A 144,179-nucleotide genomic window follows, 5' to 3' on the forward strand; every position below is an offset into this window, starting at 1 on the left:
ATTTCAGATTATCTGGATTTTTTTGACTTACTCTAAAGCTTTTCCTGATCATTTGAGAGTAATTTTTCAGATTATATGGAATTTTTGAATCTGGATCTTTCGAGAGTCTAATAGGTGGGTCAGATAAGTTGTCCCCACTCTAATACTTTTCGGGATCTTTTGAGAGTAATATTTCAGATTATCTGGATTTTTTGACCTACTGTAAAGCTTTTCCGAAACTTTTGAGTAATTTTTCAGAATATCTGGAAATTTCGATAGTCTATCTAATAGTAATTTTTCAGATTATCTGGAGTTTTGACAGTCTAATAGTAATTTTTCACATTCTATGAATTTTTTGACATTCCAATAGGTGGGTCAGATAACTTGTCCCCACTATAAAGCTTTTCCTTTTTCGGATAATACGGATCTTTTGACAGTCTAATGTGTGGGTCAGATAGGATGCCCCCATTGTAAAGTTTCCTTTTTCGGCTATATGGATCTTCTTGAAGATGTGGTTCACATGTTGTCCCATTCTGTTTTTGAAAGTAAATGAACTAATCAAAAAATTTATTATCATGGATCCTAGGTCTACGTCATTCTCTTTTGCACTATACTTCGTGAGTTTACCATATAGTATATTTTAAATAGGAAGGTAAAGTTGTTTGGTCTTATCTTATTTTGTGGGCAATAATCCAATTAATGTTAATGGCTGGTGTGGCCTTAGTAGTGAGATTCTTTAGTGATGTTGGAATTCAGAGGCACAATAAATCAATTAAAACACACAGTAGAATAAATCAAGCACATGAACACAATTTTTAACGTGGTTCACCCAACCAATCTGGGCTACGTCCACCAAACATAGGCATCAGGAATTTATTAATCAAATTAGGAGATTACATCATGAAAGCCTCACAAAACTCTCACACTCTCTTAGCAAATCATCCGAATGATTGCCTGTTATATAGCATAGAGAATCTAACAGCCTCATAACTCCCTCACATCAAATATAGGAGGCATTAACTCCCTCCCAACAACCTGGAGCTAATCTAGGAACTGAATCCCTATTGTTGTCACCAGCTGAGATTTTTCCTATTTTGCTTAAACAGAAAATCTCAACAATCTCCACCTTGACAACAATTCGCCTGATGCCCTGTTATTATTATTTTATCTTTTCTGCAAGCCAAGAGAAGCCAAACACCAGTGTAGCTTCTCCAACAAAACTGGTTTCGTGAACATGTCTGCACAGTTCTCCTTTGTATGCACCTTTTCAAGAGAAACTCCCCTTTCAGTGATAACCTATCTTACAAAATGATACTTGATTTGAATATGCTTTGATTTACTATGACAGGCTGGATTCTTAGCCAAATGTATTGCACTTTGACTATCACAAAGTAACCTGATGTTGTCCTGTAACCTACCAAACTCACCAAGCAAACCTTTCAACCAAACCGTCTCTTTGCAAGCATGAGAAGCAGCAATGTATTCTGCTTCAGTAGTGGATAAAGCAACAATGTTCTGTAGCTTTGACATCCAGCTTATAGCTCCACCTGCAAGAGTAAAGACATACCCTGAAGTTGATCTTCTCTTATCCAAATCACCTGCAAAATCGGAATCAACATATCCGCAAACAAATTCAGTACTCTTATTGTAAGAAATACAATAACTACTTGTGCCTCTCAAGTACCGAAGCACCCATTTTACTGATGACCAGTGCTCTTTACCCGGATTTGCCATGTACCTGCTGACAACCCCAACTGCATGAGAAATATCTGATCGCGTACACACCATCGCATACATCAAACATCCTACTACATTGGCATAAGGAATTCGAGACATATAATCCTTTTCTTCATATGTATTAGGACATAAACTCGAAGAAAGCTTAAAATGGGAAGCTAAAGGGACTGACACAGGATTCACATTATTCATACCAAACCCCAAAAGTATTTTCTCAACATACTTTTGTTGTGATAGCCATAGCTTACCATTACTCCTGTCTCTGAAAATCTCCATGCCTAAAATCTGTCTTGCCGCTCCTAGATCTTTCATATCAAACGTCCTTGCCATCTGAGTCTTCAACCTGTTGATTTCTTCAATGCTTTTGCTTGCTAAAAGCATATCATCAACATACAACACTAAGATAATGAACATGCCATTATTTAACTGCTTAAAATAAACACAATGATCATATTCACTTCTTACTTATTTCTGACTCAACATGAAAGAATCAAACTTCTTATACCACTGCCGAGGCGACTGCTTCAGGCCATATAATGACTTCTTGAGCCTGCAGACAAATTTTGCATTGCGATGCTGAACAAACCCTTCCGGTTGTTCCATATATATTTCCTCATATAAATCACCATGTAGAAATGCAGTCTTAACATCTAACTGCTGCAACTCCAAATCAAACAAAGCCACTAATGCTAACACAATTCTAATTGAAACAATTTTAACCACTGGTGAAAATATCTCATGAAAGTCTATGCCAGCTTTATGAGAAAACCCTTTTGCAACCAGTCGAGCTTTGTACCTGTCTTCAGTATCATTCACACCCCGTTTCAGCTTGAAGACCCATTTGCATCCCACAGTTTTCCTGCCTTTGGGAAGTTCAACCAGATCCCACGTACCATTCTTACCTAAGGCCATCATTTCTTCCTTCATGGCTGCTTTCCATTTGTCACTATTTGAACCTTCTACAGCTTCCTGATAACACAAAGGTTCATCATCATCAGCGATCAAAGCAACTGAAGTAACATGATCATCATACCTTCTCGGATGGCGTTTGATCCTTGTAGACCTCCTTAGTAATTCTTAATTATAATGGGAAATCGTGGGAGCGGGCGATGATTAGGGTGTTCAACCATATAAAATGCTAGCACATTTTTTGTTTTTTTGTAAAATCGCAGAGTAGGAACCCTGCAACTTGTACAAAACGCGTGTTGAATGCTGGCCCTGTACGTCTTCCCTTCTATCAGAGAGAATCTGTAGAGTCTTTTGTCATGTCTCACCAATTAGACTCCCGCTCTAATATGATAGGCTAGCCATAATCTCATTGTTACGCAGTATGTAATGCTCATTCAAGTGTCATCCATTCAGTAAGATAACGCAAGCACTCAGGTCTGCGAAACCGTAAATAAAACACTGGTTTATTGGTGTAATTTATTAGTGATGCTCAGTTTATATGCTGCAATTTTTCACAGCAATAAGTCAGTTTTTATTTGTTGTATACAAACATAGGCATAGGCAGAAATTTTTGTGTGAAGTGCAAACCGAAGATATTTTTTGAGGCATAGGCAGTTTGGTTTTTTAAATTGCTGGTATTTAAACATTGGTATTTGGAGATTACTGTGTTTTTTGCTAATATCAAATGGCGAAAACTCAAAGTGCCCGTTTTGAAATTGAGAAATTTAATGGCAAGAATAATTTTGAGATCTGGAAGGTGAAGATGCACGATCTGCTGGTTCAACAAGGTGTGGTGAAAGCACTGTTGGGGAAAAACAAAAGACCTCCTTCCATGACAGAGGATGATTGGGATGAGATGGACGATAGAGCTCTGAGCGCAATTCGGTTATGTCTGGCGGACGATGTCCTGTTCAACATTGTGTGAGAGAAATCCGCCGCAGGCTTGTGGTCAAAGCTTGAGAAGCTCTATATGACGAAATCTTTGACAAATCGGATTCTCCTGAAACGGAAGCTTTATGGTTTGCGGATGAAAGAAGGAACCTCAATTGCTGATCACCTGAATGTTTTTAATACCTTATTGGTGCAATTAGACAGTCTAGATGTGAAATTTGATTCAGAGGATAAGGCGATAACTCTATTATGTTCATGTGCTTGATTTATTCTGCTGTGTGTTTTAATTGATTTATTGTGCCTCTGAATTCCAACAAGTGGTTGTTCGAACAGTTCTTTCCCATTATGATATGCGCATCAGCAATAATTAACAACATAGCAATTTCGAAAAAAAACAATTCAGCCACGCGCAGGTGTTTATCTTTCCGGAACTGTGCAGGTGTTTATTTGTTTTATTTTAAAAAACAACAGACAACATACTTGTGCTTCCACGCGCACACACCAGCACATTGGTTACATACCTCACAGTATACCAATATTTAACGCGCATTTCTTGTAGAGCCCCACTCGCACAACAATCTCCAGCAACGTGCTCTCCAATTTCTCCAGCGCTTTGGTGGTCCACCAGCACTCCGGCAACAGAAACCTCCACGCAACAGCACACTGGTTTGGCGCCTCTCCTCCACGCACCAACAACAACAGCAATACGCCCCTTCTGCTTCAAGCTCAGCTTTTCTCCAGGCAGCACCTCCAGCACCTCCAACATGCTCTGATACCACTTGTTGGAATTCAGAGGCACAATAAATCAATTAAAACACACAGCAGAATAAATCAAGCACATGAACACAGTTTTTAACGTGGTTCACCCAACCAATCTGGGCTACGTCCACCAAACATAGGCATCAGGAATTTATTAATCAAATTAGGAGATTACATCATGAAAGCCTCACAAAAATCTCACACTCTCTTAGCAAATCATTCGAATGATTGCCTGTTATATAGCATAGAGAATCTAACAGCGTCATAACTCCCTCACATCAAATATAGGAGGCATTAACTCCCTCCCAACAACCTGGAGCTAATCTAGGAACTGAATCCCTATTGTTGTCACCAGCTGAGATTTTTTCCTATTTCATTACAAACAGAAAATCTCAACAAGTGATTTTGATGGCTCAGGTGGCCTTGGATCATAGTTTCTCAAGCCAAAAGATCAAACATGTAACTATCATCTCACACAACTTACAAAAAAAAAATATATTTTTTAAATTAAATCGAAAAACAAAAATGACACAACTCCTTTTAAGGTAAATCTCTAACTCTCTATCAAAATTACTAAAAATATTATTAGATATTATGTAGAGGTTAAATCCATACCACCCACTTATTAAATATTAATAATTAAATTAAAATTACAAAATTCTTATTTTAAAAGTGATCATGTAATAATTGATAAGTACAATAACTTAATTCAAATTGTTGAGATATTTCATTTAAGATTTATACAAATCTTTATAGATTGATTTACAAGTTAACTATATTTTTTTTTGTTAGATATATCCTTTATCTTAATTATTGAAATTAATGTAAATATTTTATATCCATTTATTAATTATTGATAATTATATGACAATTTTAAAAATAAGCTATTTTATTTTATCTTTCTAACCATTAAATTGATTTCTATATTAATTATCTTAGTTTATTTTTTATTTTATATAATCATTAAATTAAATTAGAAAAACTTATATAGTTTAAGAGTTAGTTTAATCCCTTAAACTATATGAATAAATTTTGTTGTTTGTAGATTAGAAAAAATGATTTAATATATATAACTTATTTTTATTATATTGTTGGTATTATGAGGCAATCAAATTATTAGAAAATGTGGGTACGAGAAATTTATAAAATAATTAAATTTGTATGCATTATTGTTTATATTCAACTGATGGTTTTTGTGACTGCTCACAAAATTTTACTCTAGTGGCTCTTAATGTCGTGAAATATGGCATTATGTTGTGTATGATTGTATTAATTTTATAGTGTACTGAATGGTTTCTTTTGAAGTGGAGAATATCTTCTATTTATCATCTTTATGGATAGTGTTATTGTTGTTAGAAGATATTTGTTTCATGGTTTTTTTCTTTTCTAATATGTTTAATAGCCTACTAACTTGGTAGTTTGTAAATGTAAAGAGTAATCCTTGTACTAGTTGATATATGTGGAGGGTGGTGAGTGTCAATGTTGTTGCATATGATAGAAGGGAATGTAACGTGGTTTTTTGAGTTTATCACGTATTATTTTCATTTATTTAAATTTGTGGTTGAGTATGCTTTAGGTTGGATTGCTATTTTTTATTATAGCTAGGTCGGCTATATGTCTTGGATTTAGAGTAGTGGATTGCATGGACGTTTCATTGATTATTTGTTGGAGTGAATTGGAGTTTCATTTATAATTTGTTGAAGTTGTTTTTATTTTATGATGTTAGTTATTTATGTGATTTTGATTCACAATGACGTGACCTGAAGTGTCACCTTAATTCCTCATTTGTGGTGCTCATTTAAGGTGGTTTTGAATATATTTATTTTTTAATCTTTGGTGGGCAGATACTTTTGATTATGAGGATCTTGGAATAATAACATGTAATATGTTGTGTGTTTATATAATGTTAGGTGTTTATATAATGTTAGGTGTTTTGATGGTTGTAATTTGTTATAATTTGAATATGGTAGAGGTATTATATAGTAATTATAATTTGAGTAAACAAGAGTTGTACTTGATTTTATTTCACATTTCAACATTTTTTTTTTTTTTGTGTTGTTGGGTTATTATTGCATGCATCACAACCTCACCATAGGAATATTGTTTGTATCTTTACTTCAAATTAGGGTGAGTGATTTTCATGTTTTATTGATTTTTTCTAATATTATTGTGTATCTCTACAATTCATGACACATTGATTCCTTTTATCACATTCTATAAATGTTTATTGCAAAGGTTGTTGTTTTCTTGGAAATGTTCCATTTTCCCATTGCTATGTTTTGGTTTACTAGTGGTTCTTTTTAGACCTTTATTTATCAATATTATTTAACCAAGCCCAATAGTCAACTTTGTCATTTTAAAGATTCACTCTATATATATATAAACATAAAAAAAATTGGAAAAATAACAATACACAAAATCCATATATTTATTACAATGGTATAAATTTGTTTAAAAGAAAATCATTATGGGAAGCATATGTGCTAACTAGATTTTGTGCCAGGGTAATATGCATGGGCGTTGATAATTGAATAGCATTATATTACACAATTGGTAATAACAATTGGTAAAAATGGGATGTGAAGCATATGTGCTAAGTACATTTCGTGCCAGGGTAATATATATTGCTGTTGATGCATAACTGTAGGAATGAAAATAAAATAGCCAGTGGATAATGTAAGAAGAAATTGATTCTAACAACCATTAAAAATATAAGGATTTACTTGAGAAAATAACCCCAAAAAAATTCACAATTAAATAAAAACTTCAATTATAAAATTATTTAGAATGGATTTACTTGAGAAAATAACCCCACAAAAATTCACAATTAAATAAAAACTTCAATTATAAAATTATTTAGAATCTAGTTCACTACGTAGGATTAGTTTGTTGGAATTCTTTGTACAAAGAAGAAATTTATTAAGAGTTTTGGGATTGTATAAGGTAACTAATTTTGCATGGTATTTTTATTATTAAAGAGTTTTTTGAAGGTGGATTATTCCACTATGAAAGAGTTAAGACTTAGAATTTTCTGACATAAATATGTTATTATCCTAGTTTTAAAAAGTTAATAAGTAGATATATAAAGAGGTGTAAAATTTTATTTCTAGCGAATGAAGTGAGATAGAATACAAGATTACATACTCTATTTCATGCATCTAAAAATTTATATGAGAATATATTATGGAATTTTGGTATTTACATGCTCTATTTCATGTATCTAAGAATATATTATGAAATTTCGGTATTTAATAAAATATAAATAAAATAAGGCTTGATATTTTTCCCGAAAGAAACCATTCAAAAGGGTGGAATTCTTCCTATATAATATTGGAGATGTGGGAAATACTAGAGATAAGGGTTATTAAATAAATATATTTTCAAAGTGATCGGAAAGACACATTTATTATTCCATTCTATTAGTGGAAAAGGTTTATCATATTCCGTAGCCATTTTTAAGAACATTCTATGGAATGTTGGGCGTAAGTGCACAATGTAACTCACAACACTATCACAAATGAATGAATAAGTTGACATAGTTTATAGAAGTAATTTAATGTGTTTCATATTTTATAATTAAACAAGTGTGATATTGTAACAATTTTTAGTTTAGTTTTTTATGTAAATAAAATTAACAATCAAGATTATAAGACCTGTTTTTTTAGTTGAATGTTGGACAAAAACATGGTGATGGATCACTTGTAATTAATTAATGGATATGGAAATTGGTAAAGTTATTGGCAAAGGAAAAGTGACATTAATTCCCATTTTATTTATGAAATAAAGGGAAAATAGGAAAAAAAATGAAAGGTCACAGATTTGCATGAGAGAGAAACTGAAGGAAAATGAAGAAAATAGAGGCCTCAATGAGAAAAAGGCTTATGAGGATTAGTTGCTAGTCTTTCGTCAGTTTTAACTCGAGCTCTCTCTCTATTCTCTCATTCTCTCATACTCTTGCACACTTAGAGTTTTCTGGGAGCACTCTTAGAGCCTTTTGTCATACTTTAGCTTTCGATAAAGAAGGCAAAGGAAATCAGGAAAGCAGAAGGGAACAAGTGGATCAAGAACTAAAACTGGATTGATTTGCAGGTAACAAGTTGCATGTATGGTTCCATTGATGCATGGTATATGTATGTGATTTTTTAATTATATTTTGTCCTTTGCATGGAGGATTGCATGTATTGTCCGCGGTTTTAGCCTTGCCTTGCCACTTATTAGATAGCCATGGTGTTGTGGGCTTTCCATTTGATTACCTCCTGGATGGTGTTCATAATTCCTTATGGTTCTGGGTTCGAACAAACACTCTGGAAGCCCTAGAATATCTTGGGTTGAGTTGCTAGTCCTAGAGCATAGGGCTGGACAAACACTCTATAACCCTTGGTGGTTTGAGTTACTACTCCTGGAACCGAGTTGGAAAAATCTTCTAGAGCCCTTGAGGGGTGTGGGTTGAGTTTCTAGTTGTTCGAGCCCTGGACAACTGGGTGTAAATCGATATGGTTGGTGTTAGTGATGTTTGACCATAAGGTGGAATCACTGGTTAAGGGTTGAGGTGGTTTGGCCTTTGGAAGCCTTACTTTTGTTTTGTTTGGCTTATTCCATGAGATCACAAATTCATGCTTGGAATATGCAAGGGGGGTGATTTCTTAAAAGAGAGATTTGGTTATGCCTAATCTATGGTTGAGTGGTACGTGGAATTCCCTAACTCGATTGGCTTTTGTATACGTTAATAAGAGTTATTTTCTCATTGTATTCCATGACTACTTATACTTTTTATTATGTGGCTCTTATGTTTGTTCTATCATGGTTGCTATTTTGGTTAAATGTTGGTTATAGGTATGGTTCCAAAACATGTTTTAGTTATGGCTCTTGATATGTTTTGATTAGTTGATGAATAATTAATGAATGCATGAGATAATAGATTTTATTTAAAATATTATGAGATGGCATTAGACCTTCTTGACAATTCCCTAATAATTATCATACCCCTATGTTCATATATGCATTCATGACCTATAGATCATATGTTCAAAATATGTTTGAAGAAATGATTATCATGGCTAGCCCTAGTTAGGTAAAAAATTTACCAAGTTTTGTATGAATAGGTTTGTCCTAATGTTATTTATCATTCTGGAAGGTCTCATTGAGTTTTGGATAGTGGTCGAGAGGCTTACCTGGAATCTAAGCTCAAATTTCAGGACCACATGCTTCTAACTTAAAAAATTGGGTTGTAACCAAATTGATGTAAAGCTTGTGCATGTGGTTGGATGATTCCAACCACATGGAGGCCTTCTTGTGGGTGTGGTTGAGGGCCCAAGGTAGAGAAGAAGTGGTACAACTTAAGGTTTGGCCAACTAGGATGATTTCTCATCCTTTGAGTGTCATGTAGCCCCATAGGTTGTTTTGATATATCAGTTTGTTGTCAGTAGTCAACCCCACTACCTTAATGGAACATAAGAGGTCGGGTCATGTCATAATATCTCTTACTCTCATGTTTGTCTCAACAACCTAGTGAAACTGGGTGAATGTTGGAGCGGTGGTTACAGATTGTTATCAAAGATGGTTCAATTCTCTTTGGGTGATATATGATTCCATTGGGTGGTATTAGAGCTCCCAAGTTCAACACTTCGACTAGATGGGAAAATGTGTTTTTCATGCATGTATGTAGTTGTATATGTGTTCTTCATGTATGCATTTTGATAGTCATTATTGCAGTAGTGTCGTCATGTAGAGGTTGATGATGTTGATGTTGAGACAATTGACATGTTGATTTCATTATATATACATGTGTTGTGTTAATCTTGATTGATTTTATAGATAACCTCCCCTGAACTTCACTAAGGTATGTTGATCTTGTTTATATTTGGTTATATGACATAGTATGTTTGCAATAAGTAGAGCATCAAAGACGAAAATATAACTGGTGGACTACATTTCACGTGATTCTCCCTATATATTAGATGAAAAATATGGTGATGTGTACTCCCTTGGCATAGAAAATACATTGAGAAGTTTGAAAGTAAATATCAGAAGTTATAAGGTGGAGAATGACAAGATCACTCAGTCACAGGAAAGAATTCGCAGAGCACATGAGAAATAAGTAGAGGTTAATGTATTTATCCTTCAAAGTTTGTCATGTTTGTGGAGACAGGGACCCCTTAGGATCAGTCATGGATAAGAGGAAAAGAATAGTGGGGCATATGGTAGCAGGTGTCAATCATGATACATGTTTAACAAGCATGATACGTCAAAGATGGTAGGTTCCTGGATACACCTGAAAGGAGGGGTAATGACCATGGATTATATTCCAGTTTTTGTCTAGAGATAGAACATTTTCATCATTGTCACCATCCATATAGGAGGAGTTAGAAGTAATAATTTATAGAGGATTTCAAGAAATCAAAGGCTCCTACATTTGATGGAGAAATGAAGAAGTCATCGGATGCAGAATATTTACTGCTTGGGATGAATATCTTTTTCAGGTTGCATGATTATTTAGAAAATATGAAATTTAGGATAATTAGTTTCATTATTAGAGGAAAAGTAGATATTTGGTGGGAAGATGTGAAGAATGTTATAGCCATTCGAGAAGAGGAGAAGACTTGGAGTACGTTTGAGAGAATTTTCATGAAGAAGTATCTATCTGAAAGATACTACGATGACAGGGAAACAAATTTTATGAGATGGAGATGGGATATATGACTGATGAGGAGTATACTAGTATATTCTTTGAGTTGTTAACATATGTGCCTTATTTTGAGGAGGAGAAATCCAAGATTCATAGATTCATCAGTGGGTATTTGGTATCATTCAAAAAAAGGATTGATTCTTGTGAGCCTAGATAATTAGAGGAAGTCATCAGAAAGTTGAAGAAATGTTATGAGAAGTTGAAGCACAACACTGAGACTAAGCGCAACAATGGAAAGCTAATGATAAGAATAAAGAAAAATGGTCTAAGAAGAGAGGAAAACCTCAGGATACAGGTGAAAAGGAGAATGCGACATTGTACAATAAATTTAATGCAGTTAGCGGAGGACAGGGATTTCAGTCCGAGGAGAAGAACAAGGGTGATTGTAAGAATACTTTATAGTGTTGGAATTGTGGCAAGGATCATTGGAGGAGAGATTATCCACAATATCTTGGTGGAATATTGCAGATCTATAGTGCTCATAAGGCACTGATAGTTGGGGATGTTGTACAATGCATTCCTCATATTTATGTAGCATTAGATAATAGGAAATATGATGATCATGCATCTATTATTGAGATGGAAGGTAAGCTTTGTGATCAAGTTGTTTCTATTTTGTTTTGCCTTGAATCTAACTATAGTTAAATAAGTCCCGACTTGGTGGATAAGTGTTTATTGAATAAAGAAGTGCATGCAGAGTCTTGGTTAATGTAGTTGGCTACAAATATTATGAAAATAGTTCATCATTGTGTAAGATATTGAACATTTGTGTTAAATAGTATATCTACATCAGCGAATATAAATGTGCTTCTATTGGAATCATACAATATGTTATTGGGTATGGATTGATTATGCATTCATAGGAATAAGGTGGATTGTTATGATAATGATATTGAGTAGTTGGATGATGATGGAGAGACAATAATCATGCAGGGTAAGAAGAAGCCTACATTAGTGAGAATGGTTATACTTATGCAAGAAAAACATAGTATAGGAAAGGGTGTGTCTTGTTTGTAAATCATATTTCTAGTGAAAAAGTTAAGGATGTTGAAGATGCTAAGATCTTGAACAGGTATCTGGTTTTGCAGTAGTTTCAGGATACATTTCTAATACAGATTTCATAGTTAACACCTCATAGGGAAGTGAAATTTTCTATTGCCAAGAGTAGCACCAACATCGAAGGCAGTGTACATGATGAGTACTTCAGAGATAGTAGAATTGAAGTTGCAGTTGAAGGAAATGCTTGAGAAGGGATACATTAGGCTAAGTGTGTCACCTTGGGGTGCACTAGTGTTGTTTATCAGGAAGAAGGATATTACTCTCAGGTTGCGTCTTTATTAAAGGTAGTTTAACTAGTTGATGATTAAGAACATGTACCCTTTGTCATGGATTGATGTCTTGGTCGATAAATTGAAGGGAGAAGCAATGTTCTCAAAGATGGATTTGAGATCAGGATATCATGAGGTATGAATCAAAGAAGAGAATATCTAGAAGAGTGATTTCTGGACTAGGTATAGGCATTATGAGTTTTTTATGGTTCCTTTTGGTTTGACTAATTCTCCAACTACTTTCATGTGTTTGATCAATAGTATTTTGTGTCTTTCTCTAGACAAGTTTGTGATAGTATTCATTCATGACATATTCATATATTCTAAGAATGAGAAAGAGCATGGAGAACATTTGGCAGTAGTGTTAAGACTATTGAGATAAAATTAGTTGTATGTTAAACTAAGTAAGTGTAGGTGCTTATACATAAAAGTTCATTGTTAGGGTATATGGTTTCCAAGGATGGATTAAGTTGAGCCAAAAAATATTAGAGCTCTCATGGAACAGGCAACTCCTAGGAATGTGGATGAGGTTACCTGATTTATGGGATTAGTAGGTTACTATATGATGTTCATCAGGATCTTCTCAAAGATTTCCTATCCCATTAAATCTTTGGAGAGGAAACGGAATAAAATTGAATGGATAGAGGAATGTGAAACTAGTTTTGAGCAGTTGGAGTAGTTTCTTTTGAATTCTCCACATATAGAGAGTTAAAATCTAGATAAAGAGTTTTTGGTCTGTACAGATGTGTACAGCAGAGGACTTGGTGGAGTCCTGATGCACGAAGGACAAGTAATATGATACAATTCAAGGAAATTGAATGAGCACGAGTAGAACTACGTAACACATGATCTTGAGTTTTCATTGATCATTCATGCATTGAAGATGTGGAGACATTATTTTCTTTGAAGGTGGTTCATCTGGATGAGTGATCACAGTGGGTTAAGGTACTTATTTGACCAATTGAATATGTATTCCATGAAAGGTAGGTGGTTGACCATGTTGAGTGAGTTTGAATTTGAGATCAAGTACATTAAGGGTAAAGATAACATTGTTGCAGATGATCTTACCTAAAGAGTGCAGGTAAACCACATAGTATCGATGAGTTCATATGGGACAGATTTATAAGATTAGATCTTCTAGGTAGGATAATAGGGTCATAGGTACTAGCAGTTTAAACACATGTTACAATAGTAGGGTACAGGTGAACATGATATGGACTATCATCTCACAGTAGATGGCTTTGTCATATTTACAGACAAAATCTATGTGATAGACAAAATTGATGTCAATCCATATTCATGTCACCTGAGATATCATAAGACATTGACAACCGTTAAGAAGTTCTGCCATTGGCCAAACTTGAAGAAAGATATGGCATAATTTGTTGCGACGTGTTTTAATTGTCACTACATAAAAGTAGAGTGTAAGCATCTAAGGGGTTTATTACAAATGATTTTGACTCCACAGTGGAAAATAGAGGTCATTTCCATGGAGTTCATTTCAGATTTGTTGAGGAAATCTAGAAAGTATGATTCTAATATGGTTGTTATTGATAGTTTAACTAAGGTAGCTCACTTCATTCGAGTGAATTCTATGAATTCAGCTACAGTGGTAGCGTAGGTTTTCATCAAAGAGATAAGGAGGTTGCATGGTATTCCTATGAATATTATGTTGGACAAAGATAGTGAGTTGATTTCCATGTTTTGGAAAGAGTTGTTTATAGTTTTGGGTGAGAATTCGGCATTCAATACAACTTATTGTCCACTGGTAGATGGATAGAGATAGAGGCTCTGTTATGAAACAAGCTCACAAAAAGATAGAAAGGATAGATCAACGCCTTAGAATTCAGCCTCTTTGAGGGGGCAACCTCCTTTACATTACACAAATGAATGATTCTTTGATGATTCAAATGAAGAAACCTCCTTTCTATGTATAGAAGTCTAAGGAGTCACAATATAACCCAATCGACCTAACAATAATAATATAAAGGCACAAACATAACAATAGAGGGATTCTATGGGGTACAGTAATAACAATATGGGGATAATAGGGGCACAACAATATTAATAAGGGGTACGACTACAATAGTAATGGGGTAATCACTATTATTATAGGGACCTAACATGCCCCTCTCCTTCAAAAGAGTGTTGTCATCAATGCTTGAGTAGTTCTGGATGCTTCTGTATAAAATTCTCATCCTCCCATGTGGAATCTTTAGCGGACAAGTTCTTCCACTTGATGAGATACTCCGAAATTGTTCGATTTCGTAGCTGTCGAGTTCTTATTTTTGTGACTACTTCTGATTCCAATATAATTTTTCCTTCCTCGTCAAGTTCTGGCAATATTGTTTGAACTGGGAGCTTGTCGCCTATAACCTTCTTTAAACATGGAACATGGAAAACTAGGTGCACTCGATAAGCTGTAGGAAGCTCCAATTTGTATGCCATAGTACCAATCTTTTGCAACGCCTTGTACAGACCATAATATTTTAGTGATAATTTATTATCCTTCTTAGCTTGCTTGAGGGACATTTGTTTATATGGTTGTAGCCGTAGGAATACCCAATCACCTACATCAAAACTTCTTTCGTTGCGATGTTGATCTGCCTGTTGTTTCATTCTATTCTGCGCCAACATGAGGTTATCCTTTAAGAGTTGTACGACTTTTTGTTGATGCTCAATGTGATGTTCCACTGCTTGAACCTTAGAATTTTCTCTTAAATATGATGTGATGGATGGTGGCTGATATCCATAAAGTGCCATAAATGGAGTCATTTTTGTTGCTGTATGGAAGGAAGTGTTATACCACCATTCAGCAAGAGGCAACCATTTGACCCATTGTTTCTCTCTATCAGATACAAAGAAACGAAGATATCCTTCCAAACATTTGTTACAATCTCATTTTGCCCATCAGATTGAGGATGATAAGATGAGCTATGAGCTAACTGAGTACCAAGACAAGAAAATAATTATGTCCAAAACTTTCTAGTGAAAATGGGATCTCTGTCACTTACAATAATCTTTGGGTTTCCATGTAGCTTTGGAACTGTTTCCATAAATGCAGTAGAAATTGTACTGGCTTTAAATGGATGTGATAATGCACAAAAGTGTGCATACTTGGTAAGTCTATCAACTACCACCATGATGACACTCTTTCCCTCAGACTTGGGTAAAACTGTGATAAAATCCATTGAAACCTCCTCCCAACGTTGGGTTGGAATGGACAAAGGTTGTAATAGACCCGAGGTCTTAATTGTTTCAACTTTATTTTGTTGGCAAACCAAACATTCTGCCACAAACTTTTGAATATCTGATTTAAGGCCATCCCAAAAAAATCCTTCTTAACCTTGTGGTAAGCTTTTAAAAATATTGAGTGCCCTCCTAAGGGAGAAGTGTGCAATTCCATAAGAATCTTTTGTTTGAGTTAGGAATTCTTACAGAGGTATAAGAGATCTTTGTACCATAACAAATCATTTTGCCAACTAAATGTATCAGATGTACTAGAATCTTGTTGTAACTTTCGAATAAGTGCCCACACTTCTTCATCATTCTTCCATTCCTCCCTTGCTTCGTTTATCCAATTTGGTTGGATAATAGAAATGGCACACAACAATGCTTTGACATCCTCATCCTTTCTTAAGAGTGCATCTGCCACCACATTTTTCTTCCCTTTTTTGTAGATGATTTCAAAGTCATAACCCAACATCTTTGTGACCCACTTTTGTTGCTCTTTAGAGGATAATATTTTTTTTGAAAAGTATTTAAGGCTATCATGATCTGTTTTTACTTTGAAGTGTCTTCCCATTAGGTAGGGTTGCCATTTCTTAAGTGCATGTAATATTGCCAACATTTCGTTCTCATAAATAGCTTTGTGTAAAAACTTTCCCTTGATTGGATGACTTTCAAAAGCAATGGGTCTTTCATCTTGCATTAAAATTTTCATCTTGCATTAAAATAGCACCAATTCCATTTCCTAAAGCATCACACTCCAAAATAAAGGCTTTTGTGAAGTTCAGTGTAGCTAAGACAGGTGCTTGGCACATTGCGTCTTTAAGATGTTCGAAGGCCTTTGTTTCTTCTAGAGTCCATGAAAATGCATCTTTCTTCAATAATTTTGTTAGAGGTGTTGCTATTCTCCCATAATTATTAACAAACTTGTGATAATACCCTGTCAACCCCAGAAATCCTCGCAGATGCTTTATGGATGTGGGGATTTTCCATTCCCTATTGACTAAAATTTTGCTAGGGTCTACCTTAACTCCTTCATGAGATACAATATGACCCAGATATTCCACCTCTTGTACTCCAAAGAAACATTTGGATCTTTTTGCATATAATTGTTTCTCCTCCAATAGTTGTAGCACCTTGTCAACATGTTCAACATGATCCTTCCAATACTTCTTGTAGATTAGTATATCATCAAAAAATACTAACACAAATTTTCTAAGGAAGGGTTTGAAAATGGAATTCATTAAACCTTGAAATGTAGAAGTTGCATTGGTAAGGCCAAAAGGCATGACCAAAAATTAATAATGACCCTCATGAGTTCTAAATGTTTTTTTCAGAATGTCTTCAGTCTCCATTCTGATTTTATGATTTCCTGAACGAAGATCCAACTTGGTGAAGTAAATTGATCCATGCAATTCATCCAGTAATTCATCAATGATAGGAATGGGAAATTTATCTTTAATAGTGAGCTTGTTGAGCTCCCTATAATCCGGACACATGCACCATGATCCATCCTTATTATGCACCAATACTACTGGAGCAGAGAAAGAACTTTGACTAGGTTGAATTATACCAGCCTCTAGCATTTCTAAAACCATACGTTCAATTTCACTCTTTTGGGCATAGGGATATCTGTACGGCCTGATGTTTGGAGGAACACTTCCTGGAATTAGATGAATAGCATGATCATGATCACGAATATGTGGGAGGCCTTTGGGAGTCTCAAATACCTTGGAATGATTTTCGAAGAATTTTTGGAGATCTCTTGAAATAGAAGATTTCAATGTGGAAACATCTAGTGAACATAATTGTGCAATTACACTCTTTGTTCCTTTTTTAGAAGCTTTGTCATACCGTTAGAGTTGATTATCTTTCCTGGTTTCCCTGCAATACCCCTTAATTCAACTTCCTTTCCTTCCAAAGAAAATTTCATGAAAATTTATTGAAAATTAAAAGCTATTGTACCCAAGGGTTGTAGCCAGTGGACTCCTAGTACAACATCAACACCTCCCATTGGAATGGAAAGCATTGGGCTAGTCAATACATATTCTACCATGGATAGCTTGATATTATGATAATTTCCAGAGAAATTTATTGTTCCTCCATTTGCAACCATCACTTGACACTTTGGTGCTGCATATAGGAAGCAATTCAATTCTTTTGCTACCTTACAATGAATAAAATTGTGGGTACTTCTTAAATCAATCAACACTATTACCTTTTTCTTCTTCATTTGTCCTTCTATCTTGATGGTTTGAGGAGTGGTAATTCCAACCAATGCATTACAAGATATGGTCCGATTCATTTCTTCTTGATCTAGGCTTTGTTCTTGGAGTATATCCTCTTCTTTTGACTTTTCTTGCTCCTTTTCTTCTTCCTCTTCACAATCTATGTAGAATAATTTCTTCTCAGCACACTTATGACCTTTGGTGTATTTACTATCACAATTGTAACAAATCCCTTTTGCTCTTTTTTCTTCCAATTGTTGTGGTGTCAACCTTATAGGTCATGGAAGACTAGGGGCAACAACACTTCCATCATTATAATTGTGAGTGGTATGCTTCTTGGTTGCCATAATTTTGCTTTCCATTTTTCTTGCTAACTTGAATGCCTTCTCTAATGAATCAGGCTCCCAAAGGTGAACATCATGTTGGATATCATCCTTTGAAGTCCCTATGAACACATCAATCCTATGCTCCTCTGGAATATTTTTTATCGTTATGTTCAATTTTTGGAACTCCTCAATGTGCTCCATTATTGAACACTTTTGTTTGAGACTTGTCAATTGGCTAAAAAAAGTGTTGCTTTTTGTATCCTCATAATGTGCTGTCAATTCTTCTGTAAAAATTGACCAAGTGATAATTTGTTTACGAGAGCAAAGCCATTGATACCATACAAACTGATTTGGTTCCAAATATAAAGTTGCAATACGTACCTTTTGTGTGTTTTGCACATTATTGAGATCGCAAAATTGCTCCATCTGTAATATCCATGTTACGGGATCCTTGCCATCAAACTTCCTCATATCGATTTTTGGAATATGGTGGGTCTTCGATCCAACATTAGAGTCTATGAAATCATGATTAACATTTCTTTTGTTTGCATCATGAGTTTCCTTTGCTACCCTTTCACCATTAGAAAGTATTTCTTGTAGAAAATTTGTCAAATTTGTCTTCAAATCTATCTTCAAATCATCAATCTTAGCTTCCACGCCATTCATCTTAGCTTCCACGCCTTTTATCTTAGATTCCACGCCATTTATCTTAGCTTCTGTTAGCTTTTGTGAGAGTCAAATTTGTTTCACTTGGTCTTGTAATTTTGATATATCATGTAGCATTTCTTCCTCTTCTTCATGACTCATGCTAGAGATTTCAGGTTGCTTACTAGGTGTTTGCATTTTATTTTCTTGGGGCATCAGTTACTAATAATAATGCTCTACTATGCCCTTTGAATTCCTTCAAAATAATTTTTCAAACCAAGCTTAAGCAAAAATATAAAAAAAACTGCACACTTTTTTTCACTTTGTACGAGCTCAATATTGCCTTTGATGTATCTTTGTAATTTCGGATCATCAAGTTTTGAAATTGTGATTTACAGTAGACCTCTGTGTCCTCTTTCTAATTCCACCATTTTGATCCCAATTGGATTCTCCAAGCCAGAGTTATGCCAAATCTCCCATAGTGACCTGATTATAGACTAGTTCAGTAGAGCAAACTTGTACGACGTACCACGTGTCCTTGTTTCAACCTTTGGCTCTAAGAAATATATACAAGAAACTACATTCCATCCTCCTTTTGTACCTTCTAACGAAATTTCAATCCGATGCTCAGAGAGAAAGTTATGACGATTTTACCTAGGTCACCTGTTTGGAATGTGATTCAAGAATCTGCAAAAAGACCAACTTCCTCAGATCATATCTACACAAATATAGTGCGAAAAGCTCTGAAATTAGGACTAGAGGTTTAGTGCTATTTCGTGTCAAATGGGTTTTTTTATTCGCTTCTGAAACGTCACAGAAAAAGGTTATAGTAAAAATTCCACGATGACCTATTTGGAGCAGCGAAACCCTAGAATCCAAAGCTCTGATACCAAATGTTATGAAACTAGCTCATAAAAAGATAGAAAAGATAGATCAACACCTTAGAATTCAACCTCTTCGAGGGGGAAACCGCATTCACATTACACAAATGAATGATTCTTTGATGATTCAAATGAAAAAACCTCCGTTCTATATATAGGAGTCTAACGAGTCACAATATAACCCAACTGACCTAACAATAATAATATAAAGGCACAAAAATAACAATAGAGGGATTCTATGGGACATAGTAATAACAATATGGAGACAATAGGGGGACAACAATATTAATAAGGGGTACAACTACAATAGTAATGGGGTAATCACTAGTATTATAGGGACCTAACAGGCTCCATAGGATTCTAGAGGACATGTTGAGAATGTATGTCATTCATCAACAATGGAAGTGGGAAGAGTATCTTCCACTAGTGCAGTTTGTGTATAACATTATGTATGAGGATTCATAGAGGATGATTTTGTTTGAGGAACTTTATGGACGGATTTGTAATACTTATATTAATTGGAGTGATCCGGCGAATAGGGTACTGATTAGACTGGATATGTTAGCCGAAATGGAATAGCAAATGCAGGTTATCAACAAGAATCTAAAGGAAACACAAGGCATGAAGAAGAGTCATGCAGATAAACATAGGGTATTTAAGTAGCTTCATGTTGGGGAACATTTGTACTTGTGCATCAAGCCCAAGAGGAGTTCCTTGAGGATTGGATCATGTGCCAAGATGACACCTCAATATTATGGCCATTTTGGGATCCTTGAGAGGATTGGACCAATGGCCTATAGACTTGTACTGCCTCCAACAATGAAAGTCTATGGTGTTTTCCATGTGTCATTACTTAAGAATTATGTGAAATATTTTGATCATTTGATTGACTAGTCTCTATTGCAAGTGAGGCTTGAAGGATAATTCTAGGCAGAGCCTTAGTGCATTTTGCAACAAAAGATACTCATGCTATGGAATCGAGAAATTGAGAAACTTAAAGTGCAATGGAAGCACTTTATACCTGATTAAGCTACATGGAATATGATTGATCAGATGTGGGCTATGTATCCTTCTCTATTCAGTAGTTGAGAAGATCTACTCTGGTATATGTTTCGATGTAGTGTTTTGGTTATGTCTATATATATGCATATGTATGTAAATAATGTAGTGAGCTATTTCATAAATCTCCAATAAGCAGTATGGTGTTCATGATATGTTGGTTATGTCTTCAGTGGTATGATATGATGTAAATGTTGTATCGAGTTGTGTTATAAAGTTCCATTGGTAGCATGTGTTTTGTTGGCTTATAATTTTGATTAAACACCAAGGACAATGTTTTCCAAAGGGGTAGGTGTCTGTAATAGCCCTTGGTTGACTTCCTATGTAAATAAAAAATAATAACCAAGGTCATAGGAGAAATATTCCAAGTTGAATGTTGAGAAAAAAACATAGTGATGGGAATCACTTATGATTAATTAATGGCTATGGAAATAAGCAAAGGTATTGGCGAAGCTAAAGTGACATTAATTGGTATTTTATTTATGAAATAAAGGGAAAATGGGAGAAAGGCAGATGAAAGGTCACAGATTTGCATGAGACGGAAATTGAAGGAAAATGGTAAAAAAGAGGCCTCAATGATAAAAAGGCTTATGAGGATTAATTTCTAGCCTTCTTTGAGTTTTAGCTTGGATATCTCACTCTATTATCTCACTCTCTCATACTCTTGCACACTTAGAGTTTCCTTGGAGCACTGTTAGAACATTTTTTCATACTTTGTATTTGGATAAACAAAGAAAAGGAAAGCAGGGAAGCACAAGGGAATAGGTGGATCAACAACTACAACTAGATTGTTTTGAAGGTAATAGGTTTCATATATGATTCCCTTGATGTGTGGTAGGTGCATGTGGTTTTATGGTTATGATTTATCATTGGCATGGAGGATTGCCTATAGCCTTTCCATTTCCTCGATAATGATGGTGTCACGGGTTTTATATTTGATTGTTTTCTCATTGGTGCTCATAACTTGTTATGGTTTTCGGTGGTAATAAATGATTTGGAAGACCTGGAAAAACATGGTTTGAGTTACTAATCCTAGAGCCTAGGTTGGATAAATGATCTGCAGCCCTTGATGGGTTGAGTTACTAGTTCCTAGAGACCTAGATGGATGGGTAGAGACTAATTGGTTGGTGTTAGTGATGTCTAACCATAAGGTGGAATCACTAGTTTAGGGTTGAGGTGCCTTTCTGTCTAGAATCCCTAATTTGGTTTTATTTCGTTTATTCCATGAGATCCCACATTCATTGTTAGAATATGGTGTGAGGGTGATTGGCTAAAAGAGATATTTGGTTCAACCCAATCTATGCTCAGGTGATAAGTGGAAGTCCCTGAGTTGTATGACCTTTGCATATGTTCATAAGAGCTCTTTTCCTATTGTATTCTATGAGTACTTGTACTTGTTATTATCTGGCTTTGATGGTTTTCATGTCGTGGTTATCATTTCGGTTAAATGTTAGTTATAAGTGTGGTTCCATAAAAGGTTCTAGTTATGGCTCTTGATATGTTTTTATTAGTTGATGAATGCTTAGTCAATGCATGAGCTAATAGATGTTATTGAAGCTATTATGGGAGGGAATCTGGCCTTCTTGATGATTCTTATATAAGTATCAAATTCCTATGTTAGTATATGCATTCATGAATTGTAGATTACACGTTCACCATATGTTTGCCGAAACGATTGTCATGGTTATGCCTGGTTAGGTCAATTTTTTGATAAATATTTATATGAATAGATTTGTCTAGATGTAATTTATCATTCTAGAAGGTCTCACTGAGTTCTGGCTAGTGGTTTGGAGGCTGACCTAGAATCTAGGCCTAGATCTCAGGACCGTATCCTCCTAACTGGAAAAAATGGGTTATACCTATATGGATGTAAGCTTGTGCATGCGGTTTGAGGCTTCCAACTACATGGAGGCCTTGATGTGGGTCCAGTTGAGGGCTTGGGACAGAGAAGGAGTGGTCCTGCTTAGGTTCTGGCCATGTCGGATGGTTTCTCAAGCTTTGAGTGTCTTGTAGCCATGTAGGTTATTGTGAGATATGATTTTGTCGTTAGTAGCTGGCCCCACTTCACTAATGGAACCTAGGAGTTTAGGTCATGTCATAGTAGGTATTCCTCTCATGTTCATCCCAGAAGCCCGATGAAACTAGCTAAATGTTGGAGGGTTGGTTACAAATATTTTGTACAATAAGATTATTTTTCTAACAATAGAAAAGAAAGCATTGAATAAATCTTATCACTTTCTTAATTATACATATAGGGTATATACATAATTTTATATATAGTTTATTTTCCTATAAATATGTAAATATATTAATTATATCTAACATTGATTCGAAAATATGAAGGAAATATATGAAGGAAATGGGAAAATGCATGATTATTTTAGAGAAAAGGTCAATCCCCAAGAGAGAAGGTTGGGTTAAACATAGATTAAGTTGGATGAATGATAAAGGAGATTGACTCTAACGAAGAGTGAACTAGTTGCATATGAAGGTTAATTATACCTACAAAGAATGAAATATTTTTTCAATAAAAACAATGGCACATGTGTCGAGTCCTAAAGAAAGAACCCAAGATTAAAAATGCATGGGGAAGTAATGAATTTTAGAGTCAAGCAGAGATATTCTAAGCTACAAACAATGTCTAAAGCACTTTTCCAAAAGGATTGTGAAGGTGTATAAAATATATTGTCACACATGAGTGTTAACAAAGATTTAAAACTAAAATGTGATTTATTACATGTATTTTTATATGTTTTTGGATAATGAGAATGTGTAGACCCTTCTATATATATTTTAACAATATTTGTATTATGTACACTATTGTGAAGTTGAATGTATGTTATATCTTAATTTTTTTTTTGGTCACTAAGTAACCCATCCGCATTGGTTGGAATACATTGAGCATTATATGTGTGGCCATTATAATAGTATTACACCACATTTCTCAGCTAATTTTTATAAAAATAGTGATACTTTAGATACAATTTTGAGCTTCCATTGATTCTTGAAAATATGTTTGTCAAGTGCTAATGCATGTTAGAAATGAGGTAAGCTCTGATGCAAGTTAACAATGAGGCACTTAGAAGATTGGAGCTTTAAAATTTTTTGAACCTCATGTCTACTCTTGCAAAAAAATATTTTTGGTCTTTTCTTCAAATTAAGTTTTGTTGCATCTCTATCCAAATTTGGTTTCTAAGATCTAGAGGGATCCTATCTAATCTTAAATATAGTGATTCATACAAATGAAAAGTTATTTGTCCATGAGGTTGATTACAAACATCATTTTCTAGTAAAACTCAATCACATGTAGTATCTTCTAATTTTAAACTTAGCAAAACATCCCATCTTTATTTATGCTATGTTATAAGTGTTCTTCTTTGTTCCATGACTCTAAATTTATTAGTGTCAATATTATGTTCTAAAGATTTTGTCACAGTATTTCAAACATTAAAATAATATTTGAAAGTCATAGTTTTAATAATTTGGATATTCAAATTGTGGGATCACAATTGTCAATACACCAAAAATTACAGGTGCTACTTATTGAAAATGTAGAAAGAAAGTCTCAATTTTACTTTTCCCTAGTCAAAGGGAGAAAATTTGAATTTTCACATTAGAAAACAACTTGGATGCAGTTAACTTGTGTGACATGGATCTTCTCACTAAGTTAGCTCAGCAAAATTCAAGTTATAGTTGTTGGAATTTAGTTAATGATGTGTACTTGCTAATTTGTAGAAATCAAGTTTTGCTTTTCAAGTTGTTTTTAGTTAAGCTAGTTCTAACTATTGGAGGAACTAGTGGAAGGTCATTTTTGTAGTGGGACAACAGTCTAACTCAGTGATCATCTAGTTGATTGATAAAGCAACCCAAAATAACTAGTGCATGTAGAGAATTCGAGTTCCCCAGCCGTGGTGGATATTGAAAGGGAGTGTAACATCAGTTGTAGACTAGTCTTGAGTGTACAATTGTTCCATGTAGTCAAATGATCAGCCTTAGGAATTGCACAATCAATTGGAGGTAAATTCCTAAATAATAGGGGCCTAATTCCTCAAGATTTGTGTATGGAAATAGGGTCTCAAGAAGAGACAAAAATTGACTAAGTCTCAATTAGAGCTCCTTAGTGAGCAGAGACATAGGTTATTTATTTGCATGTTGTTATGAGTCTGAGCAAGAAATTGTAATACATCTCTATTCATCAGATTAATGCAAGAAAGGATAAGGGGTTTTTATTAATTTATTTCCCTTGGAGAATTATTGTGTGTGTGTGTGTATTATTTCTCATTTCATGTTTTTTATTGATGTTCTAAATTGTGAATTGAATTACACAGAGTAGTAGAATAGGATTGTGCCTTGTGATTTAGATTAAAATTTCATGAGAAGTTGCAATTCTATACCATAATTTCTACATGGTATCAAAGAAAGATTCACATTATAAGAAAATTTTCAAAGTTGTTTCTTAGGAGTATCGAATTCAGAGTTTAGTGTAGCATGATCTCTTTAGATTTTTAAAGTTGACCTTCAATGGGCTGAGACTAGATTATGCCATGGAAGGTAACTTAATTTTATTGCATGGAAGGATTGCATGGATGTTTTAATGTATGGCAATGGATTGATAGAATATGTAAAGACAAACATTTTAAAACTACAACCATATGGTGCAAAAAACCTATCTCAATTCAATAAATATGTAGCAAAAGCGAGGAGAATAATCTTTCAGGGAGTGCGAGATCACATTGTCTTAAATATCCATGGGAAAGAAACTCCTTTCGAAATCTGGAAGGAACTAACAGAGTTCTTTGACAAAGAAAGTTACCATAGGAAATTGGCACTAAAGGATAAGATTTGAAATATCAAGATGCAAAAGAATGACACTATTCCACAGTATCTAAGGAGGTTTACACAAGTTTGTGATGAGCTTGGATGGGTTGGTGTAAATGTTGCAGAAGGTAGCTTGGTAAGCGTAGCTCTTCTAGGCTTTCCTAAAAGTTGTCATAGATACCAAGACTCGGTGAATGAGAAGGAAATATTACCTAATTGAGAATGCATATGGTTTGATTTTATACAAGAGGAGGTAAGGTGGAATACCAAATATGGGACTTCATAGAAGGGTGAGTATGAAGAAAAAAATATTGGTTGGAAAGCAAAAAAAAGGCATAGAGAATAAATCTCAACCCAAACTAGAATCCAGCCAAGCAGGAAAAAATAAAGACTTGTCCAAAATTAAATGCTTCAATTGCCATGAATTTAGGAAATATACCACGACATGTCCACACAAAAATTCAAGCAAGAAAACCTCAGGAGGAGTAGTAGGTGAAGCCTTGGATTCACAGTTTGAGCTTGGCTTCACCCTATCACATGCATTGCTGATGGAGCGATTGGGAGCATGTGGTACTTGGACTCTGGTGCCTCATTCCACATGGAAAGGTGTAGAGAGATTTTTAGTTCCTTTGAGGAGAAATATCTCCATATGCACATGGATATAGGGGATTATAGAAAGTACAACATGATCAAGATCGATACAATCACCTTTCAGAGGGAGTCAAGGTCCCCTCTTCGACCGAAGGATGTTATGTTAATTCCACGCCTAATGAAAAAATCTCATCCCTATAGTAGTTTTGGAAAACCATGGCTATGATGTGATCTTCAGTAAAGGGAAACAATTCCTAAGACATATTTCCATGGGATAGGTGAAACATATCTAGGTTTGCAAGAAGAACCTATAAACTTGATGTGGAAGAATGTGTTTCATTAAGCAGTAAGGCAAAGAAAGTGCAAAACTGCGATGATAGTGAACTTTTTCACATAAGACAGCCAATTGTAGTATGGCACCTTAAATATTATCTAGCAAATAACCACTGACCTCCCTAAAGGAGAATTTGAGTAGGAGGATGTGTGCAAAGGTTGTACTAAGCTTAGCGAAATATGAAAAATCCACATTCTATGATTGGGATAAAAAGAAGTTGTAATCTTGGAAAGGATCCACTCTAATATATTGGACCTTTATTGACATCCTCCACTGATAGACATAAATATTTTGTCATTTTTGTTGGTGAATTCTCAAGTAATTTCTATATCTTCTTAATGCGAAAGAAGGATGAGACATTCTCAAAGTTTGTAGAATTCAAGGAAATGGTTGAGAAGGAGACTAGAAAGAAGTTGTAACCTCTTAGGAGTGTTAATGCAGGTAAGTATGTTTCAAATGAATTCAATAATTTCATGTGAAAGAAGGCATACAAATGGATTTGACAACACCTCATATCCCACAATAGAATGGCATAGCTGAGGGAGAGAAAATGAGCAATGTGGGAGCTATAAGGGCTATGCTACATGTCTAGGGCATACCACTTCATTTGTGGGAGTCGAATGTAACAAGACATTCTAGTTGGAGAAACAAAGTCTGCATCATATTCTTGGTGTGATTACGCTGGAGAAGGCTTTCTCGGGGAGAAAGTAGGATGTGTCTCACTTCAATATTTTTTGAGCCTCTAATTACTGACATGCCTCTAAAGAATCATGGAATAAGCTTGATCTGATAGAAGAGTTAGGTGTTTTTAGGTTACAATGAAACCCTAAACAACTAGCATGCGTATTTACATTCCCTCAGAATGAAAGTTGTGTGAAGGTATGTAAAGTTTGATGAGGAGAAAGTGATGCATTTCTCTCTTGAGAGGGAGCTTCACATCATACCAAAAGAGTAGCTTTTAGCTCAGAGGGAGGAGCCTCAGAAAGTTACGGAGTAGCCATAAGTTGAGGAGAAGAGAGTGGAGACATTCACTCAAGAAGAACCATCCATAAAAGGAAGGGAAAGAACAAGTGAAGTTGATAGAATTATGTAGGATGCGAGGGGAAATGTGGGAGCTCCTTCAAATTTTTACAAGGAAAAGAGGTCACCTAAGAGGTAGACTTGCTACATGGTTCTAATGACTGAGCTTGTAGAGACTGAGGCATCCTCATTCGAGGAAGAAGTAGATAAACATGTTTGTGTTGATGCAATGGTGGAGGAATATGAATCCATTGTAAAGAACAATGTTTTGGAAGTGGTCCCAAGACTGACACATAAATCAATAGTGGTTTAGAGATTGACCTTCAAGCTTAAGAGTGCAGGAGATGTAAGCATATAGGACTATAAGGCCATATTCATGGCCAAAGGATTCTCTCAATTTGAGGGAATTGACTATAAGGAAACATTTTCTCTTGTACCAAGGTATTCATCCATTAGATCAATTCTTGTAATACGTACATAGATGGGGTGGAAGATCCACCAGGTGGATGTAAAAATAATGTTTCTGAATGGGGTTATCGAGGAGGAGGCGTACATCTAGAAACTAGGAGGTTTTGAGGCATCTGATAAGGATTTTCATGTGCACAGACCCAAGTGAGCCTTCTATGGTCTCAAACAAGTACCTTGTATTAGGCATGCTAGGATCAAGAGTTATCTCACTGGTTTGGGCTTCACCAAAAGTGAAGCGGATACAAAATTATATCATATTTTGCTAGAAGGTAAATTACTTACTATTGTCTTATATGTTTATGATTTAATTTTAACTAGTGATGAGAAACTGATTAGATCTTGTAAGGAGGAAATTGCAAGTCTATTTTGAATGAAGGACATGGGTCTCATGAACTACTTCCTTGGGTTCGAATTATTGCAAGGTGATGGGGAAACTTTTGTGTCTCAAGGAAAGTATTCAAATGAGATACTGGAGAGATTCTACATGGAGAGTTGTAAGCCCATGGAGACAAATCTAGTGACCAACTAGAGGAAGGATGATGCCACTTCAGGTGAAGAAGTTGATGCTACCATTTATCAATCTAGTGGGTTCACTAATGTACCTTTTGAACACGTGAACATATATGTTCTATGCAGTCCACTAGCTGAGCCAAGCTATGCTTAGGCCAAAAAAATTATGTTGCAAGGAAGCTAAGCATGTTATAGGGTACCTCTAAAGCACTACCCAATGTGGATTATGGAACAGACAGACAAAGGGAATGAAGTTGTGTTGCTTCACAAATGTAGATTGGGAAGGGAGTCCATCTAAATTGAAGAGTACATCAAGCATATTTTTTAGTGTTGGCTCCACAATGGTTTCCTAGTACAACAAGAACCAAACATCTATGGTGCTCAACTCATCAGAAGAAAAATACATGGTGGAAATCCAACCAACATGTGAGGCGATTTGGTTGAGAAATGTACTTGTGGGATTATTTGGTTAGATGATGGATCAAGTTGTGATCTATTGTCACAATCAGATTTGCATTAAGTTATCTTAGAATCCACTATTTCATGATTGATCCAAGTATATACATATTTAGTACCACCATTTATGGGACTGTGTGAAAAGGTGGATAATGTTGCAACAACACATTCCAACAACGGAACAAGATGTTGACATTTTAACAAAGGCCTTGCCAACAGTGAAGTTTGAGTTCCATAGGTGTTGGATAGGGGTGGTTGATAATCCCTTTCTTGCTGAGATGGAGTGTTGAAAAATGTAGCAAGGAATTCTAAATTTGACTTTTCCTTTGTCAAATTGATAAAATTCAAATTTCCACTTTAGCAGACAACTTGGATGCAATTAACTTGTGTGAAATGGCTCTTGTCACTCAATTATTGTTATCACCAAAAAAGATCACCTAGCCATTTCCTACTGTGTGGATCAAAATACACCATGCAGGATTAATTTTACCATTCTAAAATTACTTTCACAATAGGAAATAATTTAGTAAACCATTTTTTCTAAATTATTTCTCATTAAAAATAAAAAAACCCCATGACAATAATTTAATAAATAAATAATTTTTTAGTTTTTTCTAGAGATAATTATTAAATCATTATTTGATAATTATTTCTTAACATATTGACTAAATCACCTTGGAATAATTAAATAAATCACTATTAATTTACTATTCCTTATTCTTATATTTGGAATAATTATTAAGCTATTATTCAATAATTGTTTGTAATTCAAACTTTTCTCAATTCTCACAAAGTGATTATTAAATTATTTTTGTTTGTTAATTACTTCAACCACTTTATAAATAAATATATTTTACCATTTTGAATATCTTTTCCCTCTCATAACAATATAATAATGTATTCTTGATGGTTAAATTTTGATTTGGTCAATAATATTATATTATTTTCCATTTCCTAATTTAGCTCATTACTTTGTTATAAATAAGAGGGTTTTCCATTCGTTCTTTAGCATGATCACCATTATGATCTCACAGCTTTTGAGCTCCAAGTTGAGTTTCATTTTGCTTTTGGGTTTTCTGCATAGTTGAGAGAGAAGAACAAGATCACTAAAACACAAGCACATAAAAAGGACCCATCCCATGGATGTGGATTTAAAGACCCATGTAGTAAATATCATTTATCAGGTGTTTCATTAAAAAAATATTATTCATTCAAAGACTTTTATTCGGTTATTTCACTTTTCTTTATTGTTACTATATGTTTTGGGTTTGTATCATATATTCTCTTGCAGGGTTTTATCATTTTTTCTTGTAGATCCAAGGCATAAAAGTGTCTACATTTTGTTTTCAGGGTCACTTCTCATGAGTGGCTTAAGTGAATAATCTTTGGTACACTTCCCATAAATATTTAGATTAAGAAATAGTGACTCCTCTGGGTTTTTAGCTAAATAGTTGTCAACAAAAGATGACTCCACTGGTGTAGTAATTGAGATCCTTGGTGACTATTATTTGAGTCCTCTTCAGTTTTTTTCCAGCTATTTTTAGACTCTTAATTTCTATTTTTAGATCTACTTTGTTTTTTTGAAATATTTTCTCTTTCTGTTGGGGTTCTACATCTTTTCGCATGTCACAGTTACTAGCCAAGCAGAAGATGGCATAATCTGGGCGGGATTTTTCGAGTGCGATTTGTGGGAAAAATAAAAAAACTTTTTGGCCTCTTTTCTACATCCCAACAAATTTTTAGGCCTTTCTCTGCATCCAGGCATGCTTTACAAGTCAGTACCTATGTTCTGCAATTTAAAAAAAAATCTAAATTTTATCCATATTTTGTCTAAGACTCTTGCATGTGTGTCAGAGAGTGTTCCTTATCATTCATGTGTCACTTATATGCATATATATACTAATAAAATTCTTTTTTAGGAAGGAAAAATCCTCTTACAGTTTAGACTACACCATCACTTAGGAAAAGGGTTTCTAAAGTGAGGAGTCTAGTTTGCAGTAGTTTCAACCACTATTTTTCATTCTTTCTAGAAGGTTATAACAATTCATTTTGACACTTTTCTACAAAAAACTATTCCACTTTGAATTTTGTGTTGTCTTGCCTCCAAAGGATTCCCTTGAGTATCCTTCATTTTGTAGCGATTTTCCTCCCCTTTACTAGTTGATTCCCTTTGCTCATTGTTGTTTTTCTGCATCATTTACACTAGATTGTTGCATATAGATCCCGGACCCTTTGACCTTCGATATTTTGGGCCATATGAGTGTATTTGAGTAGCTTTTTTTCCACATCTTTCTTTATTGTTTTTTTTTCCTTTTTGGTGAGGGGTTTGTGTGCTTGAATTGACTGTTTATTTTACTATCCATTTTCAGCATTATTTAAAGGATTTCAACACTCTATTTTCAACAACACATGACATCATAAAACGTGCTAAATTATCACATTGAATTGAAATATTATTTCACACACTCACACCCTCACCAAAAATGAACTTGGTTAACATTTCCAAGCCAAAAATTGAAACACTAATTCCTAATAATTCAACTCACTTAGATCAAATCCACTTAGGAACCAGGGCCAAATAACCTTTGTAGTTTGGTGTAGGATCAATGTGATAGGATTCCAATAACACCCATTGATCAAATATATTGAGACATAGAATTTGAAATATTAGGGAGCTTAATATCTTTCACCATCCCACAATCCAAATCTAGAGTGCATCAGAAACCCGATTTAGAGGGGGTTAGGCTAGGTCATTGTGCAAGCAGTTCTCCTCTGGGCTACCCAACCTGTGGCAGGGAATCCCCATCTTTTTCAAATCACAAAGAAGCTTAAGACTCGACCACCTCCATGGGACTAGGGTAACCGTACTGATAAATCATAGGAAAACACCCTATAGGATTGATTTTGGGCATAAGTTAGTTCTCTTCCTAACCTTTCTTTAGACAACTCTTCTTGCAAGGATCATATTTTGTTAAGTAAGAAGTTTCCTAGAAGGCCATCTGAAGCAATGGATCTAAGACTTGTTTGAGGACATGGATCACCTATAGGCTAAAGGTAAATTTTGTTTGATAGGACATGATTTCTTGAATTAGAGTAGCATATTAATATAGTTAGTTTACACATGGCACCACTAGACTAGGTGTTTGTTTATTTTTTATTTCTCTTTTTCTCCTATTTGTCTTCACATCATTGCACCCGTTAGGAATTTATCGCGGGGACTTCATGACATTTTCCCCCCAGTTTCATTTAGGACATAATATTCTTCCCTATCGAGTTTGATTTCATCCTCTTATACTGCCATGGAGTCCCCATATTGACTCTGGTTCTCTTGATTCTTTCAGTTCTTCCTTTCATTCTACGTCTTCCTAATCCTATACCATCACTATCACAGGAGCAAACATAGGTGTGGGAAACCAAGGTAACCCCACAAGTAGAACCTCTACAAGTATGGTCACTAACCTTCCATTTCTCCCATATATGGTTGGTTTGAGCCTCACTAATTTCTGCCAACTCATCAATGATATTGTTCCTCATGACCCCAATTGGCCTACTATGCCTACTGAGCTTCCTTTTGACATCCCCAAGTTCGAAGTTAATCTTTCAGAGTACCCCACAAATCATGTTCGCTCTTTTCACATGTGGTGTTCATAATATTCCATTACTAAAGGCTCCATCTTTCTTTGCCCCTTCCAGTGCACCCTTACATGAGCTACTACCAAATGGTATGTGGATCAACCACATGCCTCCCATTCCACCTTCGTGACTCTTGCCAATTATTTTATTTCCTACTTACAGTTACCTCTCTGATATGACATTAGTACCAAATTATTGACCTCCTTTTGTCAAACTTCTACCACTGGCCTATCTGACCATGTCCAAGAATGGTGCAAAAGAAGGAGTATGTGCTGAGCCCCTGAGTTTGAAGATTGTGTCTATATGAATTGGTTCCTTAGAATGATTTTTTCCCTGATAGGTAAATATGTCGCCTCTCACTTCCTTGAGCCCGATGATGAAGTTCTCCAGATATCCTGGAAATATGACATGATCTATGCACAAGCAAGTTATGTTTAGCTTGTCCTTCCCGATTTTCCTTAGCCTAGTGTTGCTAATGCACCAGGATCATCTTATTTTATTGATGGTATCATTCAATCTCTCTCACACTCTCAACCTCCACCATATCCTCAACCTCCTATGAGTTATGGTCAGCCTCTGGTGGTACCATTTCTTCTTACACATATCGCCCTCCCAATCCTTCGCATGTCAATGCTTACCAAGGTACAAGCATGTCATATGCATATCCTCATCTGCATCAATCGATGCCATGGCCAATTGTTTCTCCACTTGGTTATCCAAATATTGTCGTGAATCCACTATCCTTATGCACCACCAAATGTTCCATCCCCCTTAGCACCAACACCTCAACCTCCCATGCCTCATCCACCTCTACCACAACAACAACCACCTCGTCAAGGCCAAGTGTGTGCTCAAAAAAGTATAATGAATCACCCCAAAACCAAGAGATGGAATAATGGGAAGGGTAATCGAAACGAACCTTATCAAGATAACTATTGCAACCAAGGTCCACTACCTAATGCCCCTAAAGGTGACCAACCTAATCCTGCAACCCAGCAATGGGGTGTATAATGCAAGCAAAAAAGGCTCTTTGAATGAACAAAGATTGTGCTTATTGTGGTGCATTTGTCCATTATATTCATGAATGTCCCTTTTTACCTTAGATGCGCCAAGCATGGGATGCTCAAGAAGATTCTTCTTGAGGATCTCTGCTTGTTTCTCTTCCTCCTCCCCCTCCCACTCCATCACAACCAACTGTGCTCACCAATCCTTTTCCTCATCAATGATATGCAGTTTCCCAACCCACACAGGGTAGTGCAGCCCCCCAATCATCACAATTTTCCCAGAACAATTACCAGGTCCTCATGACGAATTCTATAAATTTAACACTGAACAAGTCAACCTACAGAATCAGTCATGATAATATGACAAGCCTCATGTGAGGTCAATGACTAATTTCCGGCCCAAAATTTCCACTGAGCACATGTTGTCACTAAATGGTACATTAAATATGCATATGCCTAAGGTAGAAGTTATCTCCAAGATCCCAAAAGGTCCGTTATATTGAAACATTGCTTCTTCTAAAACTGCCGATACCTACAATGTAGTATATTACTTGGTGCAGTCTCTTGTTTCCATGTCAATGTTGGAAGTCCTCAAGATGTGCCCATCCAAATGGAAAGCTCTACTATATGCTTTGGGAGTTTTCAATCCCTTTGGTGATTGTCTGATTTTCTCTGATGTTGATAGAGTGGAACATCCCTCCCTTCCTTCATTTGTAGCCTCTCAAATACCAGTATCCATAAAAAATTCCACTGTTTAGTGGTGTATCATAGATGAAGGTTCCCCCACTTGTGTGATGGATGCTAGTGTTTGGAAGAAAATTGGGTCTCCTAACCTGTCACCATCCACCATCACTCTTCATGCCTGGGATGATCATACCTCGTATCCCCTTGGTTTATATCACAACTGCCCCATCAATGTTGCTTGCAATATGGTCTTCATTGATATCAAAGTCATTGATGCCCCATTATATTATAACATCTTGTTGGATCATAGTTACCCCTACACCATGTCAGTTGTTGCAGTCGTTGTATTTCACGACATGTGATTTCCTCGCAATGGAAAGATCATCACTATCGATCAGTTGACTTAATATGACCCTTAATCTCAAACTTCTCCTCATACCACTGTTTCATCTATGACTGTAAATCAGAGTGTCCATGCTTTAATTGAAATTTCTCCTAGAGTCTACAAAGATTCAACATTGCTTAAGGCTTATTATGGCCCATCACCTACTCCTTCTGAACCTATATCTTCTTGTGTTTACATTTGTGAAGTGTCATGGGCCACATGAAGGAGATCTTATATGCCTTATTAGCATCCAGCTCCTCTGTAACCTCTTTCTCAAGACTCAACTTGTCCTTTAGGTACAATTCTGCCAGGCTAGTTTCCTTCTACTGGTATTTCTCCTAGTCCCTTTTTACCCAAAATCATTCCCCCACGTCTCTCTCATCGAGGAGAACTTCCTCCAGGGAATTACTCCTCTAGTCAGATAACTTTCTTATTCTTTCGACCAGGAATATTTTTCTACCCTGTTATAGCTATGTTGAGTCTTCCCAACATCACCTTGGGAATTCCACTCTTGTACATTGATCCTCTTGTAAGGATTCATCTTCACTGACCCAAAACTTATACTGTTTTGACTCTAGTTCAATCCATTATAACCACCCATTTCTTTGCTTTAGTTCCTCAGCAACCTCAATAGGCAAACACTCTTATTTCGAAAGCATCTGGTGAAGGGGATCAAAGCCCAAAAAAAAGGGAACCAAAGACAAGGCATCCTTAGCAACTCCTGCTCCTCCTAAACCGCCCAGGCCTTCTCCTCCATGCACTTTTGTGATATTGTTAGGAATGCCACCAATAATTGTCATGAGCTTCCTCATATAAATAATGTGTTATATGATTCCTGTCCTGAATCTAACATTCCTGAGTTTGATTTCAGCTAACTCAATTTAGCTAATAAGAACAAAACCTTATGGACTAATCACCCTTGTGATTTGTGTGACAAATATGGGTATTACTCCCATCATTTTGTCATCTCGAATATTTTGGAAATACACTTCAAGTGCTTCACGAGTTATATGTCACTTGTACTACCTCCACCACTTCTTTACCTATGGGTCTTGGCCCCAATGATTCACTAGGACAAGATGTTCGGTGTGGAGACTGATTATCATCTTTATTTAGAGGTATCGCTGCATTAGACTATAGTTTGTAATGGGGTGGCAACACCTCCCATTTGATCACCAACAGGGTGTCCAAGGGGAGGCCATGACGATTTTTATGAGACCCCCCTGCCAAGGTTTCAGGGGCAGCGCCCCCAAACCTAATTATAGATGTAAACTTGCCTTGTAAAATATTGTAATTTAGTAGTCAATATGAGTTGTTCATTAAGTGGATTATCTAATGGTAGAACTGATGTTTAATTTAAGGTTATTTTATTTAGAATGTAACCGCTCGATATATATGAGTGAATTCTATTGTGGTTATGTATATGTTTATTCTCAGAAATAAAGAGAGAGGAGATTATGTTAGAGCGAAGAGGGAATTACAATGGATCCATTGAAGGTTATATCTCTACATTTTGCTAGACGTAGGCCAAATTGGGTGAACCATGTATATATGTGTCTGTATTTTTTTATGCATTTTCTGTGTTTATGTTTCTGCAATATTTTATGTGTTCCATTTCTCTATAATATATTATTTTCTAACAACAAGTATTAGAGACGAAGGTATATTTTGTTGATAAACTCATAGGAGAGAAGGATTCTTGGGTTGAGTGGGAGAAATGGGAGACGATGCTAGGTTTAGGGTCGAGAAATTTAATGGCTGAAACTACCAACAGTGGAAGATGCGGATGGAAGATTATCTATATCAGAAATATCTTTAGCTATCATTGAGTGGAAAGGCAAAGAAGCTAACGAGTATGATAGACATAGAATAGGATATTCTCGATAGAAAGGCACTTGGAACAATACAGTTGTGCCTAGCAACAATAGTCGCCTTTAATATTTCAAAGGAAAAGACAACAGAGCGTTTAATGTTGGCATTGTCTAAACTATATGAAAAACCATCAGCCTAAAATAAGGTATTTCTTATGAACTGTTTATTTAATATGAAGTTGTCAGAAGGTGGATCTGTTGCTGATATTTTAAATGAATCTAATACGGTTACTAGTCAGTTATGTTCTGTATGGGTAAATTTTGATGATGAAGTTAGGTCTCTCCTATTTTTGTGCACATTCCTAGAAATTTGGAATGGTTTAGTTATGGCCATTACTAAATGTCTCTGGATCTAGTACTTTAAAGTTTGATGATGTTGTTGGTGCAATCCTTAGCGAGGAAATGCGATGAAAAAGCTTCATTGGGACATCATCTAATGCTTTGACTGCAGAGACTAAGGGCAAAAAAATGGAAAGATGAAAGAGCCCATGATATTGTAGTATGTCAAGGAAAGTCAAATCCATGTCCAGATCAGGGATATTGTTCCTAAAATGTGGGATGAAAGGACACCTGAAGAAAGACTATAAGTCTCAGAAGGGAAAAGAAGGACACACGCAACAAGAAAACAATCATGAAGCGAATGTGATAGGTGATGTGCTGCAAGATCCTTTGATTCTTTCATTAGAAAATATTATTGATGCCTAGGTGGTAGATTCAAGGGCCTCATCCTATGCCACACCTAATAGGAAACATTTTCATGATTATGTTCAAGGATATTTTGGACAGGTTCGTTTGGGTGATGATGAACCCTGTAAAATCATTGGATTGGGTAATTTTTTCATAAAACAACAAAATGGAAACCAACGGATATTGAAGGAGGTAAGGCATGTTGCAGATCTGAATAAAAATCTAATTTCAATAGGGCAGTTGGGAGGTGAATGTTATGTAACTAATTTTACAAATAAAACTTGGAATGTCACTACAGGATCCATGGTAATATCAAAAGGAGACAAGGTTGGTACATTGTATTTATGCAATGGTATTTCTAATTATGTTATTGTTTAACCTCTATAGGAGGATATCCAACATTGTAGGGGTTGTAGATTATTCACCTAAGAAATTTGTTTCCAAGTTTGAAGCATGTTGATTTGGAACTCTATGTGAATTATGTTTATGGAAAAAAGAATAGAGTGAGATTCCTCAGAGTTGGGAAAGAAAAGAAGAGTGAAAATTAGAGCTTGTGCATACAGATGTATGGGGACCTACTTAGGTATAATATCTTAGTGGCTCTCATTATTATGTTACTTTTATTGATGATGCAACTAGAAAAACCTGGATTTATTACATTCGAAATAAATTGGATGTATTTGATACTTTTCAAGAAATGGAAAGATTTGGTTGAGAATGATACAACACAAAGGTTGAAGTGTCTCAGATCAAACAATGGAGGTGAACATTGTAGGAAAGAGTTTGATAAGTACTTTTCAAAGCATGGAAATCACAAAGAGAAGACAGTTCCAGGAAGACCACCAGAAAATGGTGTTTCAAAAGGATTAACATGACAATCTTGGAGCATCAAGGTGCATGCCATTTCATGTAGGATTGCTTTTACAATTTTGGGCAGATGTTGTATATATTGTTGTTTATCTAATAAACATAGGGCCTTCAAGTTCCTTGGATGAAGGTATTCCAGAGGAGGCATGCATAGGTAAAAAGGTAAAATATCCTTTTTAAAGAATTTTGGTTGTGAAGCCTTTGTTAACATTAATAAAGAAAATAGAACAAAGTTTGAGGAAAATTCAAATAAATGTACCTGTATTGGATATGGTGTTAATGAATTTTTTTATCACTTATATGATTATGGAAATCATAAAATCATTAGGAGTAGAGATGTCATATTCAATGAAAAGGTTTTTTTATAAGAATCAAATGCAAGAAAAGAAACATGAAAAAGAAATATAGAAAACACAATGCTTGATGAGATCACAAAAAAAGTAAAGGTGCCTGGAAATCATAATGATCAACAACCAGAACAAGAATAGAAACCAAAACAGCAATAGGCATCTCAAACACCTGAAAGTTGTGTTAGAAGATATTCCAGGATAAGTAGACCATCTGAACGATATTGTCCTTCATTATATTATGTATTTTTGATTTATTATGGTGAACCAGAATGTTATGAAGAAGAAGTGCAGGTAGAAACCAGGAAGAAGTGGGTGCTAGCCATGAAAAAATATATGACCTCCCTAGTACACAACTAGACTTGAGACCTGTAGGTAAAATAACATTACATAATAAATGGGTTTAGAGGTTGAAGGAAGAAGATGGAGGTAGAAAAAGGTATAAATCTAGACTTGTGGTGAAGGGGTTTGCATAGAAGAAAGGTATATATTTTGATAAAATATTTTCTCCTGCTATTAAAATGACTGTAATCAAAACTATTTTAATTCTAGTAGCAACATAATATTTTCACCTTGAGCAGGTAGATGTAAATATGACCTTTATCCATGGGGATTTGGAGGAAGAGACCTATATGTAGCGACCACAAGGATATGAGGTAGGTTATACAATGCTAACCAGAGTGCCATTCATCTTACAAAGAACTCTACATTTCATTCAAAGACTAAAAATATATAGCTCAAGTACCATTACATACAGTCAGTGCTGCGAGATGGACAGTTGACACTAGAAAAGATAGAGACTAACTAGAATCCTATAGATATGTTAACAAAAGTTGTAATCAAGAAGAAACTGAGATTCTAATCAGTTTAAATTGGTCTTCATGTATGATGATGTAGATGAGAAATAGTGAGGTCCAAAGTGGAGTCATTGTCCAACAAATGAAGCAGTGGTGGAATTTTTATAATTAGTCTCCAAGTGGGAGATTGTTGGGTGTGGAGCCTGATTATCTTCTTTATTTATAGGTATCTTCGCATTGGACCCCAGTTCATAATGGGCAGGAAACACCACTCATTTGATCACTAGTAGGGGGGTCCAAGTGGGGATGATGACAATTTTTATGAGCCCCCCATGGTGAGGGTTTGCGGTTAGTGCCCTTGAAGCAAAAAATAGATGTAAATTTTCCTTGTAAAATATTGTAATTCCGTAGTCAATATTAGATGTTCATTAGGCAGATGATTTGACAGGAAATGATGTTTAATGTGGGGTTTTTTTCCCTATAAGGAAAACCCTCGCTATATATGAGGGAATTTTATTGCAGCTATCTATATGTGTATTCTGAGCGAGAAAGAGAGAGGATATTGTGTGAGAGAGAAGAGGGAATTACAATGGATCTACTGTAAATTGTCTCTTCATTTTGCTGGATAATATAAAAGGAAGGACTGGTTATTTCTTTGTGGACGTAGCCCAAACTGGGTGAACCATGTATATATGTGTCTCTCTTGATTTATGTGTTTTTCATGTTTATGTTTCTACAATATTTTATGTGTTCCATTGCTCTGTAATATATAATTTTCTAACAAATGAGGTTTCCCAACCTGCGATTGTGATTCACCATCATGATGTCAACATGATTGATAGTTCAATCGCTATTATGTACCTATCTTAATCCATGAGATTGATATATTCGAACTCCCTAGGATTTTCCTATTTGTCTTCTTTCAAACCTTCATCAAAAGACACTTTGGTCTTAATATTAGTAGATGTCACATTTACTAGTCATACATCCACCCCTTTCGACAATGCGCATGTGAACACTGTGTCCGATGATGATGATTGGTTCCATCATCCCTTACTTTGAGCCCATGAATTTTAACCACATCCACCTTGTGGGATTCACATTAACACACAATGTTTGGGTAATGGGGCATCCATTTTTGAGAGTCCATGAGAAGTAATTATCCCCAACCCTTCTAGTGCATCCGTAGTGTTGACTCTCATACCATTATTCTTACCCATTCTAATGAACCTCTAGAGTCTCATATCACTTCATACCACTCTAGGGATGATCCACTTAACCATTCCTCCATATTACATAAACAACCCACTATGTTAGACATTGTTTTTGTTCAACCACCTTGATTTCTAGGTGACGATTGATTCATTATATCCAAAGCCACTCTTTAGTATAGTGACACCATGTATGAAAACCCATAAATTTAGTCCATTTGATTCATATATATAGTTCCAAATGAGGATCTTAATCCACCATTTCCTTTCTCATACTGAGGCCCATCATACATCCTTTCCTTAGCAATATGACCATAAACAACAAATGGCGAACCACATCATCAAAATGTGGTTGGAGACCACTACTCTAAATAAATTTTGCATGTGCATAGCATGCTACATCCATACATCTAAAATTTGGGGGAACATATTTCATTATGCCTACTCATCATCCTCTGGAGGATCTCATGCTAGTAGGGCTCAATTCTTGAATCCATTATTCGAGCACTTGGAATACAATTGTGCTCCAAAAACTCATCCTTCTAGGGGGTATCAATCCCACCTTATCAATCCCCTCCATCATCATATGTTGGAGGGAAGTAACGCATACTTTGGGGCATGATGGCCCCCCTAGTCACCTTCTCACTTGATTGACATAAGTCTCTGCCTAGACCCCAAGGATCTAGGTACAGTCGAGTACCCTTTCATTCCTTAGATAATTTTCCATATTGACCTCTCTGATGATCTATATACACACCGTATATCATAGATGCTTGATACCATATCTACAAATATTTTACCCTATGTGATACCACACTTACAAACTAGTCCCCATGTTTGACTTGGTGGGTGGGAATCATCCTAGACTTTCTCTAGTATTTCATTCCTATATTCCTTTCTTACCTTGATTCTTCACTAGGAACCAAGCCCTTTTATAGGAAAAACCCTAGTTTTTTTTTTGCCCATTGTGACCAAACCTTAGTATAGTTTAACGAATCGTCAGCACTCTTGGAAATCTCACCCAGAAGCCATTTTTTCCAAGATGTCTCACTTGCCTGCCTATTAAAATCAAATTTATTCATATGAGCCACCTCTGATATAGTACCAATTTACCTTTTCACTTCTTGACTAAGGTGTTAATTTTCGTCATGAGTAACCATTATTTACTCATGTTTTTATGGGCCCGTCCAAGCCTCACCCATGTGGTAGCATCATCGAGTTACCCTTGTTCAGAGCATTAGAGATGAGTCACCCTTAAATGCATGAAGTATATTATTAATCTCGTTGCATCCAATTGTAATGTTACATCCATATTTGCATTGCATTCATCCCATTTTTCTCATATTTAGCTTCCAACTACACTGATATATCTTTCAAAAGCATTTGTGTGAGTACTTTACCATCCCCTTTATAATCAATTCAGTCGTTGCCAGGTCAACCATGAATATTAAACTCTAACAAGGGAATTCATCATTCCACCACTCACTACTTATCTTTCCATCATCATCTCTAGTGTGAGTCTCTCAGACACATTATTATGATCCTTATGGCTTTCTTGAGGAATTCTCATTGCCTCACCTCTAGTGGGACCTCTTATGTAGACTTCAGCACATCTATTCTAGTTGAGACGTCTAGAGGGTTGTGTAGCTTGGTTGAATTCTTCATCATTTTTCAGTACCTTGGATGAATCAAAGGGAATCATCATTTCCCTTTGACATAGTCATTTTTTCCATGCTCAACTCAAGGTCATTATCGTACGATCAAGAATAATACACTTAATGGTCTAGTGAACCAATAGATTGTCCCAACATTTCGCAAGTGCGTGTGAGATGTTCTAGAACACATGATGGGGTGGCCCTTCAGGTAGCCACCCTCATGCCAATATGTCAAAATATTATGATCCAACCTTAGATGCAGTTCCATAGATTTGACTGGCTTGGTTTCAGCCACTTGCAACACCCACAATATGCATGTATCCTTTAGATGATCCATTTAGATCTTCAAAGCACTTTCCTGTTTAGCAGGGCCTCTCCTGTTGTCATCCCCCTTCGTCATGTCAACTTGGGGGGGAATTATGTGTCATGTACTCAGATAATAAGATGTTATCTTATTCAGTCTTAGCCTATACTTTCCAGGCACATTATGTATATGGTACTCATTGTATCATTGTATCACTTTTCGTCCCATTCATTCTAGCATTTCATGTATCATATAACTTGTAGCGCATTTGCATATTATTGGGCACACCATTATTATTTGTACTCAGTTATCTCTGCGGGTATGGGTATGCCTCCCCAACCTCATTTGAGATCATGTACTCCAAAATAAGAGGATACTTATATCACATTAGTAGGTGTCACCCCCTCCATTATCAGTCCTTCTTTGTCTCACTTCATCTTTCTCTCTCTCTCGTTCTTAGACTCCCCATCGATGTCTTGTGAAAGTGGAATCTACAACATATTTTGGTAATACAATTTTCTCCTAACGGTTGTATGTTGGGGGACAATCCATTATCACCCAAAAAATGATCACGTAGCCATTTCCTACTAAGTGGATCAAAATACACCATGCAGGACTAATTTTACCATTCTAAAATTACTTTTGCTATAGCAAATAATTTAGTAATCCATTTTTCCTAGATTATTTCCCATTAAAATTAAAAAACCCCATGCTAATAATTGAATAAATCATTATTTATTTAATTTTCTCTAAAAATAATTATTAAATAATTATTTCATAACACATTTGGCCAAATCACTTTTTCGAATAATTAAACAAATAGTTATTTATTTACTATTCCTTATTATTATTTTCGGAATAATTATTAAATCATTATTTAATAATTATTTCAACTTCACACTTTTCTTAATTCTCACAAAGTGATTAATAAATTATTATGTTTCATTAATTACTTCAACCACTTTGTAAATAAAGATATTTGACCGTTTTGAATATCTTTTCCATTTCCAAAAAATATAATGAAGTACTCCTAATGGTTAGGTTTTTATTTGGTCAATAATATTTTATTATTTTCCATTTCCTAATTTAGCTCAACACTTTGTTATAAATAATAGGGTTTTCCATTCATTCTTCACCATTATCATTACCATCGTCACCATTATCATCTCACAACTTTTGATCTCCTAGTTTAGTTCCATCTTGCTTTTGGGTTTTCTACATATTTGAGAGAAGAATCGAATTGTTGAAGCACAAGGACATCAAATGGACCCATCCCACGAAGGGGGATTTAAAGACCCATGTTGTAAATCATCCTCAATAGGTGTTTCAATAAAAAATATTATACATTTAAAGTCTCCTATTGGGTTATTTCACTTTTCTTTACTACTATATGTTTCGGGCTTGCATCATATATTTTCTTGTAGGGTTTTGTTATTTTTTATTGTAGATCCAAGGCATAAACGTGGAAACACTTTGTTGTTAGAGTCACTTGTCATTAGTGACATAAGTGAAACATTTTTGCTACACTTTCCTGAAATATTTACACTAACAGTTAGTTCAGTAAATTCGAGTTAGAGGATTTGAAGTTTAGTTAACCATGTGTGATTTCTAATCTGTAGAAATAAAGGTTAGTTATTTCAAGTTGTTTTTGGTTAAACGTGTTCTAACTATTGGAGGAACTAGTGGAAAGTCAGTTGTGTAGAGGAACAACAATATAAATTTGTGATCATCCAGTTAACTAATCAATCATCCCAAAATATCTAGTGCACGTCGTGAATTCTAGTTTTCAACTATGGTGGAGATTCCAAGGCAATGTAGCATCAATGGTAGACTAGATTTTAGTGTACAGGTGTTGCATTCAGTCAGAAAATAAACCTTTGGAATTTCACAATGAATTGGAGGTAAATTCCTAAATAATAAGGGCATAGTTCCTAAGGATTTTTACAAGGAAATAGGGGCTCAAGAAGAGGTATAAATTGACTAATTTTGGGTCAGAGCTTCTGTTACGTCCCTATACTACTAGTGTAACCCCTTATTGTTATTAGCACAACCCCCTTATTATATTGTTGTGCCCATGTAGTCCCCATATTGTTATTATTGTGGCCCATAGAAGCCCATTATTTTTATTATTGTGCCCTTACATTGTTATTGTTATGTCAGCTCTGATTATATTATGACCCTTAGACTCCTATATATAGAAAAGAAGTATTTTCATTTGTATCATCCAAAAATTGTTCATTTGTGTAATGTAAAGGAGGTCGCCCCCTCAAAGAGGTTTATTTCTAAGGCGTTGATATATCTTTTCTATCTTTTGACATTTCTTGATCATTTTCTTGATTTTAGGAGCTCGATCTTAAAACCACTGTAAGTCTATAATTTCAGATCTCCAAGTTCTGAAATTGTCTCCTGCAGTGAGCAGAGACATATGTTATTGACTCGTGGGTTGTGCTCAGTCTAAGCAAGAAATTGTAATACATCTCTATTCATCAGATTAATGCAAGTAGGTATAAGGAGTTTTAAGGAGTTTCTTTCCCATGCAAAAATATTGTGTCCATGTGTGTTATTTCTCATTGCATGTTTGTGATTGATTTTCTAAATTGTGAATTTAATTATGCAGAGCAGTAGAGTAGGATTATGTCTTATGATTTAGATTAAAATTTCATGAGCAGTTGCGATTCTACACCATAATTTCTACGTTAGTAAACAAGTGAATTTCCAAGGTTGATGGATCCTTGAGAGACGATTAAGCACATGTTTTGAAACGCATTGGAGTGTTGGATCATCCAATGTCCTACAATCTGCCCCCATTGCAAGCTGAGGGTGATTCGAACTCGAGCCCTTTGACTTTGATACCACTTGTTCGGGTGAATATTGTCATTACACCAAGAATCACAAGTGTTATTAATGGATGCATCACTAGAATTAACAAATCCTTGAGAGGTAGTTAAGGAAATGTCGCGAAACACACGAGGGACACTATATTATCTAATGCGCAACGAAAACATGATATATATTTCCAAATCTACTAAATTTTGACATTCATGTAGAATATTTGTTTCCAAATTTGTAAAAAAAAAATTATTATGACAAAATTATATAACAAATTTAGGTTTCACTATGTTGATTCACATTCAGATTGAGGTTCAGTTTCATTGTGCCGATTTTTTCTATTTCGATGCACAGCTAGGCATGTAGGCTTAGGTCTAATTTAAATGTGCACGCCCACGTGCAAGTTAGGTTGCGGATTTAATTGGAGTGTGTCAATTTGATGCAGGTCCCATTTGATTCACTGATGCTTTATTTCAATTTAGGTCCTATAACTTGATTTCCAGATTTTATCTATTTCAATATGGAGGACCACGTTTGACTTGTGAATTCTCAATTTCATTTAGAATTTTATTTCTACATTTTCTCTATTCCAATATGGAGGCCCATGTTTCATTTGATGCTTAATTTCATTTGGTTTTTTATTTTACAGGCCAATGTTCAATTTCATTATGAAGGCCTGGTCATCTTTTAATTTCGATTTCATTGTGCAGGCAACGTTCTTGTTCTATTTCAATTTCATTGTTCGATGTTAAACAAAGGTATTATAAGGTGTATGACATTGTATACTTGCACTTTACATACCTATTTTAAAGTAAAAAGCTGAAACAAAGTACAATGATGATTGTTGTAGATATGAGGGCCAAAAAGTGGAGGATGATGAATATGGTGATGGGTATTAGCAACAACATCAATTGCATAGGTTGCAGAGGCGAAAATACTAGTGGAAGAACCGGTAGTAAAGTTTTCTACCAGAAAAGAAATAATTTTTCAATTCACCCTTCATTTTAAACTCATCTCAATCACATGCTTAATCACATGCTTTGCATTACCTCATCTTCGTCTAAAATATCAACAAAAGAGCTTTATTACAATTTGCCGAAAATAAAGAAAATCAAGTGTGGGAACAAGATAAAGAGGGTCTGATTCAAATTTTCAGTTGTTTTGTAGCTATACCTAATTAAAATACTACGAAATGTATATGACACAAAGTTTCTAGAAAAACGCCCATTTTTAACCTCAAAATCGCCAAACACTTTTGAGACACTTTTTTCAAAAGGGGGGCTAGTCCCTTCAAGAAGCTTTTATATTAGGCTCATTTTTTTTTACATATTTACAAACATCATCAGTGACATCAATCACATCACATCGATATATATCGGCCCGATGATAACCGCACAGTGGCACAGGGATGAGAATCGATCATGGGCAGGGTGCGAGAAAGGCGACAACCCCACGCTCATGCTAGAACTTAAGCTTTAGTGAAACTTCAAAAATGCAAGGAACTTCTAAAATTTAGGGAAGGGCTACCATCCTTCGTGGTGGGCTCCAGTATTGTAGCAATAATGCTACAACTCCTGGGGCTTCTTATCTCTAATTTTATCAACCCAGTAGTTCGTACAAACTTGGAAGCGACGGTGCTGTATGCACAAGTACTAGCTCTTGTCGCAGCTGTCACTTGGTCAGCTGGCACAAGTCCGCTAGGGCTCAAGCCAACTTCTATATGCTCTCAGAAGAAGCTTTCTAAATGATGGACGAAGGCTATCACAGAGGAAATCAATCTACTTTGCAAAAATGAACTGAAAGCCAACCAAAACATGAAACCCTAGTAAACCCTAATCTGACTAGTTTGATCCCTATGATGCAATAGTGAGAGTGCAAATGTCTAAAAATGATGCCATTACTTATAATGATGTGAAATGCATGAACTCAAACTACTTTCATTGAAAAGAACATTGTTTTTGTATTTTTGCTTAAGTGGATGGAGTGATGATGAATTTGTTTCTTATTAGGGTTTGGCTGTGCAGAGGTGGTGCGAAGGGAGAGAAAGCTTGGGAAAGGTCAGGAGGGCTAGGAGAGGTCCCAGAGGGTCCCTAGCATCAGTCCACAGAAGTCTACAACGTTCAGATGCTCAGCAACCAAGTTTGCAGGCTCCTACAGGAAACTAAGGAATTCTACAGGAAGTCTGCTACCTTCTACAGGATGTGCTGTAAGTGGAAGTTTTGGGTGATGGTGAAGTGATGGAGCAATATGGGTGGATAGGTAAGGTGGGGATGGAGCTTGTGATGGCTCAGGGACAGAGGAATAAGATGGAGAGAGAGTGCACGGAGTTGGTTGGTGGATAGAAGGATGGCAACAATCGAAAGGTCAAAAAATGAAGCTACGTGGCAATGGATGAGTTGGAAGCTAAACGAGCTGAACAGAGGTCGAGTAGGTGGCTTGAGGAGAGGTTAAGAAGAAGAAGAAGGAAGTGGAATGATACTGAGCAGTGTAAATAAAACAAATTGCTTATGTCTTGCACCAAAAACGAGAATTCATTAACCAGTGCTACCTGTGCTATTAAACCAATGAACAACGATGTAAATCATGAAGAAAAATCGTGCATGGAATTGTAATGAAGGAGTATGGCTCAAGAGAAAAATGCATGGAAGGATCCACGATTAAAAGGACTGTGTTGCAGCTTGCATAAAAGTAGAAAAGACTGCGTTTTTTTTGGTGGTTGGTATAGACTGCACCCCAATCCCTAAACAGAGATGGCAGTGGAGGCACTAACAACCTTTTCTTGGAGCTCCAGTGGATTACAAACCTCCTATCCTAATCTAAGCAACTGAAAGTAATTTAACCATAAGCTAATCCTACTCAATCTTATTAAATAAATCAAATCAGCAGACTGTGTTCTTGAAATGCATATCAAAACAAAGAAACAAAGTGCTGGAAAGAAAGGTAAATAACACTACAAGAAGAGGAGATCTATTGCTCTCAGGTTGGGCCCTAACCTGAGAGCTATAGCTCCCTTAAAAGCTCAGAATTAGATCCAAATCTGCTTGCCTTTATTCATAATCAAAAGTCTAATGTCATGCCAAAACTGGCTTACAAAAACAAACACCGAGCTATGCTCAGAAATTACAATATCAGTCCAAAAGTTCAAAAAGTATACAAAATGAAGATCAAGCTGGCTTCCTCCATTCGTGGAGCTTGGCTGTCCAACTGAAAGTCAAACTGCTGTAAAACTGCTGATCCTGTAGAACGTGTTGGCTGCCTTTAAGCTCGGTGGGGAGAGCTGTTAGAGCTCGGAGTTAAGGTGAAAATCACGAGGAGGGTCATCAAGACTGTGGACAACCTCCCTATGAACCCGCAATGTCACCTTTGCTGTCTCCTTGTCTCCTTTTGCGTGGTCTTTTGCTCTCTTTAATGCCAAGAACCTGAAATCATCATGTATTAGCCACATAGATATAATGTCTGCCCCTCTTCCTACAAACAACACGAATATACTAAGAAATGAATGCATAAGTGATAAAAGATGAATGGTTGAGCAAGGTAAGTAGGGCAATATGAGCCCAAATTGTACCAAAAATTAGGGCTCATCATCACCCCCCAGCTAAAATATTTTCTCATCCTTGAGCAACTTTGCTCCAGCTCCTTGTCCTTGGCCGAGAACTAGGGCCCAGAGCATGCTCTTCCTTTCCTGTTCTTGGTGGCCCTGCCTTTTCTGCCCCTGGCTGTGATGAGGGTGGCGCTTCCTCCCCCTTTCCTATTTCCTTGAGCCGGGCTTCGGAAGCCGATTGGCCTATCCTTCGTGTCCAGGAAGTTATTTTTGGGCTTCCCCTCTCGAGGGTGGCCGATGTTTTAGAGGGGGATCTTTTACTGGGTGAAGTAGGGACACCCCCTAAAATGGTTTGGCTGCTGGGTGGAGGCTGCGGCTTGCCCGTGTTTATTCTCTTACTTCTCTTGGCTTCAAAAGGTAGAGGGATCTCCCTCTCTCTCTTCTCCTTCGACTTTGGAGGTGTAATGAGGGCGGCCAGCGCAGCTGCTACCTCCTTTTCGAGAATACCAGCCTTCTCTTTCTTGCGTTTTGCTTTCTCAGGGCTCCTTGTAGAGGGCCCCTTCTTTTCAGATTTCGGGCTTCCTGTAGAAGACCCTGCTTTACCCACTTCCGGGCCTTCTGTAGAAGCCTCTTTTTCAATGATTTTCGGGCTTCCTGTAGAAGCCCCTTTTGCCAATTTCGGGCTTCCTGTAGAAGCCCCTGTCTCTGTTTTCAGGCTTCCTGTAGAAGCCTGTTTCTGCTTTCCTGTAGACACGGGTGTCACCACCTTTGCTTGCTTTGCTGCATGGGTTTTGCTTTTTGGTTTGGTTGCAGGTGCTGATGAGGTACTTGGGCTGATGTGGACCACCTCAGCTTTGTCCGTTCTGCTCTTCAACCTCTTTTCTCTTGCTGACAAGATGGGTGTGCCACCTTTTTCTTTGTCATCCTTTTCCTCATGCTTCTTCTTTTGTTCTTTCTTCTTCACTGTGGTCGGGGTCTTCTGGCCTTTCTCTCTTTCCCTTGGCCACTGCTTCTTTTTCCTCACTGCTGGAGGAACCCGTTTCTTCAATCAACATTTTTATGTCTCCATCTCTTGTCAAATTCCTGAATGATTCCCAGGAGAGGGGAACCTTATATGAATGAAGCGCATCCTCCACAAGAAGTTTGATCAACCCATGGTGGGCTACCTGATCTGGTATGCCTTCTTTTAACTTTGTGGCACACTCAATTAGGGACTGTAGCAGGAAATAAGGAATGCTCAGTTTTTCTTCTACAGGAAGATCAATCCGGTGCCTCAATTCAGTGAGCAACCGAAAGTGATATGCGTACACGATGCTAAAACGGCCTTCACAAGTTATATACTTCATGATTTGTAGGCTGACTTCATTCCATGGTGGCAGCAAGCTGGTTCTTCGCACCCCATTTTTGTCCTTCGAGAATTCCTCCTCAGGTGGAAAGAATTCTTTCTTGGCATGCTGGCTCAACTTCCTTTCCTCCTTATCCCATGGCAAACCCATTGGAAGTTCAGTAATTCGACTGATATATTGCGGGGTGAGCTTGAGGCTTAGACCTCTGAAGTTCACTGTGGCCAGTGTCTTGGATTTCGGCTTCAGAGCCTGCAAAAATTCTTCTGCCACTTCATCATCGTACCCCTGCAATTTGTCACAAAAAGATATCCATTGAACCCGTGTGAAGAGCTCTACCACTTCCTGGTTTTCCCTTAACTTGGTTGAATCAGTGGGTTCTCGTCTTATAAACCCACCCGGCATGATAAAACAGTTTCCTTAACCAGAGGTGGTGATTGTGGAAGAAATTTTTGGTTTACTGAGACAAAGCGTAGAATGTCATGCACATAACCCACAAAACTTATCCCTGAGGAACTTAACACAGTTTAATTACTCGACATCCTGTAGAATGACAGTATAGGCACAGCAGACAACAATTTCACCGTTTTTCTATGACCAGACTGTGGACGACAATTCTGCCACCTTTAATAACCAGTGCATGAAGAGTTCAGGGTTACCTTTTTAATTTGCCACCTTTTTACGTGAGGCACCCGCTTTCCTGTAGAAAACTGCGTTCCTGTAGGATGACAGCGTTCCTGTAGAATGACAGCGTTCCTGTAGAATGCAGCGCATGATTTTCGGGAGAGACTGCAGTCGGTCTGCGCCTTGGGTGTGCTTCTCAATCGTTCTGATAGCCAAAGGCTCGACGTATCACACTGCAGAAGGATCAGGATAGCCGCTCGAGTTTAAAACGGTGGTTGATAAATGCATGAGTGCAATCTAGCCGATTAGATTTTGAATTCGGCGGAATCCGTGGCGCGGGGGTGAGCTGTCCCCGCCGGACCGTTGGGTGACGTCATCCCATCATTCAACTGCGCGTTCACTTGCTGCCGCATCAATTCCCGCAGATCTGCCGCCGCCTCTTCGGTTAAACTCGTTTTTTTCGATCGGATTGCTCTCACGTGCGTGCTGCTATTCTTTTTGTCATGGCCGCCACCCACACATCCACTAGACCATTAACTGGCCGACGTGGCCGGCCAAATGGCCATACGGCCGCTCAACCCATTCACCTTTACACTTAGCAATCAATCAAAGTAACATTCATGCAATCTGATGGAAGGAAGGGTCGAGACACTTACCTGCGTGGCTGCACACGATGTTTCAGTCTTTTGGACGCTGATGAGTCGATTTACCTGCTGCTGGTGAACTTACACAGGCCCGGAGGTCCATGTTCACGAGCTGCCGACGATGGATGGGATGCTTTAGTTGCATGCGCCCATGTTTCATTACATATGGCCTGCGCTGTGAATGGTATCCACTCTAGCAGGCTTAACTGTTACAGGACTCCCGCGGGATGTCTTGGAATAGTTCTTCCTCCTTGGGTGCATGCTGCACGACGATGGATGGCCTCACGATCATGCTCCCGGAGCTTCTGGCTGACTGTGATGAATATGGTGTGAGATTTCTAGCGCTTTTTTCCATTTACAATTTGCTTTTTCTCGAGACTCATCGATCTGCTTTGCTGGTGCAGGTAGCTTTGTTGCATGTCGACAAGGATGGTGGAACAAGATAACAGCAATGTGCAAGGGTGACAACCATGGCTTGCATGCATCCAAACCGATCCTTAGCCATTAGATCTCCTCATGAAATGAATTCTGGCCCGTTCTGAGCTTCTACAGGAAGTTTCCTGTAGAAATACAGAGCTTCCTGTAGAAAGGTTGCGTTCCTGTAGAGAGTCTGCACCTTCCTGTAGAAAATCTGCATCTTCCTGTAGAAAATCTGCGTCTTCCTGTAGAAGACTCAAGCTGTAATAAAATTGCACATACCTTGGAGAAAATGAGTATTCTTGGAGGAGGTGATGGTGAGGTGTCCTGACTGCATGATGAGGACCCTTGGCTTTGAGTTGAGAGGCTTCCTCTCCTCCATAGAACACCTGCATGCAATTTTACATAATGAATCTGCTGACCTTGTTTTTTCTTCTTTTTTTTTTTTTCTTTTTTTTTTTGAAAGATAACAGGGGCGCCTCATTGAGGTTTTCACCCTTGCCATCTGCCTTAAGCGCCTCAAAGAGGTTTTCACTCAAGGATCTTTTTCCAATCTCTTTTTTTTTTTTTTTTTGAAAGACAATAGGGGCGCCTCAATGAGGTTTTCACCCCTACCACCTGCCTTGGGCGCCTCAGAAAGGTTTTCACCCAAGGATCTTTATTATTTATTATTTATTTTTTTTTTTTTGATTCTTCAGGGTATGCCCAAAGCAGAGGCAGAACCCTTCTCTATGACCAACACTGCCTTCTTCATAGTTTTGATGAACTCTTGTCTTGAGGGAGGCTTCCTGTAGATCTTCAATCGATGCCCATTGACAAGCATGGGGATGGCTTCCTCATCAATGGTCCGAATAAGAACAGATCCATTGTCATGACATTTTTCCACTGAATATGGCCCTAGCCATCTGGTTCTCAGCTTTCCCTTGAAATCTTTGTATCTGGAGTCATACAACAAAGCCCAATCTCCCGGCTGAAATTGCTTGTCATGGAGATGTTGGTCATGCCACACCTTTCTCTGAAGTTGAACCCCTTCTGAGTGAAGGAGGGCCTGCATTCGGTGCTCATCCAGTCCATTCAGCTGCAATAGCCTTTCTTGTTGTGCATGGCTGAGATCTAGGTCAAGCTGAGCTGCCATCCTCAAAGTGTTGTATTCAAACTCAATGGACAGCAAAGCTTTCTTCCCATAGACCAGCTCATAAGGTGTGAAGCCGGTGGTGGTCTTCCAAGTGGTGTTGTAAGCCCATGTGGCCTCAACCAGGCGATCTGCCCAGTCCTTTCTGCTGCTGCTCACCACCTTAGTCAAGATCCCTTCTAATGCTCTATTGGTGACTTCCACCTGCCCATTTGCTTGAGGGTGATAGGGGGTGGAAGTCCTATGCTTGATCTTGTGATGAGCTAGTAGATCTTCAACCAGGTTGGAGGTGAACTGGCTCCCTTGGTCGGTGACCAGCTCTCTTGGATAGCCAAACTTATAGAAGATGTTTTCTCTTAGGAACTCGGCCACCTTTTCTTCTGTTGCTGCTTTGATTGCTTTGGTCTCTGCCCACTTTGTCAGGTAGTCAGTGCACACAATGATGTAAGACCTTTGCCTCGAAGGGGGGTTGATTGGGCCCACAAAGTCCATACCCCACTTCTCAAATGGCTCAAGAGTCACCTGAGGTTGGAGACGCATCTCATCCCTTTGGGTCGGTTTCCCCATTCTTTGGCATTGGTCACACTGGCTGACATATCTTCTGACATCTTGATGAAGTGTGGGCCAATAGTAGCCTGCCTGCAGGATCTTGAAGGCAGTTCTCTTTGCTGCAAAATGTCCTCCACAAGGCCCATCATGACAAGTGAGGAGGATATCAAAGACTTCCTCCTCCCTTACACAACGCCTTAAGATCTGATCGGGGCCAAGCTTGAATAGATTGCCCCCGATCCAAGTAAATGAGGCACTTTTTCTGATGATTCTGCTCTTCTCTCTTGAAGATAGGTGCGGAGGGAACTGTGCTGAAACAAGGTAGTTTGCTATATCAGCAAACCATGGAGAGAGTACTGAAATAGCAAACAGATGTTCATCGGGCATCTGGTCATCCACCGTTCCATCCTCATCTGCAGACAAATCCAATCTAGATAAAAAGTCAGCAACAACATTTTCTCTACCTGGTTTGTCAACAATGGTCAAATCAAACTGCTGCAATAAAAGTAACCATCTAATAATACGAGCATTCACATCTGGTTTATTCATTAAGTATCTAATTGCAGCATGGTCTGTATGTACAAAGGTTTGATAGCCAGTAATATAATGTCGGAACTTGTTCAGTGCATGGACCACAGCCAAGAATTCTTTCTCGGTTACAGTGTAATTCAGCTCAGCTTTGGACAAGTTTTTGCTAACAAAGTAAATGGCATATGGAAGTTTTTGCTCAACTTGTCCTAAAGCTGCACCTATGGCTTTGTTCGAGGCATCAGTGTGGATGTGGAAAGGTAGGGCCCAGTTTGGACCTCTCAGGATTGGGGCTGACACCAACTTGTCCTTCAATTCATTTAAAGCCCTCTGACAATCGTCAGTCCATTTAAACTCCACATCTTTTGCCAACAGGCCAAACAATGGCGAGGCTAGCTTGCTGAAGTCTTTAATGAATCTCCGGTAATATCCTGCTAATCCCAAGAAACTCCGAACATCCCTTACCTTTTGAGGAGGTGGAACCTTCTTGATGAGAGCAATTTTGTTAGGATCCACCTGCAACCCTTGGCAAGAAATGGTATGGCCTCGCACGGTCCCTTCAGTCATTAGGAATTCACATTTTTCAGGACTAAGGGACAAGTTCATCTCAATGCATTTAGTTAGGACTTTTCCCAGATTGGACAATGCTTCCTGAAAGTTGGCCCCATAAGGAGTGAAGTCATCCATATAGATTTCCACTGCATCATGGACCAGCTCCGAGAAGATGCTTAAGACAGCTCTCTGGAAAGTAGCAGGAGCATTGCATAGCCCAAAGGGAAGGACTCGGTAGGCAAAGGTGCCCCAAGGACAAGTGAAGGTGGTCCTATCTTGGTCTTCCGGGCTGATTTGGATTTGGTTGTACCCGCTAAACCCATCCAGGAAAGAGAAGAACTTCTTTCCTGCCAGTCCATCCAACACTTGATCTATGAAAGGTAGAGGGAAATGGTCTTTCTTGGTAGCTTTGTTCAGTTCTCGGTAGTCCACACAGATTCTCCATTTCCCATTTTTCTTGGGAACCAACACCAAAGGGGACACCCATTCACTATCTGAGATGGGGTAGATGAATCCGGCATCCAACAGTTTTTGCAATTCTTCCTTGACAATGTCCTTAAGAGCTGGATTCATTCTCCTCTGGGGTTGCCTAACCGGCTTACAATCCTCTTTGATGTATATGTGATGGGTACAGACCGAAGGATGGACTCCTTTCATCTCCTTATAGCTCCAAGCAAAAGCATCTAGGTGACTGGCCAACAGGCTACACAGCTCCTTTTCCTGGGAAGGAGATAGGGAGGAGCTGATCTTCAGCGTTCTCTCAGGGCCGAACTCCACATTCTTGACTCTGGGAGTGACAGGGTTGGTTGTACAAAGATCCACTAAGGTGCTAGCTTGGGCATCCTCCACCAATTTCTCTAAGGATAGTGCACTGGAAGGTGGATTCTGGATCAAGGTCTCAATCAAGTCATCCTCGGTTGGGGGGTCTCTTCTAGTGGTATCTAAGGTGCACAGAGGTGCTGAGTACACCTCGTCTTCCTCTCCTTCCTCTAACCAGAGTGGTAAGTCATGCTCTAAGGAGGGTTGGGCAGGAGGGTATAGGACTAGCTGTTTGGACATAGGACCATTTTTGATGGTCATATTTCCTACACGACAACTTATGTAAGCATCTGCAGTGGCTAACCAAGGCCTTCCCAAAATGAGAGGATATCCAGTAAGCTTTGCCTTGGGTTGCAGAACCAAGAAATCTGCAGGGTATTCCCAAGAGTCGATAGAGACCAAGATATCCTCCACAATCCCTTCGGGAGTCACAGTGGAGCGATCTGCTAATTGCAGTACTGTCGAGGTCTTCCTCAAGGAACCCTAAAGATTGAGTTTGAGCATGGTATCCCTGGTCATCACATTAATGGCAGCCCCCAGATCAATCAAGGTGTGAGGTATGATGGTGCCATTGATGTGGACATCTACTATAGGACTTCCAGGATCTAGGTACTTTGGGCAGATGACTTGTCCTAACATAAGGTCAGACAGTTGTCCTATGACATTGATGGTTGAAGCATCTTTCTTCCGCCTGCCTGGGTGTTTGAAACACTTTTCCTTAATCAGTTTGTTGTATATTGGCACATCCTTGATGGCTTGGAGAAGTGGTATTTTTACACACAACTGCTTGAGCTCACCCGGAAGCTCATCCTCCTCTGGGTTGGGTTGTGTGGTGGCTGTTAGTCTCTCAGGAAAGGGTGGAATAGCCTTTGGTTCACTTTCCTGTTTATCTTCCTCATCCTCTGGGGGAGGAGGTTGGCGATCTGGTAGAGTCTTCCCAGATCGAAGATTGATCTCCTGGATCTCCACTGCATAGGTAGGGCATGAGGTTTCCCCAGTGTATACCTGCTGGGCCTGTCTATTGTTGGGGTTTGGGTTCGGTTGAGCAGGCATTTGAGGTTGCCTTGGAGGAGCAGGAGGTAATGGCTGAGGTTGAACTGGTGGTGGAGGCAAAATGGCGGGAGGAGTATTGTACTGGGGCCTCCACCCCGACTGAGGTGCATTCCACTGAGGCTGTGGCTGGGCATGTGAATGATATGAATGAGAAGTAGGTTGAGTAGGGTACTGAGGTGGATAAGACCATGGAGGAGGCATGGACCAGGAAGGATGAGCAGGGGGACCCCAGGAAGGCATAGGAGTCGATTGGTTGGGGCTGTAATAAGCTTGAGGTGTCCCTTGCATCCCCTGCTGATAAGGTCTAGATCCTTGTGGTCTCCTTTGGTTGAGGTAATAGAGAGGTTCAGTGGGAGCTTCTGTCCCTTGGTACATGGCTTTAAACCCAGGTAAGGTTGGACACTGATTTGTGGGATGGTCCTCCTCACAAACAAAACATACTTCAACCGAATGCAATGGGCATTCGTTCTTAGGGTGTCTCCTTGTGCACCTAGGGCAGAAGACAACCAAGGCTCTCTCAGCTTCTTCTTTCTTCTGCTGGATCCTGAATGTGTCCAGCTGCATGGCAATGGTCTGTCTCACCTCACTCTTGAGATCTTCTAATTGATTTGCAAGCTCATGTTTGGAGAAAGGGACACTAGTTGAGAGGAGGTTTCCTCTACCTCGTTTCCGAGCTGCCCTGGAGTGGTTTCTAAACACAGTCTTGATGTCCTCATAAGGCAGTTGGTAAATGTCCCCCCCAGCTAACATGTGAAGGGTATCTAAGAGGTCCTCCGGGACTCCTCGGAGCAGGACCAACTTGAGGGATTCAGGGTCAAGTGTGCACCTGGCCCGCTTATAGCTAAGTTGGAACCTCTCCTCATAATCCTCTAAGGACTCATCATTTCCCATGGTCATCCGAAAGATTTCTCCCTTGGTTTCCTTAGACCTACAATAATCCCTGTACTTGGTATTGAAAGCTTGCTGCATCTGAGCCCAAGTGGTGATACTATTCCCAGGTAAGCCCATGAACCAGCGTAATGCTGCATCCTTAAGAGTTGAAGGGAAGAGTTTCAGCTTTTGCTCATCTCCAGTATAGTCATAGGTTCTACAAAGGACAGCAAACTCAAACAGGAAGGTATCAGGATCTTCAGTAGTCAGTCCATGGAAGTGAGGTAAGGCGGAGGGGCTAATGTTCTTCATTTTCATCTCTCCATTGGTCTCTCGGATGGGGAAGGCACCTTCTATTCTCTCATCTTCTCTTCTATTGTCAGCCATAGCTTCAGATGGAGTGGTCTCTAACTCTTCTTCTACTATAGGATCTTTGTATATCTCGGGATGTTCACCTATAGGTTCTTCTGGATCACTGTCACCAAAGAAGAGAGAAGGGTGACTCAGTGATGTGGTGGGGGTGTTGGGTAGGAATTTGCCTGATTTATCTCGGTTCCTACGAGGCATGAAATGGAAAAGACTTTCTTTTTTGATTGTTTTTTCTTTTTTTCCTTGGTACCTACAAAACTGAAACAGATTGATCTACAACCAACTATAAAGATGCAGAATTAAACTGAAAGCAGGAAAGAACTAATCTACTTTGCTCCAATGAAATTGCAGGAATGGAAATGCTAGTCTACGCTTGCAGAATTGAAACACTATTCTACGCTTGCAGAAATGAAAGGCTAATCTACGAAAGCAAGAAATGCTAATCTATGAAAGCAGGAAATGCTAATCTATGAAAGCAAGAAATACTAATCTATGAAAGCAGGAAATGTCTATGCTACTTTTGCAGAATGGAAATGAAATAAACTACTTAGCAGAAGGCAAGAGTAAGAAAATAGAAGAAAAGCAACAATTACTAATACTCTGACGCGTCCCCGGCAACGGCGCCAAAAAGATGGTGGGCTCCAGTATTGTAGCAATAATGCTACAACTCCTGGGGCTTCCTATCTCTAATTTTATCAACCCGGTAGTTCGTACAAACTTGGAAGCGACGGTGCTGTATGCACAAGTACTAGCTCTTGTCGCAGCTATCACTTGGTCAGCTGGCACAAGTCCGCTAGGGCTCAAGCCAACTTCTATATGCTCTCAGAAGAATCTTTCTAAATGATGGACGAAGGCTATCGTAGAGGAAATCAATCTACTTTGCAAAAATGAACTGAAAGCCAACCAAAACATGAAACCCTAGTAAACCCTAATCTGACTAGTTTGATCCCTATGATGCAATAGTGAGAGTGCAAATGTCTAAAAATGATGCCATTACTTCTAATGATGTGAAATGCATGAACTCAAACTACTTTCATTGAAAAGAACATTGTTTTTGTATTTTTGCTTAAGTGGATGGAGTGATGATGAATTTGTTTCTTATTAGGGTTTGGCTGTGCAGAGGTGGTGCGAAGGGAGAGAAAGCTTGGGAAAGGTCAGGAGGGCTAGGAGAGGTCCCAGAGGGTCCCTAGCATCAGTCCACAGAAGTCTACAACGTTCAGATGCTCGGCAACCAAGTTTGCAGGCTCCTACAGGATGTCTGCAGGGGATCCTACAGGAAACTAAGGAATTCTACAGGAAGTCTGCTACCTTCTACAGGATGTGCTGTAAGTGGAAGTTTTGGGTGATGGTGAAGTGATGGAGCGGTATGGGTGGATAGGTAAGGTGGGGATGGAGCTTGTGATGGCTCAGGGACAGAGGAATAAGATGGAGAGAGAGTGCACGGAGTTGGTTGGTGGATAGAAGGATGGCAGCAACGAAAGGTCAAAAAATGAAGCTACGTGGCAATGGATGAGTTGGAAGGTAAACGAGCTGAACAGAGGTCGAGTAGGTGGCTTGAGGAGAGGTTAAGAAGAAGAAGAAGGAAGTGGAATGATACTGAGCAGTGTAAATAAAACAAATTTCTTATGTCTTGCACCAAAAACGAGAATTCATTAACCAGTGCTACCTGTGCTATTAAACCAATGAACAACGATGTAAATCATGAAGAAAAATCGTGCATGGAATTGTAATGAAGGAGTATGGCTCAAGAGCAAAATGCATGGAAGGATCCACGATTAAAACGACTGTGTTGCAGCTTGCATAAAAGTAGAAAAGACTGCGTTTTTTTTGGTGGTTGGTATAGACTGCACCCCAATCCCTAAACAGAGATGGCAGTGGAGGCACTAACAACCTTTTCTTGGAGCTCCAGTGGATTACAAACCTCCTATCCTAATCTAAGCAACTGAAAGTAATTTAACCATAAGCTAATCCTACTCAATCTTATTAAATAAATCAAATCAGCAGACTGTGTTCTTGAAATGCATATCAAAACAAAGAAACAAAGTGCTGGAAAGAAAGGTAAATAACACTACAAGAAGAGGAGATCTATTGCTCTCAGGTTGGGCCCTAACCTGAGAGCTATAGCTCCCTTAAAAGCTCAGAATTAGATCCAAATCTGCTTGCCTTTATTCATAATCAAAAGTCTAATGTCATGCCAAAACTGGCTTACAAAAACAAACACCGAGCTATGCTCAGAAATTACAATATCAGTCCAAAAGTTCAAAAAGCTCCTAAAAAAGGCTACGGCCTTCATATTTATACAAAATGAAGATCAAGCTGGCTTCCTCCATTCGTGGAGCTTGGATGTCCAACTGAAAGTCAAACTGTTGTAAAACTGCTGATCCTGTAGAATGTGTTGGCTGCCTTTAAGCTCGGTGGGGAGAGCTATTAGAGCTCGGAGTTAAGGTGAAAATCACGAGGAGGGTCATCAAGACTGTGGACAACCTCCCTATGAACCCGCAATGTCACCTTTGCTGTCTCCTTGTCTCCTTTTGCTTGGTCTTTTGCTCTCTTTAATGCCAAGAACCTGAAATCATCATGTATTAGCCACATAGATATAATGTCTGCCCCTCTTCCTACAAACAACACGAATATACTAAGAAATGAATGCATAAGTGATAAAAGATGAATGGTTGAGCAAGGTAAGTAGGCCAATATGAGCCCAAATTGTACCAAAAATTGGGGCTCATCACTTCGTCGAAATTTTTAGAATCATGGCCAAATTTTCTCATCTTCATGGGGAAGATTTGTTATTTATGGAAACGATTCCAATCACTATTGGTACAAAATTCCCAATGCAAGAAAAATCAAATCTTGTGAAATACAATATACCTAACAATGTGAAAAACCATGGGAGACATTCCTGGAATCATTGGAGAAGACAGGTGAATTCATCCCTGGCTCATTTCGTACCCTCTATATGACTTTGCATGGTGTGTGCAAAAAAATAAACTCCACGCAATTACCCACTAAGTCACAAAATGTGAGGTTAATGTTTTGACCACATCATTATAATAATCGTATTTTTGTATGTATATATATATATATATATATATATATATATATATATATATATATATATATATATATATATATATATAGAGTTTGAAAAATATTTAGTAATATTATGTTTAAATTGGTGCAACTTTAATCACTAACCTTTACATTTTAATAATTCTTTTAGGTTTAAAATAAGTATTTAAAAGATAGAAGGTTTTTTCCATTATTTATTTTTATGTTATAATAAATATTAAAATGAAATCCAATCACATTAATAAATTTCATTATGACATTTATATAAATTATTTAAGAAACAAAATTACAAGATACATTCCAATCATGTATTTACTATTTTTTATGCTATCCATTTTCTTGAATTAAATAATAAAAAATGATTTAAAATATTATATTTTACACTTTGATGAATGTTGATTTATTTCTTAGTAATAATTTTAGGAGAAGGAAATGAGTTTTGCTAGGCTTCCGATTAGATTTTGAAGCATCTGAGAGCACTAGATATGCATTCTCTACAACCATCATTTTCTCATCGGAGGGATCTGAAAGGGGAAATGAGCGCCCCTGCCGAGGGGGGTTGGGGGAAGGAGGGGCGCGAAGAGATCCCCTCCTATCGAAGTGTGGCAACAACTGAAACTAGTGGAAAAAAAATAGCATTGAATGGCCATGGATTTGGCCCTAACTGGGGACCTATAATGGGATGCCAATGGAAAGCAAGAATCTACAGGCAATGCCTCCCACGACCAACCAAGAAACCCAAATTTATGATACCCTCCAACAAACTGGGGAACTACCACAAATAGATGAAGGATCATGCCTTGATCTATAAGTTGATTGGTATGTGGCAATCAGAAAAGGATTTAATTAAGTCAATCCAGCTAAAATGGTAACCCAAAGTCCATATAGATCTGAATCTTGGAGCTAGAGGATTTTTCAACATAATATTCACCAACCTAGAGGATAAGGAGAGAGTTTTTGAAAATGGCTCATATTTTCAATACAATGAAGGACTTTTTATATGATAGTGGGAGGAATTCTATAATATATATCGGGAATAGTTCATGGCTTCCCCTGTCTCGGTTCGACTTTTCGCTTTACCGACAGATTTCTGGGATCCTGAACTTTTTGAAGGGATCAGTAAATCCATTGGAATATTCATGAAAGTGGTCGAATTAACCCGCTTGGGGAGATACACCTTATATGACCAAATTTGTGTTTACATGAATATCACTGAGCCCTTCCCTCAATTTTTAGAATTGGAATACCAAGATGAGATCTGGCCGCATCCACTCCATTAGGATCGCATTCCTTTTCACTGTCATCGATGCCATGAGTATGACTATTTGTATAAGGCCTGCCCATTGAATCAAATGGAACTAGAAGTTGGGTCTCATTCTAAAGAGCTGACTTCACTGCTAAAGGAAAATGAGGGTTTTCAAGGGGTATCACGTTAGAAGAAGAATGTGAAACCGATCCAAATGAAAACAATTGCATAGTAATAGAAACAAGAGAACCAAAATCGTTTTGGGATTTTTAAGGATCTGGGGGAAAGCTCCAAATCACCAGATTTCTCGAAATATTCAGCACGAGGGAGGGAGCTGATGAAAAGAAAGTCTAAGACAAAATAGAAAGCCCAAATGGAACCCTCAAATAAGGAAGAATAGGAGGAGTCGATGGATCTCTCCACCATGGATATTGATACATCAAAGGAGGATATGAGCGCCAAATAATTAATGTTGAAAATACTATTGAACAAATGTAAGAATCTGGATGAGAGGTTCACTCCAAAGGATCAAAAGAAATTTTATTGTGATGCTTTTAAGCAATATTAGGCGAAGCAGAGTCAAAAGCTACCTGATCCATTGGATACCATCGTCTCCCTGTTGGGGGCTCACAAGAACCTGGTAACCAAAGCAAGGGAGGAAGTAAATGTGGAAGGAAAAATCTTCAGGAATCGATCCACATGGTAAGATATTTACTAGTCATTTTTGGATGGGTGGTACTGTTATCTAAAATTTTCCTTCAAATTAACAAAGTTTCCTAAATGATTGTAATCTCCTGGAATGTGAGGGGCCTCAATAGCCGAGGTAAACAGAGATATTTATAGGATCACCTAAAAAAGGATAAACCCCAAATTGTGATGCTTCAGGAAACAAAGGTTATAGGGGTAAGAATATAATAAATGGTTAGTTGTATGTGTACCAGGTATGAAGTAATAACTTTAGATGCAAGGGGTAGTGGAAAGGGGTATTCCCATTATCTGGAAGCCTACTAATATTATTTTTGACCATTGGATCAGTATGCCCCATATTCTATCTAGGAGATTCACACATATTGGGGTTAGAGAGTGGGTATTACTCTCGGCAGTCTATGACCCTCACATTCCAGGGGAGAAAGAATCTTTCCTCCAGAAGTTAGGAAATATTAGAACTATGAATGAGGAAAAACTTTAGTTGATTGGGGGATATTTTAACCTCATTACCTCATTAGAGGAGAAAAGGGGAAGGATAATACATTAGGAGCTAGAAATGGCTCTTTTATGAACCTTAATTGCTGATTTAAAACTAGTATATATTCCCACAATCAATAGGATATTTGCATGGAATAATCGAAGAGGCAAGTCTCACCAAGTCGCCTGCCAGTTGGATAGATTCTTGGTCTCTTAAGACCTTATCAGCAAGGAAATTTTCTTTGAATCCTCTATTATGCCATGTCTTGGATCCAACCATTGGCCAATCTAGTTAAAAATGGACCTAAAGTTGGGCCACCTAAATCGACCCTTCGGGTTTGATTCCTTTTTGTTACAAGATCGATCCTTCTTAAACAAAGTAAAGGACTAGTGTACATCTAGTTCGGTTCAAGGAAGAACTGTATGAACACCTTTCAACTCTGTTTGAAGGATATTAAGAAACATATCAAAAAATGGAATAAACCATAATCTCGCCACATTTAGAAATATCAAGAAATATTGCAGGCTTGCATGCAAAAGGTACAACAACATATGATCACCCAACGGCGTTCTAGACGCCTAATAGTAGAAGAAGGAGAACTCCTAACTCAGATCGAGGAATGAAGAAAGCAGGAAGAGATACTCTGGAAACAAAAACCTAGGGTTCAATGGTTGCGGGAAGGGGAGAGAAACACTCGTTTCTTTCACAAAGCTATGCTACAGCATAGGTAGCACAATCAAATCTTTTCATTGCTTGATTCAGAGGGGAACTGACTCGTTCAATATGAAGATATAGAAAACCTTTTGGTTCACCATTTTCACAACCTTCTGTCATAACCTTGTTTGGAAAGATCATAAACAATGAGATGCATTACAATACATATCCCCTAATTGGTCATCATAGATCAAAAAACGACACTGATGAGGGCCATCCCTATGGATGAATTTGAGGAGGTAGTAAAAGGTTTGGAAAAAAATAAAGCTTTAGGACTTGATCACTTCACTGCAGAACTCTTTCAGGTAACCTAGCATATTTTGGGTAAGGATATTTTGGAAATTGTTGAAGAATCTTGGGGATCTAGGAAAGTACATCTCGCTCTCAACTCTACTTTTATAGCTATAATTATGAAAACTATCCACTCTAAAGGTCCTTAGCGATTCAGACCTATTGCTTTATGTAATTGATCTATAAAATCCCCTCTATTATTATGGTCAGTTTCCTTAAGCCTCTTCTTCCTGCTCTGATTTCTCCTGATAAAACGGATTTTATCCAAGGTCGCCAACTTCAGGATGGCATTGTTACTGCCCAGGAGGAAATTCACTCTCTCAAGAGTCTTAAATCTAAGGGCATGCTAATAAAATTGGACTTATCCAAAGTGTATGCTCACCTTAGTTGGTAGTTTCTGTTGAATATATTGAAAGCATTTGGTTTTTACATGCGATGGATCGAATGGATTTCCTCTATCATTTCTTCCCTAGTATTCTCGATCCTCATCAATGGTTAACCCTCCCTCACTTTTAATGTGTCTAGATGAATCTCACAAGGAGACCCTGTCTCTCCCTTCCTCTTCATTCTACCTATAGAAGGGTTGGGTAGATATATAAAATTGATAGTTCAGGCCAATCATTTAATACATATCCGTTAGTGGGGAAATGACCTTCCCTTATATCATCAAAAATTTGTGCATGAAATAATGTTATTTTTTCAAGTCTCCCTTCGGGAAACCAAATCTCTAAAATCCATATTACAAGAGTTCACACAAGCCTCTGGCACTCAGATTAATAATGAGAAATCTAATATATTTTTTTTCAACACCCCGGTTCCTTCTAAATCCTTCCTGGCCAAGATTTTTGGATTCTACATTAGCTTCCTTCCATCAAAATACTTGGGAATTCCCATAGTGATTAACTTTGTTAGGACCTCCTATTGGAAAACCCTACTTGAGCGTATCCAATCCCCGCTTCAAAACTAGTCTTTCTGATTCATTAACATTGTTGGGAATGTGGTTTTATTGAAGGTTGTGCTGCAATCAATTCCCATCTATCAACTCTTGGGTCTAGCTGCTCCTAAAAGTTATTTTTATGATATGACAAATATTTTAAAAGAAATGATATGGCAGGGAGCTGAGGAAGGAAAATAATGGGTGCTCATTTCATGGGATCATCTGACTAAACATAAAATTTCTGGGGGTTTCGGCATTCATGATCCTTTTCTCCTAAATCAAGTGATGTGGGGGGGGGGGGGGGGGGGGGGGGGGGATCTAGTGGTGATGAATTTAGGGTGGTGTTAACCTTTGGAAGGTTATTTGGGGTAGAAAACATAATATTCCCTCATCTACATAGGAAAGAATGAGAATGCAGGGAACTGAAAGAGGATCCTCAATGTTGAATTTAGCTTCTAAGAACAAGGAGTTAATCTGCAACCACAACTTCTGGGAAATCATAGATGGGAGGAGAGATCTATTCTAGCAATATTTGTGGAAATAATGGGAAAAGCCCTCCAGTCATCAATACTTGGTTGAGATCTTTCGTTTGACCAATAGACCCCACAATATGAAGCTTATCTAGTTTTCGGACACAACCCCTATGAATCCTTGGAGACATTGGAAAAAGAAACAAGTTTGGCACAGGTCTCGTGACTCTATCAAATGTGACACATTTGATTCTCAGCTACGTACTAGAAGTATCACCATGTCCGAAGGACGTGACATTCTCATGTGGGGATACAAAACCAAAGGTATTTTTACCATAAAAGAATCCTACCAACTGATAGCAAAGGAGCTTCCAGACTAGTATAATCCACTGTAGAGGAAAATATGAAGAGGACAATTATGGCCAAAAGTAAATTACTTCCTATGGTTAGTATGTAGTGGTTGGATTCTCACCTGGGATGAATTATAGAAGAGAGGAATCAAAGGGCTCTCTTTCTGCAGCATGTGTGCCTCTCAAACTAAAACTATTGAGCATCTTCTCAATTTATGCCCCTTTGTTGCCCATCTCTAGCATAATCTAGCTACTCTTTTCAGTCATCTAGATTGAGATAACATTAACATTTGATCCACCATTGGGAATTCGAGGATAGGAATTTTTTCCAGTCCTTTCCTAAACAGAGTTTGGTGTCTTTCCCTTGGGTTTCTTCTATGGGCAATATGGAAAGAAAGGAGTAGAAGTATTTTCAAGGATAAGAAATTACGACATTTAGAAATTTGGAAAGTAATCCTTCAAAACATAAGAGAAACTATTCTAGCACAAAAATGGCATTCTAATGATTTGAGGATCATTCCCCAAGAAACACAACTATTGTTTGCGCTTAACCTATCCTCACAAATTTTGGCCCCTTCATCCCGAAACTTAGTGGTGTTTCCTAACCAATCCCCTTTCTGCTTCTTCTGCCCCCGTGATGGTTTTCTCAAGTTAAACTTTGATGGAGAATCTGAAGGTAATCAAAGAGCTCCGGATTTTGGAGGGGTCATTAGAGATGCATGGGGTTGGGTTGTCCAAATATATTCTTCACACAATGGCCTAACAAGAAACAATAAAGCTGAATTTAGTCTAGTTAAATATGGACTCATGAAATTTGTTAGAAGTGAAGGGCTTAGAAAATTGGTGGCTGAAGGCGATTCTTCACTTGTCATGGATACTATAAAAAATCTTAACCAGGGATCCCAGTGGGAAAAGATCAGTAAAATTTGGAGGATTTCACATTTGATTTAGGACATCAACGAGCTTATTCAAGATTTCGAATATTTCATCCCCTCACATTTTGGCCGCACCAGCAACAAAGTCATGGGATTCCTAGCTAACTAGGTTTATCTTCATCTGAGAGCGGATATAGACAAGCCTTCGATAAGTGACATCGGGGAAGAAGAGATTGATCAATTGGCTCTTATTATGAACCAAGACTTGGCTCATAATCAAACCCCCAATCAGGGTGCGAAAAAGTTGGATGCCCATATGGGGTTGTTGGGCCTCAAATATGCCCATGTTTTCATCATTCAATACCACAATTCATAACCTATATTCATGTACTATTACACTCATTTCACACCATAATTCCATCACTTGTCACCAATTCACGTCTTACGCCTCATGGTTGATTATCATTACCTTTCTTATATTTTCTATGATTAAAGATTATTTTTCCATGATTTAATAATGACATATTTTCTAAGTTCATTTGTCATAGGGTTCCATCGCCAAAATTATTCACAAGTCAGTTGAACTAGTTGGTACAAGTAGAGTATGTGAATATCCAATTTGGGCTTTCGACATTTCGACACACTTCTGGGGAAAATTAAGGGAGGTTATTGTCTAAAATAATGTTTTAATATCTTTCCATGTGATTTATTTCAGCCAGGTCACACATGTGGGTCCCTAGGAGCTAGTTAACAAATCTGCTCAAAATGTGCATACTTTCCAAACTACCAAATTTGACCTCAATTTATGTGCAGCTGGAGGTGAATGTTGAAAACCTGTGAAAATGGGTTTGTTAACCATACAACAAATTATACATATCAAAACATGTTTCTCTAGATTCAAATTTTTCTAAAAGTGATAAGTTGGGCTTGGAGGCAGTCTTATAAAAAATGATTGTTTTTCCAGAGTTCTAGAATCTTTCAAAAAGAGCTAGACAACCAACTGCACTATTTCTGAGGATCTGGATTTGAATGAGACAAATCCAAGAGATTTTTTTGTTGAAAATATAACAATTTAGGTTTCCTCCATTTTTTTTTGAAAATTAGCTATGGTTAGGAATATATGCCAATATCTTTGGGGTCACTTTGTTAAAATTGTTCAATTTTCGATATTGAGGAAAAGGACTAATTTGCCTTGTAAATCTTATAAATGGCTCAACCATGGTTTGTATTGTAAGATTTTGAATTTTGTAAAAGGAAGAGAAATAAGGAAGGAATAAAGGATTGATTGAAGTTTTGTTGTAATAATAATTGCATCTTAATTGAATTTTATTTCATCGCTAAATTCTCTGTAAGTACTATGGTTGTGTTTTGAATTTTATTTCAATTGAGTTAATCTAACTTGCTCCAGGAGTTTCAACGAACCACCACCACCTCGAAGAAAGTTATTTAGTTCATTCCAATCATAGGGATTATATTTGCAGAGTGATTTTCATTAATAAATGTTTTCATGAGTGCAATCTAAATCTTATAGTTTAGCATTTCAATTTCAATTAGAGTAATTTTGTTTTCCATTACATGTAATCTGAATCTTATAGTTGAGCATTTTGATTTTGATTTCGATTTGAATGATTTTGTTTTCTATTAGATGAAATTTGAATCTTATAGTTAAATTATTTTGATTTCAATTAGGAGTATTATAGGGTTGAATTGGCATTGCGATTGAAGTAATTTAGCCTTGAAATGGTCATTGCAGTAATTTAGTCTTTTGATGATTAAGCAAAGTAGTGGATTTGTCAGACCCGAGATTTAGATTTAGTGTGCATGATTTTAGAATAGGATTCTTTGTTTTCAATTAGCATCAAAGTGTGTTAAATGAATTATGCTTTTATTAAGCATAGTTTTAATTTTTTCATTAACTTCTAGGCATTTCATAGTTAACATGTCAGTTTTGTTTCATTGTAGTTAAATTTTACTTGCATTGGGATTAAGTTTGATTGATTTAGATTGAGATTAAAATTGTTTATTTTCATTCTATACTTAACTCAGAAATAGGAATTTGATATGAATTTAGGTTAGATGCTCTGATCCTCCATTACCTGTGCTTATGCTTCGAAGCTTATGAGTCTTGGACTGATAATTTAATGTTTGAATTATTACACATATAATTTCCCCGACATTTTTGGCATCGTTGTCGGGGAAGTTCTGAAGGGATTAGAGCTTAGTTTCTTTCACAAGTTTTTTGTGTGACCTTAGTTGCAAGGAAATCAGGGGGTGGAGAGTGTACAGTAAGACATGAGTGAAGATCCATGCATCCATTATTGTGGGGTTGATCCAAAATTTGGTTGTACAAATAAGAAAGTTTGGAAGTTTGGTGAGTTTTATTTCAATTAGCAGTATTTAATTCATTTAGATTAAAAATTCAAACTCTTTAAATATCAAACATTTTTGGTGTGCTATAGGAACCCCTAGGTGTTGGAAATAATACTGAGAGGGGGGGTGAATCAGTATTATCAAATCAATAACTTTTTCATTTCATACTCTAATTTATATAGGCTACTTCAATGAAGGTAACTCATGTGTACACGCAACTGCCTTTAAAGCAACCAGCGTATATCCAACAAAATTATGATTCAGTTAATTCATCATATGTTGATCTTTAATTAGTGCATCAATACTTCATTAACCATATACATAGTAACCATGTGTAGTAATAACTAAATAAACCATCACACATAAGAAACACACATGAACACCAAGATTTAAGGTGGAAACCTAATGCAAGACAAAAACCACTTGTTGTTGTCTTCTTTTAATATAAAAAAAAAAAACTGTTTACAATATTGTACTGGTGCAGACTCAAACCAGTACATAGGCACCCACCTACAGAAGGCTACAACCTCATCTGATTCTCCAGCTTCTACTAGAAGGGAGCTACAACCCCCTAGCTCTTGTAGTAGCCAATCTATTTACTAGTATGTAGGCACCAACCTACATAAGACTCCAACCTTCACTCTTCTTCCAGTTGCTACTAGAAGGGAGCTCCAAACCCTTGGCTCTTCTACTAGCTGATCCATTTACTAGTACGTAGGCGTCGACCTATAGAAGGCTCCAACCTTCACTCGTTTTCCAGCTGCTACTATAAGGAAGCTCCAACCCCCTGGCTGTTGTACTGATTGATATGTTTACCAGTACGTAGGTGCCAAGCTGCAGAAGGCTACAACCTTCTCACTTCCTCCAGGGACTATGTTTCATAAATTTTTATACGGGAAACTCCTGGAATACAACACCACAATTTGAAGGCCTTTTTTCATCAAATTTTCATACTGGACCCATCAGCAACATTGAAGCTCAAAACAAATCACTACTGCAATACAAACATCAAATACATCTACATCAACCAATCACTTAAACTTAATCATCAATCTCTGAATCAAGCACAACTCAATCAATCACTAAAAACCCATTATCACTGAAGAAAATCACAATCAATCGATCTAAATCATTCATGACACTATCACCAGAACACAATGGAGAACCCAAAACTTTGCATCAATCACCAAAACCAACTGCAACTTCAAACATCATTCGTCATACTCTATATGCTACCTCTATGTGTTGAACCTATGTGTATATGCACTTTTATCAAAGCAAACCAACGTACAGATCTGTAAATAGTAACTTAAAAACTTCACAGCTATTCTAGACTTCATTCATACCCAGATCATAACATTCACAGAATAAAACATGCGTCAATATTAAGATCTAGACTATCCATGATCAAACCACATATAAATTCATTTTAGTTCTTATGATCTTGATCCATCAGACATCATCAACCACATAGGTGCATCCTTAGTTCAGATCAAGCAAAGCATCAGAAACCCATAACCTGCATATTTGATCTAACACTTCATAAGGTATTCAATACTTTCACACTTGGCCTTATGATCTTCTCCTCCTTATATAGATTTAGGACTTTTGTCAATAACTTTGATGAAAACCACTTAGGACCAATACCTTAGATCCAAAATACCTTGGACCAAATACCTCGAACTGAAACCTTGGTTTTCCAACATGTACGCTATTTTCCTCCTGTGGGAGTGCGTGTATACATATACACTCTTTTTGTTCTGTGGACCAACGTGTATATGTTGCTTAGACAAAATGAACTAGCGTATAATTATCTTTATTCAATCTCTAGAGTCTTATCTGTAATCCTTCCTATTAACATGTTGCACCGTGAACTGTCATCTATTTGAGTTTCCATCGAGGACAACACATGTATGATAATGCCAACAATCTCCCCCTTTGGCCTTGATGGCGACAACAACACTAAGACACTCTCCCGCTTTGACATCAAGGGGAAAGGGCAGACCAAGATATTCTCCCCCTTTGATATAAATTATAATGTCCATTCTCCCTGTGACTACATGCTGAATTCTTTGATTAAGCTCCCCCTTTCTTCAAGTTGAGATGCACTAAACCGTCCATCCTCCCCCTGAGCACATGTTGTTTACCTAGGTTTTCATTGATGTCAATATGGAAATACTCTAGATACTAGAGGATGACATGAAGCCAAGGGGAAGCCGAGCAGATCCATGAAGAGGTAGGAGCCATATATATATATATATATATATATATATATATATATATATATATATATATATATATATATATATATATGTATATATACATATATATATATATGTATATATACATATATATATATATATATATATATATGTATATATACATATATATATATATATATATATGTATATATACATATATATATATATATATATATATGTATATATACATATATATATATATATATGTATATATACATATATATATATATATATATATATATATATGTATATATACATATATATATATATATATATATATATATATATATATATATATCTAGATATATATATATATATATATATCTATATATATATATATATATATATGCCAAAACAGAGTTATCGGAGTGACAAGAGGAAACAGAGTAAGTAGAATAGAGCATATATATGCGCCATATATATGCCAAAGAAGAACCGAGCAATAGAGGATGCAAAAAGCCATCAAAGCATAAACAAAGCCTATCGAAGCTACATGAGAAGTAATATATGCCAAAAGTTTGGAATCCAAAGGAAGACTGATCAGAGGAGCATAGAGGAAGAGCGGAGGATACAACGGAAGAACAGTTGTTGGAGGAATATTACAGCGGAGCAATATATAATATTGGAGGATCCAAGAGGAGCGGACAGAGCCAAGAGGAGAGGACAGAGCCATGAGAAGAGCAAATAGAGTGCAGAGTAGACAGAGCCATTGGAGGAGAAAATAAAGCACAGAGAAGACAAAGCCATTGGAGGAAGCAAAAAGAGCCAGCAGAGAGCATATCGGAGAGCAGAAATCACATATATGCATGCAACTACACTTTCAGGAGCAGAAATCACATATATGCATGCAACTACACTCTCGGGAGCAGAAATCACATATATGCATGATACTACACTCTCGAGAGCAGAAATCACATATATGTGTGCATTTACACTATTGGGAGCTATTGGCGGCCAAAAACTCATATATGTATGCTTTAACACTATCGGCGGCCAAAATCCCATATATATATGCTTTAACACTATCGGCGGCCAAAAACTATGCATATATGGCATATACACTATCGGAGGTAGGAAGACTTAGTTATATGGCATTTACAGTATCGGGAGGTGGAAAACAGAGTTATAGCAGAATACACTATCGGAGCGGGCATATGCATAAATATCAGCGACAGTGGAAATTGGCGGTTCGGCTATATGCCATCACCCCAAACCCTCAACTGCGTTACATATACAAAAACCCACTGCAACAATGTGCTATGGTTTAATGACATATTGCTTCCACCCTATCGGGACTCGCACATTGCAATACCCAAAGGGTTGTCCTCCTACTAAGCATCGATTGCGAAAAAGCATGTTGACCTGAATAAACATTATAACATGGCTTAATATAATATCGCATCCAGTGGAGGATCGATTGTCGACCATCAGTGATGCCATGGTCTCAATGTATAAAGGGTCCTCGGAAGCCTTGAGTGCTGATTGCGATCATACTACGGACCCGATACAGTATAGATGTGGGTGTATGGATTCTTGAAGTCTTCCCTTTAGTTTTTGGCCTGTTTTTTATCGTAATTCTTGTGTTTTATATTGGCCTTGCATGCGGTTTGAAGGTGAAAATGCACTGTAAAATGCACCTGATAGTTCAGGAGGCCTGAACGATGGTTCAGGAGGCTGAATCAAGCCAATTGCGATTGCGATAGGAATGTGGCATGTTCATTATAATGTAAAGGCATGTGTATTTCAAATAATTATGGATAAAAGGAGCGTTGTTACAGTTTTTTAACTTGTAATAAGTATTCTTCGTGTATATGGCCTCTCTTCCTCCTGTACGTGTCCTGCAAATATTGGAACACTCGAATAGATAGAGGAAACCAAAAGCTGGAAAGCCGTGGAAGCAAAGCAAGCACAGAGGAAATGACAGGGACCGACGAGGAAGCTGATAGGATAAGTGAGCCTTGAGGAAGCCAAAGGGCCAACAAAGAGAGGAAATGGGGAGATAAAGGCATATGAAATGAATAAAATAGGAAAAACAGAGAACATAAGTGATGGTTGAACATTGGTGGAGAAAGCTGGAGGAAACAGAGGCAGCAACAGGGTCCAGCAGAACAAAAAAATGGGCCAAAGGACCAACAGGATAGGAGGCATTCGAAGGGTAGAAGTAGCTAGTAGAGAAACAACATGCTGAAGCATTCACTGTGAAAATAAGAACATATGCTTGAATAGAAAGCAGGTTCTTATGCAGAGTTTAGTGCAGCTATAGTGGACTCGCTAAAGCTATGTGGAGATATGAGAAGAGGTCAGCTGTTGGAGACTCTCTGTGGACTGTATGAAGAGTCGTAAAGGCTCCTTCATGAGAAGACTGGTTGTCATTGATGTTGTAGCATGGAGACTACATTGAAGCTATAAATAGACAGAACTCAGTAATGAAGAGTTTTGAGAGTAGAACATTACTATCAAATGTGCCTTGACAAGTTTGGGTTAGAACCCTTGGGGCTGGTGCCTCAGAAGTAAGAAGGATTGGAGTCTTTGGGTCTGGTGCCTCAGAAGTAAGAAGGATTGGATTCCTTCGGGTTGGTGCCTTAGAATAATTGAAGTCCTTGGGAATTGGTGCTCCTAAGTCTTTGGGAGTTGGTGCTCCTAAGTCCAAGATTACTACCTTGGCAAAATAGAGTTGGAGCTCTGGAGGTTGGAGCCGCACCGAAGTCCAAGTTGGTTCTTGGCAACTAATTGCAACCACTTATATATTGTATCTATCTTACTGCAATCATTTATTCATGTTTTTCATCTTGTGTCCTGAATATAAATGTTTTAACTGGTAAAACAATAGTCGGAAAAAAAAATACTCATTCACCCCTCCCTTAGTATTTCCAACAATTGGTATCAGTTCCAGTACCTTCATTCAAAGCTAAGAGCTTGAAGGTTGATCTTTAGAACACAAATGACGAAGTCAAGGAAGAAAGTCTCCTATCCTCGTAAGGATGTGTCTCCCTCTACTACTAAAATAGAAGACAATCAATTTGAGGAGGCTCCAATGCTCAATGGGAACTTTAATATATGGGAAGCAAGAATGAGGAATTTCTTATGGACTCAGGGCATTGAAATCTGGAAACCAGTGATTGTTGATAGTAGGATGGGTAAAGAATCCAAGGAGTACAATGCAAAAGCAATAAAGGAAATCTTGATTGGGCTACCTGATTTTGTAAAGAACAATCTAGGAAAATATTCATCGGGAAAGGGTATATGGGACAAATTTCATGACCTTCACTCAAACAGAGCATTGACCATGACCATCAGTCAAGGAGATGATGGAAATCTAGAAGGAGATCTAGAACCCATCATAGAAGCTGAAATTAAGAATGATAACATCAAGGCTAAAGAAGACCTAGAAGATGAACAGAATGAGAAAGATTTTGTAGAAGAACTCCTCGCTCAACTTATGACTGCCATGGAAGAGATTAACAATTTGAAAAAGGAAAATGAGGAACTTAAGAAGATAGCACTGGTTGGTGACTAAGATCAAACAAGGAAGAAAGTTGATCTCATCAAGATTCAAGTACAAGAAAGGGATGAAGAGCTTGCCAAGCTTAAGAAGGAATTTCATCAAAGCAAAATAAAGAATAATGAAGAAGTCATATCCATGACAAATTAGTTTAATAAAGAAAAAAACCAAGAAGATACCTTGTCAAGTCAACTTGAACAAAAGCACAAGCGCTTGAACAAACTTGAATAATAGAATGGTCAGTACAAGGTAGAGGTCTCCTCTCTCAAGTCTCAGCTACAAGAAGCAAGGAAACAAGAACAAGGAGCTGAAAAGACCATGGAAGCATTGGAACTCATAGAAGAACAAGATGATGAGGCAGGAAAGGAAAGAAACACCATGATCTATCAATTGAAAGCAAAGGATGAAGAAATATTCAAAGTAAAATCTAACATCAAGCTTCTCAAGGCTGAAACATGTAAAGCTACAAGGATCAAGGGAGAAATGAAGAGCATGCAAGCAAAGAATGAACAAAATCTTCCAAATGAACTCAGATATCATCTCCCTTAAAATAGAAGCAGATGAAGCTACTCGTATGAAGGAAGAAACTGAGAAACAACTTGCTAAGAAGAATAATGAGTGTGAAATATTGGAAGAAGAGATTGTCTTCCTCAGGACAAAGGTTGAAGGGATGAAACAAATCTTGAAGAGCTCTCAAGCCTTGGATGACATGCTCAGCTATCACAGATATCCATTTGGTAAATCAAGTCTAAGGTATGCAGGTGAACCCTCAAACAAGAATGATAATGCTTCAACCAAAAGGGATCTGGAGAAGCCAAAAAGAAATGGTGATGCTTCCAGTTCTAGCAAAGGCAAGGAGAAAAATCAAGGCTACAATAGAAGAAATCCTACTCCAAGAAGAAATCGTGCTCCAAGAAAAAATCCTACTCTAGGAAGAAATGTAGATGATGTCAAAGATGTGAGAGGCAATGGTTATCATCAAAGGATCCCAAGGCAGAAAGGCTTCAGAAGTACATCAAGGAAATCTCCATCTCCCAGGTACCAAAGTCCATCTTTTGGTTATTTTTATTCTTGTAAAAACTTTGGTCACATGGCAAAAGAATGTAAAGCATGTCATAAACATAGATGTTATGGCCCCCAACCATCTCATAGAGATAAATATTATGGTCCCCAACAATATTCAAGAAACAATTTTGCAGGAAGAAAACATGAATTCTTGTTCATGAACAATGTAGAATGCTTCAAGTGTCATAACATTGGTCATATGGCACATGATTGTAACTTAAATTGGGCTCTTACACAAGCTAGAAGCATGCAAAAGGAGAAGGCTACACAAGTATGGAGAAGGAAGCAAATACAATTCGAAAGTCCCTTGAACTCTCCAACCAACAGCATATGTCATTGGCCTGAATTTTGACAATCTAAGCATCAGATGGGAATACTCTACCAAAAGAGATTATGCATATAGTTTGGGGGAGCCTGTGATTCTTTAGCATTATTGCAGAAGCTATTAGTGAAAAGGATCCTGATGAAATCCTTGTTGAGCTATATTAACAATAATTCTTTGATGAAGATCATTTCTCAGGAGTACTCCATGTAAGAACATGATCCTATAACCATTCTTTGGACTGTTGTTAAAGATGTTTTCCACTTAATCACTAAGTAGTATTTATAACAACAGAGAATGTCATCTAACACTAGATAAAATAGGGCAAACAACTATTGTGTTGTTATCACAAAATTTTATGTCTTGGCTCTGGAATTTAATGTGAGAATAGATAAATTATGGAAACTAATAGAGGAAACCTTGAAACAAACATATACATCTGGAATGGAGTTTCAAGTAAGAGTAGCAGGCAGCATATGACAAAACTGAATAAATGCACGAAGATGCGAATCAACGATTGTATTTAAAAGATAGTCATACACTGGATATCTGAATCTGCTAGGGAAATAACATACAAAGATGTGTACAAGAACACAAGGACAAGATGGCTCATAGAAAGGAGAGTGTGGTGTAGTCAAACATAACTTATGCTAAGACTGGTCACTGAGAAAATATAGCAACAGTAAGGCACAACCTCTCACCTTTTCATCCAAATGCAGTGAAGTTGAATATTGTATGGCATTCACTCAAGGAGAAGCACTGTGACACAAAGGAACTTAGATCTGAAGAAATACAGCAAGAAAGACAATCTCAGTGGGAGTCTCTCTAGATTTGTACTATGAAGGTCTCTTAATTCTGCCTGTGGAGACAACAATATGGATTGAAGCATAAAAGCCTGAACTTGGACACTTGGTGTATAACTATTTGAAATTTGATTGTAGGCATTGAAGTAGAGCACCTTTAAGTATTGTAGAAGCCATGATAAGGTAGTTCTGAGACATGAAGAGGGAATAATGTGCAAATTGATGATAAAGCATCAATGCTTATATCTTGAGTAAAAAGAAGAAGAGCACTATGACAGGGGGAGTCACAGACCCATGAAGGTCTACAATTCATGAAGAACAGAAGCAGTTTGAAAGGGGGAGTCCCAGAGCACTCCTTTTCCATTGATGTCAATGGGGGAGAGAAGAAGAATATTTCCATCAATAACAAAGGGTGAGATTGTTGGCCTAGGTTGTCATTGATTCAATATGGCAATATTCTAGATACCAGATGACGACATGAGGCCAAGGGGAATCTGAGCAGATCCATGAAGAGGCAAGAGCCATATATATATATATATATATATATATATATATATATATACTATGACAGGGGGAGTCACAGACCCATGAAGGTCTACCATTCTTGAAGAACAGAAGCAGTTTGAAAGGGGGAGTCCCAGAAAACGCCTTTGCCATTGATGTCAATGGGGGAGAGAAGAAGAATATTTCCATCAATAACAAAGGGTGAGATTGTTGGCCTAGGTTGTCATTGATTCAATATGGAAATATTCTAGATACCAGAGGATGACATGAAGCCAAGGGGAATCCGAGCAGATCCATGAAGAGGCAAGAGCAAGAGCTATATATATATATATATATATATATATGCCAAAACATAGTTATTGGAGCTACATGAGCAAACAGAGCAAGCAGGAACGGAGCATATATATATGCCAAAGAAGAACCGAGAAAAAGAGGATGCAAATAGCCATTGGAGCATAAACAAAGCCTATCAGAGCCACATGAGAAGTAATATATGCCAAATGTTCGGAATCCAAAGGAAGACTGATAAGAGGAGCACAGAGGAAGAGTGGAGGACACAGCGAAAGAGCAGTTATTGGAGGAATATACAGCGGAGTAGTATATAATAGCGGAGGAGCCAAGAGAAGTAGACAGAGCCAAGAGGAGCAGACAGAGCAAGCAGAGGAGCAAACAGAGCATAGAGAAGACATAGCCATTGGAGGAGCAAACAAAGCACAGAGTAGATAGAGCCATTGGAGGAAGCTAACAAAGCCAGTGGAGAGCATATCGGAGAGAAGAAATCACATATATGCATGCAACTACACTCTCAGGAGTAGAAATCACATATATGGTTGCATTTACGCTATCGGGAGCTATCGGCGGACAAAAAATCCATATATGTATGCTTTAACACTATCGGCGGCCAAAAACCCATATATATACGCTTTAACAATATCGGCAGCCGAAATCTATGCATATACGACATATACACTATTGGAGGCAGGAAGACTTAGTTATATGGTGTTTACGCTATCGGGAGCTAGAAAATAGAGTCATAGCGGAACACACTATCGAAGTGGGCATACACATAAATATTGGCGAAAGTGGAAACTGACGGTTTGGCTATATGCCATCACCCCAAACCCCCAACTGCAATACATATATGCAGATTGACTGCAACAATGTGCTATGGTTTAATTACATATCGCATCCACCCTATCGGGACTTGCACATCGCAATACCCAAAGGGTTGTCCTCCTGCTAAACGTCGATTGCAATAAAGCATGTGGACTCGATTAAACATTATAACATGGCTTAATATAATATCGTGTCTAGTGGAGGATCGGCCGTCAGCCATCGGCGATGCCATGGTCTCAATGTATAAAGGACCCTTGGAAGCCTTGAGCACCGATTGCAATCATATTGTGGACACGATACATTATAGATGCAGGTGTATGGATTCTTGGAGCCCGCCCTTTTTTTTTTTTCCTGTTTTCGATTGTAATTCCTGTGTATTTATATATTGGCCTTGCGCATGGTTTGAAGGAAAAAATGCACTGTAAAGTGCACCTGATAGTTTAGGAGTCCTGAACGATGGTTCAAGAGGTTGAATCAAGATGATTGCGACTGCGATAGGAATGTGGCATGTCTGTTACACTATAAAGCCCTATGTATTTTTAATAATTATGGATAAAAGGAGTGCTGTTACAGATTCTTAACTTGTAATAAGTATTCTCTTTGTATAAAACATCTCTTCCTCTTGAACGTGTCCTGTGTATATTGGAACGCTCGAATAGACAGAGGAAACTGAAAGCCGGAAAGGCGAAGAAGCAAGCGAGCACAGAGGAAATGACAGCGACCGAGGAGGAAACTAATAGGATAAGAGAGCATTAAGGAAGTAAAAGGGCCAACAAAGAGAGGAAACCAGGAGACAGAGGCATGGGGAATGAATAAAATAGGAAAAACAGAGAACAAAAGTGATGGTTGAATGCTGGTGGAAAAAGCTGGAGGAAACAGAGGCAACAACAAGGTCTAATAGAACAAAAGAAGGGCCGAAGGACCAACAGGATAGGAGGCATTCGAAGGGTAGAAGTATCTTGTAGAGAAACAATCATGCTGAAGCATTCACTGTGACAATAAGAACATATACTTGAATAGAAAGTAGGTTCTTATGCAAAGTTTAGTGCAGCTATAGTGGACTCACTAAAGCTATGTAGAGATATGATCAGAGGTTAGCTGTTCGAGACTCTGTGTGGACTGTATGAAGAGTTGTAAAGTCTCCTTCATTAGAAGACTAGTTGTCATTAATGTTGTAGCATGGAGATTACATTGAAGATGTGAATAAACAGAACTCAGTAATGAAGAGTTCTGAGAGCAGAACATTACTATCAAACGTGCCTTGACAAGTTTGGGTCGGAACCCTTGGGGCTGGTTCCTCAGAATCAAGAAGGATTGGACTCCATGGGGCTGGTGCCTCAGAAGCAAGAAGGATTGGAGTCCTTGGGACTGGTGCCTCAGAAGTAAGAAGGATTGGAGTCCTTGGCACTGGTGCCTCAGAAGTAGGAAGGATAGGTGTCCTTGGGACTGGTGTCTCAGGAAATGGAAGGATTGAAGTCCTTGGGAGTTGGTGCTCCTAAGTCCAAGATTGGTACCTTGGTGAAAAATAGTTGGAGCTCTAGAGGTTGTAGCCTCACCAAAGTCCAATTTGGTGCTTGGAAACTAATTGCAACCACTTATATATTGTATCTATTTTACTGCAAAGATTATATTAATGAAAGCATTTATTCGTGTTATTCATCTTGTGTCCTGAATATAAATGTTTTAACTGGTAAAACAATAGTCCGAAAAAGAAATAGTGATTCACCCCCCCTCCCAGTATTTCCAACACATGCAGAGTCTACAAAAATATTTTTCAAAAGAACGAAATGAATCTATAACAAAACTAAGTGAGTATGACCTTCCTATCGCCAATGACTCATACATATATCAATCTCCCAACCAAGTGGGGATACACCAATTTTGATTCATCCACCCAACCAAGTGGGGATCTACCAAATGTTTATACATGACTAAAATATAAATTATTGCATCATCCTTCATTGCATAGTGGGGTTACAAATGGTATTTTCATGACCTTTACATCAAATGACATACATGACATTTATAACAAGGACCACCAACCTAAACAATATCATGATAGTCATCAACAACTATCATACACCATATATGATCTACACCATCATCATTTGTTAGTAACATCAAGATCAAGAACCTGTATATGTACATCATCAAAAGAGTCACCTGAATCAAAACAAATATGTAGATCAACCAATATAAGTATCTTCATGTACCAAATATCTTCTAACTTAATGGCAACAATGCATTATTAGAAGCATATGCTTCCCCTGAACATGTGCCAGCCGTTCACTATCAAATCTGATCATTGCAAATATGAGTAAGAATCATCAAGGAATCATCATCAATCAAATATACATCGAGTCATCAACAGCTCAAGAGAACTTCTAAATATTATCAATAGACTATAATCATCATCAATCAGAATAGAACAATTAATTGATAATTCACTGAACCATATCAAACCCGTTTTTGTGATTCTGTCCCACTTCTTTTTCCTCAAACCAACATATATGCGACTACGCAGCTTTGAATCTGCGTATATATGTGACTTGTCTTCATGATAACTGTGTAAGAGATTTAGAGCACTTAAGTTTCAAACTTTTATCTCCCCCTGAGTCTTTTATGTCTATACACTATGCTATCCCATATATTTTTTACTATACTTCCTTCTTCTTCCATATCTTTGAGAGTGATGATGTTTTCTCCTTTTGGTATGGTGCCAAAAATTTTCCCCTACATTCCTTTGCTATATGTCCCAACTTGTTACATGCATAACATGTTACATGCCTCATACTCCTTTTATAGCAGCCAATGGCTTTGTGCCCAAACATATTGCAAGAAAAATGCTATCTCTTAAAGTACCTGGAAGATGATGATGTATATGTGTGATGATCTTGAACCATTCTATTTTTGGATCTTACTGCAACATGTCCAAAATTATGATATATAAGATATTCAACATTATTCATCGGAGTAAATAATTGACTATCACTTCCATAGTTAGGAGTAAAATATTTTCATTGAAGACTTTCTTTCCTTGCTTGTTGATGGGGTTGACCTCTCATCTCCGTGTTGAGCATTTCAGATTTTTCATTAGAGTTCCTTGACTCATTTTGAGAGCTAGATTCTGTTAGAAAATTATATATTACAGAGCAATGGAACACATAAAATATTGTAGAAATATAAACACAGTAAATGCATAAAACAAGAGAGACACAGATATACGTGGTTCACCCAATTTGGGCTATGTCCACAGAGAAATAACCAGTCCTTCCTTTTATATTATCCAACAAACTTTAAAGAGATCCAACCTACAATAGATCTACTGTAACACCCTCTTCGCTCTTAATCTCCTCTCTCTTCCTGACTCAAAATACATAGATACACAGATGCAATACAATTCCCTCATATATAGTGAGGGGTTTCCTTCTAGGGAAAAAAACCCTAAATTAAACATAACTTCTACCGCCAGATCATCCACCTAATGAACAGCCCAGACTGACTAGAAATTACTAGACTTTTACAAGGAAATTTTACATCTATTTTTAGCTTTGGGGACGCTACCCCCGAACCCCCGTCAGGGGACCACTGGCCCTCGGACACCCCAGATGAGGGGGATCCCACCACCCCCCCCCAGGGTATACTCACTGGTTTTGCATTCTGCATATTAAACCTTTTCAACACCTTTTCTATGTACTCACTTTGAGACAATGTTAATTTTCAATTCTTCCTATCTCTAGTTATTCTCATACCAAGGATTTGTTTTGCAGCACTCAAATCCTTCATTGCAAATGAGTTTTGCCAATTTCCTTTTGAGCACATTTATTTCCTGCATGTTAGAACCTGCAACAAGCATGTCATCTACATACAATAACAGTACAATATAGCTGCCATCATTTTGCCTTTTGAGATAAACACAATGATCAGAGTGACGTCTAGTATAATCTTGTTCAGACATAAACCTGTCAAATTTTAGATACCACTGCCTTGGAGCCTGTTTTAAGCCATACAATCTCTTCTTCAACCTGCACACTAGTGTCTCCTTCCCTTTTACCTCATATCCTTGTTTTGGCTGCATTGTGGCTTCCTCCAATATCCTCATGTTCCTCCAAGGTTGTCTTTACATCTAATAGGCTCAAGATGCAAATAATGCAAATGCTTCAACTTAAAATAGACTTAAAATAGAAGTCATTTTAACAACAGGAGAAAAATATTTCATCAAAATCAATACCTTTGTTCTATGCAAAACCCTTCACCACAAATCTAGCTTTGTACCTCTGTTTTCCTCCATCTTCTTCCTTCAACTAGTAAACCCATTTATTCTGCAATGTTGTTTTACCTACAAGCAACCTAACTAAGTCCCAAGTCTGGTTATGTACTAAGGAGTCCATCTCTTCTTTCATGGCTTGCTCCCACTTCTTCCTGGTTTCTACCTACACTGCTTCTTCATAACATTCTGGTTCACTAGAATTAGTCAACAATACATAATATAATGAAAGAGAGTATTGTTCAGGGGGTCTACTCATCGTGGTAGATCTTCTAACACCACTTTCAGGTGTTTGAAGTGCTTTCTGTTGTTGTGGTTGTTGTTCTGACTGTTGAGCATTATGATTTTCAGGCACCATCACTTTTTTTGTGATCTCGTCAAGCACTATGTATTCTTTGTTTTATTTTTCCTGTGTCTTTTCCTGCAGCTGATCCTTATACAAAACCTTTTCATTGAATATGACATCTATACTCCAAATTATTTTATGTTTTTCATAATCATAAAAGTGATAACCAAAATAATTAACACCATATCCAATAAAGGTACATTTCTTTGATTTTACCTCAAGCTTTGTTGTATTTTCTTTGTTAATGTGGACAAAGGCTTCACAACCAAAAGTCTTTAAAAAGGAGTAGTTTACCTTTTTACCTGTCCATGCCTCCTCTGGAATACCACCATCCAAGGAACTTGAAGGCCCTCTGCTTATTAGATAAATACCAGTATCTACAGCATCTGCCCAAAATTGTAAAGGCAATCCTGCATGCAATCTCATGCACCTTGCACGCTCCATGATTGTCTTGTTCATCTTTTCTGACACACCATTTTCTTGTGGTGTTCCTGGAATTGTTTTCTCTCCATGAATTCCATTCTCTAAACAGTACCTATCAAACTCTTTACTGCAATATTCACCTTCATTATCTGATTTGAGACACTTCAACCTTTTTCCTGTCTCATTTTCAACCAAAGATTTCCATTTCTTGAAAGTATCAAATACATTAGATTTATTTAGAATACAATAAATCTAGGTTTTTCTAGTTGCATCATCAATAAAAGTAACATAATAACGGGATCCACCAAGAGATGACACTTGAGCAGGTCCCCATACATCTGTATGCACAAGCTCTAATTTTTTGCTCTTGTTTACCTTTCCCAACTCTAAGGAATCTGACTCTCTTTTGTTCTCCATAAACTCAATTCTCACAGAATTTTAAATCAACATGCTTCAAACCTAGCAACAAATTTCTTGAGTGAAGAATCTGCATCCCCTTCTCACTAATGTGCCTGAGCCTGTGACGCCACAATTTCGTATCTTCTCATGTAGAGGTTAAAGAATTAACAGAATTAGAAATACCATTGCATAAATACAATGTATCAACCTTTCCTCCTTTCGCTATTACCAGGGATCCTTTAGTTACCTTCCAGGTTTTATCTGTGGAAGTAGTTACGCAGCCTTCATCTCCCAACTTCCCTATTGAAGTCATATTTCTCTTTAGATCTAGAACATTCCTTACCTCCTTCAATAGCCATTGATTTCCATTCTGCTGTTTTATGAAAACTGTACCCATTCCAACAATTTTACAATGCTTATCATCACCCAATTGAACCTGTCCAAAATCTCCTTGCACATAATCATGAAAGTGTTTCTTATCAGGTGTGGCACAAAATGATGCCCCTGAATCTACCACCCAGGCATCAATAATATTTTCTAATGAAAGAATTAAAGCATCTTGCAACACATCACTTGTTACGTTCGCTTCATTATTAGTTTCTTGCTACGTGTCTCCTTCTTTTCCCTTTCGAGACTTGCAATATTTCTTCAGGTGTCCTTTCTTCCCGTATTTTCAGCACACTGTCCCCATTCTGGACTTGGATCTGCCTTTTCTTGACTTACTGTGATATCCTAGGCTCTTTCCTCTTTCCATTTTTCTTCCCCTAGTCTCTGTAGTCAAAGCATTACCTGATGTCTCACCGGAGCTTTTCCGTCGCATTTCCTCGCTAAGGATTGCACTGACAACATCATCAAACTTTAAAGTACTAGATCCAGAGGCAGAGTTACTAATGTCCATAACTAAACCATTCCAACTTTCTGGCAATGAGCACAGAAATAACAGATCCCTAACTTCATCATCAAAATTTACCCCTACAGAGCTTAACTGACTTGTAATTGTATTAAAATCATTTAAATGATCAGCAACAGATCCACCTTCTGACATCTTAATATTAAATAAATGCTTCATAAGAAATACGTTATTTGAGGCCGAGGGTTTTTCATATAGTTTGGCCAATGTCGACATTAAACCCTCTATTGTCATTTCCTTTGAAATATTAAAAGCTACCGACGCCGCTAGGCACAGCCATATTGTTCCAAGTGCCTTTCTATCAAGAATATTACATTATGTGTTTGTCATACTCATCGACTTCTTTGTCTTTCCGCTCAATGGTAGGTACAGATCTCTCTGATACAGATAATCTTCCATTTGCATCTTCCACAACTGGTAGTTTTTTCCATTAAATGTTTTGACCCTAAACCTACCATCTTCCGCCATTGCTCCCACTCGAACTAGGAATCCTTCTCTCCTGTGAGTTTATCAGCCAAATAGACCTTCGGCTCCGATACCAGTTGTTAAAAAATTATATATTACAGAGTAATGGAACACATAAAATATTTCAGAAATATAAACACAGAAAACACATAAAACAAAAGAGACATAGATATACGTGGTTCACCCAATTTGGGCTTCATCCACGGAGAAACAACCAGTCCTTCCTTTTATATTATTCACCAAACTTTAAAGAGATACAACCTACAACAGATTTGCCGTAACACCCTCTTCGCTCTCAATCTCCTCTCTCTTCCTCACTCAGAATACAAAGATACATAGACTCAATACAATTCCCTCATATATAATGAGGGGTTGCCCTCTAGGGAAAAAAACCCTAAATTAAACATAAATTCTATCATCAGATCATCTGCCTAATGAACGGCCCATATTGACTAGAAATTACTAGACTTTTACAAGGCAACTTTACATCTGTTTTTAGCTTCGGGGGCGCTACCCCCCAAACCCCAGTCAGGGGACCATTGGCCCCTGGACCCGCCAGTCAAGGGGGATCGCCCCCCCGAACCCCCGCGGGGCGGATAGGTCCCCCCCGCATGGAGGGGTGTACAATCTTCCTGGGGTATACATCCATCCTACACCTTTGAATACAGAAGGTAATCAAGCTCCACACCCAACAGATTCACCTTCAACAGATTCATGAAAACCAAGACTAGTTTTGATGGTAGGAAACCTTTGACTACTAAGAATATTATCCAAAATATTAGTACTATCTTCAAATCGTAACAATTTATCCTTTTCTTCTATTACCTTTTAAGATATTTACCTCAACTTGATATTGCTCTTCCTTTTCCAGATATTGCTTCTTCATGATTTCTTCAGCCTTTCGTCCTTCTTCCACTTATTGCCTTAATTTAAGAATCTCATTTTCTTGTTCTTCATCTGCTTGAGGTAGTTCTTCATTCTTCTTATTTCATTTTTCAAGATCTTTTTTTAGAGAGAGGATCTTAGCTTCAAGACTTTCATAGTAACTAGATCTATCTTTAAGTCTCTTTATTGTTGTACTCTTTTCATTTACTTCATTTCATAATGATGTCACTTCATCCTCCATCTTTTGACTTTGATCTTCCTTTTCCTTACTACTTCCTTACCTTATTTCCTTCCTCCAACTGAGCTTTTAATCTGGTAACTTCTTCTTTGAAGGCACACTCCCTTTTGTTAAATAGATCTTGTTTATCTCTAATTTTATCTCTGAGTCTTTTGACTTCTACCTCTATATTTCTTTCACTATCACTTTCAATATCTTCAACATTACATTAACAGAGAAAAGTATCACTAGAAGACCAAAAATTTGTACCTCATACTTCTTTTGCTTGTTCATCTTCACTTCGAGGTGATTCTAAATTTGAATTCTTACTTCCACCTAATGGCCAATTGTCTCTCCTGATGTCAATGTTACCTTGAGTTGCCTTCTTCTTCTGAGGCGCTTTCTTCTTTAGCTTCTTTCCCACTGTTTCTACAAATCTCCTTCAAGTGATCAAGCTTCTGCCAAAGGACCTCCTCTGATACCAATTGTTGGAAATAATACTGAGAGTGGGGGTGAATCAGTATTATCAAATCAAGAAACTTTTCATTTCGTACTTTGTTCTATACATGCTACTTCAATGAAGGTAACTCGCATGTACACGCAACTGTCTTTAATGCAAACAACATATATCGATAAAGCTTATGAGTCAGTTAATTCATTATATGTTAATTTTTAATTAGTGCATTAGTACTTCATTAACCATATAAACAGTAACCATGTGCAGTAATAACAGAATAAGAAAAACATGTTTACAATATTGTACTGGTGTAGACTCATAGCAGTACACAGGCACCCACCTGTAGAAGGCTACAACCTTCTCTCGTTCTCCATCATCTATTGGAAGGGAGATACAACCCCCTAGCTCTTGTACGAGTCGATCTGTTTACGACTGCGTAGGCGCCAGCCCATAGAAGGCTCCAACCTTCACTCGTTTTCCAGCTACTACTGGAAGGGAGCTCAAACGCCTTGGATCTTGTACCAGTTGATCCATTTACTAGTATGTATGTGCTGACCTATAGAAGGGCCCAACCTACACTCATTTTCAAGCTGCTACTGGAAGGAAGCTCCAACCCCCTGGCTCTTGTACTGGTTGACATGTTTACCAGTATGTAGGCACCGGCCTATAGAAGGCTATGGCCTTCTCACTTCCTCCAGGGACCATGTTTCATAAATTTTCAGCCTCGACACTCTTGGAATACAACACCACAATCTGAAGGCCTTGTTTCATCAAATTTTCATACTAGACCCATCAGAAACATTGAAGCTCAAAATAAATCACTACTGCAATACAAACATCAAATACACCTACATCAACCAATCACTTAAACTCAATCATCAATGTCTGAATCAACCAAAACTCAATCAATCACTGAAAACCCATCATCACTGAAGGAAATCACAATCAATCAATTTGAATCATTCAGAACACTGTCACCAAAGCACAATGCTGAACCCAAAAATCTACATCAATCACTAGAACCAAATACAGCATTAAAATTCATTTTTCATACTATATACGCTACTTTGATGTGTCGAACCTGCTTGTATACGCACATTTATCAAAGCGAACCAACGTATAGATCTACAAATACTAACTTAAAAACTTCACAACTATTCCAAAATTCAGCGATACCCAGATCATAACATTTACAGAATAAAACATGCATCAGTATTAAGATCTAGACTATCCATGATCAAACCACATAATGATAATTCCTTTTAGGTCTTATTATCCTAATCCATCATCCATCATCAACCAAATAGGTGCATCCTTAGTTCACATAAACCCAAGAATCATAAACCCATAACCTGCATATTTCATCTAACACTTCATAAGATATTCAATACTTGCAAACTTGACCTTATATAGCTTTAGGCCCTTTGTCAATATCTTGGACAAAAACCACTTAGGACTAGTATCTTGGACCAAATACCTAGGGTCAATACCTCAGACCAAATACCTTGGACCAAACACCTTGGACCAATACCTTGTACCCAAAATACCTTGGACCAAATACACCAGACCAAAACCTTGTTTTTCCAACATGTGCGTTATTTTCCTCCTGTGGGAGTGCGTGTATGTATGTATACTCTCTTTTTGTTCTGTGGACCAGTATGTATATGCTACAGAGACAAAATGAACCAAATTATAGTTCTCTTTCTTCAATCTCTAGAGTCTGATCTAGAATCCTTTGCTATTAACCTGTTGCACTATGAAATGTCATCTACGTGAGTTGCCATCAAGGACAACACTTGTATCATAATGCTAACACCAGGTACTAATACATCTCGTGAGATAGGGATCATCAACCCACAGGAGAAATTCAAGAATGATTGAGAGATTGAAGAATGTCCCTCAAAGTACTTTCTCCAATCTTAGAAGTAGCTGGCATATCATACTCTCAGCAAGAGTTCATCCTAACCACATTCAGGAAATTGTTTATCTCTTCACAACTAGAAAGGGGTTTGGAAGTATCCCTTGATTCCTCCTTCCTATCTACCAAGGAGATCAAGCAATCATGTACCAAATCTGATGAGGAGCATCGTGTTGAACTTGAGATCGAGGAACTTTCACCATGTCCATCAACAAGTCTTGTATGCATTTCGGAGACCAATTATCCAAGTTTGCCTGGCATGACCGAGGAGGGATTTCACAGTGGCTCAAATGAGGAAATGGGCCAATACCACCAAGATTACATTGAGCATTGGTTACATATCACAATTCAATAAAGATACCACTCTCATCTTCAAGTACAATTGGTATCACATCTTTCAAAGCTACTGATTTTTCATGCTCATGTATATTCTAAATCTTATATGTTAAATCTGGGCATGCATATATTTTTGTACTTGATTCGCAAATGGCTTCATTGAAAGTTCTCTGTCACTTGAAGGAGGACATGTTTTCTCTTTTATAGTAGGAAAGTTAGTATTGTAAATAAATAAATGAAAATAGTAAAGATAAAAATAAGTCCTTTTGTGAAAACCAGTTTGTCTGGCACAACTGGGTAGGGACTTTGCTTGAAAACCAGGTAACTGGTGAGCAAGGTTCCCAATAAATCTTGTAAATTTGTATGAGTTCTTCAAATCATGTATCTTTCAATTCATTATTTTTGTACTCGAGTTGGTTGATGTGGGATTCCTTAAGGCCCACCTGCTGACAAGCCTTATCCCATCGACATCAAAACATTATCTCGGATTAGGGTTAGGGTTAGATAAGGTACCCGGGAGCCTGCATGCCTTAATGGCAGGTATCCTTGTCATCTACTAAGGAAATACATCAATGTTTCTTATTGGATGAATTCTACAATCCATTTGACTTCGAAAAATCTATTCATGTCTAGTAGAATGTACATAGTGCCTTGATTCCTATTAACATCAAAGGTGGGATATCTCACATTGATTAACGGCTTCCTCAATAGTCAGTAATCCAATGATTCTTTCATATGTTTGACATCGACACCATTTATTTACATATGCAATATTTCACATGGGTGTGTAGCGGTTGAAGACTATATGATTTTGTGATCTCAACATAGATTTGTAGTAGTTTGGTTCTTTGTATCATCATTTCCATTGTCATTTGCAGTAGCAGTCACCTTTCCTCAATGTTTGGGGACATGCAACTCCTTAGGCATGGGGGAGAAGGGGACCCTTAGTTCATCCTTTTTCTATTTAGTTCGGCCTTCTGCCTTCTTCAGTAGGTAAAATCAGTAGTCACATCATCTCCAACCATTCTGTCCTCTACTTCAGCCTACAACTATCATCACAGTAAAGGTAAAACTTGAGGGAAAGTTGGCTTAAGATTCTTTAATTCATTAGAAATTTAAGAAATCCTTAATTATTAACCACCACATATTCTATATATTTTTTCTTCCATAGACCCTCCATTTGCAAATTTTTCATTCATCATAGAATGCATGCTACTCTAATAAGTTCATAATCATGAAAAGAAAAGTGTATTTGTTCATGTAAGCAAAAGAAGTAACTATAGTGCCTTCACCCCCTAAATTCAAATATATTGTCTGTTGAATGTATCCAACAGAGGATGAAGTCATTGTTGCCTTTCATAAAGGAACCATCCATAAGCATTGGCCTCACAAAAACGGAGTATGCAAGCACCTATTTTACCATCTCCATCACCACCTCATCTCATCCAACATTTCCATTGCCACCTATCATCTCATTTATCATTTCCTCCTACCACATCTATTGTTTATCATCAATTTATATTTCTCTCAAAATCAAATATTTGAATTCAAATAAGAATGGTGTAGCTCCACAAGAACCAACACCCGCAAATCTTCACGCAGTGTTGCTCCACAAAAACTAACCCTACCCAAAGTCACGATACTATAAAATCTATGTATGAGCAAAGTCCTTGTTTGCATGAGGACATGCAAATTGTCAGGCATGGGGGGATGTTGGGCCTCAAATATTCCCATGTTTTCATCATTCAATACTTCCATTCATAAAATATATTCATGTAATATTACACTCATTTCACACCATAATTCCATCACTTGTCGCCAATTCAAGTCTTACACCTAATGGTTGATTATCATTACTTTTCTTATATTTTTTTATTATTAAAGATGATTTTTCGATGATTTAATAATGATGGTTTTGCTAAGTTCATGTGTCACAGGCTTCCATCGCTGAAATTATTCACAAGTCAGTTGAACTAGTTGGTACAAGTAGAGTACGTGAATATCTAATTTGGGGTTTTGATACTTTGACATGCTTTCGGGGAAAACCGAGGGATATTATTTTCCAAAATAATGTTTTAATACTTCTCGATGTGTTTTATTGAAACTAGGTCACACATGTGGGTCCCTAGGAGTTAATTAAGAAATTTTCTGAAAATGTGCACAATTTCCAAACTACCAAGTTTGACCTCAATTTATGTGCAGCTAGAGGTGACTCTGGAAAATATGTGAAAATGGGTTTATTAACCATACAACCAATTATATATATCCAAAACCATTACTACATATTAGAATCTTTATAAAAGTTATAAGCTAGTCTTGGAGGCAGTGTAATAAAAATTGATTTTTTTTTCCAGAGTTTTAGAATCTTGCAAAATGTTGTGGACAACCAACTTTGGGCATGAATTCCAAGGATATGGATTTGAATGAGACAAATTCAATAGAGGTTTTTGTCGAAAATATAACAAGTTAGGTTCTCTCGAAACATTTCTCGAAAATTAGTCATGGTTAGGAATATATGACAATATCTTTGGGATCGGTTTGTTAAAATTGTTCAATTTTCCATATTGAGGAAAACGACTAATTCGCCTTGTAAATCTTATAAATGGCTCAACCATGTTTTGTATTGTATGATTTTGAATTTTGTAAAAAGAAGAGAAATAGGGAAGGAATAAAGGATGGATTGAGGCTCTCTTGTAATAATAGTTGCATCTTAATTGAATTTTGTTTCATCTCTAAATTCTCTGTAAGTATTATGACTTTGTTTTGAACTTTATTTCCATTGATTTAATCTAACTTGATCTAGGAGCGGAAAGGGCCGAACACCACCTGGAATCAATTTCTATAGCTTCCAATCATAGGGATTATATTTGTAGAGTGATTTTCATTAACAAATGTTTTCATGAGCGCAATCTGAATCTTATAGTTCAACATTTCAATTTTGATTAGAGTAATTTTGTTTTCCATGAGATGCAATATGAATCTTATAGTTTAGCCTTTTGATTTCGATTTCAATGATTTTGTTTTCCATTAGATGCAATATGGATCTTGTAGTTAAAGTATTTCGCTTTCAATTAGGAGTAGTCTAAGTTGGAATTGGCATTGCAATTGATTCAAGTAATTTACGCTTGACATGGTCATTGAAGTAATTTAGTCTTTTGATGATTAACTAAAGTAGTGGATTTGTGAGACCTGAGATTTAGATTTAGTCTGCATGCTTTTAAAATACGATTCTTCGTTTTCAATTAGTATCAAAGTGTGTTAAATGAATTCTGCTTTTATTAAGCATAGTTTTAATTTTGTAATTAGCTTCTGAGCATTTCATAGTTAACATGTCAGTGTGGTTTCACTATAGTTAAAATTTACTTGCATTGAAATTGAGTTTGATTGATTTATATTGAGATTAAAATTGTTTATTTTCATTCTGTACTTAATTCAGAAATAGGAATTTGATATTATTTTAGGTAGATTCTCTAATCTTGTGTTACCTGTGCCTGTGCTTCAAAGCTTACAAGTCCCAAATTGATAATTTAATGTTGGAATTATTACACATATAATTTCACCAATAGGGGATGATTGAAATGAACGAGCAATTAAATTCTTGGGACAATGGGTGCTATCCCCTACGCCCTCACACACTCTCCCATCTTCATAATCTGATGAGTCACATATCGTGGAAGATCCATGACGTGAAGTATGGGAATCCTCAACGTCTACAGGTAGTGAGAGCATAGGTGGAGTTAAGAAAATTTGTTCGGCATATAAACTGGTGTCCTTAGCTTCTAAGGGAACCTAAATTTTTTGTTTATACATTCGTGGTGTCGGGAACATGGGGGTAAACTAATACACTTCTAGGTTGGTGTATACAGTCCTCTATGTTATAATATTTACCTTATATCATAGGTTGGGGGTTGTTATCTGTGATAAGCCTCACGTCTAGAGGGGGAAAGAAACAGTGGTTAATTTAGCAGTTCTTGTGATTGGAAATCTTGGCCTTCTTGACAATGTAATCTCAATATCCATCTTTTTTACTGGGTTTCAAATATTTCTCGCGATGTTTCCTCTACATGCTGATAATTGGTTTCCTCGTTTTAAGTCTAAACTATTTGGCCAAGCCCTATGGAAAGTAAGGATTCTTGTTAATGATCAGGGCCAAGTCTACATAATCTGAGCTTAGTGGTGCATGGGGGATGTCGTTTATATTCTGGTGGTACATCACACTTCTGGAGGGTTACTGTTTATCTATGTGTATTGGCTCCAGTGGTGGAATTATGGAGGGGTGCAGTTTCGTTCGAAATTTTTGTTCTTTTTCATGGTCTTACATTAAGTTAATGCATGTCTTTCGGGTGGTTATCTATATAAATTACATTCCAGGTCTGCGTAAGCCACCTCTACATGTGACCTCTATAAAGAGGTCTAGTTTACGAGTGTGGGAAGGTATGAGAAGGCTAAAGAATGAAGGTCAGGCTCTGGTAACCATGGTGAAGACTCCTCCTCTTAGTGGGGCCTCAGGCCATGGCAGACGGGGCCGCCGAAACTAGAATGGAAAAGGTAAAAAAGTTGGCTCATCACCTAGTCAGAATCTACACCAGAGGGGTTAAAAATTGAATTTTGAGGCTCTTCAGGCCATAGTTCAGGAGTACTACAAAGGGACCCCGACTCCGATGAAGTAGTTGATTACAACATGGGAAGAAGAGTTGAAATGAACGCTAAGCTCAAGATTCCAACAAAGGATTAGGGGGAACTAATACCTAACCCTCGGTATACATCCAGTTGTCCAGTTGTCCCAACCTGTATATATAGTTTTTCCATCTGTTTTGGTTAATCAAATGTGTAGTGGCTAAAGAAATGGTTTCTTCCATCAACACAATAGAGAAAAATGAGGCTGACTCGGGTCTCTACGATATTCCGAAAGAGCTCTAGCACATTCAACTTCAGCTACAGCATGAGAATGATCGATTGGGCTGCATCAAGCGAAATATTCCATGTATGTCATAATCTAAATTACCAAGCTCAAGTGTTAAATATCTTTCTCCAGTGGAATCATCAAATTAATAGTCAGTCGAAGTCATGTCTATTAATTTTGGTTTAAATTTTGTTGTATATGTTGGTAGAATTTATGTTTACAAAGTTATGATTACTAGTTGGCTTACAGACTGTAAGCCTTATAAGGATTTGTTAGACAGACTCGGACTATTTATGTTTTGGATGGCTTATAATGGGGTTTGGTGGGCAACAGACCTAGTTTTCCACAGGGAAGGTTGAGGCCACCGAATGATTTATATGTTGTTAATTTGTCTGATGATTGAAATGAATGAATGAAAGGTAATGCTAAGCTTATAAAAAAAATGTTGATTTCTTTCTTATTGATTTAAAATTTTTATTTTCATATAAATCAATTACCCAATCCTTAGCAAAACACCAGATATTTATATAGTATTCATTTTAGGGTTTATTATATTAAGGATGTGATATAGTAATAATGTTAGGGTGTATTAATCTTAATATTTATAATATTAATATCATGATTAATTAATGTTAATTTTAAGTTTTATTAATATTAATGTTAGGATTTACTAATTTTAGGTTTTATAATCATAGAGTTTAATATATTAATCTTAAGGTTTATAAATCTAAGGGTTTATTAGACTTAGGTTTCATAATCTTAAGGTTTATTAGTGACCTTAATCTTAGGGTTTATTAATGATCTTACTCTTAGGGTTTATAATATCAATATTAGTGTTTATTAATCTTAATCTTAATAATATTAATATTATGCTAAATTAATATTAACTTTAAAATTTATTAATATTAGATGTTAGGGTTTATTATATATTAATCGTAGGGTTTATTATTTGAATCTTAGGTCAAAATATATTAATCTTTGAGTTTATTAAAGAAGGAAAAAATAAATCTCAAGAACTCAAAATAATAAAATAATGAAATATTCTCAAGAACTCTATAGTTAAATTAAATGTTGGAGAATTAAAAAAAAATGATTTGAAATAATTTATTATCTTTATAATGCTAAAATGATTAAAGATGAAAATTACACCCTCTTTAAACACCAAGTGTATACTTATATTATATATTGATTTCAAAATATTTATCACATTGCAATAACCATGATTAATAACTATGGTCACATTGTGTCGGTCAACCATATTCAATCATGGTCATCCATGGTCCACTATGGTCAAACGTTATATTGTGACAAAGATTGTCTCATTCTTAAAATTAATCATGATCAACCATGGTCAATCATGGTCAATATGAAAATTAACTATGGTCAACCATGGTTAGTCATGGCCAACCATGGTCCAATGTCAAATTGTAAAAAAAGTTGTCTCAATATGAACATAAACCATATGTGAACCATGGTTAACCATGGTCAACCATAGTTAAATATGGTCAACCATCATCAACTGTTGTCCACAACGGTCGAATGCTACATTTTGACAAAGATTGTCTCAATAAGTAATCAACCAAGATCAACCATGGTCAACAAAGATGGCCACATTGTGTTAAACATTGTCTCATGGTCCAACGTCCCATTGTGACAACCATGGTCAACCTTGGTCCAACATTTCATTTTGACAAAAATTCTCTCAATATGAAAATCAACCATGGTCAACCATCATCAATCATGGTCAACAAGGGTCCAATGTCACATTGTGAGAAAGATTCTCTCGATATGAAAATTGATCATGGTCAACCATGGTCAACAATGGTCCAACAACGCATTGTGAGAAAGATTGTCTCAATATAAAAATCAACCATGGTTAACAGTGGTCAACCATGTTTGTTTTATGGTTTATAATATTTACCTTAGGGTTTACAATATTAATCCCTAGGTTTTATTAGTACCTTGGGTTTACTAATCTAAGGTTTTGTCAATCCCTTGGATTTTTTTATCTAAGGGTTCATATTGCTTGAGTATAATATTATTGATAGGGTTTATAATCTTAAAATAAATCATGGTAAACCATCATTTATCATGGTGAATCATGGTCAATATGAAAATAAACCATGGTAAACCATGTTCCAACATCACATTGCGAAAATATTGTCTCAATATCTTGTGTGAACCATGGCCAACCATGGTCAACCATGGTTAATGATGGTCAGCTATCATTAGCCATTGTTAACATGGTCCAACGTCACAATTTGACAAATATTATGTCAATATTAAAATCAACCATGGTCATCCATGGTCAGTAACCATAGTCACATTGTGTTACTCAATTGCGGTCAACCATGTCCAATCATGGTCCAACATGGTCAACCATGGTTCAACATTGGATTCTCACAAATATTGTCTCAATATTAAAATCAACCATGGCCTATCATGGCTAATATTCAAATAAATAATGGTCAATCATGGTCAGTCATGGTCAATATTGGGCCAATGTGACATTGTGACAAATGTTGTCTTAATATGAACATCAACTATATGTGAACCATGGTCAACCATTGTCAACCATGGTCAAATGTCACATTTTGACAAATATTGTCTTAATATGAAAATCAACCATGGTCAACCATGGTCGCATTGTGTCAAATATTTTCTCATGGTCCAATGTCACATTATGACAACCATGGTCAACCTCAGTCCAATGTCACATTCTGACAAAGATTATCTTAATATGAAGATCAACCATGGTCAAACATAATCAATCATGGTCAACGAGTGTCCAATGTCACATTGTGAGAAATATTCTCTAAAGATGAAAATCGATCATGGTCAACCATTGTCGAACAATGCATTGTGACAAAGATTGTCTCAATATGAAAACCAACCATGGTCAATCGTGGTCAACCATGTTTGTTTGACGGTTTATAATATTTATCTTAAGGTTTATATAGCTTGGGTTTACAATATTAATCCCTCGTGTTTATTAGTGCCTTGGGTTTATAGTATCAATCCCTTGGGTTTCTTAATGTAAGGTTTTATATTCCTAGGGTATAATAATATTGATAGGGTTTATAATATTATTCCTAGGGTTTAATATGAATCCCTTGGATTTATATTCCATTGGGTTTATTAATCCCTTAGGTTTATAATAATTCCAATATGGGAAAATATTAATCCCTTGGGTCTAATACTATTCAACCGTGGGTCAACCATTGTTAATCATGGTCAACCATGTTCCAATGTCACATTGTGACAAAGTTTGTCTAATTATGAAAATGAATCAGTGTCTCAACAATGGTCCAACGTCGCATTATGACAAAGGTTGTCTCAATATCATAATCATTATCAACCATGGTCAATCATGGTCAACCTCGGTCCATTGCCGCGTTGTGACAGAGATTGTCTCAATATGAAAATTAGTCATTGTCTCAACCATGGTCCAGTGTCGTATTATGAAAAATATTGTCTCAATATGATAATCATGGTCAAACATGGTCAATCATGGTCAACCTTTCTCAACCATGGCCATCCATGGTTAATCATGGTCAACCATGGTCGAATTTCATCTTGTGGCAAAGATGGTCATGATATAAAAATCAACCATGGTCCAACATTGAACTGTAATAAGGATTGTCTCAATATGAATATAAACAATGCTCAACCATAGTCAACCATGTTTATTTTAGGGTTTATAATATTTATCTTAGGCTTTATATATCTTGAGTTATAATTTTAATCCATATGATTTATTATTCCCTTAGGTTTATAATACCAATGATCATCAAGCATGGTAAACCATGGTCCAATGTAACATTGTGACAAAGAATCTCTCGATTTGAAAATCAATCATCATCAACCATGGTCAAGCATGGTCCAATGTCACATTGTGACAAGGATTGTCTCAATATGAAAGTCAACCATGGTCAACCATGTTTATTTTAGTGTTTATTATTTATCTTAGGGTTTATATAGCTTTGGTTTATAGTATTACTCCGTCGGGTTTAGTCAATCATGATCAACCATGGTCAACATGTTTATTTTAGTGTTTATAATATTTATCTTAGGGTTTATATATCTTAGGTTTATAATCTTAGTCCCTTGGGTTTAATATTATTTTCTTGGGTTCATAATCCCTTGGGGTTTCAGTATTCATCCCTAAGGTTTATTATTCCCTTGGATTTATAATATCAATCCCTTGGTTTTGTTATTCCCTTGGGCTTATAATACCAATCATGGTCAACCATGGTCACATTGTTTCAAATGTTGTCTCATGGTCCAATGTCGCATTATGACAACCATCGTCAATCTTGGTCCAATGTCCCATTTTGACAAAGATTATCTCAATATGAAAAACAACCATGGTCAACCATCATCACTCATGGTCAACCATGGTCAACGAGAGACCAATGTTGCATTTTGAGAAAGATTCTCTCAATATTAAAATCAATCATGGTAAACAACAGTCCAACAACACATTATGATAAATATTGTCTCAACATGAAAATCAACCACGGTCAATTATGGTCAACCATGTTTGTTTGAGGGTTTATAATATTTATCTTAGTGTTTATATAGCTCGAGTTTACAATATTAATCCCATGGGTGGGTTTATAATATAAATCCCTTGGGTTTATGAATCTAAAGTTTCATATTCCTACGATAAAATATTATTGATAAGGTCTATAATATTATTCCTAGGGTTTAATATGAATCCCTTGGATTTATAATCCTTTGGGTTTATAAAATAAATTCATTGGGTTTATTAATCCCTTAGGTTTATAGTAATGCAATATGGGTAAATATTAGTTCCTTGGGTTTAATATTATTCAACCATGGTCAATGATGGTCAATCATGGTCAACCTTGGCCAACCATGGTCCAACATCGCATTGTGACAAAGATTGTCTCAATATCAAAATCAATCATTGTATCAACCATGGTTTAATGTCATATTATGAAAAATATTGTCTCAATATGATAATCATGGTCAACCATGGCCAATCATTGTCAACCTTGGTCAATCATGGTCAACCATGGTGAACCTTGGTTAACTATGGCCATCCATGGCCAATCATGGTCAACTATGGTCGAACATCACATTGTGACAAAGATTGTCTTGATATGAAAATCAACCATCGTTAATCATGGTCAACCATCATCCCCCATTGGATTGTAACAAGGATTGTCTCAATATGAAAATCAAGGTAAACCATAGTCAATCATGTTTGTTTTAGGGTTTATAATATTTATCTTAGGGTTTATATACCTTGGGTTTATAGTTTTATCCCTTTGGTTTATAATGTTTAACCATTGGGATTATAATATCAATCCTTTGGGTTTAATAGTTTAAGGGTTCATATTCCTAGGGTTTAATATTATTCGCTTAGGTTTATAATCCCTTGGGTTTCTAGTATTAGTCCCTAGGTTTATAATACCAATCATGGTCAACCATAGTCCAATGTCACAATGTGACAAATATTCTCTCAATTTTAAAATTAATCATGGTCAACAATGGTCCAATGTCACATTGTGACAAGGATTATCTCAATACGAAAATCAACTATGGTCAACCATGTTAATTTTTCTCTTTATAATATTTATCTTAGGGCTTATATACCTTAGGTTTATAACATTACTGCTTTGGATTTAGTTAATTATTGTCAACCATGTTTTATAAAATTTAACATGGTCAATCATGGTCAACCATGGTCGAATGTCACATTCTGACAAATATTTTCTTCATATGGAAATAAACAATGGTTAAGCATGGTTAGCCATGGTCCAATGTCGCATTGTAACAGGGATTTTCTCAATATGAAAATCATTCATGATCAACCATGTTTATTTTAGTGTTTATAATATTTATCTTAGGGTTTATAGACCTTAGGTTTATAATCTTAGTCCCTTGGGTTTAATATTATTCCCTTCGATTCATAATCCCTTTGGGTTTTAATTAATCCCTTAGGCTTATTATTCCCTTGGGTTTATTATTTCCTTGATTTTATAATACCAATCATGGTCAACCATGGTCAATCATAGCCAACCATGGTCAAGCATAGTCGAATGTTGTAGTGCGCCAAATACTTTCTGAATATAAAAATCAATCATGGTCAACCATGGTCCAACGTGACATTGCGAGAAATATTTTCTTGATATCAAAATCAATCATGGTCAAGTGTGGTCAACCATGTTCCAACTTTGATTATGAGAAGGATTGTCTTGATAAGGAAATAAACCATGGTCAATCATGGTCCAATGTCACACTGTGAAAATATTCTCTGAATTTGAAAATCAATAATGGTGAACCATAGGTAACCATTGTCCAATGTCACATTGTGACAAGGGTTGTCTCCATATGAAAATCAACCATGGTGAACCAGGTTTATATTAGTGTTTACAACATTTATATTAGGGATTATATACCTTGGGTTTATAGTATTAGTCCCATGGGTAAAATATTATTCAACCATGGGCAACCATGTTTTATAAAATCCATCATGGTCAACCATGGTTAATGATGGTCATCCATGGTCGAACGCTGCATTATGACAAGGATTGTATCAATATGAAAATAAACCAAGGTTGAATGTTGCATTGTGACAAGGGTTGTCTCAATGTGAAAGTTGACCATGGTCAACCATGGTTGAATGTCACATTGTGAAAAGGATTGTCTCAATATGAAAATCAACCATGGTTAAACATGGTCAAAAATGTTTATTTTAATATTTATAATATTTATCTTAGGTTTTATATACCTTGGGTCTATAATATGAGTCCCTTCGGTTTAGTCAATCATGGTGAACCTTGGTCAACCTTGGTCAACCATGGTTAACCATGGTCAACCATGTTTTATAAAATCAAACATGGTCATCCATAGTCAATCATGGTCAACCATGGTCAAATGCCGCATTGTGACCAAGATTGTCGTGATATGAAAAAAACCTATGTTGAGCATGGTCAACCATGGTCCAAAATCGCATTGTAACAAGGATTGTCTCAATATGAAAAAAGTTATGGTCAACTATGGTCAACCATGTTTATTTTAGTGTTTATGATATTTATTAGGGTTTATATACCTTGGGTTTATAATGTTAGTCCCTTGATTTTAATAGTATTCCCTTCATTTCTCAATCCCTTAGTGTTTTAGTATTAATCCCTTGGGTTTATTATTCCCTTGGGTTTATAATATCAATCCATTAGGTTTATAATATCAATCCCTTGGGTTTATTATTGCCTTGGGTTTATAATATCAATCCATTGGGTTTATTATTGCCTAGGATTTATAATACTAATCGTGGTCAACTATCGTCAACCATGTTTATTTTAGTGTTCATAATATTTATCTTAGGGTTTATATAGCTTGGGTTTATAATATTAGTCCCATGGGTTTAATCTACCATTATTGAGCATTGCATTGTGACAAATATTGTATCCGCATGAAAATTAGTCATGGTCAAGCATGGTAAAATATGGTCCAACGTCGTATTGTCCAAGGATTGTCTCAATATGAAAATAAACCATGGTTAATCATGGTCAAACCATTTTTATTCTAGGGTTTATAGTATTTATCTTAGGGTTTATATACCTTGAGTTTATAATATTAATCTCTTGGGTTTAATATTATTTCGTTGGGTTTATATTCCCTTAAGGTTTTAGTATTAATCCCTTCAGTTTATAATATCAATCCATTGGGTTTATTAATCTAAGACTTCATATTCATAGGGTTTGGTATTATTCTCTTGGAGTTTTTTTATCAATAATATTAATATATTAATTATGCATTAATTAATAACAGTATTGATATTATTGATTAAAAAACGCAATGGAATAATATTCAACCCTATTAATATGAACCCTTAGATTAATAAACCCAGGGGTTGATATTATAAACCCAAGAGTTTTAAACGAAAACCTCAAGGTGGTATAAATCCCTTGGGTTAAACATTAACTAATATAATAATATTTAAATTAATGTTTAGTAATAGAATATTTTCTTAATATATTAGGATTTAATATTAGGGTTTATAATTACATTTTTATAATTAGGAATTATAATATTGGGTTTGATATTATGGTTTATAATATTAAGTTTAAAATATAGCATATATTAAGTTGACGCGTACGACTTATATCAACCATATTTATTAATGTGGTTGTGCTAGGTAACTGTGTATAATTGATAAAGGGTAATGTATCAATTATAGTGGCATTTTTTAAGTGGGTAAATGAGAATGTCAAAATAATGAGATGGAAATATCTATAATTTTATTATAAATATGAGAAAACTTTAAATATAAAGTAATGTATAATTGTATAATGTTTTTAAAAATTAGTTAAATTCATAATTGTTTAATTACAGAAATAGCATCTAGGTTGAAACAATATTATAGTGTTACAAGGTTATATTCACTATTATCTCTAAAATTTGGGTGAATTATGTTATCTCAGAATTTGTTTAGGTGTTAGATATGCGAGGGAATGTTTAATGTGAAACTTTTTACTCAAATTTTCTTTACATTTCCGTGAGCTGGCTGAGTGAACTCTCCTTGAAAATAATTATTAGTCCATGCCATCTGGCAATGGCATGGGACTATAGTAATTGATTAGTGATGTTAAATCGATTAATTCACCTATTTTTAGTCTTCCCAACTAAGTATATGCAAAGTTTTCAGGCACATATGGTTTCACCCTCTTATTTGACATCTTCTCGAGGCAGGGAGGAAAAGCTATATATTATATTTAGCGATTTACTTCACATAAAAAACATTTTGAAATTGTTTGAAACTAATATTAGCATTAAATAAAGCAATAAATGTTAATTCACGAAGGGTAAATGTTTTCACTTGATAACAAAACTTATGCTTTATTTCAAAAATCACCTTAATCTACTAGCTATATAGCCATGCATAAGCCAAGCTTACGTGGCCAAAATGTCTACCTTGGACAGACTTCTGTCTCATACACCTACCACTGGGTTCCGTACATGTCCATCTACTGAAGGCTACTGTCTTGTAGGTGCCATACATTGTAACAGTTGTCCCTGAGCCCTCTATCCCTGTCCCCATGGTAGAAGCAAACAAGAACAAAGAACACTTCGATACTCTGCATTAACAAGAATTCTTCTGAGAAAGGGTGTAATAGCAAGTTATTCCACAACTTAAGGGTGTAACTAGGCAGCTTACAAGAGGGAAAACTTACAGGAGGAACCAACAGATCTTTGTTCGACGCCCTGCCCACTAAGACTGGCGAGTCTGAACATAGCTGCAACAAAAATACGATAAAGTGAGTAACCACGCAATTTGTTTGCATTGCTTCTATTTACCTGTCTCCTCTATCTTTGCTTTTGTTACATTTATTTTTCGGATCCACATTTCCTAGCTGATAGCTGAGTTACAATTCGAAATTCGAAAAGCAAAATTGACTTGGAGTAAATAATTATGAGAGATTACAATATTAAAAAATATAATTCTAGGTGTGCAAAACATGAAGCCCGGTTTTAAAAAAATGTCCTTTTCAAAATACAATTTTCAATATAGTGACTTATCCCCTCTATCTTTTCTTTTGTTACATTTATTTTTCAGATCCATGGTTACTAGTTGATAGTTGAGTTACAATTCGAAATTCGAAAAGCCATATTGACTTGGACTAAATAATTATGAGAGATTACAATATTGAAAAAATATAATTCGAGGCATGCAAAACATGAAGCCCAGTTTTTAAACAAATATCCTTTTCAAAATACAATTTTCAATATAGTGCAGAAAATTATTTTCTGTTTTTTTCAACTCCTTCAACTCTTTTTTTCAATCTAGTGCAGAAAATCATTTTATGTTTTTTTTTTCAACTCCTTCAACTCTTTTTTTCAATCTAGTGTCCTTCAACTCTTTTTTTCTTTTTTTCAATCTAGTGCAGAAAATGATTTTCAGTTTTTTTTCCAACTCCTCATTTAACATTTACCAATAAATAATGTTTTGTACAAACTAAAAATTCAAAAGCCCCTCATTTACGAGTAAATAATTCTTTGTAAAACTAAAAATTCAAAATCTCCTCATTTAGCAGTAAATAATGTTCTATACAAACTAGAAGTTCTTACGAGTAAATAAAAGTTCTTACTAGTGAATAATGTTTTGTACAAACTAAAATTTCAAAAGCTACAACTGTAGGTTGTGACCTGTTTTTCACATCAATATTCCAAAATAACCAATTGATTGAGTCCATGCATCGAACATCTACAATTTGTAATTGTATCGCTTTGTCAATGTCTCTGAATTTACAAAGCGTTTCTACATTTCCATCGTTAGAAATTTGTAGTTTTAGCCCTTCTCGCATGTGGAGGTACATATGGTGTAATTCAAGAACTGTTGGAATCAGATGAAATTGGGCTAGAACTACTCCCAAATTGGCCTGAATCATTGCATGTAATCCCATGCAATTTCACCCAAGATTTTTATATCTCCTTGAGCTCCACATTACTCTATCTTTTAGACTTGAGTTACTGGAACTCAGTGACAAACTGCTACTTTACTGTCTCTATGGTAAACAAGCTAAAAATGATAAAGATAAAATTTTGGTTCATGTGTGAGAGCCCTTGATTTTAATCCTGAAAAGTGTCAAAGGCTGGACTCTGTTGAAATGTAATTCCAACTGTAGCGTCATTTATTACAGCAAAACCGCCAATGTTTCCCCGCACTGCTTTTGCTGTATAGTGGCTTTTCCTCTGAGGGCAGTGGTCACAATCAACGATGGACATGTGGCCACAAGCACTGTTCCAAAACAACCACTCCCCAGCAGGTAAAGTTCGGTAAGATGGGACCTCCGGGTAATTGTGTCAGCCATCCATTTAAAGAGGGCAAGATCAATGGTTGGTAGCTCATGAGAGTGAGAGTACTTCACTCTGCCTGTCCCTGAATTTTCGTGCGATATGATTAAAAAAAAATTAACATATCGCCATATTGAAAAATTAATGAAATGTACTGTGGTCGTAAATTGTAGGTAAATAATTTACTTTGTTTTAAATTCATGGATGTAATTTCTTCTTTACACGACACAAGTCAAACAATAGGGTTATGTTATGTTTTTTTTGTAGTTGAATATGATATGTAATATGCACAGTAGCATGCATGTGTGAAGAAAAAGAAGAGGGCAATATGCAGATTGTAAATGTAATTTTTTGTTAAGAATATGTAATGTATTGCGCAGCAGCGCATGAATGTAAAAAGTGAAAAGGCTTTTACACATATAGCAGTGTAAAAATTTGTAAGCAAAGACAGTGTAATTTTTCAGAGAGACAGAGTAATTGTCAGGAAAGACAGTGAAGTTTTTTTTTTTAACTGCATCTGAAGCAGTTTTGTTGGTGAAATCCCTCTGTTGGAGGACGAAGTTTTTTTTGTAATAGAAATCTTATTAATGAATCCAAGTGTTCTTTGTGCATGTGTAAATCTTTGTCTTCAACAAACAAATTTTTAGTTTCCTGGGTTAAAACAGAGCATTTTTCTCTGTTCTTTTTTGTTTGGAATTACCAGAAATTCCCAACATGGTATCGGAGCTTGTCCAGGCTCTTTGAAGGTGTCAAAGAAGCTGAAGGAAGGATTTCTTGCTGCAGCAGCTTCTCCAGCAGAGTGAAGACTCAGTCAAGGTATTTCTCAAGTCAGTTTTTTGTGTTACTATTAAGGACAGTCAGTTATTTTAATACACAGTCAAGTATTTTGAAGCCTAGTTAAGAGTGCAAGGATGGCCGGAGCCAGCACTAGCATGGGTATCTGTAATACTCAGCTCCCACAATTTGATGGAAAAAACTATGACTATTGGGCAATAACTATGAAAGCCTTGCTTGCTTCTCAAGACTTATGGGAATTTGTTGAGGATGGTTTTGAAGAACCAACAGATGAAAATGAGTTTAATAATCTAACTCAGGCAAAGAAAGATCTTTTGAAGAGCAATAAGAAGAAGGATTCTAAATTCCTCTACTTTTTGTATTAAGCAGTGCATGAGAGTATGTTTCCAAGGATAGCAGCAGCTAAGAGATCCAAAGAAGCATGGAAAACTCTCAAGATAGCCTATCAAGGCATGGAGAAAGTGAAGACATCAAAACTACAGTTGCTGAGGAGAGATTTTGAGAATCTTTGCATGAAGGAGTCAGATAATATTGACTCATTCTTCTCACATGTGATTGGTCTGGTTACACAGATAAGGTCTCACGGAGAGATTCTTGAAGAAAGGAGGATTGTGGAGAAACTAGTGAGGATCATACCCTCAATGTTCGATGTGATTGTCACCACCATAGAAGAGACAAAATATCTCACAAATTTCTCAGTTGATGAACTACATGCATCACTGATAACACATGAGCAGAGATTGAGTAGGAATGAAAACTCATCTCTAGAGCATGCCTTTAAGACCCAGATTTTCTTTGGAAGAGGAAGCGGTCAAGGTAGAGGAAACAAGAGAGGAAGAGGCAAAAGCCAAAACAGAGGTGGAAGAAATAGTCCAGCAAATGCTTAAGGAAGAGGCAGCAATCCAAATCAGAACCAAGGCCAAGGCAGCAGCCAACAAAGTGGACAACATCAAGCCCAAGGACAAAGGTATGATAAATCCAATATCCAACGTCACTATTGTAAAAAATATGGGCATTATGCAAATGAATGTAGGGAGAAGCAACATGATATGAGTAATAGAACTAGTGCAAATTTCACTAGAGAAAATATCAGCCAAAATAATTTGTTTTTAGCTTGTAATATGGCTGAAGAAAAGAGTGAAGATGTATGGTTTCTAGACTCCGGTTGAAGCAACCATATGACAGGAAACATAGCCCTATTTTCTATGTTGGATCAAAGTCTGAAGTCACAAGTCACACTAGGGACTGATAATAAAGTTTATGTTATGAGAAAAGGAGAAGTAGATGTCTTAACAAGGAAAGGTGAAAAGAAAACTATAGCAGATGTTTATTATGTTCCTGGAATGAAATGTAACCTCTTGAGTATTCGTAGCCTATTCAAAAGGGGTACAATGTTTTCTTTGTGGATGATGTATGCACCATCATGGATAAAGCACCTAGCAAACAATGTATTGCTGAAGTGAAGATGACAAGGAACAGGATGTTCCCTCTCAGGATGAAAGTAGATTTAAAAAATAAAGAAGCAATAGCAGCAGTGACACAAGAGGCTTTCCAAAGCGAACCAAAGGATGAAAATTGGTTGTGGCACTTGATGTTTGGACATCCCAACTTTGGAGGTCTTAACTTGTTGAATAGAAAAGGAATGATAAGAGGATTACCATTGATATAGAAACCAGACAGCCTTTGTGAAGGTTGCATCTTGGGGAAACAACACAGAGAAAGTTTCCATCTGGGAAAAGCATAAGGGAAAAAGCACCCTTAGAGATTGTCCACTCAGATTTATGTGGACTGATACAAACTCCATCACTTGCAGGCAACCACTATATACTAACATTTATTGATGATTTTACTAGAAAAACTTGGGTTTATTTCCTGAAGAACAAAAGTGAAGTGTTTGAAAGATTTTGCAATTTCAAAGCACTTGTAGAAAACCAAAGCGAGCTACATATCAAAGTTCTAAGAACTGATAGAGGAGGTGAGTATATCTCCAAAGAATTTCTACATTTTTGTAGATAAAATGGAATTCAGAAGCAGTTTACCACTAGGTACACTCCGCAACAAAATGGAGTTGTCGAAAGGAAGAATAGGACAATCATGGATATGGCGAGGAGTATGTTAAAGGCAAAGCATTTGCCAAATGATTATTTGGCTAAAGCTGTACACTGTGAAACATACATTTTGAATAGATGCCCGACAAAAGTAGTCATGAACAGAGTGCCAGAAGAAGCATGGAGTGGGACAAAGCAAGGAGTCACCCACATGAAAGTTTTTTGGATGTGTGGCTTATGTGCACATTCCATATCAGCTAAGGAAGAAGTTGGACAGCAAAGGGGAGAAATGTATTTTCATTGGATACAGTGAGGAATCAAAAGCTTACAAATTGTATAACCCATCCACCAAGAAGCTTATTGTGAGTAGAGATGTTCAGTTCATTGAGGAGGAAGCTTGGGATGGAAGCATAGAGAAAACAATGAATGTTAAAAACTCTTTGTCTCATGATGAAGATGATGAGGAGAATGCTTAAATACATCCCCAAATAGCAGCACCAACACAAGGGCAGCAAAAGACACCCTTGAGGAGAAATGAAAGTGCTTCTCCAAGCACACCACAAGGAGGAAATTCAAGTGCTTCTTCAAGCACTTGTACACCAAATGAAAGAGGTAAGAAGTTTAGAAATTTAAGTGACATTTATGAACAAGAGGTAGAAAATGAAGGTATGAATTCTTTGTTTGCTTTATATTGTCATGTTGATGACCCTGTTCATTTCGAAGAAGAAATTAAGGATAGGAAATGGATAGAAGCTATGGATGAGGAGATCAATGCCATAGAAAGAAACAAGACATGGTATTTAGTTGAACTACCAAAAGGAAAAGAAGTCATTGGAGTTAAATGGGTCTACAAGACTAAGAGTAATGCTGAAGGCAAAATAGAAAGACACAAGGCAAGGCTTGTTGTCAAAGGATACAAGCAACAGTATGGGAGAGACTATGAGGAAACTTTCACACCGGTTGCTAGAATGGAAACCGTGAGAGCAGTGTTGTCCATAGCAACACAGACCAAGTGGAAAGTTTACCAAATGGATGTGAAGTCAGCATTCCTAAATGGAGTGTTAATGGAAGAGGTTTACATTGAGCAACCTCTAGGCTATGAAAAGAAAGGCCAAGAGCACAAAGTATGCAGATTGAAGAAAGCTCTTTATGGGTTGAAGCAAGCACCAAGAGCGTGGTACAGTAGGATAGATTCCTATCTACTGGAAAATGGATTTGAAAAGTGCGAGGGAGAACCCACTCTCTACATCAAAGAAAAGGATGGTAAAATACTAATTGTTGTGTTATATGTTGATGATGTTATTTTCACAGGTAATGATGATTTTCTTATTGAAAATTTCAAGACAGTTATGAAAGAAGAATTTGAAATGAGTGACATGGGTTTGCTGAGATACTTCTTAGGAATAGAAGTAGAACAAAATGGAAATGGGATTTTTATCTCACAAGCGAAATATGTTAATGAAGTGTTGGAAATATTTAATATGCAGGAGATCAAAGCGGCAATCACTCCCACAGTGGTGGGATTAAAACTCAGCAAAGAGGAAAACAACAAGGATTTTGATCCTAGTTTGTACAAGAGCATAGTTGGCAGCCTCATGTATTTGACTGCAACTAGGCTCGATATAATGTATGCTGTTAGTTTAATTTCCAGATTCATGGAGAGGCCAAAAGAAGCACATTGGCAGGCAGCAAAAAGGATTCTGAGGTATGTTAAAGGTACTAAAAGGTTTGGGATTTTATATATTGCTTCAGAACGTTTAGATTTGATTGGATACACTGATAGTGATTGGGATGGAAGTGTAGATGATCGAAAGAGCACATCCGGTTATGCTTTTCACATGGGTTCAGGAGCCATTTCATGGGCTTCTAAAAAACATCCTATTGTAGCATTGTCTACAAAAGGGGCAGAATATGTGACAGCTACAACAGCTACATGTCAAGCAATTTGGATGAGAAGGACGTTAAGGAGCTTACGCCAAGAGCAAGCAAAAGGAACGATGATTTTTTGTGACAATAGCTCAGCTATTGCATTATCCAAGAATGTTGTGTTTCATAAGAGAAAAAAACACATTGACACAAAGTTTCATTAGATCATGGAATTGGTTAACAATGGAGAAATTGTTTTAGTACACTGTAGAACTCAGGAGCAGGTTGCATACATTCTGACCAAACCATTGGGGTAGAAAAGTTTTGAATTTTTGAGGAAATGTCTGGGTATGACTGATAACGCAGCATTTGAAATTAAAGGGGAGTGTTGAAATGTAATTCCAACTGCAGCGTCATTTATTGCAGTAAAACCCCCAATGTTTCCCCGCACCTCTTTTGTTGTATAGTGGTTTTTCCTCTGAGGGTAGTGATTACAATCAACAATGGACACGTGGCCACAAGCATTGTTCCAAAACAACCATTCCCCGGCAGGTAAAGTTTGGTAAGATGGGACCTCCGGGTAATTGCGTCAGCCATCCGTTTAAAGAGGGCAAGATCAATAGTTGGTAGCTCATGAGAGTGAGAGTACTTCACTCTGCCTGTCCCTGAATTTTCGTGCGATACTGTTAAAACAAAATTAACATATCGCCATACTGAAAAATTAATGAAATGTACTGTGGTCGTAAATTGTAGGTAAAGCATTTACTTTGTTTTAAATTCACGGACCTAATTTCTTTTTTACACGGCACAAATCAAACAAAAGGGTTATGTTATGTTTTTCTTGTAGTTGAATATGATATGTAATACGCACAACAGTGCGTATGTGAAAAAGAAGAGGGAAATACGCAGAGTGTAAATGTAATTTTTTGTTAAGAATATGTAATGTATTGCGCAACAACACATGAATGTAAGAAGTGAAAAGGATTTTACACATACAGCAGTGTAAAAATTTGTAAGCAAAGAGAGTGTAATTTTTTAGAGAGACAGAGTAATTTTCAGGAAAGACAGTGAAGTTTTTTTTTAACTGCATCTGAAGCAGTTCTATTGGTGAAATCCCTCTGTTGGAAGAAGAAGTTTTTTTGTAATAGCAATCTTATTAATGAATCCAAGTGTTCTTTGTGAATGTGTAAATATTTGTCTTCAACAAACAAATTTTTAGTTTCCTGGGTTAAAACAGAGCATTTTTCTTTGTTCTTTTTTGTTTGGAATTACCAGAAATTCCCAACAGACTCAATGTAGAGGAACCAATTATCTGTTCGACCGGAGTGGAGCAAAAGCATCTGGGTTGTTGTATTCTTCAGCTGGGTTGTTGTATTCTCCAGCTGAACTGTTGGATTCTCCAGATTTTATGCTTGAATTTTCTGGAGTGCTTCTTTGGCATTTTCCATGGATGAAAGGTAAACAAACCCATCTTTTGTTTAAGGTGACATTATATTGGGTTGATGTCCATAGCAATGGAATTGTTGTTTCAGGCATTGATATCGTATCATGTATTACAATTGTTAATGGTGGAGCAGTGCGGTGACACGACTCATGCATGTTCTCCATATGTATAGACTTACAACTCAGCTACCATCTTCTAAAACGTTTGATAGGACATGTCCTTTTCACTCACACGATACTTAACTCATGGGCCTCTTGCATGCATGTGTAGGGCGTTGGTTCTCGACTTCACAATTTCTCTCTGCATGGACCCAAAAAGTGCCACGTCGACGTCAAAGAGGTTGGATCCATATAGTTTTTCTGTAGTAACTGTGAAGGTTCTCTCGGCAGGGACTAGCTTCCCCGCAACCATCTTGTTATTAATAAAAACTAATATTAATGTGTAATAATAAAATAAACCTTTTCTTTAATCTTGAATAATTATCATAACGCATATTACAAGTACATTGAGGTATCTTGAGAGAGAAATAGATTTTGCTTTAGGGTGGAAATTATTAGGAAGAAAGCCATATCCGATATCTTATTGCAGTGTTTTCTAAATGAAATATCATATTCATAATTATTTTTTGACTTTTTATTAATTTTCATAATAAAATAATGGCCAAATCACAATTACTTTTTATCATCTTTATTAATTTACATGAATCTAATCCTTTCAAATTCATTATTCATTTTATAAAATTCTCATTTATATATTTTAGAAATTATTTAATTTATTTGATATAAAATTCAGGTATCTAAACATTTCATGTGCTTAAATAATTATGTCAATATTATTCATTGACTTTATTATTCATTTTATAAAATTTTCATTTATATATTTAAGAAATTATTTAATTTATTTGATATAAAATTTAGGTATCTAAACATTTTATGTGTTTAACTAATTATGTCAATATAAATTGTTGGAGATAATGTTTACATTAATGTAGTATGTTGAGTTTAGAAATCATTTGAAATTTTGTTGAGAGAATATTTCAAACTCTATATTCATGTTTAGAATTAGTGGGAACTAAAATCAACTATATAAGTGTACTATGTTTGAGATTGAAATACAAGAAATAATTTTTATGTGGCCACTCTTACTATCTTCTGTGGTATGAGATCCCATTTGGGATGACTTCCTTATAGTAGGGACCAAGGTCATCAAGATTTTAGGGTTCATAAAGAGAGTAGAATATATATATATATATATATATATATATATATATATATATATATATACATATATGGCACTGTCTACTGAGGCCACAATTTCTCTTGGAAAATTATTTTTCGCCAGAATCTAGCCATTTTGCATTTCAAAAAATATGAGCATAGGAGTGTTTGAATTATTTTTTGGTTGCTGGAAGTGGTTTCAACACCATAGAAAACACCTAGGGCACCCAAAATCCTACATTTCTAATATTTTTTGGGCAAAAATTGTGGCCTCATTAGACTATTCTTATATATATTTGTTGTGAGTGTTAGATATGATGTTTTTCCACAAATTAATTTTTTAGAAGAGGAGTGAAATAGAAATCATATTTTCTTAATGCTGCTACATCTCAAATTACCATGTTTAGAATTTTATATTGTTGTCTCCATGAAATGGTAACATCCTCTTCCATCTTCAACATAGATCAACTCTAGCGCCTTATGCCTACAAAGGAACATGTAATCAATAATAATGGGTTGTAGTTGAATATACAATATAAAATGGTGAACAGGGAGTAGGAGTCAATAGTTTCCAAAGGCACATTTTAGGGAATGATTGATCAAAATCCATTTTATCTCCTCATTACATGATGCCTCTCGTCTTTATTGCATGCAGATACTGGCAATGAGGGAAAGTCCTAGTGCCATAGATGGGAGGGAAAAACTTAAGCATGATATGAAATTACACATGACCATGGGAATGGAGCTTGAAGAGGAGCTAAAATTGAAGGTTTTATTGAGAAATTCTGGCAAAGATGAGAGAAATTCTCTGGTCAGTGAAGTAAAAAATGTCAATAGCAAAGCATGAACAATGAAAATATAAATGGGATCACATTGTTGTTATTGCTACATGCTACAGAGAGAAGGAGAATAAATGAGGGAAGGTGCAATATTCATCTTTGGATGTGGCCATTTAATTCTTTGGATGTTGAGGAAGCCCTTTATAACCATGAACATGATCTTTTGTTGGCATGCATCATTGATAGGAATGAGGAAATTCTTACTTAGATGATTCAAATATTTTCGACTATGAAGGGGAGAAACATCTATTATATATTCTTAACCAAAATAATGATTAAGAGGTAAGAATTGCTTCAAGAAGCATTTGGGAATATTCATGATTATTGGAACCATATTTTATGTTAATCATTATGGATACTTTACAAGTCAAATATTAATTATTTCAATTCCCATTCGAACTTATATATAGTCCCTCCTCAAACTCTCACATGGCCTAAAAATTGGTTATTAGAGTGTGAATTTGTGTTGGTTATTAGAGTTGTGCAGTCTTAATGTGGTTCAAACATAAAGCAAGATATTTAGTTGTATTGTTAAAAAAATTGGACTCGAAGTACGTACAATGTCATGAATCCTTTTGGAGATATTTAGATTTATTTGGTAATTTTTTATGTGATGATGGACCGACAATAGAATATAATAACATAATTCATATTGGCGATTATTTTTTTATATGGTTCCACATGAACATATGTCCATTTAATTATATGTACAATATGTTGTAAAGATAATGGGTTATGTGAGGCTAGGAATGCCAGCTACAAGTTATTTTGTGTGTTTATAAGTTGTTTAATAGGTGAACTTATATGATTGGCTTCTAAATACATTAAGTATCCAAATAGTCATCTTAGATAACTAGAGGATACAATGAGGTATGTCATCTGACAAATGGGAGCATGTCCATAGGCTGGTTCACCTACTTGAATACTTTTTCTAACAAATATAGGCGATTATGTAATATGGCAGAATGAAGTATGTCAATCTTGTTAATAATTACAAGTACGTCAATGATGGTCATGAGCTATTTTTTCTTAAATTTTTGGTAAGATTGAAGTTATGGCAGAGAAAGAAAAAAGTCCAAGAGATTCCAAAGTTGGTGTAAGTTTTTCGCATACCATTATAGACAAATGTGACTTGAAGGTGGATTATATATGCTTCATGTATTGTTACTTGTAATGTAAGCATTAAAGGGGGTGTTGGAGATAATGCTTCAACTAATGTAGTGTGTTGAATTTAGAGTTGGTTTGTCATTTTGTTGAGAAAAATCTTAACCTCCATATCCATGTCTGGAATTAGTGAGATATGAGACCAACTATATAAATCTACTTTATTTGATCTTGAAATATTATGGTGTGTGCAATTCTATTATTTTTCTTAAATATTTTATTGACAATCGTAACAAAACATATACAATACACCCGCAACCACTTCCAATACTTAAACACTTCATATCTATAAATAACTATACTGAAACAAATATTTTATTCACATTCACATCAAAATCTATCTAGTATACCTACCACAACCCTAAAGCCTCATCTTAGTTTAAGATAATACAACAATTCATATCATCTACTTTATTTAATTTCACAAAGTGGTCAACTAGTACCCTAAAGGCATCGTGTATTTTACCCACTTTAGTAATCCAAATGTCGATCCTCATGGGGACCTTACCATGTCCAATGTAATTTTTTAACTAGGTAAAACAATATACTGAATTGCCTACGAATGGATTTCTACCATGCTATCACATCCCGCACTAATTTTGAAGGAAGCACGTGGAGTTCCCAAAACAATTTCTGTATGTCACGGACTAGCCGTTATGGTAGAATGCGGTGGAAATATTTGCAAACCACCGCACGCAGAATGGTTATGTGTTGTGCATTAAGAGCCATAGTGTAGTGAGGCATGATCAACCCAAATCTCCTTAGGTGGTTACTGATTTTCTATGTTTATTTTTTGTTTCACTAAAATCTCTCTTCTCAGTGAGTGCTGATATGTAGTTCACGACCAGGTGGCCTTTAGGAAATTTACTCGAACTCTTGTGTTGCAACTAAAATCTCAAAGCTCATTGTGGAGGAGACTACTAACACGTATACATTTCATATGTGCCAGGCATGAATGAGTTGGCATTTTTTATGTGGTAGACAAATATATGGTATTTAAAATGTTTTATAATGGACAAGGTGAGTGGATGGATTCAGAGGACATGCCATTATGAAACTCATTGTAATGGAAAATTTTGGGATAATGTATTAAACCAAGCGATCCAAGATTGTTTTCTTACAGATGTATTAAATAATTATCTGAATAATTGCAACTTAACTTTGAAGATTTAAATAGCACGTGAAGAAATGGAGGAAACACATAAAGGCATGAAAACATGACACAAGGAGTTGATAATGGTGTTCTTCCAACTTGGACTACATCTCTAGGCCCTGCTCAACAGTGGGGAGCCATTCATTCATTAAGTGCCATAAACGAGAAGAAGTACAATCAATATTTACATAAGAAGCATTATACCTCCAAGCTGAAAGATGGCCAAACAATGGAGAGCTCTATTGCAAAAACTGACATCCCCATTGAGTTCCTGTTGCCAAGAGGTGCAAAATCGACATAAATTCTTGCCCAATTTTGGCAGTGGACAAAAAATGACCCTCTGAAAAATGTGCTTAGGAAAGGTTCCGCCCCTTGCCACAGGCCACTCAAGGCTCCACCCTTCCTGTAATTAAAAATATTAAATCTCGATCTCTATGTCGGTTATGCCCCCCCTAGGCGCATCTACAAAGGTGAGTTCATATAGTGACTGGGTGGCGGACTTTACAAATTTTTCCATCCGCAGCCTCGCGGTTAAGGTGAACCGCTAGTTGTGGATGTTGAATTTTGAGCCTTTTACCATGCCACTGGTATTTATAGATCCACCTGGATCAAACCTCCCCACTGAGATCTTTTGGACCACCAAAAGCATTAACACATTCAACATACGGGTTGTGTCCTTGCCAAATCATACTTTCAGTCATTTGCATGCAAAAGTAATACATCATTTGCACTCATCTACAAACCACACATGACTTAATAATACCTCACTTTCCAAGAGTTTATAGCACACACTCTTTGGTCAAGGATTACACAGTAACAACCAATATCTCAAATACTCATAAGAAAAGGCTAGAAAACATCATCATTAAGCTTTTAGGTGATGGAAAACACATCATAACTTTTACATTTACTTGCAACAAATTATTTACAAATCGTGGCCATAACATGTTATTATCTAGAAAAACCATCTTTTACTTAATAAAGTAAATGGGTTATTTCCCGGTGGCATATTTTCTTGTGGAATATCTTTGATGACTGGATTCTTCATGGGTGCCTTTTGGGGCTAAAGTGTCTGACATGAAGATTCCTAGTGTTCATTCTTGTTGCAATGATTATTCCTCTTCTAGACTTTTTGGATCGTCTTGGAACGCTTTCTCCCGATGTGCCTATGATAAGTGTTCATGGATCCCTCTCTGTCACTGGAATTTGATGAGGTGTCCTCAACATATGTTGTTGTTTGGTCAGTGACTCTTTTGGAGCATTCACCAACTTCCTTCTTGACATACCCAAATCCTGCATGACGAGGCAATTCCACTATTTTGATTGGGTTCATGATTCCCTGGCCATTTATGTCGAGGCCCTTCCCTGATACACAATTATATTCAACATCTTGGATTTGATACTTGTAGTATATTTTTCAAAAGAGGCAAAATCACCATCAAGAAAAGTACATGGAGATGAAGAACTACCTTTTGCCTTGAGGGGGTGTACACAAAATATTTTCACCATGACTATTTGCAGTCAGTATGGGTCTATCATCATTCGTACTTTCCTCCTAAGCAAGTCTCAAACCTCAGCTCTTCATGTCAAGCTTTGAAAATGAGAGAAAGACCTTTGAAAATCAATAAAGTTCTGGTTCCGCACTTTCTCTCATTGTTGCCTGTGGTCCCGCACCCCCTGTTCATATTACCTGCGGACCAACCCGCACTGTCTCTAAAGGAGTGGGTGCGGACCCCTGTGAAAGTCAAAAAGGCGGAAGTTTATTCTAAAAAACTCACTTTGGGTTAATTCTAGATTATTCTAGAAGGAATTTTGACGTGGATGGTTTGCTCTTAGGTGGTTCATGCATCCCAAAAGAGAAGGAGCTAATCCCTTGATGAGAGGAGCTATCCCTTTGAAGGAGGGCTTTATTCCTTTGAAGGTGGACCTAGTAACTTCCCTCCATTTCACTATAAATTAAGGCATTGGGTTGGTTGCTAGGGAGGTTAGAAGCTGAACATTTTTGAGGGTAAATGCTGGTGGAATTGGGACTTCCTAGTTAAGCTTGAGAGGAGACATCACATACCTTTTGGCTTCATTGGGAAGAGAGTGAAACTTGTCAAAGTAGAAGAGACTTCTTGCTAGACCCTGGGAGGAGCTTGTACAACATCAAGGCACAGGTTGTAAAGTTCTTCTTTGATTTGAATTAATACAATCGGATTCATTTTTCTCAACAAATTGTCTTATGTAATTTGTTTCATGAATTCCTTGATCATCATGATAGGTATGCTTTATTATATTGGCTTTTCAGGTGCTATTTAATTTGTGTGCTTGTTTGTGTTTGCAGATCCTCTACAAGGGAGCTCATTTGGATCAATGGAGCGAGGCTTCCACAAACTTGCATTGGACCCAAGGTAGGCCTAAAACACTTGTTTGCCTTTGTTTATAAATTGCATACTTAGAGAAAGATAGGATTTGATTGGCTTGCTTGTCACTATATATCTTTAGATACTAGGGAGGTCGATCTTGTCCGCAAGAACGACTCATTCCCTGTGACAGCGGGTTATGTTGCGGATTTTCCAAGGCATTATCTTTAGTTTGCAACTGGCATAACAACATTTGTTTCCCCTTCCATGTGCACACTTCGCTTCGGGAACAAAAGACTTTAGTTTCCCTTTGCCTCTTTGGAGCCTGTTTTTGGTTAGCATACAATCATGCAATTCACATCTACAAAGACCTTCTATGATACCACTTGATGTAAGATCTTTTTCTTATAGATGTATTAAAGGATTACATGAATAATTGCAACTTAAGCATGAATATTTAAAGAGCACATGAGGGAATGGAGGAAACACATAAAGGTATGCAAAAATGACACAAATAATTGATAACGGAGTTCATACAATTTGGAGTATGTCTCCAGGCCTTGCACAATAGTGGGGAGGCCTTCATTCATTAAGTGGCATAAGCGAGAAGAAGTACAATCATCATTTACATAAGAATATTTATACATCCAAGCTACAATATGGCTGAAAAAGGAGATCTCTATTGCAGAAATAGACATCACGGTTAATTTCCTATCGATGAGAGGTACAAAATTGACATAAAAATTGTCCAATTCTGACACTGGACCAAAAAATGACCCTCTAAAAAATGTGCTAAGGGAAGGTTCCGCCCCTTGCCACAGGCCGCTCAAGGTTCCACCCTTCCCACAATTAAAAAATATTAATCATCGATCTCTGCAATGGGTCTGCTCCCCTTGGGCGGATCTGCGAAGGTGAGTTCATATGGTGGCTGTGTGGCAGACTTTACAAAGTTGCCACTTGTAGCCTGGTGGCTAAGGAGGAGTGCTAGATGTGTGGAGGTCAGGGGATGAAATATTTCCCTTCCCAACTTGGCGTGATGGTTTGTTTGAAATACAAGCGGATGCGTTAAGTTTGGTGTATTGCCACATGGGGCTGCCTGGTGGGGGCCGGCGTACATGGGCCAGGTGGGTTGATTTTCATTTTGGTTTTGTAGTAGCTCAAGAGCTTAGAAGCTTTAGAAGCCTCAGATCACCTTGGTTTTTACTGGCCTTCTTATGAGTCTGAATATTTGCAAAATCTGCCTTTGTTGAGGAATTCATCTTGTGTTTTCTCTTTGCGAAACTTCGAAAAGACTTGTGTTAAAAGTTCGGATTTGATTTTTAGAAAAGAAAACAAAAAATTGGTTGTTTTTTGACTGATTTGTGATTCTAGACAAATTAGTCCTTAGTTTTCTTATAGCTAAGTAAAACATCCTTGAAAAATACATCTTGTAAGCTTTTACTTCAAATAGTTATTAAAATGATAGATCTCAAGATTAGATTTTTCCATAGTTTTGAGTGTTTTATGAAAATAAAAAAAATCTCTTTTGAAGAAGTTTGTTTTTGTAGTATTTGAGTGTTAGAAAGAAAAGGGAAATTTTCGTAAACATAACTAGTTGTCTCATTTTTGAGTGCATTGGAAAAGACAAAAAGCTCTTTTTTTGATTTGTTTGTTAAGAAAGATTTGTTTTTACAAGCATTTGCATTCTCAACTCTTTCCTAGCTAGAAATTCATTGAAGGGAAAAGATTGCTTATCATCTTAAGTGCATTTTTTTTAGTGATTTCGAGTCGAGTCTTCACACCATAAGTTTCATCTCCGCACCTCTTGACTTAAAGAAAAACCAATAAAAATAACGCTTAAAGTAAAATCTATCTAGTAATCTTTTTATTTCTAGGGCTCTATTACACCAACATAGCTTAGGCTAGTATCTTGGAGTAGGGAGTAATTAACTCTCCAAGATTGTAAAAAAACAAGTAGCTGTATCTTGTAGTAGGAGATAAAATCCAATTGTTACATCTATGCTCTGGGAAAGCTCCTCTTAAAGGAGAATCACGATATCGTGTCCGAACCAGTGTGGGAATCAATCCTTCCTCATTGGAAACGACGCCAGATATTCACGTATTAAAAATGATAAACCTCGGATTAACCATTGTCGAGGAGCCTGGGGTCAATTGTTGGTAAACCTTGGATTATGTCAAGGAGCCTTCAAGGGGATTGAGCCTATTACTCTGCCCTTGCGTGCATATCGAATCGTAGACTGTTCCCCCAGGTATATTTGTTTCCATTGGTAACCATAGTGACCATATTCTATAGGATTCTTTCCTAAGGTGACGGTGGAGGGAAGATCCCACTGTACCTGGAGCAGACATCGACTAGACTCACTTGGATTTTCTGGGGGGTTCTCTTCACTCGAGACGGTTTAGTGGAGAAACTTGTGCCAGTCTATTCATCAAGCAGGTTGTCGGGGTAATTGTTCCAACCACCATTTCTGTATTGAACTCTGTGACGTTGGATTTCATCACCAACTAGTGTTTTCAGTACGGAAAGTTACTGTTTGTGTGTGGTTTTATCTCCTAGATTCTTTAGGCGTGTGATTCAAAATTGTTTGGCTCTTTAGAGGCTTTAGGTAGTTTTCATTAAGATTTTTCTTTGTTTGCGTGTGAAGTAGTTAAAATATTTAATCATGTCTGAATTACCGAGGAAGTCCCGTAGACTTCGGGGCCAACCTCCTGAGTTTTCATCGAGCTAGCCTGAAGGGCTACGAGCCCTTGTAACTCCTAGGGATAGAGAGTTGGGTCACGTGAAGAAGGAGAGTCTTCTTTAGTGGTACATCCTGATTATCAAGCTCTAGTAGCAGATTATAATACATAATCTGTGTCTATTTCCAAAGTTACTGGTAGTTTTTCATCTACTAGTGATTTAGGTGAGGAACCTGAAATATCTGAACCTGAAACTGAATTTGCTGCTACTCCAAAATCGGGATTTACCTCTCCAACTTCTAGTGGTCCTAGTTCACCTAGGGTAGAAATAATAATCACCCAAAATCTTCCTTCTGGACTAATAGCTATTGAAGAACTTTCTACTCCAGAAGAAGAAGGTATCCCTATCCATGAAAATCAACCTGTTATAGAGCTTAGGGAGCGTGAATCAATCTTTTACAGTCCACCTAGGAGCAGCGCTTGGTATATCTCATTGACCATTTTTTTGGAAAACCCGGGACTAAGTTTTTCACCACCTCGCATTCCTTTTCACCCAACACCTATGGGTTACTATCCTCCATTAAATATGTCAAGATAGTCGTCCATGTTTTCTCAATCTCCAGAAACCTTTATATACGGCGGTCCTTTTGTTCCCTCTGGGTATCAGTCACTCACTGGTACTTTTTTGGGAGCATCTCCTCAACCTATTGAACAAGGGTTATTAATTGGAAATAATGGTACTAAGCCATTGAGTGTAGAAGATATTCTTATGATGTCAGGTACTATTCCTAATCCTCAACCTCAAGGTGGCCAGTTACCGCCTGGGGGGCAGCCTTAAAGTCCTCAAATATCGCCTGGGGGGCAACCTCAAGGTACCCAGTTTCCGCCTGGGGGGCAACCTCAAGGATAGTACATACCTACGGGACAGTACGTTCCTCAAGGTCAACCCCAGGCTCAATATGTACCTCAAGGTCAACCCAGTATCAATATGTACCTCAAGGTCAACCCCAGTATCAGTACATGCCGCAAGGTTATCAACCTCAAGGTCAGTACCCAACCCAAGGTTACCAACCACCTTCCGGTCAATCATTTGTCCAAGGAGCCAGAAATTTACCTTTGAATTATCAACCATACCCTCAACCCGGTTATGGTCCTCAATATTCTCAACCTGTTATGGGTCCATACCCCGGAATGAACTTAGTGTGGGATCCATCTCAATCCCAACAGATCTTGCAACCGAATGTGTAGTTGTCATCTCAATCTGGACAACCCTTGGTTTCTGGTTCACCCCAGCAACCTGTCCAGTCTACTATTCAAACTTCTGCACCTTCTGTAGTTTCTCAGTCTGGGCCTAGTACACCTCGTACTCCGCCTCAAACGACTGCTGCAACTGCTGCAACATCTGTTCAATCTACCCCACCTACTTCTGGAGTATCGACAGCTTCGGTTTCTACTGTTCCTGTATCAACTCCTCAGACATCTTTACCTCAGTCTGGATCCACAATTCAGACTTCGATTCAAATGCCTGTAGGACAACCTAGTCCAAGTACAGTTGTCACAAGTCAAACTCAATTTACTTATCAACCATACCAGGGACAGTACCAATGGTCCTGCTATGCAGCAGCCAGTCTATCAGTATCAACCGTACCCTGGATATACATATCAACGACCTCAACAACCCCAGTATGGTCCGGTTAATCCTGTTTTTCCGGGAGGATATAATATCCCAAACGCAATTCCAATTCCTAGTTATCCTGGATATCCTCCTCCTGGGTCTGGCCTCATGACCCAGGGTTTCAGGAACCCTAATCGTCAATTACCATTCATTGCAACTTTGGACTTGCCTGACTTGTCGCGCCTTACGAACGATCCAATTAACTATCTTCCGTTTTGGTCGCCAATGCCGAATAATTTGCCTAGTGATATTCCTAAGTTTGAAGGCAAATCAGGAGAGGACCCATCGAACCATGTGATGACTTATCACCTCTGGTGTGCGTCTAACTCCATTTCAGATGATTCAATCCGTTTAAGGCTTTTCTAGCGCACTCTAATTGGTCTTGCAGCCAAGTGGTACATTGATTTACCGCGAGCCACTTTTTATAACTTTAGTCAGTTAGCTACTTCGTTTTTAACTCATTTTCAGTTGCCAGTCAGATATGACAATGGCACGGAACTATTGACTTCCTTAAAGCAGTCAATGTCCACTTACATTTCAGATCACATTCATGAATGGAGACGTCGACAGCGTTTAGTGAAGGTTTTTATTCCGGATCAGATCTTAGCCGAATGGTTTGTAAAATCTTTACTACCGAAGATCACTGAGGATGTAGCTAAGTCCGGAGTCGTTACTGAAGTGTAAGTGATTGCTGAAGCTCAGTACCTTGACTTAGTTTATACGCAGTCAGGTATGTTACACGAGAAAATCCTGACCTTCCTAAACAAAATCAAATAACTGCAGCTCCTTCAGGGTCTCATGCTGCTGATGGTATGATTGTTACGGTTAATACCAAAAGTAAGAAGAAGTCTTCCAAGAATTCTTATCCTATCATAACCTTGCCAGATTCCCCGACAGGAGATTCTTCTCCGAAATCTCCGCTGATATTCATGTTGTAGAGTCATCTACAGCCAAATCAAAATCTGGTGGTAAGAAGAAAGGGAAGAAGAAAAATAAAACAGATAAAAATTCGAAAGAGAAACCAGAAAAAGCGGAATCAACTGATGAGAAACGCAAACCTCGTTATCCTTGTCTCATTTGTGATGAAGAGCATTTTACAAGAGACTGCCCTCATCGTGCAGAGGTTGCAAAAATTGTCAAAGGTTCCCAAACGCCTGTTGTTTTGAAGGATCCTTTTCCTAGTCAAGACAGTAAGATGATAGGTTCTTCCTCAAATGCCTCCGAAGAACCCATAATGATGATGTCCCATGTTAGGATTGCGACTCGATCGCAAGATTATGGAAGTAAAAGTCCTGTTGATGGTAAAGAAGCAGAATCTTCTCATTCGAACCCATCAACTTCAACTCCCGGTTCTGATCCACTACAGATCGAGAAACCTAACCCAAACTTAGTAATCAAACCGCCCGCCAAGGGTATACTTCGAAAGTCAGCTTTCAATCCACATGCGAGAGCAGCTCAGAACTATAACATTGTTGAATATTTGGCTATTTCACCTTCAGCAATGTCGGCTTTGGAAGTGCTGTAATCATGTCCAACATAATGTAAATTACTATTGTCGGCTATAGGAGCTGTTGACGTTCAGGACTCGAATCTTATAATTTTCGATCTAGAAAATAGTACACCATGCTTACCTCATCAAATGGCTTTCCAGATCCTAGTGTTAGTAAAAAACAGGCCTTGTTATAGGACTGTGATTGATGAGGGAGCCTCAACGTGTATTATGTCGATACAGTGTTGGAGATCACTTGGTTCTCCTACGCTAAATCAATCCGCGACGATTCTAAAGGCCTTTGATGGCCGTGGGTTTCATCCTTTTGGAATTCTACAGGATTTACCTATAGGGGTTGAAGGCAAAATTGTTAATCTAGATGTGGAGGTGGTTGATGCCCCTCTAGATTACAACCTTCTCTTGGGTCGTAGTTGGTCCTACGCTATGACAGCTGTCGTTTCATCGGTTTTTCGGCTTATAAAGTTCCCTCATAATGGAAAGATCGTAACTGTAGACCAGCTGACTTACTTTTCATCTGACCAAGCCTCTTCTAAAAGTATTCAGCATGTCAGCAAAACAACTATCTCGTATAAGGATGTTGGAGTAGGACTAGTTAAAGATTCTGGTTTACTAGGAACTTTTCCTTTTCCTCCTATCAATGCATCGTCTTCTATTGCAACCATTCATATGATTTTGTCAGACACTACTGTTTATGATGATTCTTGGATCATACCTTCCGAATCTGAGATAGACTCATTTGGTGGTGTTATGCCTTTGAGTCCATATTAACTTGCGTATCAGGCCGTGTAGTCGTTTTCCGACCCATCTTCAACCAAAATTGACTTAATGAATGTGGTCCATGAGGAATCACTTTCAACATCAAAGTCGGATTCAACAACGTTTTCCAAACTTGTTCACACTGATGAGAAAATTTGTGAAATCCTATGTATCGATGATTTACCATGGGAAGATCTCCATCATAGATCTTCGTTTTTACCTGAGATTGATCGTTTTGAAAATGATTTTTCATCTATTTTTACGACTCAATATGTCAAGGAAACTCAGAATCCAATGAAAAATCCTGATTCAGAGTTAAATTTGGGAAACATTTCTCGAACTATTCCATTGATATTTCAGTCAAGCCTGGAATTGTTGAAAACATTCATATAGGTGCCTCTTGTACGGAAAATGAAATTCAAACATATAAGGCCCTATTTCAAGAATTCCACGACGTGTTTGCCTGGTCATATGAGGAAATGCCAGGAATTGACCCAGCAATTGTTGTTCATGAAATCAAAACTTACCCGGATGCTAAACCTGTCTGGCAACGTTTGCATCAGATCCACCCGTGAAAAGTTGCTGCTATTAAAGCCAAAGTTGAAAAATGACTCAAAGCAGGTTTCATTTATCCGATTCCGTTAACGGATTGGGTGTCGAATATTTTTCCTGTTAACAAAAAGCAATGGACAATAAGAATATGTATCGATTATAGGGACATTAATCGAGCCTGTCCAAAAGACAATTACCCAACTCCCTATATCGATCAAATCATTGATGATTGTGCCGGTAGTGAAATGTTCTCCTTCATGGATGGTTTTTCCGGATACAATCAAATCAATATTCTACCTGCTGATAACCCAAAAATGGCTTTCATTTGTCCATGGGGGACATTTTCTTATTGCAAATTACCTTTTGGGCTCAAGAACACTGCGGAAACTTTTCAAAGAGCCATGTCTTATGCGTTTCATGACATCAAGCACATTGTGCAACCCTATCTCGATGATTTACTTTCTCATTCATTACATCGAGCTGATCATCTCATCCATTTACGAGCAATCTTTATGAGGTGTACGCATCATTGAATTAGGTTGAATCCACACAAGTGTGTTTTCTGTATAGAAATGGGTCGGTTACTGGGGTTTGTTGTGTCGAAAGCCGGCATTCGCGTCAATCCCTCGAAGTTCGAAGCTATTGTCAAATTGCCTCCTCCTTCGAGTCTTCACCAACTCCAAAGTTTGCAGGGGAAAGCAAACTTTTTACATCGATTCATTCCTAACTACGCCGAGATCACGAAGGGTTTTACCCGGTTGTTGAAACAGAATACTCCATTCTTTTGGGATGAGATAGCTGATAAAACTTTTGATGCACTAAAACACGTGTTGACCCATGCACCATTATTGCATCCTCCCAGCTACAACCAGGATTACTTCTTCTATCTCACCACCTCCCATTCCACCATTGGAATGGTGTTAGCTCACGAAGATGAATTCGGTACTGAACATGTGATATATTACCTTAGTCGAACCTTAAATCCAACTGAGTTAAAATACTCACATGTGGAGAAATTGGCATTGGCAGCTGTTCAAGCTGTCCAACGTTTTCGTCATTACATTTTACTACGCAAGACTACAATAATTTCTGATTGCAACCCTATGATCTATATTTTGACCAAACAATTGCTAGGGGGCAAGTACTCCAAATGGATTGTGATCTTGCAGGAGTTTGACTTGGAATTGGAAAAGTCTAAGTCAAAAAAATATTTAGTTTTTGCAGAGTTAATGTGTGACTTCCCATGTGCTGACACGGAAACTGTGGCGGAGGAGCCCATTGCAGACGAATCCTTGTTTCTAATCAGCACTTTAGATCCATGGTATGGGTATATCATTGTTTATCTCCAGACCCAATCCTTTCGGCCAGAAATTTCAAGGTCAGAACGTCGGAAAATATGATTCCAGTCCCAACAATTCAAAATTATTGGAGATACACTTTATCGCCATGGGGCGGACTCTGTTTTTTGACGTTGTTTAACTCATGAGGAAGTTGAAAGGGTTATAAATGACTGTCACTCTGGAACGTGTGGTAGTCATATGTCTGGGTTAGCCACAACCCAAAATATCTTCTGCGCTGGCTACTTCTGGCCATCTTTGTTTAAAGATTGTATTAACGTGGTCCGAAAATGCCACAACTGCCAAATTTTTGATCGAAAGATGCGCGATCCACCTGCTTCTCTCCACCCTATAGTTGCTGTCGATCCTTTTGCGAAATGGGGTATCGATTTTATTACATGTAACCCTCACTCGGTTGGGGGGCATGCGTATATCATCCTTGCGGTAGATTATTTTACCAAGTGGGCCGAGGCGATGCCTACATTTGAGGCAGACGGCAAAATGGATACGATTTTCATGTTCAATCATATAATTGCTAGGTTTGGTGTTCCACAAGTGATTATCACTGATCATGGGTGTCATTTTCGAAACGTTATGATGACTGAACTTACAGGCCAGCTTGGCTTGCGTCACGATAGTTCAACTCCGTATTATCCACAGGCTAATGGTCTGGTTGAAGACATCAACAAAGTTCTGGTCATCATGAGTCGATGAATCATTGGGATTCATAGGTCAAATTGGCATAACATGCTATTTTCAGCGCTTTGGGCGTATCGAACCTCAGTAAAAACATCAACAGGGTTCACTCCTTTCCAACTCGTTTATGGTCTGGAAGTTGTGTTACCCATTGAATGTGAAATCCCGTCATTGCAAATGGTCATCGAATTACTTCTAGCCACTTCTGAAGAGGAAAGGCGTTTGTTATAATTGGCTCAGCTAGATGAGAATCGACGTGATACTGCATTAGCGATTGAAACTCATACCAAACGTATTAAAGCTCAGTATGATCGAAATGTTACCCCTTGAAATTTTTCGAAAGGAGACCTAGTCTTATTGTACGATCAAGCAAATGATAAATTAGACGCTGGAAAATTCGTAGCTATGTGGCATGGTCCTTATGTTGTCAAGCGAAAGCTAGCAAAAGGGGCCTATGAATTGGTAGACTTTCACGGGTCTCTTTAGGTAAACCCAGAAATGGTCTTTACCTGAAGAGGTATTATGCTTAAATGGGTGTGGAGATTTTTAGTTAGGTTAGTTTTCTTACTAGCTAGTGTGTTTTAGATTAAAAAGTGTGCTTAGCTTAGAGAGTGTTTTTCGTCATTATTCCTGCTTATCTTGGTTTTACTCTTGATATTGCATATGTCGACGCCTCTCCAAACATACATTGGTTTTGCTGATGGTGCTTGTCGTAATACACGGAACATTTCTTCCGCAGCTTGGGTTATCTATTCACCCTCTAACGAGTTGGTATCTATGCATGGGGTAGGCCTCGGTCAAACAACGAACAACATTGCCGAGTATAGTGCAGTGATTAAGTTATTATCTGAATCTATTTCATTTGGGATTCGGAGTTTGATAGTGAGGTTAGATTCTGAACTCGTTGTATTACAGCTTAATAGAGTATATGCCATTAGAAATCCATTGTTATTGAGATTATTTTTTAGAGTGCGTCTATTGGAACGTGAATTTGATTATATTGAATATCAGCATATTCCAAGATATTTAAATAGGTTAGCAAATGCAATTGCTTCTTGAATGTTAAGTAGAAATTTGCAATAATCATACAGGTAAATTTAAAAACATTCCATAACATGTTTTACAAAATAAGTCGGTAATAGTGATATAGTATAATATAGGAGTGTGTCAAATATACATCGTCTTCGATCATAGGTTGAAAAACACCTTATGATTGGAAAAAATGATAGTACAAAAAGAAAAAATGTCATATGTGTCTACAACAGGCGATCATCCTATCACTGGTGATGATCTTGATAAGAAACCATTGTATGAGCCACCTTACAAAGGAACCTCCTAAAAGGTCCTGGGACCCCAATCACATAGTGTTGTAGTCTAAGAGGAATGCCATCTATGCCGGTCTCCGGAATGTCTCCTGTCAAATGCTCTAGATGGCTCTCCAATTCGGTCAAGGTCTCTGTTGATTCGTCCTATGGGGCTGGTGCTGCTGGAGCTGGTTGTTTCCTCTCATAAGGCCGGAGAGTGGCTAGTCGTCGTGGACCTACATCTGCATTTGAAACTTTTACTATCAATTTTGGGACGAGATAAAAACAAAAAAATTAATAAATTAGGAAAATGTTGAAAATGATTTTACTTGAGTCATCCCATTGCTCTCCTGGTGGAAGAGCCATGTCTGGGTCACCACGAAAATCTACCCCAGCGTAAGGAAAGTCTTGAATAGCAATGACCTGGTTTTCCAACCAATGGAAATACTCAGGAGTGAATCGAACGACCTCTGTCCCCTCCCCAGGATGACGGGCCATAACTGCAACCCATCGCATCAGTTTGGGCTCTCGAGGAAGTCCAACTCCAACAATGAGGTGCTGTGGGACCAGCATTGGAACCCTCTCTAGACCAAAGCTCATGACTAAAGCACCAAATCCAAAGGTCTTCAGTTGTCCGTTCTTGGCTCTAGTCAGTTGGCCTTTTATATTAGCCAACACAGCATTGCACCAGATGAAGATGGTGCCTCAAAAACAGTCAACGGCCATCCGCATTTGTGATCCAGTGGCTACATGTAGTGTTGCGCTCCCACAGAGCCTGGTAACAGTAAACGCGATTACCTTGAGTTCAGGAAGGGATATGGTTTTGATATCTATCCCTTTGTCTCTAGTCTAGTTGTTGCAAAACTCTAGCCGGAGGCTATCGACAGACTGGCCACCTGGCCTAGTCCCAAATAGAGTCAGGTGTTCACCTCTCTTAGGAAAACCAATCAAAAAGTAAATGTCTACCGGCTCTATTTCGAGTTGGTGACCACCAATGAAGAAGCACTAGTCCTGTATGCTCCACCTATCTACCAGCCACTGCAAAAAGTCCACCTGGGCCCTCATGCCAGGTAATGCCCAGAATTTGTATAAGCCGCATGCCTTCAATGCATCAATCGAAGGTTGATGATTTATTGCGGCGAGATATACATCCTCATGCTCCCATTCGCGCCAATCAAGCATGACGTATACTCTACATTCAACAAAAAGGCGAATTAGAATGTCTAAAATCAAAGTTTTTGGGTGAATTTTGGGAAATTTAGGTTTAAAAACCCTTGATGTGGGGTCTGCACCCTCTCTGTTAGAGACAGTGCGTTGTTCTACACCTTTCCTTCGCGGCAGGTGTGGACCCCTGACTTTTTTCCCGTTACGAAAAAGTCAGGGTCCGTAGGTTACCTGCGTTGTGCCTGCGGGCCCCTGCGCGCGGGTTTCTAACCTAATAATCCCTTAAAAAATGAAATTAAAGACTAAAAACAAATTTGAAATGGATGAATTGAAAGAGTATGATGATGTGGATTACCTGGAGGAAACGGTGTTCGATTCCAACAGACGGATTTTCCGCAATCTTCACGGGAAGTTTCTGACCAAAAGCTCTATTTTCTCACCCAAAACTCAAACGGTAAAAATGAATTTACAAAGGCCCTTTTTATAAGTTTTTTGAATAAATGAGTTTTTAATTTGTTTATGTTTCACTTTAAAGAGGTAACTTTTGAAGTGTTTTTATCCATTTTAAACAGATATGAGTAATGTTTGAGTTTTTGTTCAGGATAATGGATTTTTCAGGCGAAATCGGTCATTTTCGACAAAAAAACATTAGAGTCACCTTTAAGCTCTTTTCTGACTCCTAAAACATGAAAAGATCGCCGAGTTTTTCTTCTAAAACTCGTTAAAACGGAACTAAAAAAACGGTCCACTTACAACCCTTTTTCTGACCGTAAAAACATGAAAAGATTGCCGGATTTTTGTCGTTTCAAATTTGATATTGGTTATAAAACGACGTGTCATTGATCGCTTTTTTACTTTTTCGGATCAGAGGCACTAATTACAAAAAGTAATCCTTGGTTGTAATGATCAAGCGGTTCTCTCAAGTATTATTTTATACTTTTTCGGGCTTGGGAGACACAAATTTATGAAAAAGGACAACCATGGAGTTTTCTTAAGTTTTTTCAGACTCTCTAAAATTGAAAAACGCTGAGTTTCTCCTATACTGGACTTGTTAAAATTTAACAGTAAAGGACCTATTCAATTACAAACAGGAACGGACCACTCCTTCTTAGGGTTCAAATTTAAACTAAGTTGGACTCATCCGAAGGATGAGCTTATAATCAAGCAAATGTTATCCTCCTCAAGATTGTCAAAAATAAAGAGGTACTTGCCAGAAATGGTGGGGGAAAAGAGAGAAAAATGGGCCTGTTTGTCATTATTTGTAACCACTCTTGAACACGACACTTTTATTCACCTGGGTTGGGAAATCCTTTGCCTAACAGTCGATCAAACCATATTGAAAGTCTTCAGCCAGTTTTTGGGTATTAACTTTGGGTCAATTGTCACCAAACCATCTGCTGTGTCGTTATGTGTTCAAGAGGTCAGTGCAAATAAACCATTCATCTGCAAAATATATGTCATCCATCTTGACCATCCCTGAGTCAGTCCTTGCAACTAAATTTCCTCAAACTTGATCTATGATTTCATGTTGTGGGCTTGCCTACGACGGATCGCTTTCTATCGACTTCAGCTCATTATCTAGAAAGTTGATCTAGAAATCGTCAGTACCTTGGGATCTGCATGCCTCAATGGCAGGTTTCTCACCCTCGACGATAGGTTGCATCATTGACCTTCGATCAAAGGATTCTGTGACATGTTTGACATCAACACATCTATTCACATCTCATGGATTGTACTGAGTACTTTGAGAGCCATTGACATTACTGGTGGTTTCTCTCACACTTGGTAATAATTTACATCATTGACTGGTAATCAAGTGGTTTCTACCATGCTCGACTTCAACAAATTCATTCGCATGGATAGAATCGTACTATTTCGGGAAGTAGAAATGAAGACCCTGGATCTAGTTTCCACCATCCAGGCTGCGAGGAATTTTGTATTCATTATACAGTGGACTATTCATAAACAGATGGCTGCGTCCATACTGTGTCTACATGTGTCTATACTTGTGATGTATTACAAGATCATTCCTACATCAGAGCAGTAGTTAGTTTTCTAGTCAGTTTTGATCTGAGTATGGGAATGCATACCTCAGCGATGATATGATCTCATATATATATTTTGCATTGAATATTTTTACAGGTTCCAACTGGGCTCTCAACAAGATGATCCTCGAAATGATAAAGTACTTCACTCTTCCTATATGATAAATAAAATCCTCATCTACTACAGACTTCGCACTTTAAGGGGCAATCTGTTACACAAAATATTGTCACCATGACTATTTATAGTTAGTATGGGTCTATCATCATTCGTACTTTCCTCCTAAGCAAGTCTCAAACCTCAGCTCTTCATGTCAAGCTTTGAAAATGAGAGAAAGACCTTTGAAAATAAATAAAGTTCTGGTTCCGCACTTTCTCTCGTTGTTGCCTGCGGTCCCGCACCCCCTGTTCATATTACCTACGGACCTGCCCACTCTATCTCTAAAGGAGTGGGTGCGGACCCATGTGAAAGTCAAAAAGGCGCAAGTTTATTCTAAAAAACTCAATTTGGGTTAATTCTAGATGAGTCTAGAAGGAATTTTGACGTGGATGGTTCGCTCCTAGGTGGTTCATGCATCCCAAAAGAGAAGGAGCTAATCCCATGATGAGAGGAGCTATCCCTTTGAAGGAGGGCTTTATCCCTTTGAATGTGGACCTAGTAACTTCCCTCCATTGCACTATAAATTAAGGCATTGGGCTAGTTGCTAGGGAGGTTAGAAGCTGAACATTTTTGAAGGTAAATGCTGGTGGAATTGGGACTTCCTATTTAAGCTTGAGAGGAGAGATCACATACCTTTTGGCTTCATTGGGAAGAGAGTGAAACTTGTCAAAGTAGAGGAGACTTCTTGCTGGACCCTGGGAGGAGCTTGTACAACATCAAGGCACAGGTTGTAAATTTATTCTTTGATTTGAATTAATAAAATCAGATTCATTTTTCTCAACAAATTGTCTTATGTAATTTGTTTCATGAATTCCTTGATCATCATGATAGGTATGCTTTATTATATTGTCTTTTCAGGTGCTATTTAATTTGTGTGCAAGTTTGTGTTTGCAGATCCTCTACAAGGGAGCTCATTTGGATCAACAGAGCGAGGCTTCCACAAACTTGCATTGGACCCAAGGTAGGCCTAAAACACTTGTTTGCCTTTGTTTATAAATTGCATACTTAGAGAAAGATAGGATTTGATTGGCTTGCTTGTCACTAGATATCTTTAGATACTAGGGAGGTCGATCTTGTTTTGCATGAACGACTCATTCCGTGTGACAGCGGGTTATGTTGCAGCTTTTCCAAGGCCTTATCTTTAGTTTGCAACTGGCATAACACCATTTGTTTCTCCTTCTATGTGCACGCCTTGCTTCGTGAACAAAAGACTTTAGTTTCCCTTTGCCTCTTTGGAGCCTGTTTTTGGTTAGCATACAATCATACAATTCACATCTACAAAGACCTTCTCTGATCCCACTTGATGTAAGATCTTTTTCTTATATATGTATTAAAGGATTACATGAATAATTGCAATTTAATCGTGAATATTTTAAGAGCACATGAAGGAATGGAGGAAACACATAAAGGTATGAAAAAATGACACAAATACTTGATAACGGAGTTCATCCAATTTGGAGTATGTCTCCAGGCCTTGCTCAATATTGGGGAGGCCTTCATTCATTAAGTGGCATAAATGAGAAGTACAATCATCATTTATATAAGAAGATTTATACATCCAAGCTACAATATGGCTGAAAATGGAGATCTCTATTACAGAAATAGACATCACGGTTAATTTGCTATCGATGAGAGGTACAAAATTGACATAAAAATTGTCCAATTCTGACACTGGACCAAAAAATGACCCTCTAAAAAATGTGCTAAGGGAAGGTTCCACCCCTTGCCACAGGCCGCTCAAGGTTCCACCCTTCCCACAATTAAAAAATATTAATTATTGATCTTTGCGATGGGTCCGCTCCCCTTGGGCGGATCTGCGAAGGTGAGTTCATATGGTGGTTGTGTGGCAGACTTTACAAAGTCGCCACTTGTAGCCTTGTGGTTAAGGCGGAGTGCTGGATGTGTGGAGGTCAGGGGATGAAATCTTGCCCTTCCCAACTTGGCATGATGGTTTGTTTGAAATCGAAGCGGATGCGTTAAGTTTGGTGTATTGCCACATGGAGCTGCTTGGTGGGGGCCGGCGTACATGGGCCAGGTGGGTTCAATCCCTGTCAACTCCACTACATCATGGTTTTCAAGCTTTGGAGTCTCCCCTGTTGATGTCTGTTACGTGCCTCTTCGGTAAACGGATTGGCTCTCTCTCTCTCTGTCTCTCTCTCTCTATATATATATATATATAATGTTTGCAATCAGATCCGGGGTGGTGGGGGTGACAGTCTGCCCACCATTAATTTGATATTTTTTATGGTTAGGATTTGGTTCGATGGAAGTGGTGGGGGCCATGACACGCCACCAATTTTTTTCTAATATTTATTTTTATTTTTATCAATAATAATCCCTTTTGCGATTTTGTCTAATAAAAGGGTTATTAGACAAATTATGTATCTAACAAATTCTCTCGCTCTTAGGGTGCTAAGTACCATGTCAGTTGACGATAAATTTATAGCCATTTAAACCTAGCACACTGTCCAACTTTGACTGCAACTTTGACCAACTCTAACTTCTCCATACGAGCTCGGATTTGAGTGTTGTTTGCACTGTTGGAATCTGGGAAACAAGCACTTGGATCTCATGTTGATTTTGTTAACTTTCTATCACTTTCAATTTTGAGTCTTTTACCATGCCACTAGTATCTGGAGATCCACTTAGATCACCAAGAATATTCTCCTTTAATCCAATCTTTATTTATTTTTATTTTTTAATTTCTAATGACATATTTCAATATAGCGAAGTAGATAAATATTTTCATACTTAGATTAAATAATTGAAGTGAATTTAGTTTTAAAATATAAAATTTTAAATTTTAAATTCACGAAAGACATGGTTTAATTATTGAATTGATTAGCACAAACATATTTACAAATGTAATTGAGATACACATATGTCAGACACGTATACAATCACATTATTATTAAATGTGGTTTATATATTATACTTAAAAAAAATATAACTAAAAAGGTATAACCCATAATATATTTTCATAATTTTTTAAAATTTATTAATAAAGTAAAACTGCATTATAACAAATAAAATTGAGTAAAATTACTACTTTTATTATCTATTACTTTTTATAAATTGTTATATATATTTGATGAAAAATATTTTGTTAAAAAAATTAAGACTTTAATTAATTTCTTCGATTCGTACAATTAACTATAAAATAAAAAAAATATTTTGAGTTAATCATTTTGATTTATACACGTAAGTATTGAACTAAAAACAAACCATTTATAGTTATCCTTAGGCAAAGTGATTGCGTATATTTATGCCAAATCAACTAATTGTTTTGCAATAAATTTGACATAAATAATCAAAATACCTAACTATTGGAGAAAAAAAACTATTTACAGTAATCCTGGGTAAAGTGATTGTGTACACTTATGCCCAATCAATTGAATATTTTGGAAAAAATTATTTAAAACCAACACCTTCGTGTCAGCTTCTTAAAACTGCATTGACATGCACTAATTTCCTCGACAATTAAACATTCATTAATGGGCGAAGTCTATGTGTTATCCAATGATTAGTTACAGAAATTTGGTCTCCATCGAATAATATAAGATACATAGTGTTGTCTAGCCCATAATAGCCCATGGCGACAGAGGCTTGCATACTCACAGTCATGATCTTTTCACTCAGGAGAACTAATTTTAGAAAATGAGATATATATAATTCAGTACTTGATTCCAATATACGGGTCCAGTGGTATCGTAGAATTCCTTCATCCGTGCTATCGTAGAATTCTTTCATTGGACGTAGATAATCGAGTAGTGTAAAATTGTCAATAATATCTGGGTCCAATGCAGCAGATCCACTGATCGGTGAAGTATTCTGATCCAAAACCTACAGAAAAGACGAATCGGTTAGCCTGGAGAGGATTGGTTGTTCAAGCCAATGAAAATATGGCCTATTTTTGTGACCATGACAGGGAAGAGGAATGAGCGTCGCTCTGAAATTCATCGCTGCAAGGGAAGAATTTATGGTCGACAATGGTGATGACCCGCAGAAATAAGTTGAAATTGATCCAAACATCTCTTTATTGAAACTTGAATGGAAATATCTGTTTAAATGCCAACTACCACAACTACATTAATAATAGTTGATATAATCTTAAGGCTTCATTTGTATGTGTTTTTCATAAATATATAATAAAAAAAATGACTTGATTTTCGATTTCTGTGACCCATATTGATTTTGATAAATTCTTTCAGATTAATCACATCATGCGTTTTTGGTCGACGTTTTGAACCATCTAATGTGGTTCATCATCAAGACAATGGCGAAAATATCAGTGAGTGAAAATGTTTAAATAGCAAGGGTGCATCTGTTCCAGAGTTTGCCATTAGGAAATAGTTGTTATGACCATCTAATGTGGTTCATTATCAGGTTAATGGTGAAAAAATCAGTCAGTCAAAATGTTTAAATAGCAAGGATGCATATGATCTAGAGTTAGGGAATACCTGTTATGAATTAGTCTTTAAAAAATTAGTTGAATAAATTTATTATTATTTTGTTATGTTTTATTTTAATTTATTAATATCTTTTAATTAAAATAATATTGAATTCAAAATTAGTTAGATTAATTTAATAATATAATAAAAAATTGAGTATTTGTAAAATATATAATTAAAAATAAGTTTAATATGGTTATTATTAAAAATGAATAATATTCAACAATTATATTTAAATATTATTATATTAAAAGATTGGATAATATTTCAATAGGAAGGTCAAAGAGGATATAAACTTCAATATAAAAATAAAAATAATCAATTATTAATTATTAATTATTATATTTATTAAAAAAAAATATGAAAAGAGTGCGGGGACGCAACTTCTACCTAACTTCCAACCATCATCCCTATTAAGATTAATAACACATTTTTCAATTTCAATGGCTTCTCGAAACTTCCTATGATGGAATTGATCAATCTTGGTGATGACCCGGGAATCCTCGATGCAGACATGGTGATTGGATTTCACTTCATGTTCAGCTAAAGCCAATGAATGAGAGCAGTTGCGCTTAATATTTTTTGCATGTTCTTGGATTCTTTGGTTAATGGAGCGACCAATTTCCCCAATGTAGGGAATTTCACAAGAACATGGGATGGAGTAGACCCCTTTCATGTCTTTAGGGTTTACAGGGCCTTTGACAGATCTAAGATAATTTCTAATGGTATTCGGGGGTTTGAAGGTAGCAGAAACTTTGTTCTTTTTGAGGATATGAGAAATCTTATCGGTGGTCCCTTGAATAAAAGGAAGTTGAACACTGGATATTGTATCATCACGATAAGCTTTAATACTTGATTCTTTACAAGCCCTTAGAAAAGCTTTGAGGACTTGCTGCATGCTATAGCTGTTATTTTCAAAAACTTTCAGAAGATGAGATTTTTCCTCTTCTAAGTGATTCTCATCAGAAATTCTTAGAGCATGGGTCACAAGGGTGTTCATATCATAAATTATCTCTATAATATTGGAAATAATATTCATAAAAGTAATTTCACTAATAAAAAAAAATTGAATGAGAATAATACTAGAAGAAAAGTTTGTAACTCTTATAATAATACTTTTGGGAAGAGGCAATTGTGGCTTGAACTGTGAGGGGAAGGAAATCAATACCAACTTGGAAAGGCATGAATCTACGCCCCGTGAACGAACACATACTCTGTGTGAATAGGCTCAGAAAAAAGAAGCGATGGTCAGACCAGCACGTGGAAGAGGACGAGGCAGAAGGAGGGAGTTGCCCAGAGTAGAAGACCTGAGCACCTCGGAACCTAGGCATGGGAGGAAGTCAGTATAATCGCTCATCAACGAAGCGGCAACAATGTATAGGGTAGGAATGGATGCAGGCATCCATAGGACTTTAGAAGATTAGGAGGAAAAGATAAAGTAGGAGGAGGAACCCGAAGAGGAAATGGAGAATTGGCAGGAGTTAATCGCAGATCCTAGGAATACTAGGGTTAGAATCACACAGGTTAAGCATAAATTATACCTGTATTGGCTCATGAAGAGCCTTATGGGGAAGGCCATGGAGAAAATATCAGCGAGGATGGCCTTAACCGTCTAGGACATACCCAACTACAAGAAATACTTGTAGACCATTCAATTCCAGTTGTGCAAGCAGGACATCTGGCTAGAGCATATTCAAAGGCACATCCCCTGTATTATCGAGCTCGCGAACATACCCGGAGACTCTGCCAAAGACCCGACTCCGGTGGAGTCAGCCTCAGAAGATTAGCAGGAATAGTCAGTTTCCAAGATGTCTTTTTGTGCTTTCTTGCGGCTAGCATTTACTTTTATTGATGCATGCTTATGATAGATAGACACTCAGACTCTTATCATGATATAGATACATATATAGCTTGGGTATATCACCTGAAACTATATTATTTTTGGCTGGGCAAGTTGAGGCCACCTATCTCACATATGTGGTGTAAACTTGTCTTTTATAAATAGAAAAAAGAAGGTCCTACGAAGCTTTACAGAAAAAAAATAAAAAAATTATTATTATTATTTTAAAAGAACTATTGTTATTGCTAAATAATTATGATGATCAATATTAATTAATATTACTATTATTATTACTTATTATTATTATTTTAAATTCAAGGGATTAATTCTAAAACCCCAAGAAAATAATATTAAACCCAAGGAATTAATATTATAAAACCAACATATATAAACCCTAAGATAAGTATGATAAAACCAAAGAAATAATAAACCCAACGGATTAATACTAAAAAATCAAAATATTATAAACTTCAAGGAATAATAAACCCAATGGATACATATTATAGCCCCACGTATATAAACCCTAAGATAAATATTATAAACCTTAAAATAAACATGGTTGACCAGGGTTCCAAGTGACACAATCTTGTTCATAATTCAACGTTGGACAATGGTTGACCATGGATGGCCATGGTTGTCACAATGTGACGTTGGACCAAGAGACAATCTTTGTCACAATGTAACCATAGTTATTGAGCATGGTTGACCATGATTTACCATGGTTGATCATGGTTGATTTTCATATTGAGACAATCTTTGTCACAATGCGACGTTGGACATGCTTGACCATGGTTGAGCATGATTGATTTTAGTGTCGAGACAATCTTTGCCAAGATGCGATGTTTGAATGTGGTTGACCATGGTTGATATTCATATTGAGACAATCTTTTCCAAAATGTCACATTGGACCATGGTTGACCATGATTGATATACGCCACAACAACAAACACATTAGTAAATGTGGATTAATTACAAAACTAAGGGATTAATTCTAAAACCCTAAGGTAATATAAACTGAAGAGAATAATATTACACCCAAGGAATTAATATTATAAACCCAATGTATATAAACCCTAAGATAAATATTATAAACCCATGGGAACAATAAACCCAAGCGATTAAACCCAAAAACCTAATGGATTTTAAACCCAGGGGAATAATAATAACCTAAGGGATTAATATTATAAACCCAAGATATATGAACCCTAAAATAAAGATGGTTGACCATGGTTCACCACGGTTTATTTTCATATTGACACAAATTTTTTCACAATGCGACATTGGACTATCGCTGGCCATGATTGATTTTCATATTGAGATAACATTTGTCACAGTGTGACGATGGACAATGGTTGACCATGGTTGATTTTCATATTGGAACATGGTTGACAATGATTTATTTTAATGTCGAGACAATGGTTGACCATGATTTATTTTAATGTCGAGACCATGGCTGACCATGATTTATTTTCATATTGAGAGAAAAATTGTCACAATGTGACATTAGTCCATATGGTTAACCATGGATGGGCATGGTTGTAACAATGTGACATTGGACCAAGAGACAATCTTTGTCACAATGTGACCATGGTTATTCACTATAGTTTACCATGATCGACCATGGTTGACCAGGGTTGATTTCCATATTGAGACAATTTTTGTCACAATGTGATGTTCAAACATGGTTGACCATGGTAGATTGTCATATTGAAACAATCATTGTCACAAAGTTACATTCGTTGATTTTCATATTAACCCAAAGGATAAATATTATACACAAAAGGTATATAAAGCCTAAAATAAACATGGTTGACGATGGTTGATTTTCATATTGACACAAAACTTTGTCACAATGGAACATTGGACTATGGTTCGCCATGATTGATTTTCATATTGAGACAACGTTTTTCATAACATGACATTGGGGAATGGTTGACCATGGTTGATTTTCATATCGGAATATGGTTAACCATGGTTGACCATGATTTATTTTAATGTAGAGACAATATTTGTCAAAATGCGATGTTGGACCATGATTGACCATGGTTAATATTCATATTGAGACAATCTTTGTCACAATGCGACATTGGACCATGGTTGACCATGATTGATATATGCCACAACCACAACCACATATACCTCATAACCACATTAGTAAATGTAGATTAATTATAAACCTAAGGGATTAATTCTAAAATCCCAAGGTATTATAAACCCAAGAGAATAATATTAAACCCAAGGGATTAATATTATAAACCCAAGGTATATGAACCCTAAAATAAATATTATAAACCCATAGGAATAATAAACCAAAGGGATTAAAACTAAAAACCAAAGGGATTATAAACCCAAGGGAATAAGATTAACCCAAGGGAATAAGATTAACCCAAGAGATAAATATTATAAACCCAAGGGAATAATATTAACCCAAGAGATAAATATTATAAACCCAAGGTATATAAACCCTAAAAGAAACAAGGTTTACCATGGTCGACCATGGTTGATTTTCATATTGACACAATGTTTCTCACAACGTGACGTTGGACTATGGTCGCCCATGATTGATTTTCATATTGAGACAACATTTGCCATAATGTGATGTTGCACCATGGTTGACCATGGATGAGCATGGTTGTCACAATGTGACGTTGGACCAAGAGACAATATTTCTCATAATGTGACAATGGTTATTGACTATGGTTGACCATGATTGGTTTCCATATTGAAACAATCTTTGTCACAATGTGACATTCAAACATGGTTGACCATGGTTGATTTTCATATTGAGATAATCATTGTCACAATGTGACATTAGTTGATTTTCATATTGAGAAAATATTTGTCACAATGTGACGTAAGACCATGGTTGGCCATGATTATAAACCTAATGGTCATATATTAACCCCAAATATTAATATCATGAACCCTATGAATAATATTATACTCTAGGAATATGAACGCTTAGATTAATAAACCCAAGGGATTGGTATTATAAACCGAAGGGAATAATAAATCCAAGGGATTAACACTAAAAACAAAAGATATTATAAACACAAGGGAATAATATTAAACCCAAGTGATAAATATTGTAAATCCAAGGTATCCCTAAGATAAATATTATAAACCCTAAAATAAACATGGTTGACCATGCTTTACCATCATTGGTTTTCATACTGAGCCAATTTTTGTCACAATGCGATGTTGGACTATTGTTGACCATGGTTTATTTTCATAGTTAGGTAATCTTTGACACATTGTGACATTGCACTATTGTTGACCATTGTTGACCATGACTGTAAACCCAAAGGATTTATGCTAAACCCTAAGGCTAATATTTTAAACACTATGAATAATATTATACCCTAGGAATATGAACCCTTATATTAATAAACCTAAGGGATCAATATTATAAACCCAAGGGAATAATATTGAACCCAAGGAATTAAAATTATAAATGAAAGGTATATAAACCGAGAGATAAATATCATAAACCCTAAAATAAACATTGTTGACTGTGGTTGACCATTGTTCATGTTCATATTGAGACAATGTTTGTCAAAAAGCGATGTTGGAGCATGGTTGATCATGGATGAGCATGAATTATTTTCATATTGAGATAACCTTTGTCACATTGTTACGTTGCACCATGAGTGATTTTCATTTTGAGAAAAACTTTGTGACAATGTGACGGTGGATGATGGTTGACCATGGTTGACAAGGATTATAAACCTAAGGGAGTAATATCAAACCCAAGGGATAAACCCTTACATTAATAAACCCTAGGGATTGGTATTATAAACCCAATGGATTGAGATTATAAACCGAAGGGACTAATAAATGCAATTGATTAAAACTAAAAACTGAACAAAATAATATTAAACCGTAAAATAAACATGGTTTACCATCATTCACCATGGTTGATTCTCATATTGGTAGAATCTTTTTCACAATTTGATGTTGGCCCATCATTGACCATGATTGATTTTCATATTGAGATAATATTTGTCACAAAATAACATTGCACAATGGTTGATTTTGATATTGACACAATTCTTGTCACAATACGATGTTTGACCATGGTTGGCCATGATTGATTTCCATTTTGAGAGAATCTATGTCACAATAATATGTTGAACCATGTTTAACCATGGTTGAGCATGGCTGATTTTCATTATTTAATGCACCCTAGGAATATGAACCCTTAGATTAATAAACCCAAGAGATTAATATTATAAACATAAAGGAATAATAAACCCAAAGGAATAATAAACCAAAGGGATCAATTCTAAAACCCCAAGGTATTGTAAACCCAAGGGAATAATATTAAACTTAAGGGATTAATATTGTAAACGCAAGGTATATAAACCCAAGGATAAATATTATAAACCCTAAAATAAACATGGTTGATCGTGGTTGACCATGGTTCATTTTTATATTGAGACAATGTTTGTCACAAAGCGACGTCAGACCATGGTTGATCATGGTTGAACATGATCTATTTTCATATCGAGACAATCTTTGTCACATCGTGACGTTGGACCATGGTTGATTTTGATATTGAGAAAATATTTGTCACAATATGACGTTGGATGACGGTTGACCATGGCTGACAATGATTATAAACCAAAAGGATTTATATTAAACCCAAGGATTTACATTTTAAACCCTATGAATAATATTGCACCCTATAAAAATGAACCCTTAGCTTAATAAGCGCAACAAATTAATATTATAAACCCAACGGGTTAAAACTAAAAACCTAAGGGATTATAAACCCAAAGGAGTAATATTAAACCTAATGGATAAACCTTTACATTAATAAACCCAATTGGTTGATACCATAAACCCAAAACCGATAAACGCAAGTGATTAAAACTAAAAACCCAAGGGAATAATATTAAAAACTAATATACACATGGTTAACCATCGTTGATTCTGGTTGATTTTCATATTGATAGAATCTTTTTCACAATGTGATGTTGGATCATCGATGATCATGCTTGATTTTAATACTGAGACAATATTTGTTACAATGTCATGTTGGACCATGGTTTATTTTCATATTGAGATAACGTTTGTCACAATGTGAAGTTTGACCATGGTTGGTCATGATTGATTTTCATATCGAGACAATATTTTTCGCAATAATTCGTTGAAACATGTTTGACCATAGTTTATTTTCATATTAAAGAAATCTTGTCTATCCTTTCCCTCTTTAACATATTTTTCTTGCTATATCCCTCTTTTATCTTTCCCTTTAGATATATCTATATATTTCCTCTAATTTTCAAATTTTTATTTTATTCCTATAACTCATTTTCCATCCTATATCTTGGTTATTTATTTTCAAAGCACCCCTCTTTTAATCTAGTGATACTTCCCCCCTCATTCATAAATCTTCTAACCCTTTCTCTATTGATTTTAAATTTCTCTCTTTATTCTCTTTTCCCTTGGCATTTCTTCATAATTATCACTCCATTTCATTTCATAATTCTCCTTTATTTTCTTTCTATTTATGTTTCTTTTTTATCCTTAACATTTTTGTACTTTTCAAACCTCTACCCATCTTTAGTTAAAAACCTCCATTCCATTTAGTTTATTATACTTTATTTTTTCTTTTTATTCTATCCAATTTAATTTAATTTAAGTGTTATTATTTACTTTTCCCCCATTTTTACCCCATATATATATATATATATATATATATATATATATATATATATATATGATTTTGGAAAAAAATATTATTATTATTATTTTGTATTTCAACATAATTAATATAATAATTATTTCATTAATATAATTAATTATATAATTGTTGGATATATGATGGTGTGTTGGGAAGTACCTTTTGATAATAAGATTTGTATATATTAAAATGAATGAAATCGGGAGCGGAGCGATGCGGCCTCCGCGAGGGTTTTCCGTGCGGACAGGGTTTGATTAGGGCTTTTGTAACCCTGCAGACATCGATTACCCGCACCGTTTCTCTTACCTCCTTACTGTGGCTGGTAACTTCACTCCGTTTTCCTTTACCTGTGCTTCTGCCGTTCGATGCTCATCCGCGCCTGCCGCCGTCCGGATTCTCGTCACTTGGAT

This window comes from Pinus tabuliformis, chromosome 1_1, assembly GCF_031772625.1.
Source record: "Pinus tabuliformis cultivar Carrire ecotype Pingquan chromosome 1_1, CPIR1, whole genome shotgun sequence".
Taxonomy (NCBI): Eukaryota; Viridiplantae; Streptophyta; class Pinopsida; order Pinales; family Pinaceae; genus Pinus; species Pinus tabuliformis.